This window comes from Apodemus sylvaticus, chromosome 19, assembly GCF_947179515.1.
Source record: "Apodemus sylvaticus chromosome 19, mApoSyl1.1, whole genome shotgun sequence".
Classification (NCBI taxonomy): domain Eukaryota; kingdom Metazoa; phylum Chordata; class Mammalia; order Rodentia; family Muridae; genus Apodemus; species Apodemus sylvaticus.
In genome coordinates, this window is record NC_067490.1 from 17,459,214 (window position 1) to 17,603,392 (window position 144,179).

General features: G+C 47.8%; 1 protein-coding gene across 1 annotated transcript; it reads right to left on the reverse strand.

Annotated features, from left to right (window-relative positions):
• Window positions 1-1,112: 1,112 nt before the first annotated feature.
• Ccdc6 (coiled-coil domain containing 6) lies at window positions 1,113-99,857 on the reverse strand. The gene is made up of 9 exons (XM_052163405.1): window positions 99,155-99,857; window positions 52,517-52,666; window positions 38,221-38,349; window positions 26,821-26,924; window positions 24,537-24,697; window positions 18,608-18,764; window positions 12,522-12,622; window positions 6,337-6,461; window positions 1,113-5,234 (listed from the first exon to the last, which is right to left on the reverse strand). The coding sequence occupies exons 1-9, from the start codon at window positions 99,434-99,436 to the stop codon at window positions 5,034-5,036; spliced, it is 1,410 nt and encodes a 469-aa protein (XP_052019365.1). The 5' UTR covers window positions 99,437-99,857; the 3' UTR covers window positions 1,113-5,033.
• Between the last annotated feature and the right edge of the window lie 44,322 nt (window positions 99,858-144,179).

A 144,179-nucleotide genomic window follows, 5' to 3' on the forward strand; every position in this document is an offset into this window, starting at 1 on the left:
CTTGATCCACTGAAATGGTTATCAGGAATTCCTGAAGACTACATTCCTTAAAGGATTCCACTACTGTGTACCACCAACCCCAGCCTTACCAACAAAAATTTAAAAGGCAAGCCACATTTCCAGCACACGGATGCTGACCCCAAATATTCCTACACGGATCATCCCAGATATTATTTTCCTGACCTGCCCTAAGCGACACATTGTCATATTGTGCCAAGGTAGCTGCTGCTGTCACACAAAATTATTGTTAAGAATAATTTTGTTATTGCCTCTCATTAATTTCGTGCATGTGTGCACTGAAGGGCTGTCAGAGGTCAGGGGACAATCTGCAGGGGTTGGCTCTCTCTCTCCTATCAGATGGGTCTGAGGCTTCAAACTCATCAGGTTTATCAGGCCTGTAGTGGAAACATTTATGTGCTGGGCAATTTTATTGGCCTAAGAGTAAACTTTTCAATAAGTAGGCATGCATTTTAAAAATTACCAATTATCACATACAAATTGTAAGTGATGTTCACACAGGGTTGATGTCATAGGTTGACCCATGTCAGACTACATACATGTACAGTACTTCATGCCAGCCTTGCTGCCCAGGCCATTGTAACCCTCTGGGACAACCCATCGGCCATACAATGTCCTATGGCACATGTCTGTGCGTACAGGCCCACGTGAGACATTTTGGGAGTGTAGCTTTCAGTTTATAACGCCCGTTGGGTTTACTGAGTCTGAAAATACAGTTCAATTACAAGTTCAACATCAGGGTGGGTAGGGTAGCCAGGGGACCTGGGTTCGATTTCCGGAAGCCACGCGATGGGTCACAATCACCTGTAACTGCAGATGCAAGGGAGCCAATGCCCCTCTTCTGACTTCCACGGGCACAGGCAGTGCATAAACATGCATGCAGGCAAAGATATCAATACATGCAACTTTTTTTAAAAGTATATTTAAAAAAAAAAAAAAGGATCCCACACTGGCCCTTAAAAGTACTTCCTCCTGATGCCTTTAGAGTTTGTAATGGAATGTGGTTTTGTCTGTCGGGACCAGTGACTCACTGATCACCATTTCCAACTCAAGAGACCAGAGAGAACGAGACGAAGTTGATGGGTCACAAGGAGTACGTTTTAAAAAATTATCTTTATTTAGGTTTTTCTGATTCAGCACATGTATTAAAGACTCATCAACATAAAGTAAATAAGACATTAACCGGACGTCTTAACATCTCTCTAAACTCCAACGGATAATGTCGGGATTGCCTCCGTTACCTGAACTGCAAGCTAGTGAAGCTGTAGACAAACCACCCGAACGCACGGGGCACACGGACAGGCAGAGGCGGAGGGCACGCTGGCGTCGGCGCTCCCCTCTTCCTGGTTGACAATCGGCCCGGCCCAACTGACGGTCGGCTCTCTTTCCAAACAAAGTCCCAAATAAAGTCCGTGGAGACGTCTCAGGGTCCATCTGAGTGGACATTCTTCCAAAGGAATGCGGTCCAGCCTGTGCTGCCTGCAACCTCATTGTTGCTTTTGTTTTTACCAGAATGAAGTTCAGATCGAGATGCACAATACAATCTGATGATGGTGAGGACCAAGTCCAACAGCAGAGCTGAGCCAGTGACCCGAGTTAAGGCATGAATGCACACACGCACACGTGCACACACACAGCACCCATGCTAGCACGCACAGCACAGAGGATCCCATCGGTCACTCCGGAAGAGGTGACCTGGGCGTGACCGGTAATCACAACTGCTGAGCATTCTGGGAAATGCTCCCCAACACATTAGGCTAACACATTTTTTTTTTATCAAAAATGAAAAATAAAAAAAATAAGAGAGAAATTAAAACAAAACAAAAAAACCCTTAAGTATCTTTTAGTCTCTCACAATGGCTCCTGAGAACCATGAAGCAGCATCGATGGCTGGCTCTTTAATAATTTGGAAATTACTCAGAAGGTTTTCTACGCATGTCTTTGGTAGGCGTCGCTACGAGCTCTCAAGCATTGGTTTAACCTATTAGACGAGAACTAGACAGAAGATCAAGTCACAAAGAAAAACTTCCTTCAGTGTTTTTTAAAAATAAACTTTCTGAAACACGCACTGCCAGGCTTTCTCCTGTCTCCCTGGGCAACCTCTACAGGCAGGGCCTTGCGCAGGGCGGGTTCACATCTACTTAACAACGGGGGTGGGGGTGGGGTCGGGGTGTTATACACTGTTTTCCTACAACTGAAGGATCAACACAAATTCACATTATCGATTATTTCTGGTTTGAATCAGAAGCCAATGGCGAAGGCACGGCAGCACAAGCCATCAAAGCCACATTCTGGTCATCCCATGGTCATGAAGTGGGTGTCTCAGGATTTCAGAATCGAAACGCCCTTCCCGTCAACAAAGACACTTAAGGAAAACCAAACACTTGCATGTCTGCCAAAGGTCAAGAATTCTGTCTAGAATGCCAGCGTGCTTTGACGAGAGAAAGCAGTTCAGAGCTCAGAGGTGCTGGGGTGCCGGGTGCGTGGACTTGGGTCTGTACAGAGGCGAGGTCATCGGGGAGCAGAACCCTGGCCCTAGTAGCAGCACAGTGGTACCCGAGGGTCTCTGTCAACAAGACAGGAAATGAAGCCACTGAAGGTTACTGTTGCTCTCACCTGCTGAGGATGGCTACTGATTTTAATCTAGCCTTAGCCTGTGAGAGTAGGGAACTGAACCTGTACGAGCCACGCCCAGCCCACAGTAACAGGGCTCCCGTCCCTGGGGGCTTAGCATCTGGCTCTCTTACCTATTGCTACGTGCTTCAAGAGTGACACAAAACACCCTACGTTCAGATCCTAGTGTTTGTTCTGTTGGTTCTTAACACCTGCAGGGACCGGTAACTGAATCCGACTGAGAGGCGCTGTCGGGAAGGGCTGGGTTTGAGGTGAACTCATGGATGGCTTGATAGGAATCCAAAGTACACTTTCCGGGACAAGTCTGATGTCAAGAACCTACTTCTCAAAGGCTCCGCTCGCCGTACCCCGGGGCTTTTACACTTGTGCTTCTAGGAGGTAACTCAATTGATAGACACTGGGGGAAGAACTTTCCAGAACGGACCTGTGTGCTGGAGGATAAAGCTGCCAGCAGTACTGAAATCTACAATCCCAGAAAAGATTCTTGTAAACACATACTGTATTTCTTTCAAAAGAAAAAAAAAAAAAAAAACAAAAACAAAAACCAAAAAGCCTCAAGACTGTACCGTGAAGGAAGAATTCTTCTGCCTAGCCTCAGTTTCCCTGGAATGGTCATGTACCAAGAGGGGCGTGGAACTGCTAGAAATGCCTGGGTTAGTCAGACACTGAAAACCTTGACTGGAGATATCAGACTCTATCCCATGTCTGCTAACCCATACTATGGCCTGTAATCACACACAACTTATAAATAAAACTTTAATAGGCCAACAGTGTCTTCCTGGTCACTAGAAGATAGCATTCTCAGTTTACGGTTGTTCTTACTCTCAAGTTCTTAAAACGCGGTCAAACACTATTATCTGATAACACTTTTCCATTCTGTTAACTCTTAAATATGCATTCAAAGGCAAAAATGGAGGTTTCTAGACTGTACAATATTAATTATCTACAATGTCACCAGGGGTATTATTCCTTGTACTCGGGAGTGTGTTCCACGAGAAGTTGCTGTTAGAGATGGTTTGTCACACACATGAACTCTTAAAAATTACCGATAAATTAATTTTTCAGTTCTCTGATTATATCCAACAGAGTGACACTTCTCATCATAAAATATACATTCTCTAGTAAGTTATTTCCATCCACGGCATATATAAATATGCAAACACAGGCAGGGGAAGCACTTGACTACTAAAGCACAAAGTAACTGCGGACAGACAGAGACAAAAGGTCACAAAAGAACCACTGGGTGTCCCCACCCACCCCCACCCCGGTGAAGGATTTGTGCTGGATGAATGGCGAGAGATCGCCATCAGAACTTTCTCGTCAGAACTTTCTCCTCGGTGCTGAGAGCAGGCAAAGTGAGTGCCTGTCACAGCTGGAGCGCTCCACTGCTTGCTACTCTGTGACCTACCAAGTATTCCTTAGCCATCACACTAGGGTGTCTGTCTGTTGCTACACAGCATTTTGCACCTGGAAGGTACTTGTTTGCACCCTGTCTCAGGACAGCACAAAAGAAGGGAAGGGTTAGCCGTATTGGCTCTGTTACAATCTCACGGCCCCTGCAGCGGAGAATCTAAGCCTACATTCCAGTTAGCCGTCGAGACCGTTAGTGGGAAGGCATCTATCCACTCGTGTCGGTTTAGGTGGATTAACATGGAGACAGGAAAAGAAAAATCACATCTTAATAGGCAATGATTCCCGTCCCACGCTCGTGGGAGAGACAGCTGTGTGATTTGTTTCCGTAGGCCATTTCGCAAGGGACACGGTGGTGGTCAATTTACATCAGAAAACAATCTGTAAAAAGTGTCTGTAGAAAGCTCTAGACTACATGTTGTGGGCACCGGTTCATCTAACTTCCAATCCTACAGTGAGTTAGGTCTGCAAAAAAAAGGTCTGAACTGTAGTGCTGAACTCTTGGTATGTTCGGTAAACGTCACTGACCTGGAGAAGGAGGGTTTCTAAACAGCTCGGTAATTTTCCTGCAAATTCACAGAGAATAGTTATAAAAAAGATCTCCCTTCTTATTTTACAAACCTAAAAGCCAAGAAAAAAAAGCAGCCCTGGGGCCCCCGGGGGGCGGGGTAGGGTTTGCACACTGCTGCTCGTTACCAGATACCAGACAGCAACGCTGCAGCCGGGGAATGACAGACACGGAGATTCAAGTAAAACACCGGTGGAGAAAGTCGTCTGGTTAGTGTTGCGGACCCGCAACCTCGGCTGCGGTTCCGACGAACATTCACGGCACGATGAGGAGGGGAAGGTAGGTAACCTCAGTGCAAACGCAGCAGATCCAAATACGTCGTCGGGAGAGAAGAAGCCTTTGGCGTTGAGAAGGTGGCTCCATCAGACGAGTCCCAACTGGAAATTCCGAGTAAGCTCATGCATTAAGGCTGGGAGGAGGGGTGCACCGGATGCTGCGGCTGCGTGGGGGCGGGCTGCGTGGTGGCTGCCGAGGTGACCGCAGGCTGCATGGGGGGCGGGGGCGGCGGCGGAGGCGGCTGGACCGGGCTCTGTGTGTTGGGAGATGGAGGTGGCGTGGGCCGTTTAAACTTGTCAGGGCTGCTGCTTCTCCGTGGAGATGGCCTCTGAAGGGAAGAAAGGGACAAGGACGGGGTCAGCTTGGGACACTGGGGTAGTTCCAACAAAGGATAAATCAGAGAACGGAACCCACACTAACACAGGCGAGAGAGCCACCGGTTCCCTCTCTGTCACTGGTGGTCCCTGAACTAGTAGGGAAAAGGTATAGGAGGTCATGTTCAAACCCAAGTCCGCAAAGACGTCATACAGAATGAAAATGCATCTTTCATGTCCAATAATGATGATGTCGCATTATCCCTACTGGTGTGTCCCCAATCTCCTCCTTCATTCAGCTCCTTCCTCATTCTGAGGAAACATGAAACAACATTTTCTACCTTTACAGGAGTCCTTCAAACTTCGAGACTTACAAAGGCACCCCGAATGACGTCACTCATTCTTTGAACCTCTTCTTTGAACCTCTTATTCCTATTCTTGCATGTCTTCCTGTTCTCTCAGCCAACTGCATGGTCAAAGGTGCAGGGCAACTCTCCGGAGGAGGAGACCTTGATGTATTTGTTTTGTGTGTATAGATACTTTGCCTGGCACAGATAATATATGCACCCCGTGCATGCCTCATGGGCTGGATCCCCTGGAACTGGAGTTACACACAGTTGTGAGCCGTCATGTAGGCACTGGGGACTAAACCCAGGTCCTCTAGAGGATCAGACAGTACTCTTAACTGCTGAGCCATCTCTCAGCCTTCCCAAGAAGGCTTTGAGAGCTGGATGAAGTTGGCCTTCCTGGATGCAGGAGAGGAACCAGAAGCCATGGTAACTTTTATGAAGGCCACCATGGGTCAGTAAACCGCAGATATTGAAGAGAGCCATTTTTAGATGCTACAGAAACCCCCGATAACGTTTTATGGTAAATAGCTGGCCGAAGTTCAGTAAAGACACCGCCCACACTTCAAATCACATTTCCTAGTGGGCGATTTCTGTAAGCGAACCTGAGTCTTGGGATCCCAGGACGTTAGTTTTAACACCATAACTTCATGTTAAACTCGTGGGAACACTCCACAGGTGGAAGGAAAGGGGACCCAAGACATGACGTGGCAAACTGCCAACGGCAGCAGCCCTCAGTTCAGCTCCCCCATGAGACCAGGACACTTACCGTGATGCCATGGGAGGCCCCCATGTGCTGAACGTGGAGGCCTGGAGAGTTGTAGTAGGACATTCCAGCTCGAGTCAACGACGTGGGCGGCGTGAAGCCAACCGTGTGACTTGCGTACGAAAGACCTGAAACAGAAGGGCGGCAAGGTTCTGTATTGCCTGCAGCCTGACTGTCTAGAATCTTCGGTCTGGAAAATTGCAAAGGTGGAGGGCAGTCTCGGGTGCACACACAAATAAAACCAGACAAGCGGAGGGGTGGGGCTACTGAGTGGAATGCTGGGTAGCAAGGGGTATTAAAAAATCCCACCAAGTACCAGGGGAGCCGAGGACGGCTAAAAAGCAAAGCAAAACAGGAAGCTCAGAAATGAACTTGGTCATAGTCCATTGACACCTCTGACAAGAGACGAGGACAGACAAGGACAGTCTCTTCCACACTGGGAAAACTGCAAATCCACAGGCAAAAACCAAACAAATGAACAACCCTTTTATGTTACACCGTACGCAAGCATCAAATGGACTACAGTGTTGAAAGGAATATCTGTGCTTCAACAGTGGGTAAATCAGCAAGTGTGGAAACACCTAACTGCTGTGTGTGCACACGCATGTGTCTGTGTGCACCTGTGTCTGTATGTGTGCATAGGTGTCTATGTGTGTGTACACATGTGTCTGTATACACCTGTGTATGTGCATACTTGTCTGTGTGCACATGTGTCTGTGCACAGATGTCTATGTGTACACACATGTGTCTGTATGCATGTCTGTGTGCATAGGTGTCTATGTCTGTGTACATAGGTATCTATGTATGTACACACGTGTCTGTATGCACCTGTGTCTGTATGCATGTCTGTGTGCACATGCATGTGTCTGTTTTAAGAATGTGTGTGCATGCAAATTTTGCAACCTGACTCAATATAGGATACAACCACACCTGCCATGGTTCTCTGGAAGGAGCCAAGACTCAGTGGCCACTAACGCTCTGCCCCACCGCCATGTGTGGCAGGCTTCACCTGGAAGCCAGCCTCATTCCCATGGTGCTTTGCAATCACACTTATCAGGGCTGAGGAGACAGGTCAGTCCACGGTGAAGTTCCTCCTGCCCGTGCGTGAGGACACGAGTGAGGATGTGACCATCAACCATACAGCGAGCCAGGAACAATCCCTGGATCTTGTTAGTCAGTGAGCCTAGCTGACTGGCAAACCCCAGGCCAACGAGAGACACCACTTCAAAACACAAGTTGGATGGCTCACTCCTGAGAAAGGATGCTTGAGTATCCTCTAGTTACCAAGTCCATGTGTGCCCGCCCACACAGGTACACCTCTATACACACACACACACACACACACACACACACACACACCACAGACTCTTATTAGATAGGCCCCCAGGGTAGGATTCAATTAACCATACTTAAAATATTCCAAAGTAAAGGCTGTACTGGTCTGGGTAACACAGTGCATGAATCCAGCACTCTATACCGTGGACTCCTAGTATCTAACTGGAAAAACCGCAAGGGTAGGTAGGCTCTGGCTGCGGCTTCAGTGTGCAACGTGCACCCCTGTCTCAGTCAGGGTTTCTATTCCTGCACAAACATGGTGACCAAGAAGCAAGTTGGGGAGGAAAGGGTTTATTCAGCTTACACTTGCACATTGCTGTTCATCACTAAAGGAAGTCAGGACCGGAACTCAAGCAGGTCAGGAAGCAGGAGCTGATGCAGAGGCCATGGAGGGATGTTCCTTACTGACTTGCTTCCCCTGGCTTGCTCAGCCTGCTTTCTTATAGAACCCAAGACTACCAGCCCAGGGATGGCACCACCCACAAGGGGCCCTCCCGCCTTTATCACTAATTGAGAAAATGCCCCACAGTTGGATCTCATGGAGGCACTTCCCCCAACTGAAGCTCCTTTCTCCGTGATAACTCCAGCTTGTATCAAGCTGACACACAAAACCAGCCAGTACAACCCCCAGCACGACCACAAGTGCAGGTGCTTCAATCGTAGTCTCCAGCAGCTGGCGCTGTTTGGGAAAGCTGGAGAACCCTTGAGAGGTAGGTAGGTAGTACTCAGAGGGGACCCCAGGGCCTCACTGATGGAGGATACAGTGTGAGCAGCTGCCTCAGGCTCTTGCCCCCGCCCCCCCCCCCAAGTTTTTCTCTGACAAGCTGTAGCCCACTCTCTGCCTCTTCCTTAGCTTGCTTCCAGTCAGGAGTTTGGTCACAGCGCTAACAAATACAGAGCTACACAAGTGGCTTTAGTAAAAATCAATGGACAAGGGTTTAGACAGGGACCAGAGTCACCACCTTCTTTTGAGGAGCTGCAGGTCATAGTGCCAAGCCGTATTAGCCATTTATTGCTGCCCTGAATTATACGGGAACAGCAAACTTCACTGTCCGTTTCCATAAAGATGCACCAAGTCCCTCCTCAGAGGATGACTTTGCTGTGGCCTTGACACCAAATGCTGAGAACTTATCTCCCGACTTGATGACGTCAGCCAGTCTCCGAAACCAAAGTGGTCGTTTAACGTGCTGTTTATTGATTAGCTGAGACTGGAGAGCTTGTCTTCAAGGTTACAGCCTCGGTGCAGTAACCCTAACTCTACTTCTGAGGAAAGTGAGGGTAAGACCAGGGGTGGAAGGGTTGTCTGCGGGCACAAGGTCTGGCTTTGGACTTCACCGCCAAGCAAAAACAAGAGGAAAAAGCAAAAGAGTAAACGCACACATCCCGCTCCTGAAAACCCAAGATGCATCTATAAGAAAATGACACTGTTAGTTTTAAAGAGGGTTCAAGAGATGGCTTTCGGGACTGGAGAGATGGCTCAGGAGAGCATTCGCCCCTCGTGTAGGACCGAGTCCCAGCACTCACACGGGGGTGTAGAGCCTAGTTCAGGGGACCCAAGCCCCTCTTTCTGACTTCTGAAGGAATCAAGTAGACACATGAGACACACACACACACACACACGCACGCACGCACGTAACACATTCATACACATTAAAAATATTAAATAATAAAAGAGGTTCCTTTCAAGAAACAAACCAAAAATAAAAACAAGCCTCCAGCCTATTAACTAGGTTAATTAAAAAATTAATAATAAATTTAAATTATGTTAAGCCACCAAGAATCTTCAGACCCTCTACTGCTGCCCCTTCTCCACCTCTGATCTCTAGGCCAGCAACTCTCAACGGTCAACATCCGGTCCTATGACTCTTAACTCTAACCCCGAGCCTGACCCTAGACACCAAATCAATCAGGGCAACGGGGGCTCAGGGGCAGCCAGTGACAATCTCCGTGACAATCTCTGACTGTGATTCTGAGCCACAGGATAAATTATGTAGTCTCACTGTGTTACAGGACCCACCATTAGCAAACAGGAGCGCTGGAGAATCCTCGGAAGATCACTGCAAGACTAAACAAGGTATTAGTGTGCTTTCCCTAACCCTCTTCCCTAGGCCGCATGGACTATAACCTTCTATATAATCTTGGTGGTCTCACTAATTTTTATTCTTTCTCAAATCTTAATTACCATGCACCCCACTCTTTAGTCCAGGAATATAAAAATACACACACATACATACACACACACACATATGTACACACACACATACACACACAAGCATGTATATATGCACATATACACATGTATGTACATACATATGTATACACACATGCACACATACATATAAACACACATGTATACACACATGCATGTGTATTATGCACACTTGTATAAGTACACACACACACACACACACCAGTGAACTTCCTTGGACTTGGAAATCTGCATACAGTACACATTTGAGCGACTTATGGACAGGAATATCTTTTTAAGAAATATGTCCATCAGGAATTTCAATGAGAAACTAACAGTGTCCCCAAAATGCTAGGGGACAATATCACTAGGCAGTACTGACAGAACCATCTCAGTGCAGATAATGAGATGGCCTTTATCTATCATGCTTTCGGAGCTTAGGTCCCCAAGGCTCCTGACTCTGTCATATCCTTACCAGGGGTTAAACCGCACCCCTGACTGTGGTGCTTTTGCTGCTTCCTTGGGAATGACGTTCCTCTAGAAATTGTGTTACCTTTAACTAGATTAGATAAGGTAGTAAGGTGCACTCAACATGACTTGGCATTTCTACCTGCTAAACAATAACCTTCCCCCTGTCCCTTACTCCTGACTGAAGCCTTCCTCCTACACCAGTAAGTCAGCAGATAAAATGAGATGTTCATTGTGGTGACGGCGCCCCAGCACTGTCTTCGGGAAGATGGAGGGGCAGCTAAGACAAGCTTTTGAGGTGAGGCGTAAGGCCGCCGGAGACTAGAGATATGAATTCAGATCTCGGAATGTCCTTTTGGCAAGAATGGCTTGGACAGGAATCCTGGGCCTGTCCTTGGTCTCTGATTTGGAGAGCTCACAGTTCCAACAGAAGAGTTGTCACCATGTGGGGGACTCTCTACTGTTGGCTCTGAGCATCTCCTCAGAGGACATGGCAGGCTTCAGAGATGGCTCAGTGGTTAGAGCACTGGCTACTCTTTTTTTGTTCCCCCCAGAGGACCTGATGTTGATCCCCAGCACCCAAAGCACGGCAATGCACAGCCATCTTTAACTCTAGTCTTAGGGGACCCAGTGCTCCCTGTTGACCTCCGAGAACCCTGGACACACCTGGTTTGCAGACACCAAAAAACTATCCATCCACATGACAACAACGACAACGACAACAGATGTCACCGTAGTCCTGGCTAGATCCCAAACTGATAAAGCCAAGAAGGTTCTACCACACTGTCGGAACTACAGTGACTCTAGAACATCACATCCCCTTCATGAATCTTAAGGGAAATCCTTGTCGTAAGTATGACCTCAGACAAGACGAACCACGGTCCTAAAAGAGCCTCTGCAAGGCCACCTCTACAGTGACTCTTGCCAACCTGGCGCCCCACCCGCTCTCCCCGCTTGTCCCTCTAGTCCATGTGTGGCTCCTTCATCAGCAGGCGCAGAAACAAAGCCTCCAGATGCAAGCCTTCTCTCTCTCCCCACCCCTCCTGCCTCAGGCCTCCCCACCACTCAGGGTGGAGCTCAGACTTGCTCACCTATACGGGAGCCCCAAGCCCTGCCTGGGACACTGAGGAGTATTCTGGGGTCAGAAGAAGACAAACCTGCTGGGAAAGGCAAGGCCAGCAGTGGACGACGCTATCTGTCTTGTTTGCACAGGCAATCTACCAGGCCAGCGAGGCTTGGCTCGAGGGCCACTGCCAGGGTCAGGAGGTAGCTCGTGCTAGGGGAGGGAGCACTGGTTTTGGGTAAAGCAGTTCAGCCTGGCCTTTTCCTGGCACAGAGACCCAGAGCAAGTCACCCCGTGAGTGGCTGCTGCTTCTGTTTCCACGAGGGAAGAGAACAATGCTGAGATTATGACCGAAGAGCAAAAGTGAAATCCATAAAGGATGCACAGGAAGACATCCTGGAAATCAACCCAGGGACCCCGCCCATCCCCAGACTAGTCACACACACAGCCTTCATCAGCATCATCCTCATATCATCCTCCTCCTCCATCATTCATCAATCATCACCATCACCCCCACCCCACCCCCACCACAGGCTCAGTGAACACTGAGGAAGAGAGGGGCAGACAGATGATATGAAATCCTCAAAAATAAGAGTTAAAAAGTAGAAAAAAAAACATTAAATAATAAAATAATAATTAAAAAAAAATCAGAGTCCTTGTGTTTAAGGTCTTCAACCAACACTCAGTACTGATGGTGACTTAGATTAAAACAAACAAATAAACAAACACCACACACACACACACACACACACACACACACACACACAAGAAGAGAACACAACCAGGGCTGCTAATTAAGCATACTGAAAGAGCTAGCTAAACCAGCAGGGAGCATTTAGTTAAACCTGTGTGAGGCCCTGGGTTCAATTCCCAGTGCCACACAGACAGACACACACACATATACACAGCCCCCCAAACAGCCTCAGACAGACACACACAGCCCCCAAACAGCCTCAGACAGACAGACAGACAGACACACACAGCCCCCAAACAGCCTCAGACAGACACACACGGCCCCCCAAACAGCCTCAGACATATACACACAGCCCCCCCAAACAGCCTCAGACAGACACACACACAGCCCCCCCAAACAGCCCCAGACAGACATACAGACAGACACACAGACACACTCACCAGGTGATATAGGCCGGCTTGAAGTGGGAGAAGGCGTGTACGGGATTGGGCTGGACACAGTGCGAGGTCTTAATCCTTGCGCAGACATCTCATTAAAATACCTGCATGGAGAGAGGAGAAGGGGTTGAAACACCCATGTGCATGTGGTCCTTAGAAGAAACCCTAGGAGTGAAACCCTCAAGGCACAACCTGAGGACAAAATCCTGGCAGTCGGAGAGGCTGTACCCAGGGGAAGTCTCTAGTACAGACCCCTGAGCCACACAGCTCCAGTCTCACAAGTGTCACTAACCCCAGAGGCTTGTCACCGCCATGCTATCCATAGGCATCAGAAGGGATCTGTCCCGAAGGCATACCAGTGACCTCAGGAGCACAGAGATATCTATTTGAAACTCAAAAACCAACAAGGTCTCCAAGACTTAACACACGGAAGGCCGAATATGGCCCTGGGATGCGTGCCGCCGTTTCACAAGGCAGGCTCTGCTTAAGCAGATGGTCACACATTAGAGTTTAACAGAAGACACCAGGGCCAGGCACCCTGAGCGGGTCACGCTCGGCCACACTGTGCTGAGTCTAGCTCACAGCAGGCCCGAATGTGCTGAAGTAGGGTTATGGGGACCGATGGCTTTTGCTCTGAGGACCGAGTACACAGTGCTGATGCAGGGAGATTTCCGCTTGGCAGACTTCCTGACGAACTACCCTAGTCTTAAGGCCAAACAGGCAAGGACCTTGTCCCCAGAGCACTGCCAGCCTCGGTGTCCAATCACCTGAGGGGTTGACCTAGCCATTTGCAAAAAGGTTAATGAAGCTCGGTTGATACCCAGTTCAATCAGATGCCTGGCTCTTGGCCTCCTTCCCTTCTTCAGGACAGCCTGTCACAGGACACCAGGGTGGATGTTCCCTTATATTATACATACAGGCAGGTGGTTTAAGATCACCCCTTACAATCTCGAGTGTCTGATATTCTCCTTCCCGGAGATCCATCACACTGGCTCACTCATGGGGTGCAGAGTGCTACTTAACCTGGTACTCAGCAACTCCATGCTACCTTGGATAATTTACAATAAAATAAAATAAACGCAGGGCTATAGCCCTGTATAGCTCAGTTGGCCAGCACTTTCATAGCACACATGAAGTCCTGCCTCGGCTGTCTCCAGCACTCTGGGGGCGTGCACCTCTAATCCCAGCTATCTGGAGTGGCAGTAGGGGATCAAACTCAAGGTCAGCTCATGACTACAGGAGATCCTCCTAAAAAATGAAAAAAAAGAAGCAACGGAAATAAAGCAAAACTCCCACAGTGAACGGCAGCTCTGAAGAACGCAGCCATCTATCTGGGAGTCACATCTCCCCAGAATGACCCCTCTGAAGCGCAAAGCACAGGGGCTTCGTGCTCCAGTTCGGGTCTCCTCTCCCACGCCCCCCCCCCCTCTATTTTTTTTTCCTTGGTTTTTTGGATTTGGTTTTTCGAGACAGGGTTTCTCTGTATAGCCCTGGCTGTCCTGGAATGCACTCTGTAGACCAGGCTGGCCTCAAACTCAGAAATCCGCCTGCCTCTGCCTCCCAAATGCTGGGATTACAGGCGTGCGCCACCACCGCCGGGCTTCCCCGAGTCTTACAGTAGTTAATAAAATATACGGTGAACAATTTTATAATACAATCTTTTGAGGGGAAAAAAAAACCTCTTCAAATGACAGAAAGCAGAGAGATTTTTAAAGAGGAAAACTTGTCATTCTTCTAGAACTTTTAAAGTCCCATTTGTAACTTGTCATTTATTTTAAAAATTCAGTTTTCTTGAAAGCATCCAGAGGAAGTGCTTGGGAGTTTTGGCGGTCTTCTGGACCTATTTCTCTGGATCTATTTCTTTAGTGAACAGAAGTAGAGGACTGCGTGGCTCCTCACACGCTCTCCTCAGGGAGCAGACCCCATGTGGTGGCTGGATTATGCTTGGCCCAGGCAGTGGCATTAGGTGTGGCCTTGTTGGTGGAAGTGTGCCACTGTTGGGGTAGGCTTTAAGACCCGCCTCCCAGCTTCCTGGAAGTCAGTCTTCTAGCTGCCTCAGGAACAAGAGGTAGAAATCTTAAGCTCCTCCTGCCCCCACGTCTGTCTGGAAGCTGCCATGTTCCCAAAATGATAATGGACTGAACCTCTGAACCTGTGAGCCAGCCCCAAATAAATGTTGTCCTTTGTAAGAGTTGCCTTGGTCATGGTGCCCAACCAGGACACCCCAGCTGGTACCCTAGGTCTCACACAGTGTGAGATGGAATCCAGCATCCTTTCACGATAAAAGCCCGGAAGGAACTATGGAAGAGTATTCCTCAGGATAATAAAGGGGATGAACAGCAAAACCGATAGCCAAGGTTACACTGAACGGGAAAGTCTCAAAGCATCGGGTCACACAGCAGAAATGTGACAAAGATACCCATCTCCTCCACACTCAGTATGTCTGGGAAGCCTTTGCCAAGAGCAAGCAGACAAAACAAAACAAAACAAAACAAAAAAAACAGTGGTTACAAATAAGGGTTACTGGATGAATCTTATCTGCACACGTGGTTTATTAAAAAGAATCCTGGGGGCTAGAGAGATGGCTCAGTGGTTAAGAGCACCATTTGCTCTTGCAGAGGTCCTGAGTTCAATTCCCAGAAACCACATGGTGGCTCACGATCATCTGTAATAGGATCTGATGACCTCTTTTGGTGTGTCTGAAGATGGCAACAGTGTACTCACATATATAAAATAAACAAAATTTAATATACATATATGTGTGTGCATATGTGTATATTATATATACATATATACATATATATTCATTCATCTGGGGGCAAAAATTAAAAAAAAAAAAAAGAACCCTCAAGACTCTTCTACAAACTCAACATCTAAAACAGCAGATTTTCTATATACTAACACCGAACTTGGCAAGAAATCATGAAATCAATTCTATTATCTTAAAAAAAAAAAGGCAGAAATAAAACTAACCTAGGAAGTAAAAGACCTTAACAGTGATAAAACACTAAAGCAGGGGAAACTTGACAAAGACCTTAGGACGGACAGAGCTCCCATTAGCATGGATAACCAGGATTACTACAACTATAGTTCCCATCGCAGTTCCAAGGACAATCTTCACAGACACAGGGAAGCACAAACAACTCCAGACAGCCAAAGTAATCCTGAGCGGAAAGAACAGGGTTCAGAGTGCCTCGCTGTCAGATTTAAGCTATCCTACTGAGCCACCGGAATAAAACCAGCACGGCACATCCATAAAACAGGGGGTGCCGAATTGATCCACACAACTCCCTGACTTTCAGGAAAGCCTGAGAGGCACACACTAGAAAATGGACGGCCTCCCTGCCAAGAGGTGCTGAGCCCAAGGCAGAATGAAAACTAAAAAGATGGCCTCCGAAGGGATCAAAGACTGATTTGAGGCGGGAAAGCTTGAGGTTGATGGGAGGAAATGCTTAAAGATACAGGCACTGTATGAGACAAAGCAACGGAAACAAGATAAATGCTGGAAACCAGCAGTTCTCAACCTTCCCAATGCTGCGACCTTTGACCCCCAACCACTTGCAGCTTCTTTTTCCACTGTGATTTTGCTATTAAGGAATCGTAAGGTAAATATCTGATATGCAGGGGAATCTGATGTCAGCCTAACAGGGGCCACAGCCCACAGGTTGAGAACTGCTGCCAAAGAGAAAGTCCACAGAATGGAAGACAATCTTTGTGAGTTACAGATTGGGCAGGTGATGGGTTTTTTTTCCCCCCAGGTCAGGTGATTTGTTTTCATTATTACATAAAATAACCATTTCTGTGTTTTCCTGGTGAGGTCAAATTAGTGTATGTCCATTTATCAGTCCAATTGCTGAGAATTTCGAAATCTCTAAGTTAATGACGTATTATTACATTTTTTCCCCAAATAGAACATTGGCTTCCTGTCTCGGGACAGTTGGTTAATAATATGCAGAACATATATATGCATGTGTGTGTTAATAATATGCAGAATATATATGTATATATATATGTATATATGTATGTATGTATGTATGTATATGTATACACACACACACATACATACGTATATACATACATATCTCCCCCATGTTATAAATGCTATCTCCTAGCTTTAGCCAGTGCACTGGGGTCAGAGCAGATTGTACATGACCTACTCCTGTCCTTGTGGGCATGGGTTTTAAAGCTCACGAGAACCCCAAACAGAGGGGGTAGTGGGTAGGGATTTTAAAAAGTCAACACTAAATTACCAAGCAAGTTCATCAATAATCGGGCAAACGAGGTGAGCAGTGGACAGGACGGCTAGGGTGGCCCAAGTCCTTATCCCAGCATTTGGGATGCAGAGACAGCTGGATCTCTGTGAGTTCCAGGACAGAGAGGGCAACAAAGCAAGCACTTATTCTAAAAACAAAAACCTTAATAGAAAAAAGAAAAGAAAGTTAAAGTGCAAACACTTTACCTTTCTTACCAAAAAAAAAAAAAAAAAAAAAAAAAAAAAAAAAAAGAAAAGAAAAAATGTTCAAGATCCTTAAGCATCAGGGAGATGCCAGTCACAACTACTGTGAGCTTCTCCCCCTGGTTTGATCGACTGTTATTAAGGAAACAAGGAGTCAGTGCTGGTGGGGATGTGGATAAAAAGAAGCACTCTCCTGCTCCGGTGGAAACTGAACCAGCCTGGCTGCCATCGACATCAGTTTCTAGAAAAAAAACCAAAACTGGAAATGTCGCATGACTCAGACATGCCAATTCTCGGCTGTAAGACACCACGGGGCTTTAAGCCACAGAATTACAGACTCCTGAACAACTATGTTGTTAGGGGTCTGCTCCAACCAGCCGAGTTGTGGGTGGGGCGTGCGTGGAGGTCCATCCACAGGGGAAAAGTGGTGTGCACACGCGTGTGTGTGCAACGGAGCTTACACAGTTACAAGGACAACAGGATCAATGCTATTTGCTGGAAACCAAAGCGAGCAAACTGAGCCAGACTCAGAGACACGTATGGCATCGTCTCTCCTTTGTGGAGCCTGGATTTTTTTATTTTTTATTTTTTGCAGACACATAAAGGCCATTTACACAGTGTGAAATCGGAAGAGAGGCGGAGGGATGATCAATCAGGGGGAAGAAAGAAAAAGAAAGGAAGGGATGCGAGCGCACATGGGCAACGCACACGACATACTTCAGAGGGACGGTCTACGAAACCCATCACCATGTCAAGAAAAACAAAACAACAACAACGACGACGACGAAAACCACACCAGACCCCAGCCATTACTCTGTAAGTCCTACAGCCTGGTGCCTTTCTCATTAGGATCATTAAGGGAAGAGTTATTTCCAAAGGATGCTGATGCACAGGAGCTACACAGTAAACACAGAGGGGTTTAAAACAAAGACATCAGAGTAGGACTGGCTGCTGGAAAGGAGGAGAAGGGGGTGGGGTAGAGCGCGGGGAGTCACGGGATAAGAAAATGACCTAAGTTTAATACAGTCATGTTTGAAATTTAACAAGGATTTTTTTTTTTTTTTTTTGGTCAGACCTTGGCACGGGTTACTGACGAATGAGGTAACATTTAAATATATATATATATATCTAAAGGGGAATTACTGAAATGTTTGCAATTCAATTAAGGCAGATTTGGAGAAGGCCCTGCTAAATGTGCCTGTGATATCTATATCCAAGTATGCGAGCTTATTTAGTCCCGTTACTAGAAATAGGGGAGGCGGCAATTTATTTCTCTAGCACTTTTGCTTACATTCCTTTAAACATCAATGCCAAAAAAAAAAAAAAAAAATCTAAAAGCAAAACAAGCTCCAGCTCTTCCTCGCAGTGCAAGCAGGGTCTTCAATCCCGCACAGACCCTAGCGTGAGCGCGTGCTCTGACTTGAGGATGTTCATCCCAGTCCGAGCGACAAATAGTGAGGCTCTCCCCTTCCAGAACACAGAAGTTTCCAGGTCAACTTCTGTGTGTGGCTGATTCTGCCTGCAAACCACATATACACGCTGGCCATCTGACCGACAGCCTGAAGAGGGGACTGGATGCCCTGGGCCTGCAGAGACGGTATCTGTGCGTGAGAGTGGGGCGCGGGGCACCAACCTCTCGTCATCCATCTCCAGGCTGGACTCGCTCTCGGAGAGCTGGCGACACAGAGCCTCCCTCCTCTCCATCTCCCTCTGGAGCTTGCGCTGCAGGCGTAGGTTCTCTTCCCTCATGTGCCTCTCCTCCTCCAGGTACTGGGCCATCTTCTCTGAATCTGGAAAGACAGAGCTTGCGATTAAACCGTGTTTCACGCAATCATTACCCCCCACACATCGGCGGTGTCCTTGCCCTACCACGTGAGGCCGGGGTTTAAAATTCAGCCTAAGAATCAAGGTTTACAAGGCGAGTTAGTTACATGTAGTAAATCATCTAATGGGCAGGGCTGCTGGGTGGGGCCTCCGGGAGCATCAGCGACATAGCCAGAGTTGAGTTTCACTGACTGCCTTGTCAGATTTCCTTCTGCACTGTGGGGGCTAGGAGGAGTCCTGTTAGGGAGACAGACTGGGCTGCCTGTCCACTCTAAGCAGGCCATCAAGGGGTGGGGGTGGGGGACGCGCTTGTCTCCCTCATTAGCATATCCACCATGCTAATGGATGGAGTTAACTCTTACAAGCAGTGTGCCAGCTTCAGTTACAGATAAACATTCTTATAAAACAGAACTTTATACAGTGAACAAAACCCTCTCCCACCGAGTGTATGAAAGCCTCGTGTGTGTGTGTGTGTGTGTGTGTGTGTGTGTGTGTACAACCTCTGGGAATGGGGATCAAACTCAGGTTCTCAGGCTTGGTGGCAAGCCTCTTTCCTCACTGAGCCATCCTGCCTGCCCAATGACTTCTGATGGCCATGACACTAGTGTACCAGGGACGCAAGAGGACTTCAGATCGTTCCTGCTGAAATGACAGCTACTAGGAACTGAAGATCTTCTCGGTGAGCTGTAAATAGTCTCAACCACTGAACCATCTCTTCAACCTGACCTCTCCCGGTTCCAGAAATTACAGTGCTCCGATTATTAGACCCTACTGCGTAGACTAAATACTCAATCTCTCAGCGGTTCTGAACATGGCCCGGAGAACCCGCTGCCTAATTCACATGCAAAGTCTTTGTAATTGAAGTGGTTGGGTGTGGGTGGATACCTACAAGGCCCACTTTTACTATGAACAGCTTAAATCAAATCTCCCCAAGTATGCTTGTGTGCGCAGAGGCTCACCCAGTTCAATAGGACGCACCGGGTAGTCCTGGGCGTGCCTACGGTTGTTCAGAGTCAGAAGGGGGCCACAGAGCCAAAGTTCCCAGGACTGAAGACTCCAAAGGCTCCAAGAACAGTATTAAAATTAGCACGCACACTCAAGAGAAAACTGCCATTCAGCGAGCCACGGGAACCCTGCCTATATTCCCAGCACCTGGGGTTGGGTTAGGGCGGGAGGGCTGAGAATTCGAAGTTAGCCTTGGCGACACAGGGAGACCTTGTCTCCAACAAAAATACACTGTAAAACTAAAAGAAGTTAGCATGTGGAGACTCAGCAGAAGAAGGCTGGATCAGTAACTTTGAGATTAGAATGTCAGGCCAGGCAGCACTGCAGGGCCTCCTGTTAATACATCAATTTAACTCAGAGACTCACACACACACACACACACACACACACACACACACTCAGAGTGCCCACTGCACTCCCACTGTCAGGACCCAAGCTTAGGAGGCTGGGACCAAGGCCTCCCTTGGGCGCCCTCTGCTGGCACACTGTGACCCTCCTCTCTCACAGCTCTCTTACAGAGATATCACCACCCATGCATTCAGCTACCTCCTAATATTTAATCACCGGTGCCATCCGTCGGTGAGGGTGTCATCAAACCAGCTTCAGAGTGACGCTCTCACAAGCAGGCTGTTCCCAGTCCCCCTCCCAGGTACAGACCACCCGGGGACAGAGCCCCAAGGCAGGCAGACCAAAAGGCTCAACTCAAACTGAGAATCCCGGAGAGGCTCCAGTCAGGTCTGGAGGCAGAGGGACTAACTGTCACAACTCCACCCACGGAGCAGGCCACCTGATCCACAAAGGTGAAGAGACAGACGGGATGAATCATTAACACAGCGTCCTCTAAGCCAGACTTCTCTGGGGGTTGAATGACCCTTTCAGGGGTCCCGAAGACCATCAGAAAACATAGTTACATTAAGATCTTTCACAGTAGCAAAATTATAGTTATGAAGTGGCAACAAACACAATTTATTGTCTGGGGGGGGGGGTTTCACCATTGCACGAGGAAATGTATTAAAGGGTCACAGCATTAGGAAGGTAGAGAACCACTGCTTTAAGCCTTATTAAAAACCAGCTGAACAGTACCGAGGGCTTCCTGGAGCCAGCCTTTTCTACCCTGGGGTGTGTATGAAGGTGGGGGGGAAATCACAGTAGCATTCACAGATGTCTTCTGGGAGATCCACAGGCCTTTCCAAGACCAAGCCGTGCACTGAGTGCCAAGGGATGAGAATAATGCGCCTCTCCCCTCAGGGCCTCCTAGCCAAGCACAAATGAGGAAAGAAAAGGGAGCCGGCCGGCCTGGGAAGGAGTGACACTACCCAGTCCCAAAGAAACCGGCACTCCAGAGCAGTTTTGCTCTAGCTCACCTGGTTTCACCAAACATCGGGAGGTGGTTCTCTAAGACACACCTCAGGATTATGTGGATTAAAAAAACATCCAACATTTCAGAGGACTACAATCGAGTCCTGAGAGACTGAGAGAACCACCCAGAGCTGGCAGCTACAGCAACGGTGGTGCCTACAGACTCGACACAACAAAGACAAAAGGGATTTATTTTGTAGGTGTGATCATGCCAGGGATCCTGGCTTGGTGAGATAATCCTGGATTATCAGGGTGGGTATAAGATACAAGGGTGAGTCAGACTGCGAAGGAGACCGGAGCAGAGAGGACATGGGAGCCGCATCCTCACAAGCGAGGGCCACAGCAGAGGCGCAGATGGAGCCTGTTGCTGTACACAAGATGCTCTGACCTGTGTCAATTTGCACTACTGGGTCTATGCTTGTTAACAGCAAAAATAAGGACATGCCATACCTCTGAAGGCCTCCAGGATCTTGATGTATCTTCCAAGAGAGAACACTGAACTACTACTTGGGATGCACCTTCAGGGGAGATAGAGGTAGAAGCCGGAGACCATCACTATACAGTCTACAGAGTGGGCTGGCCTGCTCAGGACCCACCTGAGACACTATGCGGAAGGAGATTCGCATGCAAACACAGCACAACACAGCATAGTAGCTGGGACACATAGGGTCCTTTGGGGCTGGTGAGATTGTCCTTCAGGTATGGGACACACCTACACCACCAAGCCTGCCAGACTGATCTGGATTCCCCTCAGCCTACATGGAGAGAGGAGCCAACCCAGCCCCATAAGCTGTTCTCTGACCAACGTGTGAGCACCAGGCCAAGTGCGCACACGACAAATGAATAAATGTAGTTAACAACGTTGTGAGAAGGGATCCTTTGAACGGACCATTTCATGTATGGAAGTCGGCGTTTTCAGAGGTCCCAAGACAGCTGTGTCGATAGCTGGGAGAACCACTAACTGCAAGACAAGCTGTTTTTAACGGTGTTTTCAAAAAGACAGATGCAGAGAGTGTCACGCTCACTGTACAGGTCCCGGTGTGAAGCAATTCTGTATGCATGCACACGTATGCATGCACACAAGGTATGCCTGTGCAGACTGCTCACCTGGCAGGAACGGAGAAAGGGAGGATCTTTCCCGGACAATATTACCCCAAAGAAGAAATGTCTACAGCGGAACATCAGAAGTACAGCAGACCCCTAAAGATGCAGAGACACCTAGACAGGCTCAGCAACCCAGAACCCTGGTTTCTACAACACTTCGCCTATCCCAAAATATTAAGTATGAATTCCCAAAAGCATCTGTTCGGTAAATACCATGTGCAAATGTCATCAAGGATTAAGTTTGGTAAAAGGCAGGCAAACACCCTTCATGGTCCTCCCTTCACAGCGCCAAAGTGCAGTGAGGGCTCCTGCAGAGATTCATTAGCATCGCACAGATAAACATGATCTCAAAGGTCACCCAGCCTGAGGACTGGCGTTAATTGTCAATTTGATAGAATCTAGAACTGCAACAGGCAGAAATGAAATCCTAAAGAGACACCTTCGTTTTCTATTCTACTCAGACTAACTGAAGCAGTGGACACAGACGAGGCTGTGACTTCCTCAGGAATCTCAGACTGGGAGAAGGAAGCGGCAGACGGAACCGGTCTCCCAGGAAGAGATTTCAAGTACAAGGCGGAGGCTGGAGCCTGGAGGAAGACGGTCCAAGGCGGCGGGCGGGCAGGTCCATGCCTCCACCAGAGCTGCCCGGACGTGCGAACCCTTGGCCCTTTACACAGACTTCTACCGCACTTCAGGGGTTCCCGTGGAGGTTTGGTCTGTTGCTGCGGATTGTACTGCCAAATTCTGTACCTAAGATCCTAGGCCTGCACGTGAATTCTCAGGTTTACAAGTTTTCATTGTGCAAACCTTGCTCCTTAAAACTACTGGTTAAATAAAAATGACTGCAAGCCAAGTACTGGAGGGACTGGAGGTAGGCAGGATTTGAGTGATCTGGCTGAGGGTGGAGAGGAGGAGGAGACGGGGTGGGGTTGGGGTGGGGACCACAAGAGGAGATGGACCATGAGCACATGGCCAGGAGAGACAGCAAGTATTTGGGGTACACTGCTGGGGGAGGGGTACCCAGGCCAACAGACAGAAAAGTAGATTAGGTGATACCCCACATTAATTGTCAAATCCAAATAAAACAGCTATAGTCTGAGTCTCATATTTGTAAGCTAGTCAGGGCTAAGATTAAGGTGGTTCTACTACTTAGGACCCGAAACTTGAGAGGCTGCTAGATCTCTCTATTCCCCTCTTCCCACTGTAGCCACTGACTAAACCGTCTTTCTCTGCTCTCCACTATTAATGTGTTTTTTCCTGCCTGAGAGGACAGGCAGTCAGGCAAGTTTTGGGGTTACAGGTTGTGACCAAACTCACCCACCCCCAACCCGTCAAGTCGGATAAGAGAATCACATGGAAAGGGGCCTCAGCAAAGTGTAGTGGGAGATTATCTTAATTATCTTAACTGACAGGAAGGCATGTGTTCGCTGTGAGCAGTTCCATTCCTGATTAGCTTTCCTGGGGGATGTGGCCCACAGCAGACCCACTCTGCTGCAGGGGACAGGGCCACACACTTGAGTACACAGCATGGCTGGGTTCAGTGAACTAAGTAATGCACAGAATCACAGATGAGAGTGTGATGGTGGAGGGCGGGTGTGGAAGGAGTTAGGAGGGAAGAGTGAACAGTGAATATAATCAAAATACATTATATGAAATTCTCGGGAAATTTATTTTACTTGTATATATTAATATATACCAATTATTCATATATATAATGCTGGATATAGTTTATGTTTATGATATATTAATAAGTTAATAAAATATATAGATTATACTATGATTGATAATTATATATACACGTGTGTACATATAAATATGTATGTGTGTATGTATATGTGTGTGTGTACACGAAAGCTAGCCAAGCATAGGTATGCATCAACTACTCTCTGTTCTCGACCACAGATGTGATGTGACCAGTTCTCTTGACTTCCTGCCTCTGCGATGCCGTTGTGTGCATCAAGTAAGCACGCTCTCCCGTAAGTCAGGATTTTGTCTCAGCAACAGAAGGCAGTAAGACACCTGGGCTGTTGCTCATTCAGGGTCTCCCTCTTGAGATTATCAAAATGATCTTCGGGAAGCATTCTAAATTATGGCCCCTCCCACCATGGTGTTCCTGTTCTAAAAATAGACCCCAGAGTAACACGGGAACTCGTGTGCAAATGTCCATGCGTCACAAGTAATGCTGTGACTACGGCAACTGCAAGTCCCCTAGTAAAGCATGGGGACGGGGGGGGGAGGGGGAAAGGGGGCAGGGCGGGGTGGCCACGTACGCTGTAACTGGGCTGCTCGCAGCTGCTTCTTCAGCCTTTCCACTTCGTTCTTTAAAAACCTGATATGCCTCATCATGTTCTCGGGAGAATCGATCTCCATGGAGATGTCTCTAGGCGATGGCGGGGCAGACACAGGCTGGTCTAATTTCTCCTGTAGGATTCTTCACAGAAAAGGGAGGAAAATACAATAATGAAGAACAGTTTTGCAGTGAAAGAGCACACAACATCTAAGCTCAGGCCTTGCCGGACAAGTGTCCACGGGACTGACTGAAGCCACCGTCTCGCAACCTCTCCGTCCACCCTCACTATTATCACAGGCAGAGTGGCAAGATCTCATCCCCCTTTTTAAAAAAGATTTATTTATTTTATGTATATGAGTACACTGTAGCTGTACAGATGGTTGTGAGCCATCTTGTGATTGCTGGGAATTGAACTCAGGACCTCTGCTCACATTCCAGCCCAAAGATTTATTTATTTATTATATGTTAAGTACACTGTAGCTATCGTCAGACACACAAGAGAGCAGTCAGTGCTCTTACCCACTGAGCCATCTCTCCAGCCCAAGATCTATCTCATTCCTTTTGTGTTCTTTGTGTGGTCGTGTGTCAGTACGGGTGCACAGGTCTCTAAGTAAGGCGAGCTGGCTGGGGCTCCTGGGGATTCTCCCACCTCTGCCTCTGTCTCGCTTTAGGAGCACACAGGGGTTATGGGCACAGGCTAACGCGTACAGCTTTATGTGGGTACTGGGGATCCGAACTCTGGTCCTCACACCCTGTGCGGGTGAGTGGTCCATCCCTGCTCCTTCCCTCTGAGTGACTCTGACAGTCAGTTGATACTGTGAAGTCTGTGTAAACATGTATCCGGTTACCATGCCTAGGGTCCAGCAAACACTCAGGCTTGGCTGACGACGTGGTAGGTGATGAGAAACTTTACTTTCTTGAAGCTTTTTGGGTGAAAGTGAGGAAGGGCTATGGCTCGCCCTGGAGGAGGAAGTCGCTTACAGACACTTTGGAACCTGAGCAGAGGGGTTTGGAGAACCCAGCTGATGATAAGATGTTTAAAAACCAAACCAAGTCAGAGCTATTTGGTCAATAACTGGCACACCCACCTTCCCTACCGATTATCATTCAGGTAAAAGCTAGAAAAGGATCAACAGCCTTTTACCTACGAAGTGATGGCTTGGTATGGCGGTACGTTCTGTAACTTAACAGAACCGTATACACATAAAGCATCCAACTGCATTCCAAAAAAGGCAGGCTCCTACAAGGACTTACCTGTAGCTGAACCCTAGTTAACAGGTAACTGTTAATTACCTGTCAATTAACAGGTAACTATGGAGGTGGGCACAAAATAACTTTATAATTCAACTTATTAGAACTGCTACCTTAGTCCTGTCTGTGCTGACAGACGACGGCTAGGGGATTTCTCCTAGACATATCGCTGTTTTGTCTGGGGTTTGTAATTCTACACACGAACCAGAACAATGTAGAACTGCACATCCAAACCAAAGATGTAAGACACAGTGCAGGGAACTGACAACCAGTTTCAAAAGAACTCGCGTTTACCCACACACAAAGCTCGGACAGGATGTTTCTGCCTTTCTGTCCCTTCCAACCCCCAAAGTACCTAAAGATAAAAAGGAGGTCCGTGAGTGTCTGCAAAGAGGTAACCTAAGGAAAGTTTGTTGTCAGCTAACACTTTACTTCTGTGCCTGTAGAACAGTCAGGTATTGGAATCCACAGGTATTTATTTACAGCAAACAGCCACTTTCCTATTAAAATCACCCCACTGAGTCAGTAAACCCTAGAGATGAGCAATAGCTAACAGGTAAACAGGGGTACCAAGGCTGACTCCGACTTGGCCTTGAACGAATAAATGAAAACAATTTGTACTCGAGGGAGGAGAAAAGCCAGGCACCGAGAGGAGGCCGCTGTCGGAAAGGTCAACAGACTTCAGACTTTCTCCTTTAACGAGATAGGATGGGGTGGGAGGCGGGGGAGGACTAATGTCTTCCAGAGTTCAATTCCCAGCAACCATCTGTAATGGGATCCGAGGCTCTCTTCTGGTGTGTCTGAAGACAGGGATGGTGTGCTCAGATACATAAATTACTTAATTAAAAAATAAAAACATTAGCATGGTATGTCATTACCCAAGCAATTCAAATGCCCAAAAGCCATCCCTAGGTAACAGGTTTCCAGAAGCGTGCGCGTGTGCGCGCACGCGCGCACACACACACACACACACACACACACACACACACACACACACACACACACACGCCAACCTCTTCTCAGCTTCCAGCTTATCCATCCTCTTCCACAGCCGATTGACCAGCGCCTCCTGTTCCTGCTCCAGTGTGTTTTCCAGGTCAATCTTCTCCCGTCTCAACTAAAGGAGAGAAGAGGAACAGCTTTATTGAGGGCACGGCCCGCGCCAGGGCACCGGAGCATCCTTGACTGGCTCTCACCACGAACATGAAAGAGCTCAGGAAAGCTGGCAGAGCAGCTCTGGAAACACCGGACGGATGCTCGATCAACCTGTTTCCTATAGCGGAAACCACTTCGGCAAGAGAGCAAACCCAGGACCAATCCCTTCCGTAATCAGACTTGTCCGTGTCTCTCAAAAAGCCTCTACAACTAAGTAGTTATGATCACAAACCTTGAGTCAAATGTCTGGGTTCAAATCCCGGCTCTGCCCAGGGTTGGCTGGAAGAACAGGAAGTTACTAAATGCGAGTTCAGCACTTGTAAAGTTGGGAGCATAACATCTGGCTGAGTTTAACATCCTTAATAAGGGGCACTTAGAATGCTGTGCTAGACTCTTGTCACTGCCTCTGGCTTTATCCTGTTCCAGTCATCTAGGACATAACTCTCCAGGCCTCTATTCCCCGACCCCCTGCCCCTCCAGTAATGTCAGCATCTTGGTTGTAATAGCATACTATACCTTTCTTTGTGAGATGCTATTTCCTTCACTTTTATTAGCAAAATACCTTATTACAAAATAAGGGACTTTATGATGGTATCTTCGCAAGTGCATGGGATTTGCTTTGACTGTACACACTGCCCCCTGCCCAATCCCTCTCCTCTACCCTGTTTGTTCACTGATGAATCCTAAGTGTCTAGATTTAAGAACAGGTCCGCAGTAAATATCAGCGGCTTTCTGGACAAGCGAACAAACCAGGCACCAGGGAGCTTTGTGAGGTCCAGGGTGTCTTCTCTACTGGTTGAGACTGGCTTCCCAGTCCTGAGGGAAGGAGTGTGTGTGCAGAGGGGGTGCCTGTCACCTGCTCCCAGGCACCTCTCAAGAATACAAAAACACTAGTCTACCTTTGTCTCCTTCACAGTCCTTCTTGGTGTGTTTGTATGTTGTCTTGCTTTAAACTCAAGAATGCCCTCAACAGGCACCCTCTCACCCACCGCCAAATATCTACATGTCAGGCTAATTCAACCACAACCCCCCACCCCACCCCACCCCCACCCCGCGTTACCCTGCAGTCTGCGGGGCCCCTGGGTAAGGCTGATGAGCAGGAGTTCATTTCAAAAGCTGCTTTCTAATTAAGTCTTTCAGCGGTGTGCCCAAGTCTTCACTGGGGTTCAGCAACTCTATTTCTCTTTCTGGGTTAATTAACGTCAGATTGAGAGTCCTATTATACACCCCAATTAAGGCTGGAACGTCCTCAAACTTCCTCTGTGGATGAAACAGCGCATCCCTGGGACATGAGATACCCAGCTTGTCGGGCTGTGCGCGCCCAGCGCTCAGAGGCTGAGGCAGCCCACCCAGCGCATAAGGCCCAAACGGATATGAAACAGGACAGGTAATAAAACAGAAGTTTGATGCTGGAGAGGGGACAGGAAAATGGGTGACACCCCCCTTCACATCAGGCTCAGCTCTGAGACTCCATAGCGTTGTTCCAGTGCATTTGGCAAAGGTTTTGTCTAAGCCCAATTTCATCAGGACCACTAAGAGAAAATACACTTCCAACTCCAGAGACTCCTCCAATGATGTGTGGAAAGAAGCCGGTGAGGAAGAACCCAATCTATACATAACAAAAGAAGCTGACAGGAAGGCTTCCCTAAGAGCAGAACAGACACAGAGGGCAGAGGGCAGCAGGATGGCTCCCTGACCAAGGTGCTTGTAGCTAAGTGAGACAACCCAGGTTCACTCAGGACTGTCGCAAGAGAAATGTCCTGAAAAATTTGTGCTGTGACCTCCACACACATGCCAGCTCCCCTCAAATAATAAAAATCGAAATTTACTTAAAAGAGATGGAGAGATAGCTAGGCAGTTAAGAGCACTGACTGCTCTTCCAGAGGTCCTGAGTTCAATTCCCAGGAGCCACGTGGTGACTTGTAACCATCTGTAACGGGACCTGCCCTCTTCTGGTGTGTCTACAGAGAATAATAGTGCACTCATATACATAAAATAAAATCTTGAAAAAAAAAGAAAGAAAATCTTAAAACAAAAAAAGAGAAGAAAAAAAAAGCATTAAAGGGGCAGGAGAAGTCTCTGTAGCCTTTCCACATGTGTGAGTGAGGACCAGAATCTGTTATCTGTACCCCTACCTTTCACACAGTCTGGCAGTCCACCCGCAACCCCAATGCATAGGCAGTAAGAGAGAAGAGAGCCCTGCAGGGGCAAGCTGGCGGGCTAGGGCTAGACTGGCCAAACCAGCAGGTTCCAGGGTCAGTAAGAGGGCCTGCCTTGGTAAACAGAATGGAGAGTGACTGAGGAGAACTCCTGATGTTAACCTTTGGCTTACACACACACACACACACACACACACACACACACAGAGAGAGAGAGAGAGAGAGAGAGAGAGAGAGAGAGAGAGAGACAAACTCATGAGGTGTACACAGGAGTAAAGCCATTTGTCACGGCACAGCAAGAACCTACCCACGCAAAGGATATAGGGAATCTAATCTCTTCAAATATAAACCCTCTATCAACCCTCCGCCAGGATTTTTATTTCGGCTGAGAAGATGACAAAGCCTAAACAAACAAGAGAGGATGGGGTTGCCACACCCCCAAGTCCCCTCAGAGTGGTACCAACCAGCAGAAGGTCGGACTAGCTCAGTCTGTTCCTATCACTATTCCTTTTAGTATCACGGACGACCGGGCATCCATACGCTGACCTAGTGGTACAGCAGAAGCACCCGGAAAAGTGAAGAGGGCGGCGTTTAGAAAATGATCTACGTGAACCAGGCACGAGCTATGTGCACCTCACCGCTGGAGCAGAGGCGGCCCACCCAGGGTGCTTCCCTCCCTGGAAGCCAACCCAACCTCTGCGCGCACATATCAGAAGACAGTCGCTCAGGAGAGCTGCTGACCACGCAGAGGAGCCCTGGCTCTGCGGCACACCCCTCGTGGGTTAAACCTGCAGAGGCAGACAGAACCCAGGCAGAGCCTCTGCGGGTCTCTGAGCCTTTCCCCAGCACTGGCAACTCTCCTCCTAACTAGGAACTACTCCTCGGACTCTGGCCCCTGCTCTCTGGAAAACGGTCCTTAAAAAAACAAAAAACAAGAACAAAACAAAATAGAAGCAGAAGCAGTCTGGCAGTATAAGGCTAGATTAAGGCTGTTTCCTCATCCCTAGGTGATTAACCCATCAGCCACTGCCTTCAGAACTAAGGACAGATCCTAGGGTGTCCCCTGAGCTCACCTGTGGAGACTTCATAGAAGTCAGCCAGCAAAGAGAGGGAAGGATGGTCACCTTCCAGTCCCAGAGTTAACGACCACTACTGAGGATCAACTTCTGTACTCCAGAAACTGAAAATGTTTCTGTACTGAGTGGCAGGGGAGAGGGAGGGAAGGCTGTGTGTGTGTATGTGTGTGTGTGTGTGTGTGTGTGTGTGTGTGAGTGCATGTGTATGTATGTAAAGAACAAATTATGTAGCATAATAAATAGGGAAGAAGGGTATGTGTGTGTGTATGTATGTGTGTGTGTGTAAAGAACAAATTATGTAGCATAATAAATAGTCCTCTAGATGAAATGATTGTCTCGCTGTCACATCCTGCCTTACCAAATGTTTTTTTAAATGAACATCTATTTTTGTCATTAAAAAAACAAAACAAAACATTTAAAGGTAGCAACACAGTGGCGGCAAACGCTACCCACCAGCACTCATGAGGCAGGCAGGCGGACCTCGGTGAGTTCAAAGTTAGTCTGGAGTCTGGACTAGCAGAAAAAGCTCCAGGACAGCCAAGGCCATGCAGAATGACGCGGTCTCAAAAAGCCAAAAAATAAAATAAACAAGAAAAAAAAAACCCAAAAAACAAAACCCAAAAAACAAAGACATCTCATTTTTGAAATCTCTAATTTCGTAACAGAAGTAACACCGCAACTACCAAGAGCCATCCAGCAATAAGCTGGTGTTAATTTATGTGGACTAGGTACCTTTAAGGGGATCAAAGATTAAAAATGAGCCAATATTCTGCTCCCTGGGAGACACTAAAAGAGTCCAGAGTCAGCCTTCCATAATGTACCCTACATCTCTTCTTTAAAAAAAAAATTCCTCTGGCCTCTGCCTCCCGAATGCTGGTGTCAAACACAGGGGCTGCAATGCACAATGGGAACTTAAAAACAAGAGCAGCAACACGCGTGTGTGTGTGTGTGTGTGTGTGTGTGTGTGTGTGTGTCTGTGTCTGTGTGTGGTGGTGGTGGGGGGCGGGGGGGTCCCTTCCTCTCTGACATGAGCACCTAGTACACAAACTGACAGGCTGGTCATCATTCTCCAGGATTCTCACCTCCTCTTCTCCCTAAATCCCTCCTGTTTAAGAGCTGGATGGGAATGTTCTTAGGCTAGAACCAAACAACTCAAATAACAATAAAACCTCAATTGTTTAATGTCCTGCTTTAAAAACAAAACAAAATAAAAAAGCCACAACAACAACAACCCTGCAAGTATAAACTACTAAGGTTCAGTTTACTATCATCACATCATATAAATTTGGAAGAGTTTATAAATTATAGGCATGATATCTTAAAATGACTTTTTTTTGAAATTTCTACAGTAATGAAATAATATGTAAGACTTTAATGCATCCATAGTTTTTTAGACTTGTTCTTTACTTGACTGTATATTTCTCTCTCCAAGCTGGTCTGTGTTACTATTTATTAAGGAAGAATTTTATTTTACATTTGCTTTTCTGCTTAAGATATTCTTTTCTCAGATAAAAAAGGGGGCCCCTCTCCCTTTTGGCTACGTAATTAATGACTGTGGAAGGGAGGCAGGTTACAAAGCACTGGGTATATGTATATCCTTTAGCGATGTCAAGACGGCAGGAGGGGCTCACAACCCCACACCTACAGCTTCAGAGGATCTGCAGTCCTATTCTGGACTCCTTAGTTACTCCACAGACATGCACATAAATAAATTTAAATATATGTATTTAAAAAAAAAGACCAGTGGACAAGTCCTCAGAGAAATCACGAGTCGATATCAGTTCATTTAGTGTTGGCTTGCAGGAGTCAGTTCTAACCCCTCTACCATGTGAGTCATTGATCCTGGGTCCTCAGTATCAGCACCAGGTCCTCTTAACTGGAAACAATCTTGCTAGTCCTAAAATAATGTTCTTTAAGAAAATAAAATCTGGCCGGGCGGTGGTGGTGCATGTCTTTAATCCCAGCACTTGGGAGGCAGAGGCAGGCGGATTTCTGAGTTTGAGGCCAGCCTGGTCTAATACAGAGTGAGTTCCAGGGCAGCCAAGGGCTACACAGAGAAACCCTGTCTTGGAAAAAACAAAAAACAAACAAACAACCCCCCCTCCCCCCCAAAAAAAGAAAATCTGAGGGCTGGAGAGATGGCTCAGCGGTTAAGAGCACTGGCTGCTCTTCCAGACGTCCCGAGTTTGATTGCCAGCGAACCCCATGGTGGCTCACGACCACCTGTAATGGGATTTGGTTCCTTCTTCTGATGTGCAGGCATACACATAGGCAGAAGGCTGCATGCATAAGAAATAAATCTTTAAAAAAAAAAATGAAGAAAAGAAAATCTGAGACCCACTGCATCCAAAACTTTCAAACAAAACCACGGACTGTTGCCACATTGGTCCCAGCGCTGTGTGTGGGCTGAATTTACTCCTCCCTTCTGTTACCACGTGCTTCTGAGTCAGCTGACGTCATCCGTTAGGATCTCGGCAGATACTTGATACGCTCAAAGGATAAGCAGGTAATCTCGGGTTGGGGGGCTCTGCCTTTGTCAGTGTTACTTATTTTAATGGACAAAGTCTTGACTCTCCGACGTGGCCAGACAATGGATGACTGGACAGATGCCGTCAAGGTCCATCGAGCAACAGGACCTGAGTGAGCTCACCCATGTGGAAACGTCACCCAATTCACACCAAGGTCTGCAGCTGAGCTTTTTGTTCTCCGTCCAAACGCAAGTGTGTCGGGGGCCAGGTGTCCCTTCCAACTGCTCCAGGACACGCGCACCTTGCACCTCTCCTCCCCGATGGCAGTGCCCAGAGACCTCTCAGTTGACGTTGTGACAACTTGGCAGCTCAAGTAACGGAGCCTGCCCGAGACTTCATGGCAAGTTTGCCTATATCCAGGACTTAGAAATCCTATGTATTCTCCAGCATGGCTGGGGGCTTCTTTCTCTCTCTCTCTCCTGAAGGAGCAGTGAGTGGGTTTGACTATGGTAACCAAGCTCTGGGAATAACTAAAATAGCACCACCACCACCCCAAATTTGCTGTCACCCAACTTCAAAATGATGGAGAAGAAAGGAGGGGAGAGAGAGGAAAAATTACCAACAGCAGCAGCCAGGGTTGGGGTAGGGTGGAGGTGGGGCAGGGGGTGGGGTGGGAGTGGGGCAGGGGCAGTGGGGGTGTCTACAGGCACAGTCCCCATAATATTTTTGTGGTGCTTTTTCCTATTTTCCAAATTTTCTTGTGAGGGCAATGGATTATCATAATGCAAACGGTGAGTTTAATAAACGATTTTGAAACTTCCACTTAGTTTTGAAATTGAGCTTCAAAAACATACAGGGGTGGGGGTGGTTCATGGGGTTTTACTGCCTTACTTCCTGCTATCACAGCACACAGGGAGCGGCAGGTGCCACGGGCGCTCTCCTAAATGAGCTAAAGAGATTCTAGCTCTTCCAGTTGCTAGAATCTACAAGGATTCATTCAGTGTGAAAGCGATCCTAAGGGACCCTGGCTGGCCCTGTGGATTCAAGAAATACTTTGTTCCCTGCCCCACCCTTCCACCCCTGCCCCCCAAAAAAGTCAAGGACTCATCCCCTCTTACGTAAGTCACTTGACCACTCTGGCCTCTAGGCGACTCAGGCTTCAAGGCACGCACTCTGGTATGTAGGCATTCGAGCTGTGGGGCGGCCATCGGGATTTTACTGTGACCGAATTATCTTCCAGGGACAGAAAAGGCGGCCCAACGCACAGCGGCCCAACACACAGGAAGAATCCCAATACTAAGAGCAGGATGTAATCCCAAATGTAAACTTACAATCTATTCAACATTTTCCTGCTGTGCCTAAAAAATGAATGATTATGAGTCTAGGAAGACGGCTGGCTGGGAGAGGTGGGGTTGGTAGGTAGGGGGACAGATAAGAACGGGGGTTTGTGGAAGAGAGGTCATTGGAAGGGATGTAGGTCACTGGCAGAGATGGATGGCGTAGGGTTGTAGGGAGGGGGCTTCCTAGGGACCAGAGAGCAAGGTGGGTGATACAGATTCAAGGAAGATCATCTGCTGGAATCGGTACAAGGAACTGGCCAAGTTACAAAAAAATTAATCAATAAAATACACTGAAGACAAAACCTTTTCCCAAGGACTGAGACTCTGTGTGCCACGCAGCTTCCTGTAGCTGTCAATGGCACAGGACCCTGGGGCCCTGTCCGTAGAAGCCAGGCTCTTGTCAAGCCCGTGAGTCACCTGCTAGGACTCGTACCTGAGAGTAACATCATGGGAAACCAGGTAGCATGGAGGCCTGGCCAGGCCCTGGGACAGCTAGATGATTAGCCACAAGCCTAATCCTTCAAAGTCCCGCTGCCTGCCTCTGCTGGGAGGGAGGGGAAGAATCCATTTACCACCTTCCCCAGCATTTCCTATCTCAGGATGGCCTTGCAGAGCCTGCTGACTCTCTGGCCTGGAGCAGAGTCTCCCACTTCTGCCTGCCAAGGCACCTCTGTTTCCCTGAACAAGGCTGGACGTGGGTCTCTCTCTCTCTCTCTCTCTCTCTCTCTCTCTCTCTCTCTCTCTCTGGCCAGCCTGTGTCTTTCTTTCCTGCGTGTTCCCAGTCTCCTCTGCTGCCTGGTGACCGCTTCCCTCCACTGTGCAGATCTTCCTCCATCCCTGACCACTGGGGGCCGCTTGCCATCCCAGAACAAGGCTCCAAGGCCAGACGCCTTCTGCCATCTTTGCTGGGAGTCTGAGTGACGAACCCATGAATTCACACAGGCTCATGCTGTCCAATTAGCACGGTACAGGCATAAACAAGGGACAAGGAGCCGGAGCCAGGTCACAGTGACCTACTGAGGAAGGAGCGAGGCATCTGTTGCTCCTGTTCCTGGAACCAGGAGCCTGAGATACCCAGAGGGACAGGTAACAGCTTTCTCCTTTTAAGATCCATTTTATTATGCGCGGCTACTCTTATGACTGTGTAGTTAGTTAGTCGTACTGGTGTTCGCATGTGTGGGTGTCCACAAAGGACAGAAATGGGTACTAGAAATGGGGGGGGGCTGGGGAGGTGGGGGGGGTCTTCAGTTGCATCTCAACATGGCGTAGCATCATGGTTAAGGGGATGCAGGCCAGAGAGAGAGAGAAAGAGAAAGCCGGAGATTCAGGGTTAGTATTCATCATGCGGTTTTATAACTTGGACTCTCTCCAACACGAGAAACACATGACTCCGAAGGCCCCCAGAAACCTACTTCCATGGTACTAGGTCCCAGCTCTCAAAGGCTCTACGCCGCCACCGCCGCCCCGCGCTGCTGGGCGGCTAGGTCACGGACCACATCCACAGCACTGCATTTCTTATGACACAGCTCCCTAAGTAGGCAGAAGGCCCTGATCAACCGGGGGGGGGGGGGGGGGGCTGGGCTTCATTTTCAATAGAATGATGCTTAAATGGGGGTGGGGGAACAGCACTTAGAATGCAGGAAGCTGATTGCAACAGCATCCCATACACACACACAGGGACCACTACAGAGGCAATCAGAGATGCTCAGGTGACGCCAGAGACTCAGAAGGAACCAGAACACTCCTCCCAAACACCGGCTGCATGAAAAAAGATGCAGTACCGATCTGCGCACTTAACTGCCCATCTCTAATCAAAATATAACCTTGCCATGTCTCAGCTCAGACTCCCTTCCACCAAGGGGCTCTGCGGGCGCACATCCTGCGGGAGAGTCTTCCCTAGCACGCTGCGTGCTCAGAGACAGAATGTCCATCTTGGGCTGTTACTCAAGTATACAGAGTCTAGCCTGACAGAAGGTGGGTGTACCCCATCCCTGCCCATCCCTGCTCCAGTCTTGCCTCCTTCAAACCCATTTTTAAGTTTCATCCAAGACTGAAACCGGTTCCATCCCCCAGGGAAGCTCTTTAAGCAGGAATATAAGCAAACAACTCAATAGTTTCAGGAAGTCCCTGAAACTGACCACATTCACTAGGCCCCTCCCTGCCGGAGTTAACAATGGAGAGATCCCCTCAGAGGAGCCCCTCACTAAGGGATCCAAGCATCAAAGAAGACTTGAGACTTATCCAGATGTCTGTAAGCAGCAGAAACCAGCTGACCTGCCTGGGAGAGGCAGTTTGGATCGGAGTTCCTTGGAAAGAACGTGCTGCAACCTGTTGGGCTGCCTGCAGGCTGTCAGTGTGCTCCAGGTTCCCAGCTTGTGTGAGCTGTCACCCATGAAGGGGTGAACCTTGGCAACTGAGCTGTCTTTGAGGTTACTTCCGCTTCCGTGAGTAACCCCTCATTCACCCTTACTCCTGTAAACAACTTCTATTAAACACATTGGCTCACCAAGGTGGCCACTGGTGGTTATCAGTATTTTGGTCTGCCCCAAATTCCCTATCTGGGCTGAGTGGACAAGTGTGTTATGTCTCCCTCCCCTGGAACAGGTCTGTCACACAGTCCTACTTTCTCTACCTCCCCAGAGCCTGTGAGGCCACAGCCCTTTCCTGCTGAAGCCAGCTCTCTGTCTCCACCTTGTGGCCACCACTGGAGAATGGGGTCCCAGCCTATGAACACACACAAGGCAGAGGCTGCATCTTAAAAGGCCAGGTCTCAGCACAATACAGATACTGTAAGACCCCTGCTTAGCTCCCAGTTAAATGCCTTAGACGCCTGGGACTTGTATCACGGATGAAAACACAAACCCTCAAAGGCTTACCTTGCAGGGTGGCTTGCCTAAGCAATGCTAGAGATAAACAGCGCAACGCAGGGTTTTTAAATTGGGGGCGTGAGTCTTCTAAAACTTATATATTTGCATCTAGGTTTGAAAGATGACCAATAGATCGCAGAGAGCTCTAGGTGTGCTTACAAAATAACCAACCCTTGGAAACCCAATTTAACAAAGAGGGGGCAAGGACATCTTTAAAGAAGCCATTCGGTACCCAGTGACAATTTGGTACACTTGCAAACTAAAAACAAGACAATAATACACCCAACCTCTCATTCCCACCCTGGTTTCTACTCAGGCAACCTGTTCAATCTAGAGCTTCAGGGGCTGGAGAGATGGCTCAGTGGTTAAGAGCACCAGTTGCTCCTCCAGAGAATCTGGGTTCAGTTCCCAGCCTCGGAAGGTGCGTCACCATCTGTAATCCCTGTAACATGGTCACATGGTCACGAGGCTCTCTTCTGACCTCTGCAGTCACCATGCCCATGAGCAGCGCACGGACACGCATGCAAGGAAAACATTCCACATGAAGTGAGGCAGATGACTAGAGCTACAGAGGACGGAGTTGGCACAGGGATGGATAAGCAGAAAGGACGGGGACCTAGAGAGTGCCCTCTCGGTGAGCCTCGCCAAATCATTATATGGTATCATCCAGCGTCTGCAAGACGGAGCTGGGACGCCTTAACCCACCTTCCCAGCTTCTCGTGGAAGCCCCAAGCCGCACACCATGGACGGCCTTCAGTAATGTGTCTTAGGGAAATGCCTTTACAGGCTGCTGAGGGAGAAAGCACCAGAGATCACAAGCCCAGGGACATCCCAACGGAAGGATGATGGCCGCCACGGCTGTTTGACAGGAATGGAAGAACCAGTGTGTGCCTCTAAGGCTAGCTCTGCCACAGACACCCATCCCAGCCTGTCAGGCACACGAACGCTACAGCCTGACTAGTTCCCTACCCCCCAGTCTGCAGTCCCCAGTTCCGGGCGTCCCCGCTGTGTTTGCCAATGGAGATCCATGGCTCACAAAAATGAGCACGGTCCACTGGGGTCACCCTACATAGTGACTGACCCCGGATGAGCGCAACAGGCCTTCCGCTCCGTTATCTGCCTCTACAAGATTGGCTGAGCGGAGCGGTTCCTGTGAGAGCGCTGTGGGAAGATGTCTGTTTCTTCTGAATGACCCTTGAAAGCGGCTTTTGGTCCCTACAAGCCTGCCGTACACAGGACAGACACCAGACACTGAAAAGCACTGTGGGGTTAAGACACCCACCCCCGTTCACCCGCCCCGGCTCCGGCTCCCGCCCCGGCTCCGGCTCCCGCCCCGGCTCCCGCTCACCTGCTCTAAGGTGAGTTGCTTGGAAATGGTGTCATTCTCCAGCTTCTTGATCTTCTTCATCAGCTTGTTGACCTGAAACTCCTGTTCCTGTTCCAGGTGCTGCTCTAGCTCGGCTTTCTCATGCTGCAGCTGGAACAGAAGAACAAGGGTGGGGACAGTGAGCGACTCCGTGAGCCACAAACGCTGTGCGCATCCGAGCTTCCAGGGGCTGCACCTCTAGGAAGCCTCTCAGAAGACCAGCAGTGGCCGCCCGTGCTCACGCATGCACGGCTGGTAGCTGCTTTCCTGTACGCGCTGGGCATCGTTCAAAGAGCAAATTATCAAACCATAATTAAACACTGATAACTCTCCTAGAAGGATTACAGGGATGTCTCTGCAGGGCGGAATGGGGAATGTGGGGAACAGATGAAAGGCACTCTCTTTTTTTTTAAAGACACACACACACACACACACACACACACACACACACACGAGTACACTGTTGCTGTCTTCAGACACACCAGAAGAGGGCATCGAATCCCATTACAGACAGTTGTGAGCCACCATGCCACCATGCGGGTGCTGGGATTTGAACTCAGGACCTCTGGAAGAGCAGCCAGTGCTCTTAACCACTGAACCATCTCTACAGTCTCTACAATCTCTTTTAAGTTGCACACCATGGGCGGAGACTAAGAAGTTTGGGCATACACATGACCAAGAACAACTGTCAAGGGATGGTAAGTTCTCCTCTTCCACCTTGACACCCGGGAATGAAGTGACATCACCGGGCTTTTGTGACAAGTGCCTTTTGCCCATTCAGCCACCTCGCCTGCCGGAGGAATTTTCCAGGTTGAAGCTTCACACCGCCGGTCATTTAAATTAACTGTGATCTACTCAGATCTGCATCATGTCTGTAGAACGAGATGTCACAACCCAAAAATACACTCAGCAAATTATTCGGAATTATGCTATTTCCCTAGGTGCATGTAAGCCGGTGCTGGCGAGAATCAGCAACACTGGTTCTCTCTGCAAAATTGAAATCATCTGTGAGGCCGCCTCCTACCGTGTTGCTGAAGAACCCGGGGTCTGTGTGTGTGTGTGTGTGGGGGGGGGGGATGGGGCAGAACCTCATACACGCAATTAAAAGTTAAAGCTATGATGTTACAAGTGGAAGTTGTACACAATTTATATATGAAATCAACTTTCAAAACCAAAAGGAAATTAGAGAAACCGAGGGAGTCACAGGGGAGGCCAGGGTTCTCACTAATAACCAGCCATGTTTTCCAACACCCTCGTGGGAGTGGGGGTGATGGGACAGGGACACTAATCACCAGTGGGACCACACTCGCTTCTTCAGAGCCCCGGAGAGACAAGGAAAGGGGGGCTAAAAGCAATGAAGTCCACAGGTTTAACGTTTTCTTTCAATGAACAACAGTACAGCCTGCAGGAGCACCGGCCATCACGCTCACCCTTGTATATACAGAACACAACAGCCCACCTTCAGGAGGACAACGCACTGGAGAGGATCAGAGCTTGGGGACCACGCCCTGTTCTTGACCCCAGACCCTCAGCAAACCTCAGACAGACCAGGAAGGTTGTCCCTAGACTCTGCAGGGTCAAATGATTAAATAAATCCCAGAGACGCTAGGCCAGCCACCCCTCCCAGGAGGGGTGCAGTGGGTGACCCTAGCCAGGTCACCCCAAACAGGATAGACAGTCACGTTTTTTGGGCAGGAATTCTGCTACTCAGAGAGTGTGTGCTCTGTTTAAAGACACCTTCTTCACCCTGAGGTCATCTTCTACCATGGGACATGCTGACTAGAACAGCTGATGGGCCCCTCTAGAACCAAGCAGGGACCCAGACACGCAACAGAAGGAAGACGTGAGGCGGTGTTTACAGTGATTGGTCTACCTTCAGCTCGTTCTTGAAAACTCAGGTTCTGCAAGGCTGCGCAGTAATTAAAACCGCATGTGTGCAGAGAGCTCAGGAAGAGCTTCCAGAGAGAGTCGGACCCAGAGGAACTTCGGAGAGAAAATAAGCAAGGGTGGCCTTCACCAAGAAACTGGGCATGTGTGGTGCGCAGGTGACAGGTAAACCCACCATTAAGCTCTCCCTGAGCCTTGAAACAGACTGTAAACATCAGGCCTGCCTGTCTATGAGTTTAAAGGCAAGAGGCCCTTGAGTCGTAAATTCTTTAATCTATTTGCATAAAGGTGTTTCTAAATATATCTTCTGACACATTTTCAACTGCCAACATTTTATTAGCTAGAATGGCTCCTTTAATTTTTCTTTCCCATAAAAAAAAAAGAAAGAAAGAAAGAAAGTTTTATTGCTTCTGCCCCAGGTAAATTAAAACAATAAAGAATGGAATCTAACTCGGAAAAGCTTCTGGCCCAACAAGAATCATCTGTCAGAGGATGTTAACCTGAGAACAGAGAGGCTCCGGCTGACAGCAGGAAGTCGTATTTAGACAGATGTTCTGCTGCTGCCAATAACCGAGGAGGTATTTCCGCTAACAACTGCATGGCGGCCGCCTGGGAACAAAGGCTGGCGTGGCTCTCTCTGCCAGAGCCAAGCCCGAAGGAAAACCGGGCACTGAAGTGATCATTACCAGGACAAGGTCCCCAGGTTGCACTACCCATTCCGAGGCTATGGAGCTGCCCTGAGCTGAAGTGTCGGAACTGTCATTGTTCCCCAAGGAGAGGGCAGAAGCAGCGGCCTGCTGCGGCTCCGGTCACCTCTCAGGTCACAGACAAGTCAAAGCAGGGCACGGGAGATTCTCAGCAGAGGGAACAGGAGAGAAAATATGGTTCAAAGAGAGATGCACAGCAATGTCCTACACTGTCAGGGTGCTGTGATGTGGGTTAGGATGAAGTGGAGAGGAGGGAGGAGGGAAGGGGAGGAGGAAGAAAGGGGGAGAAGGGATCAGGGGAGGGGAGGGAACAGGGAGGAGGGAGGAGGGTGCAGGGAGGGGGCAGGGAGAGGGGTACAGGCAATGCTTTTAAAGAACTACAGTTTGCCTCAGATAGTCTGCCTGAGATAAAAGTTACAAATTGTCTGTTTCAGGCAGATTCAGGCCAAGTACCACTAACCTAAAAACCCTGGAATTCTTCAAAATCTGAAGCTCTCTGAGCATGACAGAACCTACCTGAAGGAAAAAAAAAAAAGTCACATCCACATCACATCAGAGAAAACCCACCCGTGTACTAAACACTGGAACCGCACGCGGGCTGTGTGTGACACGCTCACCGTGTGAGATTAATCCAAGGAGTCTTGTGTTTGGACCTGAGTCCTCTTGTCCAGAATACCTCCATGAGGTATAATCAAATAATCCAAACTCCTAAAGTGTCTGAAATTCCCCCCACTTCAGGAACGAGACACTCAACCCACCCTCCTCACGTCAATCTAAGTCACCCTGGGCTTGAACGGACACCCTGAATGCACCTGCTGGTTCAAACCACAACCCAGAACACCGTGAACCCTCCTATCCTCCCAGGGATCCCTGCTGGAGGCAGATCTGAGGCCTGCCACCAGAAATAAGCCCCAGGGTCCTCTCTGCTCTGTCTCCAAAAAGGATGAAAACTTCAAATCCATCCTTTTCGTTTCTAATCTCATAGAAGCCCTTCGCACACTGCTAATAAGGTGAGTGATTCTTACCCAAAATTAAAATAACGCGAAGCGAAGTCACCAGGCGAACTCTCTGGGCGAACTCCCCAGTATGCCTGAACCCGCACAGGTTCCCTTAATGCATCTCTACTTGAGAATCTACTTGTGGATGAAAAGGATTGTTTGAAATTAAAGAGTTTAGAGGCTGAGATGGTGCAGCAGTTAAAACCGCTTACTGATCTTGCAAGGACCAGAGCTCTGTCCCCAGCACCCACACAGTGGCTCAGAACCAACTCTAACTCCAGTTCCAAGGGTCCCCTGTTCTGTCCACCCTAGGTTGTGTGTGCATATAATACACATACAAACACTCAGGTGTGCACACACATATGTATAATGCAGTTATTTAAAATCAGGGGTTTAAGTAGACTCTATAGAAGGAAATCCTGATGATTACAGAGTAACTCATAACACTTAATTGTGGTGTATGCTGTTAGTATTGCCAAAGGCAAATCTATGAAACTGGAATCACAACATATAACAGATGTCCACCTCACAGGTTCCACTGTGATAGGGTCCCAGGCGCTCAGGTGGGCTTTGAAAACACAAGCCTCCTGCCTCACCCTCTTGAGGAGCTGGGTCATCTACACAACCAGATGACCTTGTGCTCTCAAAAGAATTTGCTCCAACAGCCTGAAAAGTTGCAACCACTGGCCCTGGGTACCCACACGAGCCGCAGGTGGCGGCTGTCTACATGACGACATCCTTAGACAGGTCACAGGCTGCACGGCAATGCTCTATGTCTCACCGTGTCTCTCCGTCCACCCCCACAAGCATCTGAGTGCCACCCAGCTTTCTCAAGGAGACCTGAGGTGCCTCACTCAACGAGAATGAAATCCTCATCTTTGTGTACAACTTCCTGTTCCCCACTCATACAGTGGGCTGCTTCATGGAGATGCAGTTGCTGCCCAAGTGTGAGGATCTGACATTGAGTCCCCAGACCCCGTGTAAAAGTATCAAGTGTGAGTCTCCATCTGCAATCCTCCTGCTCCTGAGACAGGTGGGGGCAGATGCGGGAGAACCCAGGAAAGTCAGGCTAGCTGCCCTGGTACATAGCAAGGGACAACAGAGACCTTGTCTCAATCAAGGTGTAAGGCATCAGACAGTATTCATACACAGACACACATAGACATCACACACACACACACTAAAGAAAATGGAGTTTTGGAGGGAAGTACCAGATACCTAATGTAGACATCTACCCTGCACCTGTGTGAATGCACGCGTGCACGCACACGCAAACACACATACTACACACACATACTACACACACAGAGGCAAAGCTCCCGGTCTTTTCCTACAGTCCACATTATAAAAGTGGTCTGGTTATACACTTCTGGAGATCACCCAGGCCTAGACGTCAAGGTAACAAGGCTGCTAGTCACACAGGCCAGGTCCTACCGACCGGAGTGTCTCCACTCTCACCTGCCCGTCACTTTATGCCTTCGCCTGACTTTAGCCCATCCCAAATCAGTTAACGCGGGGGCATGGCTCGCTCAAGAGACGTCCACAGTGCCTCCCCATGTGCCCCTCAGCACGGCGTACACCCTCCTCACACTGCGGCCAGCAGCCAGCATGTGGCTAGCTGGTCCCATTCATCCTAAGGATAGTTGGTGGCACTTTAGCACACACCCTTCTCAAAGCAGGGAATCTTCTCGAGGGTGCCGTCACACCCTGACCTCCTGCGGTCATCTGCTCTAGCTACTGCCCTCATTTGGTATAGGAACTACGACCCTGTACAGTGCACAGGACAGAAGCGTGCGAAGCCTTGCAGGTAAGGGGGAAAGGCAGGGTTCCAGCCAAGGTCTCTGCCTTCAAAGCCCTTTGCCCTGGTGTAAGCCAGTAGCTCTCAACCTTCGCAATGCTTCGACCCTTTAATACAACTCATCTTGTGGTGACCCCTCCCATAAAATTATTTTCATTGCTGCTTCATAATAATTTTGTTATGGCTATGAATTGTAATGTAATTATCTGATATGCAATATATCTGATATGCAACCGTCAAAGGTGACAGGACCCTCAGGCTGATAACCACTGGCATGAAAGCCTGCAGAAGAAAGGTGACCAGGACTCTTTACCCCAGAGCATCCAGAGAACTCACACAGTGGCCATATGAGCGATGGTACCTGCACTGTCTGTGCCTGTCTGCCCTAGACTAAGCCCCAGGATGAGTTAAACAACTCGGGATGTACAAAGGACACCATTATGAGGGCACCATTATGAGGGCACCGTTATGAGGGCACCGAATCAATACCAAGAGCAAGACCGTGATGGGGTCGAAGGTCAATTACACAGCACGAGGCTCGCAGCAGTCACCCTTGGTCTTTCTAGTTACCTTTTCTTCCTTTTCTACTGCTTGTGTCTAGGTAAGATTCCAGCTTCGCCTAATTTTGTGCTCTTTCTCCCAGCATCCTCTGCTCAGTGGACTTGTGATGGGTTAGACCAAGTCTCTCATATTCTCATCACGTCGAGCAAATAAGCAGCCTTCATCCTACACTGGTCCTAGACATCAAGTTCTTCCTGGTTGGTGGTCCTTAGGAGTGGTAGACAACAAAACGTCCTCTCCAGGGCTGGAGTAAACACACAGACCTGTGTGACCCCACCTCCCCTCAGGCAGGGCTGTACATGCTGCCATCGTAGGGAAGCGAGAGTTCCGGCTTATTCAGGACATACGCATCTTTTCCAACTGACAGTAATTTTACTTCTCACTGAGCAGAGAGTGATATGAAGTTAGCACCTTTCCTGATTACTAATGGGTTCAGTTCTTGTGATCCAGCCTTCTGAGCTGTCTACCAACGGGAGCTCGGTGGGCCAGTTCTTTGCCATTTCTCCTCCCAGCTGTCTGTCCATCCGTCTGTCTGTACTGCAATTCCACGTCAGCTTTATGTGTCAGACACCATGTCCCACTGTGGCTTTCCCTCTAGCCCTCCTTACTTCATCTCCTGCGGTCTCGGACCCTCTTCTCTGGGCATGTCACCAAGCGATGGAGTTGATTCCTATAACAAGTCCTGAGGACAACACTCTGGCCTTTCCTTACCGTCTCTAGGCCAGAAGTCTCTCTCCACTGAGCCAGGCCGTCTGTCCAGAGGCCTGCTCTGTCCATCCGAAGTCTAGGCATCTCCACTCTGCTTCTGACCTACGTCGACTGACTCTGCCAGCTGCTCTCCCACTTTCGACGCCAGGACCTGCTTGTCCAGTCACAGGGGCCCACACCTGTGGGTCTGTCTCCTGGGAGCCTCTGTATGAAAGGTGATCCCGCTGCCAGCTAAAGCTCATCCACACTCAGGTCAACTGTCTGTCAGGACCCAAGTGTACTATTCCAACTAGAAATAATAATGCCGCCCGCCCTCGCTTCAGTCCAGCAAGCTCTTGCCCTGGCTTTACCTAACCACTTTACCTAACCATAAAGTCTCCTTTAACCTTTATTCCCTCTGTGATCTACTGTGTCTCGTATCTGATATTGAAGGCAACACAGAGAGTCAGTCTTCTGACTCACTCAGGGACGCATGGCATGTATAAATACTCATGTGCACAGAATTTCAGGGAAATCTGCCCATGTTGGGATTTTCATTTATTTTATGCGTTGCCAACATGTGTGTATATATGTATAACATATGTATTCCGTGCCTATGAAGGACAGAGTGGGCTAGATCCCCTAGAACTGGAATAGCAGGTGCTTCTAAGCCACAATGTGGGTCCAAAGGAGCTGAGGCCAGCGCTCCACACCGCGAGCCACCTCTCCGGCCACTTGGCGACGTTTCATTACTGAAGAGCTCCCATCATTTCCTCTAGTCCTAATGCTGATCCCATTCTGCTGGGAGCTGCCTGGCGTGCTATTTACAGGGGAATTAGGATTCATACTTTGACCGCTGGTGGGTCTGTGGCATTTCAAATGCCGTTTAAACAATCTGGCATCTCCTTGCAGCTGTTTTGTGAATGGAATGAATTAAAAAAAAATTAAAAAAAAAAAGGGGGACGGAAATGAAAACCAGACAGAGCTGAGAGTCTGGGAATGGGAAGCAACTAGAAAAACAAATCTTCCCACTGTTTTGATAGCTATAATGTGAAAGCAATCTCCCCTTGGTCAGTATTATCTCTGAACACCACTGGGCCCAAGGACCAGGCACAGGTCCAGGCGACTTAATGAAAGACATACATCAAGGCTTGCTTCGTCTCTGCAGGAGGCGAAGCTGTCATCTGAATGGTTGCCAAGGCATTCCTGACCTCCGTGACCCTGAAATTAACAAAACGGTTTCCTATAGTAAGGGCCCATCGTGCAATTTAGCTGTCTGCACGAATCCAGTGAAGTGCATGGCCGCCTTGGTGGAGCCGGCAGGAAATGGCCTCAAACCCCGGTGCGTGTCTTTGAAGAGGAGACGGCTGGAGTCTCTGCTCACGTCCAGCGCTTGGGGACACACCAGGCTACTCCGAGGCACAAGGGTTCTGGGAAAAAACACATCTAACTGGTGGTGCTGGAAGGAGACACGACCTCTCCGTAGGGGAGAGGAAGGCGCGGGGTGAGCCCCACCTAATGCTTTCTTCTCTAAATGGCATGGGCCGTGGTGCTTTGTCTCAGCGGCAGGAAAGCAACGTGCTTTCTCCCTCCTCCACAGCTTGTCCCCAGCGACATACTTCCTCCCGTAAGACCACCTTGCTTCCCAAGCAGGTAGCAACCGAGAATCAAGGATTCAAACGTAGGAGCCTAGGTCGGCCATTCTCACACCAAGCGCCACAGCAAGGACAGTGGATACTAACTGTGCAAACAAGAACTCCTAGGCACTCCTGCCTCCTTCCCAGTTCTGTTCCCTTGTAAAGGCAATGGAAGAGGCTTTGGCTGCTGCGGGGTCCCAGTCTGAAGAGCTCTCCAGCCATCTTCCACACAGTACCCGTCTGAAGCACTTGCCACCATCTTCCCCATGATGTCCATCTGAAGCACCTGCTGTCAAAGGTGCTCACACTCACCTAAGCACCGCGACAAGCTCCTGGCCCTAGTGGCTTCATCATTAGTCCTACATGAGACTTCCTTCTGTGTTTCTATAGATGTTGGAAACTGCTTCAGTTACTTTACTTCTGGAAGGTATTGTAACCTCAGGGACCAAGTCAGTAACAAGGATGACATGCCAGACAGAGGCTGGTGAGGGGATGGCTCAGCAGGTAAGGGCACCCACTGCTCTTGCAGAGGACCTGAGAGTAGTTCCCAGGACCCGTGTTGGGAAGCTCACAGTCACCTGAAACTCCAGCTCGAAAGGGATCCAATGCAGTCTCCTGGCCTCTGTGGGGCACTGCACTCACATGCACAAATCCACACTCAAGACACACATGTATAGACGTGATTAAATTACAGAAAAAACTTATTAGCGTAAGACTATATAGTCATTGCTATTCTAGCCAGAACGCCCACACTTCCCCTGGGCCAGATTCTACTTCAAATGCAGATCAAAGGTACAAGACCATAAACCTATTTGTTGTTTTAAGATATACAACTTGAAAACTGGAACAGGTTTTAAAAACTGAGGGTGTCATGGTTTGACTATGCATGGTCCAGAAAGCAGTACTATTAGGAGGTGTGGTCTTGTTGGAGTGGGCATGGCCTTGTTGGGGTGGGTGTGGTCTTGTTGGAGTAGACGTGTCACTGTGGGTGTGGTCTTTTAAGACTCTCATTCTAGCTGCCTGGAAGTCAGTCTTCCACTAGCAGCCTCCAGATGAAGATGCAGAACTCTCAGCTCCTCCTGCACCATGCCTGTCTGGGTGCCGCCATGTTCCAGTCCATGATATCGGACTGAACCTCTGAACCTGTAAGCCAGCCTCATTAAATGTTGTCCTTATAAGAGTTGCCTTGGTCATGGTGTATGTTCACAGCAGTAAAACCCTAACTAAGGAAGAGGGATGGATATATGAAATACGTATTCTATGGTGAAAGACAGGGACCCAAAATATTCTTTGACTTTTTGTAGCATCCTATTTACAGAGACTCCAGAGTGAAGGCAACAATTAGAAACAGGGTGACAGGCAGGCAGGCAGATGATTACCCACAAGCACACAGGAAAGGAACCTGATGCATCAGGTGGGAGATGTCCAGTTGCCAAAGCCAAGCTAGGTTAGCTCTGAAGAGCCATAGATGACGACCAGGGCAATTGGGAACTTTGCTCTTAGCAATGGATGATCAACATGGAGTAAATCCCACTGGGCATTTCGAATACACGAGTCCTTAATGACTCAGCAAGCTGACCTTGGAGCCTCAATACAACTCCTGACAGTGGGGCTCTGAGGGCTGAAGTCAGGGGACAGAAGGAGCTTTCAAAAGGCCAGGACATGTAGCTGACAGAACTTTTAAATCCCACTTACAAACGTCTAGGGGGCTGGAGAGATGGCTCAGCAGATAAGAGCACTGACTGCTCTTCCGAAGGTCCTGAGTTCAATTCCCAGCAACCACATGGTGGCTCACAACCATTGGTCATGAGATCTGATGCCCTCTTCTGGAGTGTCTGAAGACAGCTACAGTGTACTTACATATAATAAATTAATTAATTGATCTTTAAAAAAAGTCTTAGTTACAGAAATGCGTGGAGCTTGTATAAAATAGCAAGAAAAGGCACACACTAGCGATGACTTTAACCTAGCTGGAGATGGTGGTGCGTGCCTGTGGTCTCATCACTTGAAAGGCTGAGGCAGGAGAATTGTGAACTAGGGGGACTATCAAGACCCTCCCTCAAAAAGTATCAAATTAGTAAATAAATAAGACTGTGCTCGGCACCCAGCAAAGGGTACTGCTGACATCTTGGAGAACTCCCTTCTCTCTGACATATGCGTCTCATATCGCAGTCTGACCAGGAGTTTGCTCCTAAGAACATCGTGAACATTTTAACTGCAAATGAGGGGGACTGCGTCTTCTGAGGGCCACAGAGCAGAGCCGCTCTGGATCCTCCCCCAAATTATTTTTCTTTTACTAATCAAAAGGCCAGTCCCACACTTCAGGCCCAGAAAGACACACATTTCTCAGAATAAAGCTCTCACAAGACAGAAAACCAGTCCTAGGGGACCTGGCCTCTGTCTTAAAAAAAATAAAAATAAAAATAAAAATAATAAAAAGCATGTACCACGCCCACCTCCCCAAAAGAGCTACATGCTGCAAGCTTGTGTGTGTGTGTGTGTGTGTGTGTGTGTGTGTGTGTGTGGTGTGGCTTGCTTTTCTTAGGACTCAGCATCATCTGTTTCCCAGGGTGGCAGTCCCCAGGGTTGTCATCTGCAATTACATGAACTGGATTTTGTTTTTAAAGGCATCTCAGGACCAGGTGCAGTGGCGACACTCTGTTCAACCCCTAGAGAGGAGGCAGAGGCAGAGGCAGAGGCAGAGGCAGGCAGATCGCCACTGGGCCTCTCAGCTAACAAGTCTCTCGTTTTTGGGAATCACTCTGAAATATGTATTTTTAAAACGTCCAGTCACCACAGAGAAGACACACTGTCCTATAGATGGGTGTCCAGTGGCCTTCGGGTGAAACACGCCATGCACTGTCATGAAGACCAATCAATTCCACTATGTGTCTGTCAATGACATCTATAACACCCTTTCTCTTAGCAAGCTTTTTATTTCAAAACACAGCAAATGAAGTGAACACCTAGAAAGCCATACTAAATTAATTACACAGTTGGAAAGCCTACCGGCATCAATTACCCTAAAAGAAATCTTCCAGATGGGAAAAGTTATTTCCACATTGGGCAGTTTAAGAGTCTGTATTCCACAGAACACCCGTTGAATCCATGAAAGAAATGTGTGTCAAGGGCCTAGAGAGTGGGGGTTCAAACCCGGGCAGTGCTTCCCTGTAGCTACGAATCCTCCACGGTTTTTGGGCGTCTATCTGCGTGCCTGGTGGATCACTGGCTATGATGAAATGCCCGGCTCATGGTTTGAGGAGATATGTCGTCCACCACACTGATGGGTGTGGCGGTGGGTGGAGTGGCTCCCCCACCGTGTCTCAGGTAGAAACAAAGGTTCAATGCTGGTACTCACTTACTCCAGGACCCCAGCCCACGGGGACGGCGCCACCCAATCAAGGGGAGGTCTCCCCTCCTCGCCTAGGCCTGTCTGGAAATCCTCTCATCGCCTATTTCCCACGCTCATTCTAAATCCCGTCAAGTTTCCCACTCAGACCAACGATCACGGGGGATGTACAACAGGACAGGTTTATAAGAACTGTAAAATGAGCCGGGCGGTGGTGGTGCACGCCTGTAATCCCAGCACTCTGGGAGGCAGAGGCAGGCGGATTTCTGAGTTCGAGGCCAGCCTGGTCTACAGAGTGAGTTCCAGGACAGCCAGGGCTATACAGAGAAACCCTGTCTTGAAAAAAACAAATCCCCCCCCCCCAAAAAAGCAAAAGAACTGTAAAATGAAGGTCACTTGGAGATGAGCCACAGACGCCCACCTTCAAGCAACACACTACACATTGCCTTCGAGATCCCAAGAGCCGGAAGAGGCTGAGGTGGAGTGTTTGGTTCACCGGTTAGGAGTTTCAGCTTGAAAGCATTCTGAAGACGGAGGACAGGGATATCATCGGATGCTAACGTGTATAACACCATCAAATTACACCCTCAAAGTGTTCACATTTAGCCAAGTCAACAACTGACTGCCACTGAAAGGCCTAAAAACCCAAGCCAAAAACCCTTGAGAAACTGTCTAGGACCATGCTAAGCCTCTATATCCAACGGGAGAGTCTGGCAGTATGGTCTGGGACACACCTGCTGACCACACTCTGCTGTGACTTAGGGCGGACGCCAGACACCACCCCACAAAGTCTCAGACCTCATACTATGCATGGTAGGCAGAATCAGGATCCGTTCAGTGTGTTATACAGTTCAGACACTATTTATTCTCTTTGGAAAGAAAAATTGAGGGTTGGACTTAGTTTCGTAATATATGCATATTTGGATTTAAGGACTGTAGAGACCGCCACCACAGTTCTCTTAGGGTAGAGCTGGATTTGTAAAACACTAGGTCCAAGCCATCTTGTGCCTGGTGTGCCACCATGGCTGCTTCCTATGACTCTCACATTTTTCTCTTTCTTTTGTATCTTACAGGAAGGAACACTAATGTTACCCGAAAGGCAATGGGCTGTTAAGGGTGAATGGGGGGCCAATTTCAAACACAGAGGCGACTATCTTTAGAGCAAACAAAGCTCACTAGCTGGGTTCTCACTGTTAACACGATTCAGCCAAATACTAACAACGTAAGTTCAGTAAGAAAGCGGGCTTCTTACATTGTTAAAAATGGGGACACCTGACAGGCACGGCTAAACACAGGACATGGCCAAACAAGCTGTAACCGTGTCCCTATACGTCTAGAAACAGCATAAAGAATAAACCGTCTACTAGTGACAACATGGGCCCCAGTAAGTCAAATCAGTCTGCCCTCTCTTCTCTCTAAATCACAATGCAAATGAATAATTTAAGAAAAATTATGCAAAGCATTCTGCTATAAGCATCTGCTAATGACTACTGTTCCCGGGCATCTGTCTCAGTCCCTATCGACAGCCGCTACTGGAATAAAACTGCAGCGTTGTCGTTAATTTATGACTAGGAAAGAAAAAGAAAACAAGGGGGGGGAGGGTCGCTTCCTGGATGAATGAACCATCTTAGTGTGAAGCTTCTGGGCACCAAAGCTTCCTGGAAGGACCTCTGTGAGGAGGAGGAGGAGGAGGAGGAGGAGGAGGAGGAGGAGGAGGAGACTAGGGGAGTGACAGGCCACCAGAATCTTCTTAGAGGGGACCTCGTTGAAGCACCTTCTCCGTCGCAGTGAATGTACCCTGCCTGTGATGTTGGTCAACGGGAAATACAAACGCTTCTACCCCCTGTGCCTTGGTATCTTCTTTATTCTTAAATCAACATATAAACTAGTCCCAACAAACAGAGGTTCTCAACCTTCCTGATGCTGTGTGCAACCCTCTAAAACGGGTTCCTCGTGTTGTGGTGACCTCCCCAGTCATCAAACTACTTCTGTGATACTTCATAATTGTAATTTTGCTACTATTGTGAACAGCTATGGAAATGTCTGGTATTTCTGTTGGTCTCGGTTGACCCGTGAGAGCGTGGTTCAGCCACAAGGGCGTTTCCACCCACAGGTGGAGAACCAGAGCGGGATCAGCGCTGCAGAGTTTTAGTTATATTCGGTAGTGACTTCTGTGACACGAGCAGGGAGGCGGCTGAATTCCTAAGACAGAGCCAAACCCTCCTGTGTGTGCCGTCCCCGGCTCTACTGTATAACTAACAGCAGCAGCATGACCCGATTGAGAACCCACGGCTCGTGGTTAGACCATGCTCAGTTCACGGTCGCACATCGGAGTGCAGACGATCTAGGGCTGGGGATGTCTGTGACTCAACAGCAAAGCAGAAAGGAATCTTCCCTCTGAGGCTGAGCTCTGCATTTCCACGATGCTACCCACGCTCAGCCTCACCTGTGCTTAGCTGGTGCACGTGAGCTTGAGAAGACTCAAAGGTGCACACTCCAACCTCTCCTGAGCAGGAGGGCTCCAGAGCCGCGGACTGAAGGATCCACGCCCCAGTAGTTAGAAACCTCACAAAGCCCAGGCTGTGCTCCTCCTGGAGAGGGAGAGGAAGGCAATCTGGGAGGTGAGGTGGGAATCCATGAGACAGACCCCTTACCTGCATCAGTTTCCGGGAGAGTTCATTGGTGAGAAACTCCTCCTCCTTCTCGTAATTCACGGCGAGGGTTTCTTTCTCCTTCTGCAAGGCCTGGATTTTCTTGAATAAAGTGTTACTGATGAATTCTTCTTCCTGCTCAGCCCTGGCTTGCTGTTTAGAAAAATTAGAAGAACAAAACAAAAACATGTGGTGAGAACGGGGAATTTTCTCAAACATAATAGCACAGCTCTTCTTTCTAGAGGTACCTATTTTAACAGGAGCTGTTTTCAACTGTGAACCATCATACCCTCTCCCTACATAGAAGATTTCAGCAGAGGCACCAGAAACAATGTCACTAGGAGTCCATGGACTATGTGTCATCTTTCTTTAACAAAATCAAGTTACCAAAGACTGGATTTCACGAAGCATCCCAAGATCAAAACACGAACACGCAAGGCCCCTCGTAACGGACAGGACCGAGTCGATGCTGTGCAGCCTGACTAGTGAACACCTCCTCCCTACCTCTAAATGAACCTCAGCACATCTGTGTGCTCGTGGAACTGTCACGGAGGAGAGGCATCGTGTCCTGAAGAGTACTTCTCCTAAGGTGGTAACTTAACCTATGGGGCAGGGCGGGGCCGAGGCCAACGGGAAGACCAGAGAGAACTTTTACACTTTCCTTTCCTAGCTGGGAACTCAAGGGGGGAGAGGTGTGGTGCTTGCCAAATGAATTGAAAACACACTGGAAACACTCCACCATGATGTGCTGGGCAATCACAGAGGGTACGCCTCCCCAAAAGCTTTAGTAGACGGCAAGTCATAACCACTCCAGGAAAGTCCCTTTTAGACAGAAATAGGCACAAAGGAAAGGACATCAACATTTCAAACTATTTCCTCTATATACAGCCCTTTAATTATTATTTTTTTAATTTTGAGGTTTTTGTTTTATGTGCATGGGTGTTCACCACCTGCGTGGATGTCTGTGTGCTGTGCCTGTGGAAGCCAAAAGGCAGTGTTGGATCCCCTGGGACTAGAATTATATAGACAACTACTATAAGCTACCATCTGGGTGCTGGGATCAAACCAAGGCCCCATCTCTCCAGCCCCTTCCTATTTCAAATAGATGCTTTAATTCTATTGTTGGTATTTACAAGCACAAAGCACACGGCGAAGTCCAGGCAGAGAGATCTGCATGAATCCCACACCTCTGCTGACAGCAGACAGCCAGAAGGACAGGGAAAGAGTCTGACACTATGCAGCCACCGCCTTTAGCCTGAAAGGGCCCACAGACACCACACTCCACACCTGCCACCACCTAAATACCAGGGTCCCCATCACATACACACACACACACACACACACACACACACACACACACACACACCTACCCCTCTTATGGCTTCAATGGCAGTACATCCCAGACTTGCGGTCCTCCCAATAACTCCTAGAAAAGTTCTGCCAAATACACTTGTTAATACTCAACACTGAAATCCAGAATGGCACTAAAGCTGGGCACTCGGAGACCGGTCAGCATGGCCGCTCCTGGGAGCGCCATCATGAACAGGCTCAACTAGCTATGAAGTCCATGACCAGCCAAGGATACCAGAAGCAGACCCCGAGTCTTCTGGGGTTCCCTTGCAAGCCCCTAACTTCACTAGCTTGTAGCATGATCTCTCCCTCCCTGCAACGGGCAAGGAAAGTAGCAAAGAACTCAACTTTTATCTTTTAAATCAACAGCCACCCTTCTTCCAAATACAGAAGCTTCAAGATCTCCTGCTCACACGATAGGCAAGAATCCAAGATATCTGCAGACCTAGTCTAGATATCTGAGCCTATGATCTACAGTGCTACTGGTTCTCCCGGTTCTGCCTGGCACAGTCCAATTCTCTTAGGTATTCAGCATGCTAAGGAAGAGAAAGGCAGGAGACTCTGCTCAGCTGGCGGAGCTGAGATTTCAAATGGGTATTGCCACAAGCCAGCATCAGCACCAAGCCCACCTCCACCACGAACACGAGATCGTGTGTTATCTTAAAGGGCTGGGAGTTTCACCACAAGCAGTAAAGGAGGCTCCGACCAGACTGGGCTGACCAGCTCCGTAGTTGCATATTGCCTACAGCTGATAGGGCTTCCAGCTAACACTTCCCTGACACTTTCGGCCGGACCTCCATCTTCATCTATGTGGTTCCTCTGTCTCATCATTTTGTGTCAAGTTAAAGGAATGACAAACTGTGCTGCCTTAGAAACGAGAACTCTGAAGATGGATATGGGCCTCCAGGTTGCCAGAGAGTGGGGAATGGCCACCCCTGTGCCCAGGTTGCTTGCAGAGCTGAGGAATGTACTTTGAAGTGGATGGCATCAAAAGTTCTTCAGGGCTGGAGAGATGGCTCAGTGGTTAAGAGCACTGGCTGCTCTTCTAGAGGTGCTGAGTTCAAATCCCAGCAACTACATGGTGGCTCACAACCATTTGTAGGGGAGTCTGATGCCCTCTTCTGGTGTGTCTGAAGACAGCAATGATATACTCGTATACATAAAATAAATAAATAAATCTTTAAAAAAAAAGAGTTCTTCTAAACATGCTAATAGCCTCTGAAACACACCTTCTAAAACGGTGAAGTCCTTTGAATTAAGTTGAAAAGTCCTTTTAATTAAAAAGGGAACCCTCTTTAATAAAAAAAAGCTTTTTAACAATTAACAAAGTATGTTTTATAAGGTTGTGTTTTCTACACAGTTCTCCTCAGACAAAGGAGCAAGTTTTAAGATATAAGCAGAGAGGAGTCAGAAATTGGGTCTGTGGCAAATGAAATTATTCACTATTTGGAAATAGTCATTTTTTTCCCCTAGGCAAAGTCCATTAGTAGAAAACACTACTCTGAAATCCTGCTTAAAGACGAAGGATTATCCCACTGCAGATTATCTGAAGCTGGGTATCCCGGTGGTACCTGAAATCCCAGCATTTGGGAGGCGGGTGCAGGATGATGACGTGTTTAAAGACAGCCTGAGATACACAGCAAAACCTTGTCTCAAAAAGCCTTGTGGGGGCTATCAGAGCTTATGCAGAGCCCCCCTTCCGCTAAGGTTTCCTGGCAGTGCTAAGTTCTAGTTGGGCCCATCTGACTGGCACAGGTAAGAAATGAGATCACGATTGAAGATTACCTATTGTATATAAAATATACTCAAGAGTGCCTCTGAGAACAATGTCTGATGCGGCATTCAAAATCCTGACGGTATCACGTATGTATAGGCAAACCAGATCAGGACAGGAGCCACACGTCGCAGAAAGCACACGTCCACCCAAGACTGCAGTGGGCTTTCACCCAGTGTGTGGCATCATCTCAACTTTGGTCTTTCCTCCTTTTGTTCTTTGCATCCCAATCTTGAAACAGGCCCTGGTATTTAGTCTGAATGCAGTCATCTTGGCAAGGCGTTCCCTACAAGAGGTCAGGGAGGAGGCGGACCTAAGGAACAAAGAGCGAGCTGGGGGATTCGTCCCAGACAGAGGGCGATAAATCAGGTTCCTGGTGGACTCTCATCCCTCAGTTACCTCAGCTATTTCCCCTCTTATCTGAAACGCTGGAAAAAATCTCGGTGCCCTAAGCGAGTCTCAGCTCAAACCGGAACCTGCGTCTCAAAGCTGACTGGATCCAGGTTCTTCTGTCACTCTGTGAGTCTCAAAGCAAAATGTGAACAAGCAAATTGAAAAATATTGTTTTGTGTGTTTGTAGGACTTTTTTTTTATTTACATTTCAAATGTTATCCCCATTCCCAGTCTCCCCTCCATAACCCCCCTATCCCATCCCGTCTTTCCTTTGCCTCTATGAGGGTGCTCCTCTACCCACCCATCCACTCCCTCCTCACCCCTCTAGCATTCCCCTACACTGGGGCATCGAGCCTCCATAGGACCAAGGGCCTCTCCTCCCATTGATGCCCGCCACGGCCATCCTCTGCTACATATGTGGCTGGAGCCATGGGTCCTCCATGTGTACTCTTTGGTTGGTGGTTTAGTCCCTGGGAGCCCTGGGTGGTCTTCCTAAGGGGCTGCAATCCCCTTCAGCTCCTTCAGTCCTTCCTCTGAGAAGCACATTATTCCGTTTCCATATCTAGTAGGAACCTAGCTGCTCAGAAATAAGGGTTTCTGAACAATCAGCCACGGGGCCGTGTAACATGGTCTCCTCCCAGCAGTGACTACTCGGTGTCTATAAGTTAAAATGGACCACACAATCTCTCCCCACCATGATTTTCCTCCCTACGCAAAATAACTCTAATATAACAGCAGGTGGACACAAAAGAAAGGGAGAGATGTATCAACTCTGTGGAGAAAGCAAGCCTGGAACGACCCTCAGACGGGATCTTCGTCCTGAGTTACCACCGCCTGGGCAGAGATTTGACAGCAGTGCTGTCAACGTTAGTGACGGGTACTGATGACATTTTGGAGAACCATCAACTATCAGCTATAGCATTCACTGCCGATGAGAAAACCCAAGAGCCCAAACAAACCAGAACCACGCAGGTTGATAGAACATCTGCCAGACTCAATAAATGGTGGGCCAGTCCCCCAAAGTGTGAAAGTACAGGGAAACCTGTGCTTGACCACAGCCTCAGGTACATCAGGGCAATGTGCGACAGACAGCTAACAGAACCCAGAGCACTGACTTAGCGATTGTTGTGACTTAGTTGTGACTTGTGGTCTGCCTCAGCAACCAAGAGTCATGAGCTGTCAATGCGTGGGAATCCAGACAGTTGAGTATATTACGCTCATTATTCTAGGGCTGGAGAGATGGACGGCTCGGTGGTTAAGAGCACCAGCTGCTCTTTCAGAGGACCTCGGTTCAGCTCCCAGAATCCACATAGCGACTCTCAATTCCATCTGTAACTCTACTTCCAGGGTGTCCAAGAACTCCTGCAGGCACACAACTGCTACACAGACACATATGCACCCAGATACCATAATAGAATTTTAAATTGCTATCCTACTGTATAGTCACTAATGATCTAAACTTTTTTTTTTTGGGGGGGGGGGTTGGGAAGGGACTTGTGTCCCGTCAGGCATGTACAGGTCAGAGGATATCTTTGTGGGAGTCCACCATCTGAGTTCACCATAGGAGTTCCAGGAAATCAAATTCAGATTGTCAGTCTTAAAAACAGAGCCACCTTGCTGTCCCAAGATCTAAGTTTTAAAAAGCTTCACGGCTTGCTCAGCGGTTGGGGAACTAAAGAAGGTACTGAATCTGAGTTCCGAGCTATCCTGGGCTACAGAGTTCTGACTGTGTCTCAAAAGATAAAACAATACCAAACCAAAAAAGAAACAAAACCACCACAAAAAAAGCCACCACCACAACAACGGCACCTGAGTTTGATTAGCATCTGACAGCACATTGTTAGGTCGGCAGGAACCATGGATACACTGCCAGGCAACTGGGTAACACCCCATTCTTCCTGAACCGTTATTTGTGGGGTACAGCTTGCATTTACTGACTGCCCCAGCAGATGCTCGGAATTTAACCGGATCCCTTGCGGCCAACAGCTGGCAGGGCCTCATGGGATTAGCTTCCGTACTGGCTATACCAATCAGCTTAGCGACACAAGCCACTTTTCTGCGGAAATCTGTTTGAGTGTGTCAGTGACACCAGACACAAGCCAGATGTACCACCATTCCGACAAAATGCTCAGAGAGAGGATTTCCCCATTCCACACTCAGATTCCTCCTCGCCTGTCTACAGCGAGCGGCTGACGTATGGCCCCTCCCTATCCTACCCACTAGTCTGCAGCAAAAGCAATTGACAAAATTAAAGCACTAATTCCATTCCAGGACACAGACACACACACACACACACGGAGGGGGGGATGAGGGGGGACAGACAGACAGACTGCTACAGTGCTACTACTCTATCCCAAACCAAGGTCCCAGGACCGTAGGACAGAAAGACAGACAATGCCCACATTCGCTTTGCAGGCACCAGCATCTTTAAGCTCTTGAGACTTAAAAGAACCCTAACAGTTTCCAAGTTTTATCAGCCCGTGGGCGCCTGTCAAATAAGCTACAGAGAAAGGCTACTGCCCCAACCGTAAGAATCCAACATCACCAAATCAACAAGTGACTCAGAATGAGACCCTGGCTCACTTGTGCGGGCATGTCACAAGCCCGTAAACTGGACTGGTCTAACAGATCGGCGACAAACAGACCTCACTCTTGGGGAGGTTCATATGCAGTTGAGACCCTAGTGAGGCTGTTTCTCAAAATAGGTGTGTGGCCTCTTCTAACCATGTGGCCCCAGTGGGGTCACGACCCTGATCCCTTCAAGGAACTGTTTTCTCCTTTATTAAATGTGAATGTCACCTCCGTCTGAGGCGGTGTGAAGGCACACAGAGATGATTTGGTTGGACTGGGGGGATGGCTCAGCTCATTAAAAACTTGCCTTACAAACTCGAGGACTGGTCTCTGCGAGCCCAGTCCCTACATAAAAAGCTGACCACAAGGATATCTTTCAGAGTCCGAGACAAGAGGACCCCTGGGGCTTGCCTGCCAGACAATCTCCTCAGCTGGTAAGATGCACATTCAAGGGAGAGAGGCTGTCTCAAAAAACAAGGTGGATCTGGGACTGGTGGCACACACCTCTTAACCCAGACCTCAAGAGGAAGAGGCAGGTGGATCTGTGAGTTAAGAGGCCAGACAGGTCTACAGTGCAAGTTCAGGGGCAGCCAGGGTCCTATAGTGAGACCCTATCTTAATAGGTAAATAAATAAGTAAATAGATATTTACATGGTTACATACACACATGCACTTCAAGTCTACACAGCTCACCACAGTGCTTCAGTGTTCTTAGAAATATAAAAACATGCTTCCCCACAAAACTCATATCCAATTGTATACATTAGAATCATTCAGAAGAAGCATTCTTGAAGGCCAAGAAGTAGAGACTGCCTAAATGCCCATCTATAGAATGTCATTCCGCCACCAAGAACGAGGTCATGACCCAAGCCACAGCAGGAAAACCTTGAAAAAGTCACATCAAGGAAAGAAGCCATTCATCAGAAGCCCCCTGCCGTGGGATTCCACACCAAACCCAGGCAAGCTGTGCAGACAGAACAACAGTTGCCCCCAGCAGTGTAGACAAGACAAACTACTCGAGGCTGACCTGTACTGCCATCCCTGTGACTTGGGCACTAAGCCACCCGGGAGACAGGCAGGGAGGTCTCTGCTGCCCAAGACTTGAGGCAGAGTTGTGGTACCAGAGGAGGAAAGCCATTATATATGGAAAAGGCCCTGTTCTCCAGGGCTGCACCTTCCAGCACTCCCTGAAGAACCAATGGCCAGACTCAGCCATGCCCAGCCACAAGGAGCGACCCACGACGATCCACAGCTCTCCCCAGACACTAGACCCAGGTGCTAGAAGACTCCCAAAGCTTAGAGATGGAGCCTGAGGCCCGGGAGAGTGTGTACCACAGGCTCTGGACACAGAGCGAGAGAAGCCCTCAGCGGAAAGAATCTACGGCCTACGAGAGGGAAGAGACAAAATCCTGGCAAACTGCCGCAGCCGGCCTCAGCGCAGACAGAGGAGGTGGTGCGGTATGAACGTGGCCGGCTCCGGACTCTGTGCACAATGTTTACCATTCACTGGGGAATGACAAAAATCAGAAAAATCTAAGCACAAAATCCAAGTGGTAAAACTATGAGAAAAAGATTTGGATGTGATCTTCCAGATTTAGGAACTGCAGAGTTTATATACAGCAGCGATGACAAAAATGCTCTAAGAGTAGGGGCAGCCAAGGGGCGGAGCCTGTGAGGGGGCGGGGCCGCTGAAGGGGCGGGGTGGCTAAAGGGCGAGGCAGAAAACTGTAAGCTGGAAACAGACAGACCTTCAGACTGAAGAAAAGATTAAACTTCAGAGGGAAGACTAGAGACAGTTCCCCAGAATCGGAATCCAAGGGCTTTCCCACCTGCGGCCCCCACCCACCTTCCCAGGGCAAGGAAGACTCGATTACTGTTAAAAGCAACTTTCAATTTCATGGGAAAATGATCCAGATAGGCTGTGTTGCCGACTACCTGAAGGACCACACTTTCAAACAGCCACAACCATCCTCGAAAGCGACTAAGTAAGACCACCATCTGCACACTCTAGACTGCTGAGAATTAAGATGGTAGATTAAAAAAGAAAAAAAAATCAAATCTCGACAAGAACAAAGACTCATGGGAATTCTCCACTTACTACAGATGGCAGTGTGAAACCGGCCAGGTGCTCTAAAAAACTAAATATTGTTACTCTCTCCGGGGTACCATGCCGACTCTGCATAGCTGCCTGGAAAAATCTTGCCCTGTGCCTCAAAGAAATAGCTTCTTTGTGCACATGACATACCAGGAACCCCTAAAAAAGCTAGTCAGAAGGGAAATGGCAGAGTCAAAGGAACCAAAAGGCAATAAAGTCCAAAGAAACAGCTAAATACGTCATGAACCAACCTAAGAAATAGTGCTGAATTAATAATAGTAATAATAATAAGTATATAATGTTTATATTATGATATTATTGTTATTATTGTTATTGTTATTGTTGTTATTGTTATTATTATTATCATTATTATTATTAAAGCTACAGGAGAAACTCACATCTCCTCATTAAAGTTAAAAAAGCAGACTAGGTGATGAACCGATCTAGTGAGGGGCTAGATAGATGGCTCAGTGGTTAAGAGTACTTGGTTCCTGCAAAGGCCCTGAGTTATTACCAGCAGCCCGCTCAGGCTGTTCACAACTGCCTGTAGCGCCAGGGAATCTGATGCCCCCTTCTGTTCTCTGCAGGTACTGCAACCATGTGAGCACTCTCAAGCACTTAAAAAAGATAAAAATAGACGTTGGAAAATAACCGATTTAGGTTTATCCATGTGGAATAAGGGGTGGGGGATAAACATGGGCCATTTCACAGGGGGGTGGCATCCACGTCTGTGGGAGCCATCGTGGGGTGCAGACCAGGGAGAGCACAGCTCTTCTTGTGCTCTGAAACTTGAACATGTCTTACAGTCCATTTATTCTTAGTAAAATACTACATAATGAAAAACATTAGCCAAAAGTCATACAGCCACGGTGAGAAGCATTTTCCCTGGGTATTCAGACATATTATACGATGAATAATATCCAAAACAGTAAAGAACATAACAGAATCCTAACAGAATAGACCACACATTACAGAGACCTGGGGGAGCGGGCGTGAACGGACGTAAAGTTCTAGAAACGTAGCAAAAACAGAAGACCTGGAAGTACAGGACCAGGGAAGGGATCAGCTGAACGGAAAGTGCCAAGAGAAAATAAAGGGTATTATTACCTAAAGGCATTTCAGACAGGTGTGTGGAAATGCCAGAACTAATATATGCAGTCTCGCTCAAGGTTTCTATTGCTGTGATGAAACACCAGGACCTAAAAGCAACTTGGGGAGGAGAGGATGTATTTGGCTTGTACTTCCCCATCACTGCCATCACAGGAAGTCAGGACAAGAACTCAACTCAGGGCAGGAACCTGGAAGCAGCCGATGGAGGTCATGGAGGGGTGCTGCAGACTGGCTTGCTCCCGGTGACTTGCTCAGCCTGCTTTCTCACAGAACCCAGGACCACCAACCCAGGGATAGCCCCAGCCACAATGGGCTGCCCAAATCACTGCGAAAACGCCCTACAGGCCTCCCTACAACCAGATCTAATGGAGGCATTTCCTTTACTGAGGTTCCCCCCTCTAGACTGTACCTCTGGTCAAATTGATATAAAACTAGCCAGCACATATGCTGATAAAAACTTTGAAAACAAACTGTCAATATATTTGCTCTAACTCTGTCTTTGTTGCTGTGATAAAACACCCTGAATCAAAAGCAGCTTAGAGGAGGAAAGGTCACGGTCTAACACTGAGGGAACCCAGCCTGGTCTACAGAGTGAGTTCCAGGTCTGCCAGGGCTACACAGAGAAACCCTGTCTCGAAAAACCAAAAAAATAAAGATCTTCCCCCAAAACAGCCAAACAAGGTCCTTCTTTACACAGCAGTGCTGGTGGCCCACCCAGGTAGCAAGGAGCTAATCAAACCGACCCAAACTAGGCTACAATGTGAAAAGCTGCCCAACAGGGATTAGCTCTGAGGTGTGAAGAGATAAGGAAGGTGTCACAAGATCCCCACCTGAGGGTCCCCCCAGAACCGCCCTATCTAGCATCCTGCTTCCTAATCACACCCAGGATCTAAGCAACAGCTAGGCAATGCTATGACCTGTCCCCAGCTCCCTTTGCAGACAGCGCGGGATGTGCACTCAGATGCAGCTTCAGTCGCACTGGTGACCAAGAGCAAATGCAATTATCCAAGTGCAGGACACGGATCAACTTCTTGAAAAGAAGCCATATTGACAACAGATGTGTGAGCAAGAGACAGTGACGACGGTGGTGGCATTTACCTCCCTACTGCTGGATGCTGCCATCATTCCCAAAGCTTCTGCTGTGCTGCTATAAAGACCAGGCTGCAAACCGGATCCTATACTGTCCCAGCTGATCCATGTGGCCCTGGTTATTCATTTCAGCCCATAGCTGCATCCTATGCCCTAAGTAAGGGTCTAGGAGTGTGACGGAGTGAGTTCCAGGACAGCCAGGGCTATACAGAGTAACCCTGTCCCAAAAAAGAGAGACAGACAGACAGACAGACAGACAGCTGGCTGGTGTTCTGTGGATATGTAAAGCTCTTTCAAGCCTTCCTGAGGGAAAGGAAGACTATAAACCTTGCTCACGAGGACCAATTTCCCATGTGAAGGTTTTCTTCTGCATGGACACCGCAGTACAGGGGCAAGATTACATTACCTCCTTGTGACCCTAAGGTGTGTGTGTGTCTGTGTGTGTGTTCTATTGTAGTAGAACATTCCAGTTTGGGGCTGGCAAAATAAGAGAGAGTAGAAAGACCCCCAATCTCTCCCAAAGGAGTTTCCTAGAAAGCTTGCTGCCCAGTACAATGGATTACGGTGGTCCTGAATTCTGTAAATACAATTCCCCAAAGACTGAAAACCAAGAATTACAGCCACTTGGCCAAACACCCAGCCAAGCTGCCTGGCACTCTATCGGGCCTCTTGGCCTTATCACACACTTCCTGAGACTGTTCGTTCACAGCTGGGTCTGAAGGATCCGCTGGGCCAGCCCACCGGCAGGCAGCGTTTCATTATCCAAGTCCTTGCTTGGAATTATTTTCCATACTCCACACCAGTTATGGGGTGAAGTGGGTCCCTCCAGATAGATAGGTCAAAGTCCTGATTCCCAAGGACCAATGAGTCTTGAGAGTGACCTTATTTGGAAATAAAGCTGCAGATAAAGCTAAGATGAGGTCATGAGGGTGGGTCCTACTATGACTCCTGAAGTCCTTAACAAGAGAAACCAGAAACACAGGAGGGGTGGGGGTAGAGGGCAGCAGCACTGAAGCTAGAGATAGGAACTGAAATGCTCCAGGCCAGGAAAACTCTGGGCTGGGAGAAACTGGAAGAATCTAGCAAGGATTCCCTGAAGGCTAAGAAACCGCCCAGGCCAGTATCTGGTCATGGGACGTCCAGCTTCCAAACATCTGGGTAGGGAGTGCAGATCTGTTGAAACCCCGAGACTGGAGAATGCAGTCTAACACTCCCTGGGCAAGTAGCTTACTTCCCAAACAACACTCGTGTACGTACACGTGTACACACACACACACACACCTCATGTGTAAGGAGCTACAAAAACGTATTTCAACATCCCTTATCCTGAATATTCCAAAGGGACCTCTGGGCTTCATTCAAGATTTTAAAAATCAATGTACTGTCACTCTGGAGTCTCTATAATAAGTTGGGGAAGGTCTGGCTAGCCTTCAAAATTAGTAAGGACAGTTATAACCGACTAAGGATTTCTTCATGAGGAACGAATGTTCCCCAAACGCGCTGGGACTCAGCCTGTGTCCAACAGGCAGCCAGGTAAGCCCGACTCGCATGCTGGAAGGAGAGAGAGAGGCAGCAGTCAGTGGCTGGCAAAGTACCTATGTGTAGACACTCATTTCCTTACACATTTACCAGGCAAATACAGCCAACAAATTAACCATGCCACAAAACCACAGTAACATGGTAAAGGGACAGGAAGAGTCAGGACATTACACTTGCTAGGAAGGTGACAAAGGGACATATTAGTGTGCGATGAAAAAACCTGAACAGCTTACCTCCTGCTCTCCACAACCCAGCTAAGCACGGGGAACTAGTCATCAAGACACGTTGTGTGTGTGTGTATTGCTGTATGTGGAGTTGTTACATGGGTCTGAGTGACATGGGGTGTCTTCCCTGATCCCAGACTACTCCATCTGCCACCACACACAAGCGGGCCACCATGTCCCCCTCCTCCCTGGCACTGACACGACCCTGGGGATCTGACCTCTGTGCTCTATTCACTGAGGCGGATCCCACGCTATCTCCTGTTAGGCCACGTTTCGTGTATTAAAGTAACCATTTTGAAAGACTTCATTTACAAAAGTGACCCATGGTGTAAGCAGTACAGAGGTAGACATCTGGCGTTTGTGGAAACGTCCCCACTCGAATTTACACAACCTGTCCATCGGCAACCGGACACCGGCTGCGCAGGGAAGGGCCGAAGTGAGGTTAGCCTAGCATCTGTCAGCCTTGCTTCCCCGAGTGGGGCCGGTGCCTCCAGAAACCTCAGAGTGGAAAAAGCAAAGCACGGAAGAAGCCAGAGAATCGCAGTGCGGAACCAGCATCAAGGAATCCAAGTGGCCTCTGGAAATTAAGACAAGAGATGCCAAACCAGTGGCTCTCAACATGTGGGTCGTAAGCCCTTTGGGGGTGGCATAGGAGACAAACTGCCTATCAGATATTTATACTGTAATTCCTAACAGTAGCAAATTACAGTTAGGAAGAAGCGATGAAAATAATGTTATGGTTGGGGTTGTGTACAGCATGAGGAGCTGTTGCAATTAGGGAGCACTACTCTGCTCTGGAAGCTGTGGACATCAAGTCCGCCACACTCTGCTGTCCAGCCAGTGGTACCAACACTGGACTGCACTGACACAACTTTAATACAATACAATATTAAGTCAGTACTCCAGGGATTGAGTCCTGACCCTTGGTTCCTGACCATAGAATATTGTCACCATAATTACGAACAAACGAAAACCTGTCAACGGGCTTCAGACCACTGGCGTTCAGCAGGGAGAAGACAGCCTGAAAACCACAGTAGGATCCCAACTTCTTTACTGAAGAGATCTGGGTCATCCCCCAGGTACGCTACAAGACACCGGAACACAGAAACCAGGGCAGAAGTGCTTCCGAGGAGCGCACTGGTGACTGGCCTTTGGGAGGCCCAAAGTGTGCGTTCATCAGTAAGAGAAACAATGTTTAAAGCCGAGGAGAGAGTAAAATGCTTGCCACACAGGACCTGAGTTGAGGCGCCAAGACTCACTTAAACCTTAATAAGACGAAGGTATCTGTAACCTCCATATTCATCCGACATGGGAAGTGAAGCAAAATAAATAAACAAACAAACAAATAAATAAAAAAGCCACAATCTCTGGAAGCTCTCAGACCAGCAGGTCTGATACCTGCAGCCACAAACGGGGTCTGGGAGGCAAGGAAACACACCTGTCTTGTGATCAGATCTCTACATGCTCCTGTGGGATGTGTGCAGTGCATATGTACAAACGCACACATCATATACACACAAAGAGATCATAGAGATTGATGGACTGATAAACAGATGGAAAATGGACAAGCAGACAAGATAAATCGAGTGACTCTAGATAGATGGGCAGGCAGACAAGATAGATCGAGCGATTCTAGATAGATTTTAAAAATACAGTCTAGTAGAGATCTGCTCGCCCAAAAGAACTATGACAAGCTCGCCAGGATTGAGCCAGGAGATCTGAATCAGATGGATAAACTTTCCAAGTGGGAAAAAAATCGTACAGATGTGGAAGGGAGTCAGAAGACAGAAAGTTCCGGGAGGCACGGCCAAGGGAGCTTCCGAGACAACATCTGCCTACCCCGGAAGGCATTCCACACACTGGAATTACATTTTCAAGTTTTCTGTGGGAAGCAATCCCAAGTCTAAGCCTGTGTCTCTCGGGGAAAGCAAACACTGGTTAGAGACCCTCGCTATAACACCACATAGTCTGAATAAAGGCCTGTCCCTGCCTCCTGCGCCTTGCGGCTCCAGTCTCTGGTGTGTGGTTTTCTGAAACAAGAGATCCTATTAGGGCAAACCCCCTGCTTCTAATCTCCAGTTTCAGACTGACGCAGTGGTACTAGACTACCACCAACACCTACCACGCAGCAGGAAGGAATGTGTTCCCTAACATCAAAGGGTACTGTTATAGTGAAACTTTAGCCTACACACAGCTGCCTAAATGCAGGACGGGAAAACGTGATTTTAAAATTCCCAAGAAGCAGTGCGATCCACAATGCCGAACATGTGTACGAGCCCTGATGACAGCCTCCTCCCTGCAGGGGGCGCAAAGCGGGACTCTGTGCTTTAGAGGGGGAAAAAAAAAGGAGGAAGATCCAATGAGGGTAGCAGGGGAGAAGTCTTAAGGAGAGGGAGGGGGGGCTGGAGCCCGGTAGGCTCAAAACAGCCAGGTCAAAAACAGATGGTCAAAGAATAAGAGCCGTCAAAAAATACATCCCGAACTAAATTCCCACCGACCTCCCCACTCACTCCCCACTCCTCACCACTCTGGCACCTTGACAGGAAGAACTGGCACCGAGTTTTATCCCCAGAAGAGTAGTAACAATTTTTTAGTATTTTATCAGTATTAAAATGTCTTCTTTAGGCCCGGAGAGATGGCTCAGCGGTTAAAAGCACGGACTGCTCTTCAGAAGGTCCTAAGTTCAAATCCCAGCAACCACATGGTGGCTCACAACCATCCCTAATGAGATCTGATGTCCTCTTCTGGTGTGTCTGAAGACAGCTGCAGAGTACTTACATAAAATAATAAGTAAATCTTAGGGCCGGAGAGAGTAGAGGTCCTAAGTTCAATTCCAAGAAACCACATGATGACTCACAACCATCTATACTGCTACAGTGTACTAATATACATTGAATAGATAAATGATAGATAGACAGACAGACAGATAGATAGATAGAATGTCCTGTTTAGCCGAGCAGTGGTGGTGCACGCCTTTAATCCCAGCAGTCTGGGAGGCAGAGGCAGGTGGATTTCTGAGTTCAAGGCCAGCCTGCTCTTACAGAGTGAGTTTCAGGACAGCCAGGGCTACACGGTGAAACCATCTCGAAAACCAAAAAAACAAAAAAGTCCTCTTTAATATCCAACCCGAGAAAGCTTATCTACAGTAAGTAGACAACAGTTCACCATTCCATGAACTATATCTCCTGATGCTGAGATTTTAAAAAGTAAACACGAAAGGGAAGAGCAAACAGAATCAAACAAGCACTGTGTCCCAGACGCACGGTCTCCCAAAAGCTTTCAGCAGACAACTTTACTGGGGCCCTGCGGGAAGAGTCGGGAACAGGAGGAGGAAGCCTGCTACCGCTTTCCGCATAGCCCGGCCCGGCTATGTCCCAGCTGAGGCAGTCAGGAGGAATGGGAACAGTAAGGGCTTCTGATGCTAGGACTAGGGCCCAAGGTCAGTATGGAAGTGGAGGTCACAGCATGGCTGGGGTACAGTTGAGGAGGGGGCCCCCAGAAGATCCTGTTCTATTTAAAAATAAAACAAAAACCAGTTGTCTGTGGGAAGGAACAAGAAGCCACAGTGGGGCTCAGTAAAGCCCCTGCTACATCATCCTGAGACTCTGACTACGGACCCCAGGACCGGTGCAAAAAGCCAGGTGTGGGGACTGCACTTGCAATCCCAGAACGATGGAGGTGGGGACAAGCAGCTCCCTGGGACTTGCTGGCTAACCAGCCAGCTTAATCAGTAAACCCCAGGTCCCAGCAAGAGAATGTGTGCAGAAAGATTAGGTGAATGGTTCCTGACAAACACTATCAAAGGCTGAGCTATGGCCTCCACATTCCCAGGCATTTAAGTGCACAGGCCTACTCAGGCCTACACAGACAGACAGACATACAAACAGACAGACACACACACACACACACACACACACACACACACAAACTGATACCAGCAACTGAGGTAATGAGATTAGCCCAGGGCTTAGTCTCAGGGAGTAAGAGAGACAACAGAGAGGCCAATGTAATTAATCTCCCCCCCCCCTTCTCCCTCCCTTCCTCTCTCCCTCCCTCCCCTGCCTAGTTATTGTAAACACCAGCATATGTTAAGTTACACATACAATACGTAAAAGCTTGGAAGACATTATTACAGAGGAAGGAGACAGAAGTGCTACCCTCGAGGAAAAGCACCCACACCTCCAGCCCTCCCCTGTTTATCTCATTGTCTACACTGCAGTGGACTTTGAATCAAATACCCCAAGCATCTTCTGACTTCTTCCTCCTCTTAAGAGTGCTGGAGGACTGTGCATCACGAGGGAAGGCTCACCATTCCCACACACTGGCTTCAAACTCCCCCACACCACAAAGGCTACAACGCTGCAGCTCACAGGTAAGACCAGGCTACAGGCACAAGCACCCGGCCACCACGGGAGGAGGGACCAGAAAGCAGATCCTGCCACCACGGGAGGAGGGACCAGAAAGCAGATCCTGCGTGTGATCAGAAACACCTGGGAGATGTGGGCGCACACAGCTGGCCGTGTAAAGGGCTTGTCAAGTTCAATCCCAGCACCCTCACAAAAATGTCTGACAAGGTACAGTGGACACTGTTAGGATTCTGTCTAAGCTCCACCCCACAGTTACCTGGCAACAGCCAGGTATCCCCCGCCCCCCAATTACTTAGCAACAGCCAAGCAGGTCTGGCCCACTGTAAAAGGGGAGGCTTGCCCCTCTTCTCTCTTATCCTCTTGTTCTCTTGTTCCCTCTTGGGCTCTCCTCTCTCCCCATTCCCTTCCCCCTCTCTCCACGCGATCATGGCTGGCCTCTACTTTTCTCTCCTCCCTCCCTCCTACTACCCTCTCAACTCCCCTCCCCATGCCCTGAATAAACTCTATTCTATATTATACCATCGTGTGGCTGGTCCTTCAGGGGGAAGGGTCCCCCTTCCCCCACACCCCATAGAACATACTCTTATGTCTCTTTCTCTTTTTATGATCACAACATACACCATCAATGGCAGCAGCAGGAAGGCAGAAACCAGAGGAATCCTAGCCAGTCAATCTAGCCACGCCATATACACACACAGCTTCATGCGCACACGCATGTACACACCACATAAAGAGATCCACACTGGGAAGCATGTACAACAGACCCCATTTCCAACCATAAGTGATTTCTGAAGGGCGCAGAAGATGATTCCCCGATAAGGCACATTTTCCACGTCTCCACATTCTGAAATTACCAACAGTGTGCTAAAGATGCTCATAGCCCTGGCATGAGGCTTCTTCTGGGAAGTCTAGGTCCTAAGATCTAACATTAGACCAAGCATTCACCACGGTATAGCCTGAGACCCGAGATGGTATCTCAAACAGGCAAAGGGAAACAACACAGAAGATTCTGAAGGAGAAACACTGAATGGAGAAGAGTGTGTCCTGTGTAACCTGAGTGTAGCCACTCTGGCAGAGGTGACAACCAGAAGGGGAGTGCCCAGGGTCCCAGGACTGCTCTGTTTTTGTGACCTGAATACAAAGCATACAACTATATTTACTCTCTGAAGATGCACTGAGGTGTTAACACATCACCTTCGCATGTGATGCATGCTGAGAGACATGCTTTTTCAAGGGAACAGACGTAGCAGTCACGCATCACGGGGTGAACCCTGCCTGTCTAACAGAAGCTCTGCAGGCAGTGTGCACCCACTGGTTGGCCAGTGCTGACCCTCTCTCTGAGTTCAGTTACCTTCCACCTGTGATGAGCTCACATTTATAGTTCTCAGGATGGCCCCCAACCTTAGCTTGACCACACAGGTCACGGGGGCTCAACCAACTGGGTATCATCCTCCTACCTCCCCCAACCCCCACACACCCTGAGCAACTGTTCTCTGTGCCGCTCGGGAGGGGCGCTCTATGGTGACACCATCAGAGGAGATGGCTCTCTTTACTTTAGCCAGGAAGAGAGTAGATCAATGTCCCGTTGTCCCTTGTCACACTCCCTTTCTGCCTCCTCCCTCTGCCTGTGACCTCCAGCCGGTCAGCAGGTCTCCAGAAGCTCCTCCCACTGCACCCAGCAGCTGACCACTCTCTGTGCTCCATTGAGACAGGGCAGAGAGGGCTTTCCTGGCTCACTGTTCAAAGTACAGGCCATCGTGGTGGGCAAGTCAAGACAGCACCGCTTTTAAACATCTGGTCAAGAAACAGCCACCGACGCTCGCCAGTGCTCCATTTCACACAGGCCTTGGTGGCAGTCAAGAGGTGTCTTCCCACATCAATTAACTCAAGTCAAGATAATCCCTGCAGTTCTGGCCAGGGAGGGTCTCCAAGCCATTCCAGAGTCTGTCTGTCAAGAGGACAAAGCACACACCGCAGTACCCACCATGCACACACCACAGCACAGTATCCACCATGGTAAACTACATGTAAACTACATGGTAAACTAGCGATTACCAGTGGCATCACTCACCTAAGACCGCCCTGTTGCTGTGTCAGTCAAATAAACCCCTGATAGCTGTTTCCACTGGCTAACAAGAGCAGAATACTCAAAGGAACCAGGAGGGGCTGTTGTTATTAGGAGCAAAGTGCCCCAGCCCCCACCCCCCACCTCCACACACCCCCCCCAAGGTATGAACATCAAAGCAGCATATTCGAGGTAGAAGGGAGTGCTGAGGCTTAGATAAGGGAAACTCTACCAGCCTGTCCCTGAGGAACACAACGAAGTAACAACATGTTTCTGAATTTTCCCTCTCAGGGGTCATCCTGAGCCTACTGTAGTTTCAGATCCATCCTAGGTAGAATGCATACACCAATGCATGCCAAAATTCCCTAAGACAGTTCTCTGAATGCACTGCACATGTAATTTTATAAGTGAGTAGAGAGGAATGGTCATGGGGTGGGGGTGAGGGGCGTCTAGAGAGACTATGAACATCACCTGTCAATAAAAAAGGCAATGGCCAATGAGGTGAGGCAGGGCAATGAGAGGAGGCGGGACAGTGATAGGAAGAGAGAGGATTCTAGGAAACAGTGAGAGACTAAAAGGAGACGCTGGAAGAGAACACTAAGAACAGAAGGACATAAACCAGAGGCAGCCGAACTCAGGATAGAATGAAGAGCGATTAGGGCGAGTTGCTAAGAGAGATGCTAAGAAAGGCAGACCAGGAGGGAAGGAGAAGTAACTTAACCAAGTGGTAGACACAGAGCAGTTTAAATAGTTTAAGTTAGGAGCTAGTCAGAGAATGAGCCAAAGCTTATGGCCTAGGCCATAATTAATTAATTAATTAATTAAGTCTCAGAGCCATCATTCTGAGAGCAGGCGTGAGGGGAAGGAAAACTTGAGAGCTTAATTTTTTTATACATGGCAAGTCAAAGGAAGCCCCAAAATCAAAATTACAGAGAAGTTAATCAACAACCAACAATCAAACAGAAAACGTGGCTCTGAATGTCCCCCTGACTGCCTCAGCAGCTAAAAGAACTTAAGACCTACGAAAATAATTTCTTCTTCAGAGACATAACAATGAGGTAGGTGGCCAACTGTAAAATATCCTCACTTCCCTGCTGTGTCACTCGGGAATCAAACAAGAGGATATTGGAGCCCTATTTTCAAATGGTTAAGCAAAGGGACAGACAGGGAGAGGGGTCCAGAGAGGGGTCCTTTGGGAGTGGTCGAAGATAAAATCTGCATTCATGTGAAATGTACAAGGGCATGAACATTAACTACTTTGTCTATGTTTTAACTGGGTTTTTACTTCAATCAACACTAAGAGAAAGGAAGGTAACGTTTTAAATAACCCATCTGTAGTAATTTTTTCTGATGTAAAACACATCCCAGAGGAAGGCTTAAGTCTCAGGAGATAAACAACTCACAAATCCCAGGAAGTTCCTGAAACTGACCTAATTCACAAGGCCCCTCCTTTTCTTAGGGCATACAACAGTAAAGGTGGGTGAGGGAGAGACTCTCCAACCTGCCCTGCTGCCTCCTGTACATTAGACAGTGTTCCAGAGCTCAGCTTCTGTGAGTCAGCTCCCAGACTATGACCTTTTCGGGATGGTCCTGCATTCGAGTCATCCATGTGGCAAGTAACTCACACATACACTGTCCCAATAACTGAGTCACAAGCTGGACTTCAGTGGAGTCCTATCTTTGGTCTGTTGTCTATGCCCTATTTAGGGTGAGTAAACTAGAAAGTCCTACTACAAATTTGCTCAAACTGCGAATCCTATCCGACTGAATAGCAACGTTAAAAACGTGTATTCCTTGTTCGGCTTGAATTACACAAACTGGCACAGACTCAATTAACTATATAGCTAATGAACAAATGCACTTTGCTCTAAAACTGCCTAGCATATTTGAGAATGAAAGGCTAAGATTGCTTTCGTGTGAACAGACACTGGTTAGGGCAGGGCCTGCCTTAAACACTGGACACAGTACACACAAGATGAAAACTCAGTGGACAGCCAGAATTTAGAACCCTCATTCTTAATATGAAGTCCCAATTCTTCATATAAAGTCTCAGAGTCATCATTCTGAAAGTAGGGGCGGGGGGAGGGGGTGGATTTTCAGAGCTCTAGGATTTTTCAAAGACCACTGCCCCACACTGTGATGGCCACTAATGGCGGATCACATTACAAACTCCACACTGTACAGGCAGCCGAACAGACTGAAAAGGCTCTTCCTCACCCATCCTTACTGTTGTATAATCCAAGAGAAGGAGGGGCCTTGGGAATCTCGGAAGTTTCAGGGACTTCCTGGGATTTGTGAGTTGTTCACCCTGTGAACAGTGTTAAGCCTTCCTCTAAGATGTGATTTTTTTTTTAAGTCAGAGAAAATTATTATGAACAGGTATTTAAAATGTGCCTTCAATGGTTTCTAACTCCTAGTGTTTACAAATGTGAAGGTTCTTACTGAGAAGAGTGGTGATGAAAAAGTACATCATTGAACTGGAGAGATGGCTCAGTGGTTAAGAGCACTGACTGCTCTTCCAGAGGTCCTGAGTTCAATTCCCGGCAACCACATGGTGGCTCACAACCATCTGTAATGGGCATCTGATGCCATCTTCTGCTGTGTCTGAGGACAGTGACAGTGTACCCACATATATATGAAATAAATATGGCCGGGGCAAGTGGGGCTAGAAAAAAATAAAAAGCACATTATTGGTCTCCATTGCTTTTATATTATTTAAGGAGTAAAATCTGGGGGACGGGTGCAGGGTTGCAAACGGAATAAACCCAGCAGTTTTTCTAGGTAAAAGCAGTCCCTTCCAAACTCAAAGGAGACAGGATGGTTCTTCCTATAAAAAGACAAGGTGAATGAAAAGAAAGATGACAGGACTGGCAGGAGAGATGGCTTGGTGTGTAGTAACTCCTGCCATGCAGACCTCATGATCTAAGCATAATCCTTGGAACACACACACACACACACACACACACACACACGGGATCTTTAATCAATAATCTCAGCACAAGATAATGGAGACATATACAGGAAAACCATCTGGAAGGCTAACCAATCACACATACACACCACACATACACACACACACCATACATACACACACACCATACACACACACATATGCATACAGAAAACATCACACTCACACAAACATACAAACCACACACATACCACACACATACACAAACACACTCATACATCTCTTACACACACAGAAAATACAGAGACACACATACATACACAACACTACACAAACATATACTCACATATCACTCATACACTACACAGACACACACACAAATCTCATTATCTCTCACACAGTTTCCCTCCCTCTCTCCCTTCCCCCTCCCCCAAACTGGCAATTTGACTCCAAGCTGCTCCACAGGCAACACAGACCATCACGGTGTTGATCCGTGACATGACAGTAAGAGGATGTGTCTGTGACTGTGTCTGTGGGACACAGCAGACTGGATACAATAGGGGATGTGCTTCTTACTGCAGTGACCTTCCGAGAGACACTGCACATCCAGCCTTGGACAAATGCAGTGCTTTGCCCTGCAGAAGGATAAACTCCGTGTTAAGTAGCAGGGAGGGACGACAGGTCCAGTGTGTGCACATTCATGAATATCTTCTTAAAAGGACACGGGACACACTTCTATCTGCATAAAATTTATCTTAAGAAAAAAGCGTAAGATTAAGAACAGCGGAAACGTGACAAACATGGGGAGCCCATTTTGACCTGGTCTCACACTGAGACACAGCAGCCCTTCACTATGTAAACCTGTTCTAAACTACAAAGACTACCTAAAGACTACCTACATTGTGGACCTGTGATGTGGCCCCAGCGTTACCTATTATGGGAGTGGGCATGTCATTCTACCAGCGCAGGGCAAGGGACAGCACACAACTTGGTGTGGGGACTGAAATGAGCGATAAATCATATTTAATGATTAAGATGGCATATCAAAGAAACACGGGCTGCATCATGGGAAGCCTCCAGGGGATAAATCTGCTTGTCTCCACCTACACACCCAAGCCTCCAACACGCAGAGCGATCCACTGGCACGTCAGAGAAATACACACGTCCTCCTTACAGACTCCCCGCTGGTGACCTCTGCAGAGACGCACGCCATCCAGACACCCAGTTCTTAACCGGGTCCCTCCCTGGGTGACTGACCTATAAAGAGGTCACTGTCTCACAACTGACATGCGCTGCTTCTCCCTGCTTGCTTTCACCTAGTCTTCCCCGCCCCCAGCCTCTGCTCCACCTTCGCCCCAGTTCCGGCAAGCTGACTCTCTCTCTCTCGGGGGCTTCCTTTCCAACCCTAGTGTGCTGGCCAAACTTCAAACTGTTGCTCTGAGTCACCCTGGAGATTGTGCTGCACCGAGAGGCTCCGCCAGATAAGAAAGTCTGGCCTCTGATTCATCTGGGCTGCAGAGAGGGGTTCTTCTGTAATCAGAACATGCTAACACTGGAGTCGGTCAAGGGTCAGCCACAAAGGCCTCAGAGACAACAGATGAGGGATAACTCGGTAGTCAGGGGAGCGTATGTTCTTTGGACCGTGCACACACAAAGATCGGCTGCTTGCCTTTCTGCTGACAATGACAGAGAGTAAACTTGGGGGTGCAGGGAGACCGCCATTTGGGCTGCACCTACAGCAATGCTCCCCCCTCCATCTCTGCTTCTATCTGCACACCTGGCCACTGCTTTGCTTAATACCTTTACACCTCCCTGCCACATCTGGATTTGAGACCAGAACCATATCCCGATTAAAAATTTAAAAAGAGCCAGGAGGCTATGGCGCATGCCTTTAACTCCCAGCACTCGGGAGGCAGAAGCAGGTGGGTCTCCATGAGTTCGAAGGCCAGGCTCCAGGACAGCCATGGCTACACAGAGAAACCCTGTCTCAAAAGCAGAAAGAATCGAGTACCTGGCTCTGAATCTATTCAAGCTAAAGTTCTATTTTAGTGTAGAGCCTGGGAAAAGAAATAAATGAATAAATGAACCAACTCCCAACTTGAAAGGCACTCAGGCCAAAACTACTTTTTGAATTAGTTGCAGGACCTGTGCGCCAGATATGCCTTAGCTACATCCTGATTACACCCAGACAGACTTATCTCTCAGGTCCCTAAAGTGCCAAGCTTCTGACGATCTCAGGATCTATCCATATATGTTCCCTTGGCCCAGAACAGTCTTTGACGGGCTCTGCGCATGCCTAGCTTTTTTTTGTTGTTCAAACTAGTTACAGATGATGACAGAGTCTGGTGTCGCTTCAGGGACAAGCCGAGAGCTCAGTCCAGTCACGTCCTCCCAGGAGGCTTATCACCATCTCAAAGTCAGCTGTCTGGAATCTGCCTTTCTCTGGAGAACGTAAACCCTAAAAGGAAAAATAAACCTGTCCCCCAAGCCCTGACACACAGAACAGCTGCAGGAAGACAGCGCCCGCCCGTGAGGCGGACAAAGGGCGCTTACTGTGAAGAAAGAGAACATGGCTGGTCCAATGCTTAAGGCCCACGGTAAGGAGGAGACAGTAGAAAACACTCCAGAGACAATTCACCAGATAAACTGCCCGGGATGGAGAAAGATTGCCAGTTAAACCAGAGATTAAATAAACTTCTGGGTGGAGAAAAAAAATAACTACCATAAAAGGTCCCAATGCAAACATCACAGCACCTCACCACCAGCCGCGGGGTTCCTGTCCCAAGTCAGGATCTTAAAGTACTAACTGCGGAGAAAATGTCACAGAATAGACGCATTTCTGGAGAGACTAAGGACATCCTCGACATACTAAAGCAGATTTACAGCAAGTCCACAGACAACATCCACTTAAACCAGGAGAAACGTAAAGTGAATTTCCACTAAAACCAGGAACAAGCCGAGCAGGGCCACTCTCTCCACACCTATTTCAATATAGCACTTGAAATCTTAACTAGAGAAATAAGACGAGTGAAGGAGATCAGAGGAGACGTATAAGTGAGAGGAAGTCCAAGTACCTTTATTTGTAGATGATATGAAAACATACATAAGAGACCCTAAAAATTCTACCAGCAATATCCTACAGCTAATAAATACTTTCAGCAAATATCTGGATACAAAAATTAACACAAAAATGAGTAGCCCTCCTAAATACAATTGACATATGAACGAAGAAAGAAATCAGTCAAACAATACCTTGCACGATAGCCTCAAAAAGATTTAAAATCTCTTGGGGTAACTGGAACCAAGCAAGTGAAAAGTCTTACATAATAAAAAGGTTAAGACTCGAAGAAACTGACAAGTTATCAGAAGATGGAAAAACCTCTCATACTCATGATCGATGGAATTAATATCGTAAAAATGGCCTTCGTCCCGAAAGCAAACTCCAGATTCAACACAATCCCCATCAAAATTCCAACACGATTCTTCACAGAACTTTAAAGGATTAATTTTCATTTTTAGCTTCATATGGAGACACAAAAGATCCAGGATAGATAAAACCCTGAATAATAAAAGAACTGCTGGCCGGGCAGTGGTGGCACACACCTTTAATCCCAGCACTTGGGAGGCAGAGGCAGGCAGATTTCTGAGTTGGAGGCCAGCCTGGTCTACAGAGTGAGCTCCAGGACAGCCAGGGCTACACAGAGAAACCCTGTCTCAAAAAAAATCAACAACAACAACAAGACTGCTGGAGACATCACCAGCCCTGACCTCAGGTACGATTACAGAGCTATAGAGATAAAAACAGCAAAACATTGGTATAAAAAGATACACTGATGAATAGAAGACCCATTGATCAAATTGAAGTCTCAGACATAAGTCTGCCCACCTATGGACATCTGATATTTTATAAAGAAGCCAGAAATACACACAGGGAAAGAAGAAAAAAAAAAAAAGACAAAAACAGCATCTTTAACAAATGGTGCTAGTCTCACTGGAAGACGACATAGAAGCATCCAAACAGAGGTACACTTTCCACCCTGCGCAAAACTCAACTCCATGTGGATCAAAGAGCTCAACAGAAGACAAGACACACGGAGCCTGACAGAAGGGAGCATGGAGAACAAGCTTGCACTTACTGCCACAGGAAAACGCTCTCTAAACAGAGCACTGATAGCACAGGCACGAAGAACACCAGTAACAAAAGAGACCCCGTGCAGCTGAAAAGCTTCCACACAGCAAAGGGCGCCGTCGTTTGGACGAAGCGGTAGAAAGATTTTACCAACCATGCATTCAATAAAGGGCTTAATATTCAAAACAACGAACACAAAAAAACTGGTCATCAAGAAAACAAATCTTAATCCCAACACTTGGATTGCCAACGCAGAGGCAGGCGGATTTCTGAGTTCGAGGATAGCTTGGGCTACACAACGAAACCCTGTTTTGGAAAAAAAGAGAAGAAGAAAAAACAAATCATTCATTCAATTGAAAACCGGAGCACAGATCTAGACAAGAGTTCTCGAAAGAGGAAACACTGAGCAGCACTTAAGGAAATGCTGGACAGCCTCGGTCCGTCAGGTAACCGTCAATCAGAACTACTTGAAGATTTTCATTTTGCACCAGTCAGAATGGCCAAGATCAATAAACCAAGTGGCAGCGAACGCTACTGTGGACGGGATGGGAAGCTGGGTAGGGAGCGTTTGCCCACTGCTGGTGGGGGGCAGAGTGTCACATCCCCTATCGATGTAGTGTGGCAACTCCTCGGGAAGCTGGAGATAGACACACACCGGATCCAGCTAGGCCCCTCCCCAGCACACATCCAAAGGACCCTTCGTCCTACTACAGACATTCTAGTTCACTGGGGCTCTATTCATAACAGCCAGAAATTAGAAACAGCCTAGACGCCCATTAACAGAAGAGTAAGAGTGTGAGTATGTATGTATGTGTGTCTTTACACACACACACACACACACACACACATACATACATACATAATACATAATGGAATATTACTCAGCTTTTAAAAGAAATCAAGTCCTGAAATAAATCACAGATAAACAGATGGAACTATAGAAAAACAAATTACCCTGAGGTAACCCAAACCCAAAATGACAAATACAGTATGAGAATGTTAATTGTTAGATATTCAATAAGTAGGCTACGATCCGCATTACCACGGAGGTTTAGTGTAAGATAAGGGACCGGGAGAAGTGGAGTCCATCTCCTTAGGAAGGGACTAGAATAGACTGTTACAGAAGGATGGGGGTGGGGAGAGATGGAACAGGAGGAGCCAACGGGAGCAGAGTGGAGCATGGGAAGGGACAGGGACAGCTAAAACTAAGGGGCTGTGTAAGGGGTGGTAGGGAAACAGTACAGTGCCTAATATAGAAGCTTCCTAAAACATACACACACATGGAAGAAATCTAAACAGAATCGCCAAATAACAGGGGAGACAAAGCCCCAGATAGGCATCTCTTGTCATGAAATGAAACTTCCAGTTCCAGGAATGGGTTACTTCTGTGTCGCTGGTCAACGGAGCCCCATGGAAACCCCCGAGTAACCCAGGCTATTGCCAACATATTCAGTTACTCTCCACAGACTACTGTAAGGACTTCCTGCTGAAGATAATACCTACACAACTCACCGAAAACAGAGGTTGCCTACAGACAGACTTCACACCACTGGTAGGCCACCAGGAGAAATGTAAACACCAACCCAGCTACAAACCCTCCCATCTCCAACGGTGACCTGCCGACAAGACACACAAGTGCTATGGTGGCACAGAGCTTGCAAAGTAACCAACCACTGTCTGACTGAACTTAAGGCCCACTCCATGAGATGGAACCCATCCCCGGTACTGCTCAGGTACCCAAGAACCTAAGACAGGATAAGCCAGGGTCCCGTGGAAATCCAAACTAAAGCATTGTAGCAACAAAATGACTCCTGCCGGCCTTCTGACACACTCAGGGCAGAGCCTTGCTCGGCCATCAGAGAAGCTTCCTCCTGCAGGAGATTGAACAAATACAGAGACCTGCAACCAGACCATGTGCAGAGAGTGAGAGGCCTTGGAACACTAGGTTCTAAAAGGGATGTCTCCATTCTGAAGAGGAAGTAGAAAGATCCAGAGAGGATGGCGGACACCAGGGAAACAAGGCATTTATCCACAACAGGACTGATGCACGTACACACGTGTACACACACACACACACACACACACAGACAGAGAGAGAGAGACAGAGTGGGGGCATGCACGGTTCCTGCACAGACCTAAGGCAGACAGGCTCCCAGCACTGAGAGGGGAAGTTAGCTAACCAAAAGCTATCTGCAATTGATAACCACTTTGCAGAGGACAACGTCGTTCTCTCCAGTGGTGTCTCAGGAGGTACAGAAGCCTCACTTACGGAAAAATACCCATGCCCAGCAGGAGATGGCCAAATGCCACACTTAGTGGCAACTTTGGCAGTTTCTTGTCACATAATGCTCTGTCTGAGGGTTTTTCACCCCTTCTTTTCTTCCCATACATATGTATTATGGTTCCCAGTGGTGTGTTTTTATGGAATTTCTGTGTGCAAAGGTGTATGGCTCTATGTCTCTGTGTTTCTTGTGCATTTTCCTTGGTTCTTTTTCTCCTGGTAATTTCTTTGCTTGGTCCTGTTCCAGTGTGTTTTTATCTTATCATTATTATTTATTGTTGTTATTATTTTAGATATCTTATTTGTATTCTGACGAGAGAGAGAGAGAGAGAGAGAGAGAGAGAGAGAGAGAGAAATAAAGGTGTGGTTTGGGTGGGGAGGAGCCAAGGAGAAGCTGGGAGCAGATGGAAAAGGGAACCTTCATCAGAATATATTATATGAAGAAATTTATTTTCCATTTTCAAGAAAAAGTTCTCATTTGTACTGGTGTGCCAAAGCAATCTTGGGAGCCAGGAAGATGGCTGAGTGGATAAAGCATTGGAGTTCAGATCCCCAGAACCCACAGAAGCGCCAGGCAGGTGAGGCTGCTGACCAGTAAATCCGGTGACTGGAGGCAGAGACAGGGAATCTCAGGAGAGCCAGACTAGACCAACTGGTGAGCTCCAGGTTCAACAGAGACCCTGCCTCAAAGAATAAGATGAACTGAAGAAATTTCCAGACATCAACCTTAGGCCTCCAGATGCCAACCACAGCATGTGCAGTGCACAAGCACACACAGAGACAGAAGACACACAAGCTTCCACAAACAATACAAGCGTGCAGATGTCACAGAGAGACAGACAAACCAAGATAGACGACAAGCTTCCACAGATGATACTAATATACAGATGTCACATACACACGCACACAAGCAGACTTTTTAAAAAGCCTTTTGAGCTGGGCAGTGGTGGCCCATGCCTTTAATCCTAGCACTCAGGAGGCAGAGGCAGGTGGATCTCTGTGAGTTCCAGGCCAGCCTGGTGGTCTACAGAGTGAATTCCAGGACAGCCAAGGCTACGTAGAAAAACCCTGTCCTCCTCAAACAAACAATAAAAACAAAACAAAAACAAGAGAGCAATTTGGAAGCAGTTGAGAATTTTGGAACCCAACTCCCTGTGTCTAAGTGCTGGCTACACCCCACACGGCTACACACTCCCTAACACACACACACCCCGACCCTCATATCCCCTACTTACAGAGCAAGGATCTTGTCTTGGGAGCATCCTGCCAACCTTGACTGTTCCCAGTCCAACTGTCATCACTATTCCATGACAAGTAATAAATGCTTCCTTCCCGTGCCCCAGATCCCTCACACTGACCCCCACAGCCCCACAGCATACTGGAGGCACACAGAGATGGCGCCATTCACTGCAAAATCTCCCAGGCAGAGATTCTGTGCTAGGACCGCTCGCTTTCGACCTAGACCAGAGCCTTCCCGTCTGATTCTCCTCAGCACCTCAGAGGCTTCGAACACCCTTGCCTTCCTGGAAGCCACAGGTAACCAACCTCAGGATACCTGTCGGACATTGCTCAGCTAAAAGCTGCCAAGGCACCATGCAAGATGCCAACTTCAGACACCCTGAAGTGGCGCTCCAGAAGCCACGATGCCTGCTGCACCCGCAGCGCAAGGTGCCTGCAAGACTTACGACTGTGTGCCGGGATGCCAGTTGGCTGGTAGACCGAGGGGTGAATTCGCAAGCCTCGGATGCTTAGGGGATGGCTAGCAGAAACCAGGGCATCAGGCGAAAGGCCCTTGAACCTGTGGTCAAGCGCTCCAGGGGGAAAGGAGAGGAGAGCAGGGGCCAACAGCCTCGGCACACAGAGGTGACGCGTCGGAGCAGAGGGAAAAGGACACACAGATGGAAAAGGATACACAGAGGCCCAGAAACGCCTGCACTGCTTGACCTCCAAACACATTTCCTGCAAGGCTGGCCATGTATCCATTAGTCCTTAGAGAAACTGGGAGCCTGCAGTTCACTCTCTTGGGGTATGCTTGCAATCTTTCACAATAAGGAGTCTAACGAATTACACGGAAGGTTGGAGAGAGGTCTCAGTGGTGAAGAGGACTTGCTGCTCTAGGAGAGGACCTGGGTTCTCAGCACTCATAGCCACCCCTAACTCCAATTCCAGGGGATCCAAAACCTTCTTCTGGCCTCTGTTGGCAAGAGGTATATGCATGTGATGCACAGACATCCTACAGGCAAGACATTCACATGCATGAATGAATATTTACAAACTTAGTACAAAATGCATTACCATCATAGGGTTGAGGAGATGGCCCAGTGGTTAAGAATGTTTACTGCTAGGGTTGGAGAGATGTCTCAGAAGTTAAGAGTGCTGGTTGCTCTTCCAGAGGTCCTGAGTTCAATTCCCAGCAACCACATGGTGGCTCACAACCATCTGTAATGGGGTCTGATGCCCTCTTCTGGCCTGCAGATATACGTACATAGAGCACTCATACACATTAAATAAATAAATATATTTTTTTAAAGTGTATTGCTCTTCTCCTACAGTTCCCAGCCCGGTGGGTCACAACTGCCTGTAACTCTAGTCCAGGGGATCTGACACTTCTGGTCTTCTTGAAAATCTGGTCACGAACACACACACATACACACCTACACACGATTAAAATTGGCATCACAGAAACTAATTTCACGGCAGATGAATCCGAGGGCTGTACATATCCTAACAACGTGGTCAAGCAGCCAACATGAGGACTGAGAGACAAGTCCCCAAAGGGCGCTGGGGCTAGGCAGCCATCTCTCCAGGACACTGGCACACGGAGAACCACAGAGGTCACTGGAAGAACTACTATGTTCGCTTAGGAACGCCCCCCTCAGTGTTGCTGGGGCGTTGAAAGTCCCTTGGTACGAGTTAAATGACACGTGTGTCAGAAGCGGCTGGCCTGTCACACATCCATGGGCAGAGCCTCCCACGGGCTTCCCCTGAGAAAACCCTCGGCAGCCAGGAGTAAAGACATGAACCCAAGAGGAAGCATCCCATCACAAGGACAAGCGACAGGAAAGTCTAGGACCCAATCCTGCCGTCTGGAGCTGTGCAGGATGCTAGGGCTTCATCTTCACTGTCGCTTCCTTGGAATGCCCCCCCCCCCCCGAACCCCCAATTCTAACCTCTTGGGAGAAGAGTCTTTAAGTCTTTTCATAGCCTCTCAATCTGCAGAACATTCAGTAATGGCCGGGGCGAGCCTAGCTAAGCCCATCTTCCTTTCATTTCATTAGGTCTGAACGAGCAGCCCCAAAAGGTCCCGCTGCCTTCTCTGGTCTGTAAAGTAGGTAGGGGCGGTCTGCGGGCTGTGCCAACTCGTTCTCAAAGTCACCTAAGCTACAACTGTGTTCTAAGGTATGAGTTAATAATAGAGGTGGGAGGTGAATCCAGGCTGCGGCTCCCTTTCCTACACCCTGCCCGGGCGCCCCACAGTGGAAACATTCTCTTCTGGGTGAAGACGCTCACAGGCTACAAAACCGCGAGCTGCCTCCTGCATTCTTCAGAGAAAGCGTGGGAATCCTGGCCCTGTCTCAACCACCCAACACCCCGAGTCGTTTGGATGGCTATTCCCAGAATCTCATACCTGTGGTGAATCCTGAAGGAGATGACCGGTCTGTCTCGCCCTGGTAATCACACCGTCCCTACCTGTTCTGCCAACAACCCAACGCCATCTTCGCTGATGTCACAAGGTCAGTGGATGAGCAGGGCACCTGCTTGTTGCTGGTTCCCTGACATGCTTCCAAAAAGGGCATCTCAAAGTTCACTGCTAACACTTCCCAGGGGTCCAAAAACTATCCAGTTAAATAGACTCTTAGGCACTTCATCATCCGTAAAAGGCTAAACAGGAAGGTCACGAGACAACAACACTTTTGCAAACACATTTAAGGAACAGAAAAGTCAAAGAAATATTTCTCTAGAAGGATTCACTGTCCACCCTATAAGGCAAGCACCTGGGTTCATTTTAAAAATATTAACAACAGAACCTTTTGCTTTATGTTCTCAGCACCAATGTGACAGGTAGTCATGGCAACGTAAAAGAACTTTGTACTTAAGAACAAAGGCTCCAAATGGTCAGTGATGGCACACGCCCTTAATCCCAGCACTCAGGAAGCAGAGACAGGAGGACCTCTGCGAGTTCAAAGCCAAGCTGGTCTACAGCGCTAGTTCCAGGATAGCCAGGGCTACACAGAAAAATCCTGTCTTAAAACAATCATGCTAGAGAGGTGGCTCAGTCATTAAACACTGACTGTTCTTCCAGAGGTCCTGAGTTCAATTCCCAGCAACCACACGGTGGCTCACAACCATCTGTGATAGGATCTGATGCCCTCTCCTAGTGTGTCTCTGAAGAGAGCAATGGTGTACTCGTATACATAAAATAAATTAATTTTTTAAAAAAAAGCTAGCTGTCTACGCTGGGGGGAAGGGGAGCCCTCCATGTGGCTGAAAGGGAGATACCAGAGAGCGCCAGATGTGAAGAGGAAGCCGGTGACGGTGGAAAGGCAGGAGGAAAGGCAAAATGAGGACAAGAGGCACTGTGCCCACCAGAAGTCTCAGAACCCAGTGGGGAAAGCTCACTGGGTGGGGCTGCCTCCTGGTCCAGAAGGGAGGGAAAGAAAGAAAACAGGAAAGAGGCAGACTCAGAGTCATTGAAAACCAGGAAACACACAAGGAACCCAGACAGGTCCTGAGAGCTTTCTTTCATAAGAAGTCCATAAACCCACTGAGGTGAGAGATGGTCCGAAGAGCAGACTGAGGATGAGAAACACCCGCAGGGCTCAGAACTGCCTGGCAGAACACCCGACGCCCGGTTAAGCACAAACTCAAACAACAATTTCTAAACGCATACTCCATGCGGCGCTCGAGGTGTGCATAAAAGCCTCCTTTAATATAGGCCAATGTATCCTATTTCGTTTGTAACCTCTCCTGGTTTACAGGTCTCTCCTCATTACCCAGATCTCCCTCAAAGAACAAATAAAACTGAAAAGAGGGCACACTGACAGAGCTAATCTACCAGAAGATGCAGAGTAACCGCACCTAAGACCGGAAGTGTGAACTGGAGGTCCTGGAAGGCGCAGAGGACTTGGGAGGCTTGGAGAAAGAGAGCTTTGTACCCCCAGGATGCAACAATGCCCACTGCCTTGATGCTTGCTGACAAGAAGCCCATTTCCCTTTTTCTAGCACCAGGCAGGTACCAGTGACCCAGTACTCCAGAGCTCAAGGTCAAGGAGGAACCACCAACGGGCTGTAGCGACTAGTGTTCCTCCCTGTGTTGAGCGGGAGGCGGTCAGAGAAGACTAAAGAAGACAGAAGCCAAACCACTCTCCCAGTCCTCACAGCAGCCTCCCGTCCCTGGTGACCAATCGGCAGGAGGTAAAGGCAGCCCTCAGTGGCTTACTCTGCATTCTTTGTAGGTGGTGAAGGCTGAGCCCCTGAAACAGAAAAGGGGTACCCTCTCACCACCCCCAAAGCTCAAGTGCTGTGTGCTTCGAAGAAACATGGACCTCAACCTTTCTAAGTCCCTACGACACTAACACTACTGCCAGGGAGAGATTGAGGAAACAGAGAGAAAGAGAGGGCGCGTGGGAGCCCTCCAAAAACGCAGCAAATTTCCGTCTACCAGACCTGCCACTGGCTCCTGCTCCTGAGCTGTCTTTCCATGTCTGTATTCTTCAGCCATTCTTTGACCCAAGCCTCACACATGCCTGCACACAGCCCCGCCCATGCCTGCACATAGCCCCACCCATGCCTACACACAGCCCCGCCCATGCCTACATAAAGCCCCACCATGCCTACATAGCTCCACCCATGCCTACACATAGCTCCGCCCATACCTTGCATGGCCCCGCCCACAGCTACACATAGCCCCACCCATGACCGCACAGGGCAAAGATTTATGTTTTGATTTCTGTTCTTTTAAATCAGCACCTAAAGAGAAGTGACACTAGGGTGTTGCCCACCAAAGTTCACCTTCCTTCCGGAAGCCGGGAACTGGGTCAAAGGCCATACATACATCAGAGAAGCAGAACAGAACAGCCCCGTCTTTCCATCGTGCTAAGGTGGGAAGGTACATGTTGGCTTTATTTTCCAGAAAGGATAGAAAGAGCTCTTCAACTCCAGGGGTGGGAAGCGATGGAGCTGCTGAAAGCAGGGTGCCCTGGGGCTCCCGCAACAGCGTAGCCCCAAGGGCTAGTGCAAGCCTGGTTTCCGCATTCCATTTCCTAATGTCAGGGAAGCAGGAGCTCCAAGAAACGGAGCTGAGGTGAGGTGCTCCCTAGCCTGAGGTGAGGTGCTCCCTAGCCTGAGGTCTCCAGCATTCACGGGTAGCTCAAGCTCCTCTCTCAGTTCTTAAATGTTTTTTTCTACAGTCAGCTTGGAGGATTAGCCAGAGCAGGACTGTGTTTGAAATGTACTCTAGGCAACTGTGCCAGGCCGAGATGAAGGATGTCTTAAACGCCACACTGAGGGCCGCACAGGGGACACATAGTAGGTGCAGGACCTTCAAAATCCAAAAGGCAGAAACTACTGAAACCTGACAGGTAGACACGGAGTAAGAAATACCCAGTCTGTAGCCAGCATGGATGTTGCTGAATCAAACAACAAAACTAACTCGTAACAAAACTAAGATTTAAAGAAGCCAGTCGCACAAATAGTGCAATCCCGACCACGTGAAGTCTGGACATAAAAGTGATGTTTACTAGGAAATCAGAAAGACCACCGGGGGTCTGATCTAATGGAGGAGAATATGCTGATAGCTGCTATCCTGAACTGGATCCCAGAGAGCCCTCATCAGGATCCCAGAGAGCCAGCATCAGGATCCCAGAGAGCCCACTGCTCTATCAGAGAGCCCTCGTCAGGATCCCAGAGAGCCCATTGCTATACCAGAGAGCCAGCATCAGGATGGGCGCCTGACATTTCCTTTCTCAATTCACCACACCATCCAATCCATCTGTGGGAAACTTGTGCACTTCACAGAAACTACACCATGCTCCACTCAAAGGTTTGCACCACATAAGGACCGGCGCTGCCCAAAATAAACCCCCCACACCATGCTGAATAGCTGTGTTAAGCTCCTAGTTAACAAAACTAGTCCTTGCCAAAAGCAGGGTCCTCACACGCAGGTCATCATGCAAGGGCCTGTCCCAGCGCACAATGTAATCTTTGAAGTGTCAAAATGACCTTGTACCCTTGACTGGGAGACCTGTATGGTGAGAAGTGTCCGGGCACAAACGAGAAGACACGAGCAACCATGAACAGTCAAGGGGAGTATCTGAAGGTCAGATGCCCTTACCTTTGACCTGCCTCCTCATATCTCAAGAGCCAGGGCAGAGCCCACGCAGAAGCACCCATCGGTTCCCCTCTCTCCTCCCAAGATCCACTCGTCCCTAGGCATTTGTGTTTTGGCTGAGGGTGAGACCTAACCCTCTCCTCACCTAAGTTCAGTTTCTCCTTTATGTCTTGGATTAAAACTGCCCTCCTTCAATCTGTGAGTCGCAACCCCAAAGGGGTCACATATCTGACTCATAACAATAGCAAAATTAGTTACAAAGTAGTGACAAAATAACCTTATGGCTGGTGTCACCACAACCTGAGGATTGTTTTAAAGGGTCGCAGCATTAGGAAGGCTGACACCCTGTCTCAGATCAATTGTGGTGACGCATAAAGGCACGGTTGCCTGACATACAACAGGTACTCAAACTTAGTCGTTCGGGGAGGCTCCCTGCCCTGTGCTAATCGGACTATTTTTAAGCAGAGACTGTAACAAGCAAACCAGTAGAAACTGACTCCAGCCTGGGACAGGAACCAAAGACACGGTGCAGGAATGGAGTAACCGCGGTGTACAGAGTGCAGGGCTGGAAGCTGGAAACAGAACGACAGCAGGACAAGCCTCGGACAGTGCAGACCCCCTCTCTGCTGGGACTGCTCTCCCCAGAGTCCACTGCCTTGACAACATCCCTAGGGCCAGCATCCTGGAGACCCTGCTATCTGGGGCAGCCCTGACCACCTCAGTAAATGACCACATCTGTGTAGAAACCGCCCTAAGGTAACACACTACCCTCTCACTGGCCGTTACCTCGTGTGCTCGGTTGGAAACCAGACCCAAGTCCAAACCCTGGCATCATCTGAAGAGCACGGGACTCCCCCCACCCCCTCCAAATAATGAAACCTTGGTCCATCTCTCTGTGGTTCACAGCAAAGCGTAAGAGAGGGGCTGATCCACAGAATCCCAGTGAGGATTCAATCAGCAATGGTGATACCAGAGAGGTGGTTCCTGGGTCATGGGCCACCAGCCTGCTGATATAGGTTCCATCCCTATCCCAGCACTTGGGAGACAGAGGCAGGAGGATTTCTGAGTTCGAGGCCAGCGTGGTCTACAGAATAAGTTCCAGGACAGGCAAGGCTATACAGAGTAACCCTGTCTCAAAAAACCAAAATAATAATAATAATAACAACAACAACAATAACAACAACAATAGTAACAACAACAACAACAATAGTAACTTTATTATACTATATATATTATATATATATAATTTTTTTTTCTATTCCTGGCCCCTCACATGGTAGGAGAGAAAACACACACACACACACACACACACACACACACACACACACGAAATGTAAATGAAGCTGTATGCAAAACCCCACCCTTGGTATCTCTCTCATCCACAAGAGGCTGGAGAGGTGGCTCGGTGGTTAAGAGTACTGTCCACTCACTCTTCAAAGGTCCAGCATTCAGTTCCCAGCATTCACATGGCAGCTCACAACCATCTGTAACCCCAACTCCGGGGAACACAACACCCTTGCAGACCTCTGTGAGGACCACATACACAGTGCTCACACATACCCGCAGATAAACACACGTTTTTTTAAAGACTTGGAAGTAGAAAAATGTTGGTAAGAATCTATAAGCTTCTCTTTGTTCCTTTACCCTTCAAAGGACATTCTATTTCACCTACAGTGGGTGAAGAACTTGCCTCAGTTACAAGGAGTCCTAACTTTAGAGCCCCACTGTCTCAGTTAAGGTTTCCATTGCCGTGATAAAACATCGTGACCATAAGCAGTGTGGGGAGGAAAGGGTTATTTCACCTGACAGTTCATAGTCCATCATTCACGGAAGTCAGGAAGGAAATGCAAAGCAGGCACCAGGAGGCAAGAGCAGATGCAGAGGCCTTGGAGGGGCGCTGCTTACTGGCTTGCTCCTCAAGGCTTGCTCAGCCTGCTTTCTTACAGAACCCAGGACCACCAGCCCAGGGATGGCCCCACCCACAATAGGCTGGGCCCGCCAACATCAACCAAGAAAATATACCACAGACCAATCTGGTAGAGTCATTGCCTACCAATGAATTGAAGTTCCCTCTTTATATATGATGCTTGTGTCAAGCTGACATAAAACTTGTCAGCACGGCAGAATACATGTAAAACACAGGGTTCGGCGCCTGCATATTAACCAGACGCTAGATATGCAGAGTCAAGGGGAGCCCTGGGGGCTGGCATGAGTCTAGCAGACTGAAGAGCTCCAGGTTCTGTGAGACCCTGTCTCCAGAGAGTCAAGTGCAGAGCAACCCGGGAAGACCCCCAACATCCACCTCTGCCCTCCCCCACAAACAAGGTCCCACACAGGAACACACACACACACACAAGCAAATAATTAAACAAAAACAAAGCTGACCTTGTCACACTCGGTAAGAGAGTCCTTGCCTGGCATGTTGAAGGCCATGGTTTTCCACTCAGCACGCCACAGACAGATAACATGAATAAATAAATTATTATTAAAAGCCACCACAAACAGCTCACCAGGGAGGGTAAGCTGAGACACCACCAAGTGTAAGTGTAGCATCCCCGTGTGCGACACTAAGCAACGCTCACTCGAGATGCACGCAGGGCCCCGAATCTTACACTGCAGCTTGGTTAAGGCAGCAGAGTGCACACTGAGAATTTAATCCATAAGAAGTTACTGTGAGAGCCTGACACAACTGCCCATGACCAGCTCCTTGCGTTCAAGGCTGGAAGAGGTGTGTGAGAGTTGGCATTCTTTCCAGAAGACACGGGCCTTCAGAGTGGCACCCAGTGCTGAGTGTAGCCACCTGTGTGACTTCTGTGCTTTCTGCCAATAAAGACACTCAAAGCATCTAGCCAGCTCTCCCCAAGTTCATCAATCGCCTGGATCCTCGGGAGCCACTTAGGAGGCACAGGCAGGGAGGGTGTGGGCTCTGGATGATGAAGGCCCATGAGGTGATGGAACTCTCTTCCGCACAAAACTCTCCGCAGGACACAAGTTGGTGTTTTTGGTGTTTCTGGATAGCCAGCCAACCAAACACCCATCATTAAATCTTTTAATTAACCCACTCCTCTTTTAATCTTTCAAGGCCTAGGCCGCAAAAGAATCAAACGGTCCCTTTATGCGAATACACGTGTGGAATATCCCACGAAGGCAACTAGGTTCCTGCACTTGAGGTGCACCCATGATCCCCTGTCTTCTCCCATTTTCCTCTTTCCCTCTTGGGAAAGCCCCTTCGAAGGATGACCTATGCTGGTGAGGACAGGCCATCTCTGCTCCCCATTGACCATGGCTCCCTTGATTCCCCGGTGCCCTGAGATTCCCTGGTGGGTATTAAGTAGCTCATGCTGGTGGCACACCTGGCCGCCTAGGGACAGGGGTGGGGGAGAGGGAGAAGTCTGGACCCAGCTGAAACAGATGTGTGCGAGATTAGTCCCATGCATCAGCATCAGGCTTTTCACCAACTGGGATGCAACCCGGCCCAGAAAATGCTCTCCCTAATTAACTTTTTCTTAAGTTGTCTTTTGCTTTCCCACAGTTTGGGGTTTAAGGAAAAAAAGAAAGAAACCACTGGCAGTCACATCCCACCAACAGTATTCCGTGGAAGGAAGGTAGGTGGATGGCTGGGTGGGCCAGCCACAGGGTTTAGCCTGCTGTGCTGTCAGACCCAAATCACAAAACTTAAACATCACTGCCATCAGCAAATTAAAAAAAAAAAAAAAACAACAAAAACAACAAAAAAACCCCACACAAACTGAAATTGAAATAAAGCAAAAGGCACCAGAGACACCTCAACACAGATAAACAAAGCAATGGCTCTCGACAGCCCCGTCATAAGTTAAACTACAAGCTGAAGACTCTGTGAGGAGCTCGGACACCAAGCTTTCCTTGCACATGCTTACCAAGACAGGTAAACGCCTTTTTAGAAAGGCTGAAGGGAGAAGCGCCTGGTCCAGAAACCCGGAAGGAGTCTATACCCACTTCCTTTCTCCCTTGCATGGGGTAATGGGGATCGGACCCTCCGGGCCGAAGGTGAAGCCCCCCCCCCAATTCCCTCTGCACTCAGCTGCCCCCAAGGCCCAGCCATGGCCAAGATGGATAAAGTCAGGCGTGGTCCTGGCTGGGCATCTGAGGAGCCTCTAGGTATTTCCGAGGCCTGGCACCCAGGAGGTCCTGTGTAGCCACTGGAGATTGGCTCCGATCTCTCTAAGGCTGTATTACTCCCTGCCATAGAAAATAAAAGATAACCAGGTAAAAGGGTCGCGGCTTAATGTCCCACCCATCAGAGGAGGAAGTAGTCTGACTTTCAACCACGGACACACACTCCACTCCACGAAGGGAGACGGAACACGGTCCAAGCGTGACATATCTGAAAGGAAAGGTCCTTATGAGACCCACCAACCGGTACAATGAATGTACACATTAAATAAAGGAGTGAATGGCTCGCCACACTGGGTCTAGAGACACGGACGGAGCAAGCGGTGACTCTAAAGAACCATCAGTCACACTGTGGAACCTGCGCCCTGATTCCTCAGTACTTATTCAGAGGGAATTAAAGTGTTGTTTGCTATCCACTGACCTGGGTGTAGGGATAAACTTTGCACTGCAACCATAATAAAAATGTACATGTGTGTACACGTACACACACACACACACACACACACATTCTACACATGATAATCTCTGAAAGGCTAGAAGAGTCCGTCTACAAGCTTCCATTCTGAGATCCTGGCCTTTGTCGGTGTTTTCTAGAGCAGCCCGTCCTGTCAGGAACACACTGAACCTGTGAGCATTTTATTCTGCTAGCTTCGACGATAATTCAATATACCTAAAAGCGACTGGCGCTGTGACTGAGGAGAAAACGCAATGCCTCCCCACTGAGGGAAAAAAATTATGCCAAAGGACAAGAAAGATGGCTTACCCCTCCTCACTCAGCCCTGCTGCATTTTAAACGCAGGCATTAGCATCGCTAGGTATAAACCTGGTTACATCGGGAAGGCAGGATTTCATGGGGAGAAAAGCAGGAAGAAAATGCACCAACGGACTGCACAGGTGCCTGCCTCCACTTGGTGAATCACTAGCAAAGGACAGTTTGGGACTGAGGCCTCCCGATCCTGTCCTCACCGTCCATCCTCTAAGACCCAAGTCCCCACAATCTCATCACCCTCTGATGACCCAGATGTTTCCCAGGGCCAGTGAAGGTGATTTTAATATAAAAGAAGACACAGGAACGGTCACCATGGGTACCACCAGAGTGACAAACGTGAACCGGAGTACTTAGGACAGGCCTGCTTCTGTCTTGGGCCTACCTCAGAGACTCAGTCTGAAGACACTTTGTCCCCTTGCAAATGAAAATTAGCAGCAACATCCAGGTCAGTGCTACAAGGTAGCCTGGCAGGCAGAGGCCAGGCTTAGGGTGCATGTGGCTGCTGAGTCCCCACACTATACAGTGTATCCGCCATCTACCCATCCCATCAGGTAAACCAGGAGGATGGGGTTTACTGGGATGGCAGGAGTGGCCTATGACCTGAAAGTGCAGACGACAATACCCTCACCCCAGAAAAACCAATGTCAACAGAGCACCCAAGTCAACTCACCAACCCTTGTATGCCTCCCATATGCCAGAGTCTGAGTAACATGGACAGAGAAGGAAAAGCCTGGCCCCGTTGGAAGACCCACATCTCCTCAAGATGGGGGCGGTGGCAGATGGGTTCTAAAGCTGCCCAGTTATAACTCACAGAGCATCACTGCCAGGGCGCACGGTGGGCTGGGGAGTCAGCCCAGGCTACTAAACTTCTTGCTGGAGAAGGGAGGGTGGAGGAAAAAGCAGCCTGGGGGGCTGGGGAACTCGGTGCAGGCCTGTGAGGACTCAGACATGCACACGGGCCAGCAGATCAGGAGAATGTGGTTGAGAAGCAAGGTCGGGAAGCCAACGGGAAGCCGATGGGAAGCCGACGGGAAGCTGACCTGGCTCGAGAGCGAACCAATGAAAATGTTTAAGAAGTTCTGGCGTGGGGCTAGAGAGATGGCTCAAGAGGTTAAGAGCACTGACTGCTCTTCTCGAGGTCCTGAGTTCAATTCCCAGCAACCACATGGTGGCTCACAGCCATCTGTAATGGGATCTGATGCCCTCTTCGGGTGTGTCTGAAGATACCTAAAATAAATCAAATCTTAAAAAAAAAGAAGCTCTGGTGTGACAGGCTTTTCCGTGTCTGATCACAGGCCTCCTGCGCGCCAAGTTGAGATCATCCGGTTGGAGCCATGTGGTCCGAGGGAAGCCTGCCGGTCCATTTTTTAATATTTATAATATTTACCGCAACTCTGGTGTTTGCTCAAGACCGGTTTCAGCAGCAGCCCCATGAACCCGACACTCTGAAATTCTCTAAATAGCCCCCATCCATGCCAAGAGGATTACAGAAGACTGTGACGATCTCCTTCAGGGCTGGGCCATCTTACAGGAAACCCAGAAGGCACTCACAGATGTAAACCAAACTGAACTTTCAATGAAGAATACTCAAGGGCAGCCTCCTTGAGAGCTATGTGCAAACAGCTCTACTGCTGAGCCCCCATTTCCCTAAGAAATGTGTCTTAAGAGCATGTTTCCCTAAGAACCTAAAAAAATTTTTCTTTTTCCTAAACAGAGGGGAAAAAAGGACACGCCACCTTTTTCCAGGGGCCATTTTTATGTCTTTTTAAAAATGGAAAATTGTATCTGAGGCTGCACAGTAAATTATCCCAGACACATGTGCAGGGTGTCCTTCCTTGGGTAAGGACACCGTTGTTGAAGAGCGTCAGCGTTTCTGAACATGCCACACTGGCCACTGTTTTCGGCTACGGCTTCCCAACACGTTTGTTTTGAACTTGAGGTTAAGAGCACTGGCTGCCCTTCCAGGACTCTCTTCAATGCCCAGCACCCAATACGGCAGCTCCATCCATCTCTCAAGGGGCTCCAGCGCCCTCTTCTGGCCTCTGAGAGCACTGCACACACACGGTGCACATACGTGCATACAGGCTAACAAATATAGACAAATCTTTGAAAAACAAAACAAAAAACACTTTTATGTCTGTACTGACCTAAACTCTAAAGAAGAAACCTGATTTATCATCAGGAGGTTACTTAATCTCAAAACACTTACAATCTTAGTGCTTTATTCCAGGTCTTTATTTCAAAACTAATGGTACCGCATGGCAGAGCCTGTCTAGAAAAGTCACCAGCCTGCAGGAGGCAGCTGGATACTGCTCACACATGTCACCCCAGCAGCTGGCTGAGAACTCATGGGACAGCTCTTCGACTGTGCCCCCACTCCTGCACAGGGACCATCTGGACCACCCTCAGACTCTGAGCCAGACAATCAGACACTACACTCTTCCAGGATTCGCCACACACTAATCTGGACTAACATGCAAACACTATTTGAAGGGGTCTGACTAAACACTTGGTTTATTTCCCACTCCAAAACACACACACACACACACACACACACACACACCATCCATAATCAGTAGCCTGCCTCCACTGCTGGTTTAACAGGTAAAATTGGATAGCCACTCAACACTTCTCTGATCCCACTGAAGACTAGCTCCAACCCCTCCCCTATATAACGGGCAGTCTGAGAGAAGAGGCCTGTTAGAAGTCATTCTCTCTCCTCACAGGTGATGGCTTCCTCTCACTATACAGATACTGAGGAAACAGAGCAAAGGATCCACCCTTCTTGAACTGGGAAGTGTAGTGAGAATGAGCCAGCTCTACCAGAACAGACAGGAGACGAGCTCACTGGCTGGAGCCTTGAACCTCACTGTAGGGAAAAAAAAAAGGTTCTAACTATGAAGGACCAGTAGAGGCCTGTGAAAAAAATCAGAATCCAGGAAGAGCAGGACCGTGTTCGGTGAGGGAGAGCACCCCAAACTGCACTTATCACTGGTAGGTAGGAATGAGAACTCTTCCAGGCACTTTGGAACATGGTTTTTCTTACAAGAGTAAACACTCAATTACCACATAACCCGGCAACTCTAATCCTGGGTATTTTACCCAAATGGACTGAAATCTTTCGTCTAGACAAATAGATGTGAATGCTTATGGCAGATTTATTCACAACCACCGGAACCTGCAAGCCACTAAGATGCCCTTCAGTAGATAAATGCTCACATCCAAGACTCAAAAAGAAACAAGCCACAAAAATAAATCCTGAAGAGGGTCAGTGGTGGCTAAGGTAGCTGCTGTGTAAGCTTGCAGACTCTTTGTCTCAGAACCCACAGAAACGCCATCAAAAATTCGACTGGGCCTCGCAACCTGCTTGTGATCTCAGCCCTCGGGAGGCGGAGGCGGAGGCGGAGGCGCCCCTGAGCCAGCTGGCTACCTAGCTAGACTAACCTAATCCACAGGCTGTGGGTTCATGGGACCATGGCTCAACACATAAGGTAGACATAAATCAAAAAAGCGAAATCTCAGGCTTCCATAGACATGACACGCATGCATGCGTGCGGTGCTCGAGAGATGCGTGCACACGCATCCACGCTCAAGAGAGCGTGAGGGAGCTTTTGGTTCATCTTACCAAGTATGACAGAGCAAGCCTTTCACACTCACAGGACACCCCGAGAAAGGCAAGCCCACAGTGAGGGTTCAGCAGTTTCCAGGACTTATAAAAGGCTCACTGTGGACACAGAATTGTGCTGAGTGATGTCTTGAAGCCTTTGTCCAAGGCCACAGAAATATATAACTCAGGGCTGGAGAGATGGCTCAGTGGTTAAGAGCACTCACCGACTGCTCTTCCGAAGGTCCTGAGTTCAAATCCCAGCAACCACATGGTGGCTCACAACCATCTGTCACGGGATCTGACTCCCTCCTCTGGAGTGTCTGAAGACAGCTACGGTGTACTTACATATAAAAATAAATAAATCTTTTTTTTTTTTCCAAGACAGGGTTTTCTCTGTAGTACACATGGGACCCTCGACTCTAACAACAGCCCCACTCTGGTGCTCTCCAGGCTGGTGATGGAGGGAGCTGTGTCTACAGAGGGTAAAGGAATCAGGTGGGAGAAACTATGCCGATTTTCACCCTAAACCTACTGTTTAAAAAAAAAAAGGCATATTTTTAAGTGGGTCTCCCCCACCTCCACCCCACCAAGGTGCAACTGGAAGCCAGCATGCCTCTGTATTATATCTAAGTACAGCCTTCATCACCTTCACTGCTCAGCGACATGAAAACGAATGTTGTAATTAGAAGAGCAAGAGGGAAGAAAGCAAGAAACGGGATGTTATCCGCTTCCTGTCAAAGTAACTAACTCTGGAGAGTGAGTTAGGCCTCTGCAGAGGCCTTACCCTTGTCACACAGAGCCTTCCCCGTGGGCTTTGAGCGGTGGGACCCCGCCCCCAAATCTTCATCCCAGGTGAAAAGAGATCCTCAATCTCCTTCCTGCCCCCGACACACAAGGGCCAAGAATGAGGTGCCCAGGTGGGCCACTTATATTTTTATCTCCCTGAATGCATTAGGAGTAGAGAAAAGGAAAGAGGAGAAGAGAAGAGAAGAGAAGAGAAGAGAAGAGAAGAGAAGAGAAGAGAAGAGAAGAGAAGAGAACTCACACTTGCAAACTGTCTTATTGAAGAACCTTACTGCACAGGACTACAGAACACTTAGCAGAGCTCTGAATGGAAGTTAGCTGTGGCTGAGAGTGAGCAGAAACACCAAAGCCCCGCCCCCCATCCCCACGGTTAAGTACTCGGGAAGCTTCCGGGAAGCTTCTGGCCTTGCTGGCCACAAAGGAACATGCTCGCCACTGCAAGGTCAGTGTGTCTGTGTAACAGACCTGCTTACGGGTCAGCGGGTCAAACAGATAACCTTTCCAGTGTTTTCCTGCCTCCACACAAACAGGAGAGACTAGAGAGGGACCCCGCCCCTCCTGTAAGTTTGGTTCCCTTCCAGCTCTGCAAGAGACCGACGTTGTCATTTACCACACATTTCAAATAGTGTTCCTGTGCATCAGATTTTAAATAAGCAACTTCCACTGTCTCTCAGGTCTTCAACAGGAGCTCTGCTGAGTCCTCCCTCTCTTAGACCAGAAAAGGCTTAAGTGGTCATCTCCACGAATGGCTTTCCTTTAATCAAAAGGCCAAGCCAGCAAGTGGCAGCCTGGAGATCCAGTTCCACAGAATGGGACTGGGTCAAGACCAAAGATGCCTTTCTACAAAACCAACTGCTATTTAGGTTGCAAATCACACTGCCTCACTAGTGGAGACCTGCTATCTGCACAAACCAAGGCAGTCATGTAGAAGCCAGGCACAGGGAACACACACACCACTTTTTCTTGGCACAGTGGCACCTTAAATTTGTCCCGTTCTCGTTTCTAGGATGTGATCCTTGACCCACCACCAAATCTCTTTTTCTCCACTGGAAGGGTTCCGTCTAATCAGCTGCGGGCAAGCGGCTCTGGCAATTTCTCCTCCTTGATTTCTTGACATTTTCTTTCCGTGCTGCTGGCTGGGAAACTGTTTTGATCTGAATAGGGTTGTCTGTGGGGGATTCTGCATGTTAATGATGTGGAGTTGGCAAGGCTGGGAGGCGTGAGCACAGCGCGTACTTTTTCTAGTTACGTTTCGCCTCATCACCGCTACGGGGGCCTTTTCCACTCTGCTACACCGGGAGGCTGATCTCAGACTAATCTTACCCCTCTTCCAGGGGGAGCCTCAAGGGGCCAGGTAGACACAGAACAGATGGCCTGTGTTCCCGTCAAGTACCTAGACTCACAGGCAAGTATTCCTAAGACTCTCGAACCAATGAAGAAGACGCACGTACATCAGAGCCCAGCCAGGCAGTCTCTGCGGCCACCCTCCATCCTGGTTTCAAGCTCCAACCCCGTCCCAGCCAGCGCCAGACGTTACACTCCCCACTACTCTGTACCCGCCCATCCTCCGAGCCCAAAAGGACAGGGATTCAGAACGGGGTGCTGGTGTGGCCTCAGTGCCCGCCCTTCCCTTTCCATCCTGGCCAGAAAACTCCACTTCCCGGATTCCGGGCCACTCTCTCCCTCCCCCTGCGCCGGCGATCCAGCAAAGCGCCGTCCTCCTGCCAACTGGGGGCCCAGCCCAGTGGCACACCCCGTCTCCCCAACTAACCCCTAGATATAGCCCAGCTTCGTCCACTCACTGGGACTCGGAGAGGGTGTCCCTCGATTCGGAGCCTTCAGGCACCCTGGGGTTGAGAAAGTCCCACCCCGCCCCCCCAGCCACGCCGCCAGCCTCCAACCCTGCCTCGGAGGGGCCTCCACCCGGGGCGACAAGGGGACCGGGCGACTCTCCCCAGGCACCTCCAACACCCCAAGGGAGGGAGGGCGCTCGTGGCCCCCCAAGGCCCGCTCCCTGTGCCCGCAGGCCCGCACGGGGGCGCGCACTCTGGGGGTCCCCCTGGTCCGCGGGGTGTACTCACGATGGTCACACTGGCTTTGCGCAGGTCGCGGTTCTCCTCCTGCAGCGCCTTGCACTTGAGTTTGTAGGTCTCCAGCTCGATCTTGAGCACCTTGTTCTCCTGCTGCAGCGAGGCCAGGCGGTTGGTGAGCTCCTCCAGGCGGAACGGCGAGATGACAATGCCCCCCGACTTCCCGCCGCCGCCCCCGCCGCTGCCGCCCGAGGTCGCCGAGCAGGACGACTGCATGGCTGCCGGGCCGCCGCCCGCCGCGTCCGTGTCGCTCTCGCTCGCGCTGTCCGCCATGGCCGGGGCGAGTGGGCGCGGGGAGCCGGGCGCGGGCAGCGGGACGCCGAGGGCCGGGCGCGCGGCGAGTGGGCGCGCGGCGAGTGGGCGCGGGGCCGGGCGCGCGGCAGCGGCGGCGGTGGCGGCGGTGGAGCGGGGAAGGCTCAGAGCGCGGCGCGGGCGGGCGGCAGGGCGCAGACGCGCGGCGGCGGCGGCGGAGAAAGAGAGGGCGCTTCCCGCGGCCGCGCGAGCTGCTCCGCCAAGGAACAGAGACCCCGCCCGGACTCGGGCAGTACTGCAGCGCAGGGACTCTGGCGCGCACCGCGGGGGCCGTCCCCGCAAAGCCCCAGCCCCTGCGCTCGCCCAGCAGCTGCACACTGACGCTCAGGCCCGCGCCGCCTCCCCGCGCACGTGCTCCCGCCCCGGGGGGTGGGGGTGGGGGACCCCTGCGTCCTCGGGCTCTGGTCCCCGAGCCGCGCCGCCTCTTCCGGAGAAAGGCGGACCCCACGCCGCGCCAGCCCCGCAGGTGCCGGGACACGTGGGAGGGGCCGCCGGGCTCCTTGGTCCACCCCTCCCTCCCCACGCCTAGCCTGGCACCTTCCGTCGGCGCCGGCGCGCGTGGATCTCTCTCTGCCTGCTCCGTGCAGACCTTACTTGGGGCTGGGAACAGAAAGTTCCCCTGCAGCTGGGCAGAGTGTGTGTCTGTGTCTCTCCCTCTGAGTGTGCGTGTCTGTCTGTGTGTTTCCCTCTGTGTGTCTGTCGGTGTTGTCACGACAGCAGCCACAGGTTAGCCCAGCATGAGTAAGAATTTTGCAGGGGCAACAAGGCCCCGGGTGCGTCCAGTTGTTTGAACCAGGCGCAACCCCCACCCCCACCCCGCCACCCCTTTTTTTACTCTTTGCCTCCTGCAAAGACTCAGCACGGGTCACGGGGATAGGATTAAGAAACCAAGATTTGTCTAGTCAAGGAACGGGAGCTTTTTTTTTTTAAACCTCAGAAGGGTTGAAACGCACTTCAAGTACCAATTTTCCAAAGTAACTGCAGGCACAATGCTAAACAAATAGCCACGATTAAGTGAGGGGAACTGTAGAACCATTATTACCTACTGCTCTCCAACTCCTACAAAACTCCAGGAGGTGAAAAAATAAAACCATAATTACTACTGTAGAGAGCCAGCTTCAAAGAATCAGAAATTCAAATACTGTTAGGCCCCTCCGTCTTCGGAGAGCTTGCTTTGCAGGGAACTGGCTTAAGCAGGTGAACAGGGTCTGAACACTTCACCCTCCTGATACCAAACAGCTTTCGCTTCTGGTTTAAAAAGAGAGAAAAAGAAATTGGAAAGTGAAACTAACCAGACGGGTTTTATTATCCAAGTTTAGTCAACGGAAGAACAAATTCATGGAAACAAAAAATACCACAAAAAAGGGGAGGGGATGTGGGGGTGAAAGTGTTTTCTGGCTGTCACCTGTTTTATAAAGCGCTTAGTAGGACTCCATCGCTTTCCTGATTCATAACCTTGTCTTTAAACCAAATTTGATCCAGTGGTGAGGCTTGTTTCGTCCCAGGGCTAAACAGGAACAGGCCTCACCTTGGAATAAACTCTTAACCTGCCAGGGGTGAAACCTTGACCTCATGTTTACCAAGATGGCTGCTTCTAGTCAACAACTCCGCGGTGCCTGCCAACTGCGGTGAGCACCCCCTAAACGTAGTGCTAGGGGACTTCTCCACACAGTCGGTGAAGCAGGATTTAACAACCGGGGGGGGGGGGGGGAGTTAAAAACCGGGGGGAGGGGGCGAGCCTCTGGCTTTGCACATCGCCGCCAGTGTAAATAACCCTCTGCTGAGAGAGCCACTGTCACAGAAGTTTACTTGGCTCCTTGACTTTGCCATGTTGGGTCCGGGACAGGAGACACTCGGCTCCTTCGGTTACAGGAAGCTTCTGGAAAAGCGACTCACTGGGTGAGATGAGATGGATGGGGTAAAGGGAGCACGGCCGGGGACTGGGATTTAACTGCATTCTTTCCGCTTTATTCAGGGCAGTCTGGGGTGGGCGTGGCTTCCATACTTCCCAAGTTTCTATTGTTCTTTCCCACCCCCACCTCCAGACTGCGGAGTTTGGAGGGCTTACAGCCCTGGGAGCATTCCCTCTAGGGGGTGAGGAGAGGATTAGCTCTCTCCTGTTTATCCCTAAAACTAACTGCTTTGGGAAGCCGACCTGCAGGCTTTTAGTCGGCAGAGGGGTGGAGTTACAAGTGCCTGGTTTTCTTAAAGGGCCCGTGTCAGGCTTGGGAACAACTTGGTCTTCCTTAAGGGACCTACAGTTTGGACATGGTATCTGTAGTTAATAATCGGTTTGAGAAGATATTAGAAGAAAATTTTCATTTTCTAAAGCTTCTCTGCTGATACAGATGAGAATAAATTGTAGGATTTCCCCCCCCCCCCCACCGTCCTGGTTTTTATTGTTTCTGCAAAACAGAAGCCTATCTAATTTTCTACTTCGTGTAGAACTGATTCCCCTCATAAACAGACGATTTGTCACGACGCTGGTTCTGTAATAGCATTACAGTGGAAACACCAGATACAAAGCAGATCGGATCATTATAAAAACTCCTCAGCTTTCCAGGGGAAATGAATCAGAAGGGAGGTGGTAGGCTGAGTTCCCTAAAGGATGAAGGGGCAGAGGAAGATGAGCCCTCCGTGGGAGAAATAATGAACTCAGCTTTGCCTTGAGCTTAAGTCACAAGGTTTATGGATAAAGGAAAGGTGCCTTGCGGCTGAGGTGCAATTGTTTCTCAAATACAAACATTTTGTATTTTCATTTGCTGGGTACCCTTTAAACCTTAATGTTCTCGATGCAAACATAAAAATGGTGGTGTAAACCCTGGGAAATTTTTGTTGCTTAATTGTAATGACCGTGTGTGTGTGTGTGTGTGTGTGTGTGTGTGTGTGTGTATACTTATGTATGTATGTATACACAACACAGTGATATATAGATCTGTATCTATATATCACCATACATCACTGGTTCCTTCTCTATAGGATCCACGTGACTTCACTCAAACTCTCAGTGATTTGGTGGATTCAGAACACACTATTAGAGTCTTAAACAGACTTCAGCTGGGCATTGGTGGTACACACCTTTAATCCCAGCACTTGGGAGGCAGAGGCAGGTGGATTTCTGAGTTCGAGGCCAGCCTGGTCTACACAGAGAAACCCTGTCACAAAACAAAACAAAAAACAGACTTGAAGTGAACCAAGCATAGGTTGGCCAGGGGTCTCCTGAGGCAGTCTATTCAAGAAAGATAGCTCACACCTTTTATAGCCTATGTCTGGCCCCTGGGCATGGAAGGGGGATCTTACCTTGGCTACTTCAACCCTTGGGACGAGATAGATGTTTTTTTGTCCAAGGGGCTGTAGTGCACATTTTAAGATGTGTGTTTTGAGTACCAGCATGCTTGTCTCTGTCCTGCCTGTTCCATGCCAACCAAAAACTGTCTCCAGACATCGACAGGACTGCCTTCCGCCAACCCCACACCCACCACAAAAACAGTTGTGCTACTAGAGAAAGCAGACACCCAAAAAGAGAAGGGATGCTTCAAAGGGCTTCCTGCTAGGTTTGCTTAGGAGGCACTAAGTCACACGAGTGGAATTTACCTTAAGGAGCACTGACTCCAAAATATCCCAGGGAGAAGTAGGGTGCGAGTCAGGCCTGTTAGAGGTAAGGAAAAATTAGCATGCTGGGATGTAAGCGTTTGTTCCCAAGGATTGACCCCCACCCCACCCCCACTTACTGTCCACTCCTGTAAGCAAAGGAGATAACCCTGACTTGCCAGCCATTAGGCCCATCCCCAGAGCAAAGAGCATACCTCTGAGGGTCAGGTCAAGGGTCAGCACCGGGTCACGGCCACCATTAAGCCCACTCTGCCATTAAGTTCCCTGCGCTCTTATCAGGAAAAGCATAATTCCACCAAGTGGGCAAGAGGACCTTGGGAAACGACTGTTGGAAAAGAACAACATTGGTGTACTTAAGAAATAATTCTGGCAGTACCTCTGCTGTGTAAATAAATCTTCCCTCAGCCCCAAGTGACCGAATGAGGTTACTCCTGTCATCTTGTCTTTGTTTCTTTCTTTCTTTCTTTCTTTCTTTCTTCCTTTCTTTTTTCTTTCCTTTCTTCCTTTCTTTCCTTCCTTTTAAAGATTTATTTATTTACTTTATGTAAGTACACTGTAGCTGTCTTCAGACACTCTAGAAGAGGAGGGCATCAGATCTCATTACAGATGGTTGTGAGCCACCATGTGGTTGCTGGGATTTGAACTCAGGACCTCTGGAAGAGCAATCAGTGCTCTCAACCACTGAGCCATCTCCCCAGCCCCACTCGTGCCTTTTTTCAATCGTTCAAAGTGTACAGTGGGGATGGATGGTGGTATTTATGGAGTTGTGCATCTGCCTGTGAAGTGAGTGAAATCTCTTCGTCGTCGTTGTCTCCTCTTCGGGCATTTACTAGAGCCAGACAAACACTGATAAACAGCTCTTGTTCTACTAATATCTAAGTGTGCAGCATGATTGCCCCTTGACGACATATTAATACAGTCTAGAACAGAAGTTGAACAAGGTAAGTATATTGGGATGCTTTTAAACCCGCAAGCCTTCAGACGGCATACTGCGGAGCCACGAAGACTTGTTTCCTCCATATTTTATAGCAAGCGTCAAGGGCCCTGGGAGTCTGTCTCTAAGTACATGTATGGAGTCATTCCTATCCCTGCCCACAGTCACTCAGTTTCTTCAGCCCCACCTTTTCATGGGCTTTGTTTGTGGCTGTAAGATAACCTTGACCATGCAACCTCCCACCTGGGCAGAAGATCATGACTAGAAAATGGGCAGACATCTCTCTTCTCGTCCCTCTTTTGTATCTGTATATTTCACTGAAACACGCTGTCTTAGTTAGGGCTTCACTGCTGTGAACAGACACCATGACCAAGGCAAGTCTGATAAGGGCAACATTTAATTAGGGCTGGCTTACAGGTTCAGAGGATCAATCCATTATCATCAAGGTAGAACATGGCAGCGTCCAGGCGGCCATGGTACAGGAGGAGCTGCGAGTTCTACATCTTCACCTGAAGGCTGCTAGCAGAATGCTGGCTTCCAGGCAGCTAGGACGAGGGTCTTAAAACCCACGCCTACAATGACACACGCCTACTCCAGCACAGCCCACCTTCTAATAGTGCCATTCCCTGGGTCGAGCATATACAAACCACAACACCCACCATACATACAACTCGAGCAATACGTTCATCATAAGCACCATTTATTTCATGAGGCATTGGTTTACAAGGATTGAAAGCATTTTAATGGTGGCAGTCTGAAGCAGTCCGTTATAGATTAAACGAGAGGGAGCCGACGAGGCAGGTCTTGCAAAAGCTATTTGGGTGTGAAGTATACCTGGAGGTGTGACAGCTTGTGCATGTGGAAATTGTCCTTAGGGAGCTCCCCCCCACCTCCAGAAGGACTAGCTAGACAATAGTCTATGTATCCTAATTGCCACACAGCAGAGTTCAAAAGAAAGGAAGCTTGGTGCTTGGGAAGCAAAGGCAGACTGTTTTCTGTGAGTTCGAGGTCAGCCCGGTCTACACAGTAAGTTTCAGGACAGCCAGAGCTAGACAGTGAGATGGTGTCTCCAAAAGAACAAAATAGATAACTTGCAACCAAAAGAATCCAGACTCAAAATGGGCCGTGTACTTGCACTTGCATACAGTTAAATAAATTAACTGTGGGGAAGATTTGGCAGTCTCTACTCCCGGAAATTTGTCCTACAAGGGACCGGCTAGAACTGGTATCCAGAAAGTTCTCTTTAAATCCAGCATAAAAAGAGAGAGCTGTTTAGTTCATCTGTGCTGTCTGTCAGGAGTCAGACTAGTGATTCTGTGGGAGAGAAAGTAGTGGCTGGAAAGTCATGGCTTTATCCGGACACTCATGTGTGTTCAGTCACCTACTGGTGTTTAGATGTATGCTTGGAATGACGTGCATTTCTGTGTAAATGTTCTATTTCAGTAAAACACATGAACACAAACATTGGAGAGGGATGGAACTAAACAAACGTGGTCAGCCTGGGGCCTGAACCTGCGGCAGCAGTGGGTGTGGGAACCTGAGAGCTGCAGTTTGTTTGGGCATAATGTCATTGCACACTATGTAAAGATTACCCTTGTATCATTCAAATGCTGGTTTCTCTGTCCCCATACCTGGTTGCAATCCAGACATGGCATCCTAATGCTTATTCTAAGTGTCTCCTGCCTCTATGTTGTATAAACATTGCTCCCAATTTATTCTCTGATTTGACAGTAAAAGCTGATCAGCCAGTGGCTGGGCAGAGAACAGGATAGGGCTGGACCTCCGACCCCAGGCAGGGGAGGAGGAGAGAGGATTTGTCACATGAGGAGAGGGTCCAGGAGACACCATGGGAACACAATGGGAGCAGAGAGAACCAGATCAATACTAAGATGCAAGTATCTCTGGGATTTTGGCTGGGAGGTAGCCAGATTACCTTCGGGGATTAGAATAGATTAATAACTGCTCATCTATTGGGCCATAAAGCTTGATTAAACAAATATTATAATTTCTGTCTCATTTATTTGGAATCTTGTCAGGATAAATAAAAATCACTTAAAATTTTACTTACGAGTTTGTTGTTGTTTTAACATATTTGGAGAAATTTTCCTGTGGACTAACATCTGTGAAGGACCAGAGTCCACACTACAGTCTCCAAGACAGCTTGACATCCTGCAAAGTGCCTGTGAGCCTTCAGACAACCGATGCGCACAGGTATCAGATTACATCACTTTTACAAGGGTAAATCACAGTCTGTGTAAAATATGACAATAAAAACAAAATCGGGGTGGCAGTGGTGGCACACACCTTTAATCCTAGCACTTGGGAGGCAGAGGCAGGCAGGTTTCTGAGTTCGAGGCCAGCCTGGTCTACAGAGTGAGTTCCAGGACAGCCAGGGCTACACAGAGAAACCCTGTCTCAAAAAACCAAAAAAATAAAATAAAATAAAAATTAAAAAAAAAAACTCATTTTAAAAAATTGTTGGCACTGGCTTGCTGATTTTCTTGGGATACCCTGAAAAGACAGACACAGGATACACTCTGGAAGGACCCAAGTTCACCATGAAGACTCAATTACAAAGGAAAACCACAGAAACACAATCCACTCTGAACAAATATCCACAGGCAAAGAACTGGATGGCATGAGCTTCTGTCAACAAGATTATTGAAAAGAATTAAGTTGTATAAATGGTTTAAAATAATCGCAGCTATGAAAATGGAACGGAGAGCATAGAAAGAAAGACTGCTAAATATAAAAGCAATTACAGATGAGACAGAATAGAAAACAAACAAAAAACACCCTGCAGCTTAGTTTGTTATGACTTCCAAGACTGCACAGCAAAACTCTGCAACTCAATTGATCAATCAATCAACCAATCAATCAATTTTAAGCCATTGCACAAAATCCAGAAACTGCACCTGTAGTTTTGTTGTTGTTGTTTTTGAACAAACGTTAGATCCTGCCAACTACGGGTGTTTTCTTGAGGGGAGAGATGGCTCAGAGATTAAAGCAGTAACTGCTCTTCCAGAGGTCCTGAGTTCAATTCCCAGCAATCACACGATGGCTCACAGCCAACTGTAATGGGATCTGACACTCCCTTCTGGTGTGCATGAAGACAGTACTCAGATACTTAAAATATATAAATAAATATATCTTTTTTTTAAAGTTAGGTTTATTCAGATATCTGTAGCCAAGATCATACACACCAGAAGAACTGTGGGCTTGTGAATTTTTCACTTGTGCAAGATAATTCCAAGCATCAGGGGTCAGATATCAGTCCTGTCTAATCAAGAATTGGAGGAGGTTTGGTGATTGAATATTCTGATAAGTTTTGACTAAGCTGTAGATATATCCAAAGTGTCGTCTCAGTGACATTTGTCAAGAGAGGTTTCTACTTCTTGGGCAGCTGGCCACGGTCCTTGTGTTTTGTTCTAACCAGCAACATGGGATGGCTTTGTCCAGTCAGTTTGTATTCTGCTGGGGATGGTGGTCTTGTTCTAGATGTGAGCATACTGATCTAGCTGCAGCAGACACCCGGACACCCATGCAGTTCATCTGTTTGCTTGTTTTCAAGGTGTACAGGTGTTCTGTCTGCTTGTTAAACCTGTGCACCCTGTATGTGCAGTGCCTGCCCAGGCCAGAAGACAACATCAGATTCCCTTGGAACTGGAGTTGCAGATGGTTGTGAGCCATCATATGTGTGTGCTGGGAATCTAATCCAGGTCCTGTGGAGGAGCAGTCAGAACGCTAAACCACTGAGCCATCTCTCCGACCTTCATTAGTTTTGGTGTTGTTTTTTATTTTTTAAGTAATGAAAATGTAAAGCTCTTGGAAGCTGAATAAGTCATCAGAAGAAACATAACAGAGGAGAGGATTTGCAAAGAGGAAAGAGGAGTGACAGCCTTAAAATGCTATACAGAAGGATCCAGAGATCTGAGAGAGAGAGAGAGAGAGAGAGAGAGAGAGAGAGAGAGAGAGATTTAAGGGACAGGACCACTGTAAATCTAGTAGGCAACTGGAGAACAAAGAGAATGTATGGGGTAGCAGTACTGAAAAGGGGAATGGCAGAGAACTTTTCAGAATTCTGAAAAATAGGTAACAATGTTCATAATCAAGAGGTACAATGACAAACTGGGATGGAACAGAATGGCTCCCGGGGGCTTTTTAGGCCAAATGTAAAGAGCAATCGCAAATAAATAAAAACAGTATTACAGAACACCAGACAGAGCAGACAAACACTGCTACAGAAATATAGACAAAAGATAATAGGTAAGGTCCTTTTAAATCTCAACAATCACAGAAACGGCCTGTTTTGGGGAGTTTTAAATCAGCGTAAAATAAAAGGATGGAGGGGGAAATGGGGTTTAGTATCCTGAAGACTGGTGAGCACATGAGGTCCAGACTGAACATGAATTGTTGTCTTGGGCGTGGCCATGTCAAGGGCCACTATGCTGGGATCCATGGGAATGGCAATGCCTTCCCCTGGTCCAAGTAGCAATGTGGACTGTGCAGAAACCATCAATCATGGCTGCCTCCTCTTGATGACTAACTGTTGCCTGAGACTGCTCTACGGGGACCCCTATCAAGGTTTGTTAATCCACCTCCTCTTCCTCCTGTATACAGTAAATTCTCTGAGTTGTCTAGCAGACAGACCTCTAGTGTGTCTCCAGCAGTAGCAGAACCTTCCTGTTAAGACAAAAAGATGACAGAGCAGCAGTGGCACACCCCTTTAATCCCAGCACTCATGAGGCAGAGGCAGGTAGATCTCTGAGTTTGGGACCAGCCTGGTCTACAGAGTGAGTGAACAGCCAGGGCCTCACAGAGAAACCCTGTCTCAACAACAACAACAACATTAAAAAAAAAAAAAAAAAAAGATGATCAAATGTCAAGGCCCACTTGAGTCCAGCTTTGCCCCACAGGGGCCTGTCATTTCTTTATTCCCTGTCACCCCAATAAGGTCAATCTCAAAACCTTTGCAGGTCACCCCAGAAGTTTTTGGTTTTGGTTTTGGTTTTAGTTGGTTGGTTGGTTTGGTTTGGTTTTTGGTTTTTGGAGACAGGGTTTCTCTGTGTAGCCCTGGCTGTCCTGAAACTCTCTCTGTAGACCAGGCTGGCCTCGAACTCAGAAATCTGCCTGCTTCTGCCTCCCTCCCAGAGTGCTGGGATTACAGGCATGCGCCACCACCGCCTGGATAAGAAAATATTTTTAAAGCACATGTCTGATGATTTTACAGCACATGGTTGTATCCTTAATGTGCAAAGTAGCTCATTACTCATCAATAAAAAGGAATAATTCAATCAAATTACAATCAAGGAAAAATGTAAAGGAACTTGAATATTTATTTCCCCACAAATACATGTGAATTAATTAATTAATTTATTTATTTATTTATTTATTTATTTATATTTTTATTCATTTTTAATTTTTAAGCTAGGGTGTCTCTAGGTAGACCTATGTAGGCTATGGTTGTCCTGGAACAAACTGTGCAGCCCAGGCTGGCCTTGAACACACAGAGCTCTGCCTGCCTCTGCCTTCTGAGCGCTAGAATCAAAGGTGTGCAGTTCTATGCCTGGATGCACATTTCTAATGGAGAATGACAATGTTGACCTGCCTATTGTTTTCAAGGAAATACAAGTGGAACCCATAAGATAGTCTTCAAATAACTGAAAATAAACAGACATAAGCTATTGGGGTGAATGTGGGGAAAAATTGTCTTCATACATTAATTACTGTTTAGATTATGAAATTGGCAGCCATCTTGGAGAAGGATTTGGCAACTTCTCAAGTTGTTCAGAGATTCTTGTTATTCCTTAATCCTATTCCTAGTATATATCCGAGAGAGGTGAATCTATCCATTTAAAACCTTACACACAGATGTTCCTAACCTTGTTATCAGAATCACCCCAAAGTTAAAATAACCCAAAGGCCAGTAAAACTGCTGAATGGATTAAGGAAACACAGTGCATCTATGAATAGATATTATTTAACCATCATGAGAAAAAGTGACTTATACCACAGAGCACATGAGCCTTGCAATTCTTTGCTAAGTGAAAGACACCAAACATGAAAGACACTCCTTGCATGGTTTCACTTGTGTGGCCAAAGAGATGGCTCAGCAGTAGCTAAGAGCATCTACTGCTCTTGTAGTAGAAGACCGGGGTTCAAGTCCCGTCATCTTCACTGGGAGGCTCATGACCATCTATCTCTAGTCCTAGATCTGACGCCCTCTTCTGGTTTCTTTGGACACTGAACACACGTATGTGCATGTAAGCAACACACTCATACACATAAAACCAAATATGATTATTAGAAAAAAGATTTCACCTATGTGAGCTGCCCGGTTTTGGGCATCCATATGAATAGAAAGTAGATTTGCAGTTTTTGGAAACTGAGGGAGAAAGATAAGCCATAAAGGCAATGGATTTGTTCAAGGCCCTGCAGGCAAGAAGGAACGATTCCTAGGTTGTTTTTAAGATGCATATTTCCATATAATGAATCCCAGTGCATAAAGACTCAAAGACATCCTGTCCGGATGTGTCGTTCCTGGGTCCTCCTTCTGTGAAGGTCAACCTCCACCACCTACTTGACTGGATTTAGAATCCGCTAAGAGACAAACGTCTGGGTCAATCTGTGAGGATTTTTCACTGAGGTGAGATTTACCCTGAATAGGAATGGCTCCATTCCAGGACATGGTTCTCTAACTATAAAGAGAAAAAACAATCTATGCACTCTCCTCTCCTCTCCTCTCCTCTCCTCTCCTCTCCTCTCCTCTCCTCTCCTCTCCTCTCCTCTCCTCTCCTCTCCTCTCCTCTCCTCTCCTCTCCTCCCTTCCCCTCCCCTCCCCTCCCCTCCCCTCCCCTCCCCTCTTCTCTTCTCTTCCTTCCTCCCTCCAGGCTGTGGAGCCACATGACCATCCATATCACAATCTTGCTGCCATCTGCCCTTGTTGACAGTCACTGTTATCTCTTCAAACTACAAGCTAAAATTAACCCTTGGTCTTAGTTAGGGTTTCCATTGCTGTGAAGAGACACCATGTCCAAGGTAACTCTTATAAAGGACAACATTTCATTGGGGCTGGCTTACAGTTCAGAGGTTCAGTCCATTATTGTCATGGCTGGAAGCATGGCAGCATCCAGGCAGGCATGGTGCTGGAGACAAAGCAGAGAGTTCTATATCTGGATCTGTAGGCAGTAATGGGGAGACTGAGAGACTGGGCATAGCTTGAGCATATATAACTCCAAAGCCTGACACTTCCTCCAACAAGGCCATGCCTCCTAATAGTACCTCTCCCTAAGGACCTATAGGAGTTTAGGGACATTCAAACTATCATAGCCTTCTTCAATCATGTGGGTTTTGTTTGTTTTGTTTTAAATATTTTTTCTTGGGGCGGTGGTGGCACATGCCTGTAATCCCAGCACTCTGGGAGGCAGAGGCAGGCAGATTTCTGAGTTCTAGGCCAACCTGGTCTACAAAGTGAGTTCCAGGACAGCCAGGGCTACACAGAGAAACCCTGTCTCGAAAAAAAAAACCAAATCCAAAAAACCAAAAAAAAACAAAATAAATAAATAAATAAGTAAATATTTTTTCTTTATTCTTTGAGAATTTCATGTATATGTACATTGTGTCGTTTGATTCTTGTCAGGTATTGGGTTACATTGGCCATGATTCAGTGAATGGCCCATGTGTGTATGGGTAGCACAACTTAGAATCAGTAGACAGTTTAACAAAGTGAGGGCATTGGGACGGATGGGTATGGATATGAGGCAAAGAGGGGGAGAAGTGAAGGTTAGTATATTTTATATTGTATACTTGTATGAAATGACAAAAATAATAAGAATATTATATTTTTAAGAATTGGTACCAGGAGTGGGGATATTACTCTGATAAACATCCATTTTGTAGTAGGCCATTCCTTGGGATATTCCATGGGAAGTTTGGAGCTTCAGGCTGGAGAAACCCCAGAGTTCTGTAAGCAGCACTTAATGGGCCTTTCTATTGGGAACATAAGAGACCAGAATACTGAAAATACTGCTAACTATGGGTGCTGTGCTTATGATGATGTATCAGAGGGTAACAGGACCATAATGAACTCTGCCAGAGGCCATTTTTGTTGCATTCTAGTGAACTATTTTGCTGCATTCTACTTAATGTTCCAAAACTTCAAGCAAGGTTGTATTCAGAAGCAATGAGATCATTTCTTTGGCTGGGGTAAATCTCAGCACAGCATTCAGGGTGTGGTATGGTTAACTGTTCACCGTGCTTGCTTGGATCTGTGGGAAGGGTGGAGCAATGTGCTGTTTGGTAAGGAGACTGTGAGAATCTCTGCTGCTACTGTAGGCAAAAAGAGGGGGCAGAGGCAGTGTCTGCAATTGCTAAAAAGCGTAGTGCCATTAAAAAGAAACATCATGCTCTTACTGGGACAGTTGGGAAGGTGTCCTGAGAACAAGGGCCCAACAGTGAAAGGTTAAAACTGTTGTTGTAAAAATGTGTGATTGTTTGAAAGGAGAGAGCCTGTGGGTGCTGTTGAAGGGTTTCTCTGCTCAAAAACAACTGTCTGGGGGAAAGTCTGTTCTCTGATCTGGTCAGCAAGCTGCACAAAGGTAGAACTGTGGCAGATGGGAGGCAGGTTACATCCTAACCTGAGAACAGAACCGTTGTTTGCTTGTTTGTTTGCTTACATCCCAAATGTTCCCCACTCCCCGTCCTCCCCCTCATACAGGTCCTCCCCCAATCCCCTCTCTCCTTCTCCTCTGAGAGGGTGGGGGCCCTTAGGTATTCCCCCCCTCTCTGGTGCATCAAGTCTCTGCAGAATTATGTATGTCCTGTCTGTCACTGAGGCCAGACAAGGCAGCCCTGTTGGAGAATGGATTCCACAGTCAGGCTAGAGTTTTAGGGACAGTCCCCTCTCCAGTTGTTGGGAGACCCACATGAAGATTGAGCTGCACATCTGCTACATATGTGTGGTGGGCCTGGGTCTAGCCCATGCTCTCTCTTTGGTTGGTTTAGTCTCAGAGAGCCCCCAGGGGTCTCTAGGTTAGCTGATTCTGTTGGTCTTCCCGTGGAGTTCCTATCCCCTTCAGGACCTTCAATCCTCCAAGTCTTCCATAAGAGTCTCCCAGATCTGTTCACTGTTTGGCTGTGGGTACCCTTTTATTGCATGTCTGCCACTATGGCTGCGATAGAAGCAAACATGGCTTGATAGTGATCACCTGTAGTCCAAACTCAAGAATTTGCCAAAGAAGTTTATGTCATTTGGAGACTTGCCTTCACTGTTTAGTCAGTTAAACTTTTCAGGTTGCTCATTGTGAATACTTTCTTCTTTTCTTTCCTGATTTCTCTCTTTCCTTCTCTTTCTTCCCTAAGGACATCAATTTTAAAAGAAATATTCTTTAAGATTTATTTTATGTGTATGAGTGTTCTATCTGCATGTACCCTGTAGCTGTCTTCAGACACACCAGAGGAGGGTGTCAGATCTCATTGTGGATGGTTGCAAGCCACCATGCAGATGCTGGGAACTGAACTCAGGACCTCTGGGAAAGCAGATGGTGCTCCTAACCACTGAGCCATCTCTCTAGCCCCCCCCCCCCCCTTAAAAGAAATTTGTATAAAATTGGCTCATCACTCAAGAATCCCACTTCAGCCCACTGTTAATCACAATTTTTAAATGTCTTTGGTTTTTATTTCATCGAGTGGGGGTGGGGGAGGAATTAAAAGATATACTGGCTTACTTCCCAAGACTCCAGGTTCTCAAAGGCAAGACTCAGCTCCAATTCTTTCCCTCTCCAGTTGAACGTGCGCAGCTCCTTCCGGTTCTTTCCCTCCCACTTCTGGGTTTTCTGTAGACAAGGGCATTTTCATCCGTGCCTCGGCCTTGAAGCAATTCTTTCTTTTACTGAATATTTCCTGGTGTGAGGATCACACACTCATTGCTTCAGGCCCTTTGCTGACCTAACCACCTGGTTTTCTTTGCAGGTGGTTCATCCTTCCAACTCCTTTGGATGGGTTATAGGAACTCACACCCATGTCGAGTCAATACTTTATGATAAGTGTGTGCCACCTGGATTCACATTACTTTGATTTCAGTTGCAACTCCACCTACCTCTTGCTACAATTACAAAACAAAGCGATGTAATGTACAAATAACGTCAGTTCTCAGCAGGAAGCGGTTTTATCTCTCGGATGACGTTTGACACTGTTTGGAAGGTGTCTGGTTGTCCTAACTGGGGGTTGTTAGTAGAATCCAGTGATAAGTAGTGAGGGGCTCTGCCAAACATCTCACCATGCTACAGACAGCTCTTCACAAAGGAAAAATTGTTTATCCTCCATGTACCAAGAGTGCTGAGGTAGAGTGGTCTCTCTCAGGTGCACATTTGTTCTGGTGTGTTTTCTCAGCAAACTCACCTTGTGAAATAATCCTGCCCCTGTGAATGCAGATCCTTCTTATGTGTTAGGTTACATGTGAATTACCAGGCCCTGTAACCTTCACCCAAACTATTAATCAAGTGGGGTGCAGACTGCCAGAGTCCTTGGACTGCCAGAGTCTTCTATGAGGTCAATGCTGGGATAGCGTGGGTAGCCACTGGGCCCGGGCCATGACTGGAATCTGCTGACGTTCAAATGCCATCTCTACTGACGACCAGTTGTGTAGCTGTGGAAATGTTATTTGATAAACACGTATCTTGGCTTCCCCAGTTGTTAAAATGAGTCAGAGCTATAGAGTTAACACTATAAAGTCTAGTGAGACACTTATAGCCCCCACACTCAGGCAGAAGATCACAAAGGTTGAGATTAGCCTGGGTGACAGAGAAAGAAAGTTGAAGGACACTGTAGCTACACAGTGAGACCTTGTCTTAACAAAAAGAAAGAAAGAAAGAAAGAAAGAAAGAAAGAAAGAAAGAAAGAAAGAAAGAAAGAAAGAAAAGAAAGAAAAAAAAGAAAAGAAAAAGAAAAAGAAAAAACCAAGGGCTGGGGCCAGTGTGGTCAGTGTGGCGGCTCAGCAGGAAAAGGTGCTGTCAACCTGCCAACCCGAGTCTCCAATCCACAGGACTCAAATGGTGGAAGGGGGAAAGCGACCCGTTATCCTCTGACCCCCATATGCATACCCACACAAGAATACATAATAAATGTGTAGGATGTGTGGGGATTTTGTTTGTTTTTAAGAAAGGAAGACCTAGGCATTGGTACAGCCAACTATCTTGCTCAATCTTCAATACTAAACAGAGTTCAGGTTTCGAGGTCCAGTAACTAACCCATAGAAAATGGTATTAAACACCTGCCTTGTTAACTAGGTAAATATTCTGTAGTTATACTAACTTAAGGAATTACATATACATCCATTCCCTAATCTATAGCCCAGGAATAGTATGAATCTTCTGGGGCAAGGCATTAACTACTAGAACGTGCTGAGACACCCCCCCCAGAGGATGCTGGGAAAGGACATCATGGCTCCTTCTGAAGTTCTGGCTCCTCATAGGCAGAACTGCAGAAGGAGCCATGATGTCCGTTCCCAGCTGGCTAGCCTTCTCCCAATGGGAGACAACTCCACCTAGTTATATACGGGGTTGGTCTGTGTTGCTTGTATTTAAATGCTTTGTATTCAAATTCTGTACCCCAAGATCTGGTGGCTCCCAGATGAGTGGATCCTCTCGTATATGTTTGCCAGCCTTAACTGTTTAAACCTTGCTCCCTAATTTAAAACTACTGGTTAAATAAAACTGGCAACAGCCGGTTACTAGAGGGAATAGAGAGAGGTGGTGCTTGAGTTACCAAGCTGAGAGTGGAAGGTTCAGACAACTTGCCCACGTGGAAGGAGGAGCAAAAGGGGGGTGGGGCTCAGAAAACAAGCTCTTCCACAACAGGTTTGTGAATTCTGGTAGTGGGCAAAGCGTTTGGCTTCCTGTGAATTCATTTCCAGATAGAAAGGTGGGCGGGTCAGGGGTGAGGCGGAGTCGTATAGACTATTATTTTTAGCAGCCAAGATTCAGGAAACTCAAGGATAGAGGAACACTTGGGTGTGCCACATGTGGACAGTGGACAGAGGCAGGTTTTAGGGAACTATGGGTGACAGCCTGTCAGAAGAGAAAGAAGAGCACCAGGAAAAACAGCCAGGACCTGAGGCTATTGATCCTAAGGCTGCTGAGAAACAGCCCGAAGGCTACAGTTGTTGGATGTAAAGCAAGGGGAGAAAGAGAACATTTGTATGCCAGGAAAGGATCTGGTGTCAAACTTGAGCAAGAGACGGGCAGCCACTGGAGCTGGAAGACCTGGATGTTAGTCAAAACAAAACAAAAACCAAAAAACAAAACAAAACAAAAAACAGCCCCATCACAATAACTACTGAGGCTGGATGGAGAAGGGTGTGCAGGTTTTTATTTTAAATCATATTATTTACTATGTGTTTGGTTGTTAATATGGAAGGTTTCAAATACATCACAAGAACCCTTAGAACATGAGGAGGGGTTGCAGGAAGAATCAGCAGTGATTAGTTGTGCTTGGAAATGCCATAACGGCCAGGCAGTGGTGGCACACGTCTTTAATTCCAGCATTTGGGAGGCAGAGGCAGGTGGATTTCTGAGTTCAAGGCCAGCCTGGTCTACAGAGTGAGTTCCAGGACAGCCAGGGCTATACAGAGAAACCCTGTCTCGAAAAAACAAACAAACAAACAAAACAAAAGAAAAAAGAAAATGCTATAATAAAACCTAATTCTGTGTACACGCTAATTAAATTTTTTTTTAAATAAATGAAACGTAATATAAAAAGTGACAGAAACGGGGTACAAAAGTAAGGGGGAAAAAGTTTCCTTCAATATTCCGGCGAGAAGCAGGGGTGGTGTGGGATGGTGACATCGAAGCTGCGGAGAAGTGGGTGCATTTTGGATCTATTTTAGGAGGCAGAGAGAACTGGTTGACGGATTTGTATGTGGAGCGAGCGGGAGAGGCTCGAGAGTCAAGAATGACTGAGCAATGGGCAGGGAAGGAAAGGAATTGCTATCCGCGCGTGGAGAGGGGAAAGAGCGAGGGACCCAGGAAGTTCAAAAGTTCAGTCGAGCTTCCCACGCTTGTTAAAGTACTTGGCGCACTCGCAACAGCTGGATGTGGGAATCCGAAAGTCAGCAGCAAGGTCACGATGGACCGAGCCAACAGTGTCTGGATAGCGGATAACTGTTTGACTACGAAGCAAGCACCCCAACCAGGCTCGGGCTTAGTCTCTAGACGGGGCGCTATTTGGGGAGAAGGCAGAAAACGGAGCTTGCAGAGGAAGCTCATCACTAGGGGATTTGTTACTGACGGTTACACCTGGTTCTAGGTGTCATCTCTGCCTCCCCTGCCCCCCAACACACACACACAGTCTTCCAAAGATACGGTGATGCCGTGCCTCGTTACAGAAACACAGAGTCAAGCGACCCTGCGCAGAATCCTTGAGCGCTGGGCCTTCTTAAGCCTCTTAGTCCAGAGATTTGAAGCTAATACAACTGCACTTAAAGCCCCAAGTCTGGATGCCGTCACCGCCAACTCTCTCACATGCTGTGGGCCTATTGCAAATTAAAAAAAATAAAAATAAATAAATAAATAAATAAAGGCCCTTTCTTTAATTAAAAAGCTCACATACACCTCCCATCTCGGAACTTTAAAAAAGATGATCTGCGCCCTCACCAAACCAGTATTCTGAATGTGTATATATTAATCATTTCTACCAGGGGCCATACTCTGCCATCTTATAAATTATGTGCTTCTGGTTCCCACAAAGTAGAGTGCGTTTGTTCTGGCAGTGTGGAAGGAAATAATTTCACATCTTGAAGGGTCGGATGGAAGACAAATGAAGTCACTTCCTTTCTCTGTGCCAGTAATCTCAGAAGCTTTCCTGAATATAAATTGTTCAGTCTATTACTATATTACTATGCTGGTCACCCTCCTAATAAATTGCCGGTGGAGGTGCCCACTGTCCTTTAAGCCAGAGACCACATGTGAATTCTGGATTGTGATCTCCTCTGGGACTTGGTCAAGCATGCTCCATGAAGTCTTGAATTTCTTCAGATCCTTGTAGCATTTTCTAAACTGGCCTTTCATGGTAATCGACAGCAGGACTCTTCCGTTTGTTTGTTTCGGTATTGTTATTGTTTTCTCCAGACAGCATTTCTCTGAGTATTCTGGCTGTCCTGGAACTCGCTCTGTAGACCAGGCTGGCCTTGAACTCAAGAGATACACCTGCCTCTACCTCCCAAGTGTTGGGCTTAAAGTGCACCACCACAGCCTGACTGACAACACTTAGTTTCTACCTTTAGAAACAGTAAGTCAGGGGACAGGGTAATGGTTCCATGGGTAAAAAAACTTGAGTCGCATGTCCCAGAGCCTACATAAAACCCTGATCCTGTGACTCCCACTGGCAGACTCAGTTCTCCCACCAGGACATGGGAAGCAGAGACAGGAGAATCAACAGCACAGGAATAGAAACGAGAGAGACACTTAAAGTGGAAGAGAACCAGCTCTAACCTCCAACACAGGCTCTGTGTCCTGTGTGTACACACATACATGCACACACTCATACATGCACATGTTGCCACTCACATGCATTCACACACACACACCCATGTGGACACACATGCACACACACACACACACACTCGTACACACCGACACACATGCTCTCAAAAACACCCAAAAGGGGAAAAAAACCCACAAATAAACGAGAAAAGAATAGTAAAGTAATAACAAGTCTGTGCAGAGCACAAGGATCAGCGTTTTTAACATCTTCATTTTTTTGCTTGCCTTTGGCAGTTGGCCCCTACAGGTGCCAAACCTTAGGTAAAGTAGAATTTCAATAGACTACAGAAATGCTGTGTTTTTGCTGTGGGGACCACAATGTCACTCTGACCCCAGTGTCAATCTCGACATGATAAGCTTCAATGAGATTAAGCCCTTGCAAACTTTCATTCACTTTGTGCAAAGCAAATTAAATCCTGTCTTTGACAGGATTTATATTGAAACATTATCTTTTTTTTTAAAAAAAGATTTATTTATTTTTTTAAAAAAAGATTTTTTATTTATTTTTATTTTATTAAATTTATTTATTTATTTTTATTTTATGTGCATTGGTGTTTTGCCTGCATGTCTGTCTGTGTGAGGGTGTCAGATTCCCTGGAACTGGAGGAACAGATGGTTGTGATCTTCCATGTGGGTGCTGGGAATTGAACCGGGGTCCGTTGGATGAACAGCCAATGTTCCTAACTGCCGAGTCTCTCTCCAACCCCTAAACATGATCTTAGGGGATGGGGGGGGGGATAGAAGAGCCATGCTATCATTTCTTGGTCAGTATGCTATGATTGCTTGAAACAACAATGATTTCAAATTTGGTAGAGAGGAACCGTGAGGTTAATAAAATATAGCAATTCTAAGGTGTTGAGATAACCTAACATTTGTGTGTGTGTGTCTGTGTGTGTGATGACACAGAGTACAGTGGGGATCAGATGACAGCTTGCAGGAGTCAGTTCTGTCTTTCCACCACGTGTGACCCAGTGATCCTGCATCAGGGTAAGCAGCAAGTGCTTTTACATACTGAACCGTCTCCATCTCCCAGGGCTATCCCCTACTAAGAGCCTGGGCTTTGCACTCCTCTTACTTAATGAACTTGCTGAGATCTGCTGCCCTTTTCCCTAAATCTCTTCCCCGGGGGTGAAAACCCAACAGAGCATATCCCCCATTCCCTGTAAGACTCCTCAAGCATCTTAAAATTTGCGTTTTTCTGGCATTTTCGTTTCCCAAATCTGTGACTTGTCTGTGGCTTACCTCTTCACTTGTTTCTCTTTCTTGTTCCCCTTCGTTCCCAACAGGCCTTTTGTGATGAGATGCTGGGTCACATTATGTCTATCCTGAGATACGCATGGCCTGTGAGTCACAGGTTAGACACAGTTATCTCCTTTCCATGTTATTGTTAAGGCTCCTACTGTTCCTGGTCCCAGGAACATGTCCCAGTCTTCATTAGGCCATTTTTTATTCTTCAGTGGGTCCTCAGGATGATACATTTTCTGTAGAGCATTTCTCACTTGTCAGTAGTTTTCTGTTCGTTGATAACTTTCCATCTTCTCTTACGAGACTGTAACATGTATGAGAAAGGAGATCTTTTTCCAAACTGTGGTGGTTCGAATGAGAATGTTCCTCACGGGCTTAGATAGTCAAGCACTTGGTCCCCAGTGGGTGGCACTGTTTAAGGAGAACGGAGAACCTCCTGGAGGTGGGGCCTTGCTAGAGGAAGTACGTCACTAGGGGTGGGCTTTGAGTGGGTATAGTCCCTCCTCACTTCCTGTTTGCTTTCTCTGCTCCGTGCTTGTTTAAGATGTGTTGTTGCATCCTGTTCTTGCTGCATGTCGTCTGCTTGCTGCTCCCCTCCCATGGTGGACTGTTACCTTTCTGGAACTGTAAGCCCAAATAATCTCTACCTTCTGTAGGCTGTTTCTGGTCTGGTCACAGTATTTTATTACAGCATCAGGGAAGTAATAAATACAGTTACTTATCAACGACCAGCACATGCCTAGGACAGTGTTCGGATCAAGGTAATGACTTAATAAGTATTAGATAAATCAGTAAATAAATGTGCTGAGCTCAATAGAATATACTTATAGTCACAGGAGCCTACAGAAGTATCTCTTAACAGTCCAAGAGTTCAAGGCCTGTTTGGGCAATATAGCAAGACTCTGTCTTAATATTGAAAAAAAAAAAGGATAAATACACATGTAGGTGGATGGAGAGATGGAGGCGTAGACAGAAATATAAAAAACGAGAGAACGTGGCAGAACTGATTTGGACCAAATTGATAAAGGTGTTTGTCCCAGAAATAGGAGGAACAGACTTATATTTTATTTATTATTTTTTTACCATAAAAAGAAAAAATGAGTATGAGTTATTTTAAGATTTCCCTGTTGGGTTTTATGCATTTTTCCATATTTTGTAATATAAACAGGTTTTATTTGACATTAGAAAAGCAGAATGCTGTAGAGAAGGAGATGGTTCTCACTCCCAACCTCTTTCCCAGTTTTGAAGCAGACCGGCTTGCACCGTGTTACTCCCCAGACACTGACTTTTGTTTTCTACAAAGGACATAGTCATTTATTTTGATGTGAGCCCACGTATTAGAATATTTTCTGAATAGGTATGTGTGTAGGCTTTTCTTGAACATCACACTAAGGGAAAAACATAGACTGAGATGGTCTCCATGGCAACGGATTCAGAGCTAAGATTGATCCCTGAGGATAACAGCAGTGGATATTCCAGCCATGGAAGGTATCTTGGCTTGCCTCCAGGCTGTACATGCTGCTATCTGAGTGCCAGAATCAGGGTTCATCTTCAACCACAGCCCCTCTGCTTTCCAAATGTGCTCAGAGCCAATGCCAGGGGGGAGCCTCCTGCCCTGCTGCTGCTGCTGCTTCTGCAAGCTGCGGCTCCCAGAACTCATAGCGGCCATCTGAAGCCTGCCTATCCTTTGCTCCTTGAATGAAGTTCAACTTGAATCAGTGGCACCGTAGTCTCTCCTCTGCACTGGAAGCCTGGACAATACTGAACCCTACTGGGTTTTCTATATAGGCAAACCTATGGTAAAGGATGCCTGCCCCTCCTTTCCTTCTCTCCTTTCCTTTTGAAACAGAGTCTCATGCAGCTCAGAATGGCCTTAAACTTGGTTATGTACCTGAAGGTGACCTTGAGCTCTTCCTGCCTTTAATGTGTCACCTTGGCTAGGATGTGGGATATCCAGGGATCTGGTCAGAGGTGTTACCTGGATGTTTGTTAGGGTTTTATAGGTAGCTTTAACATTTAAATATATGCCGAGTCAAACAAATTGTCTACGTAGCTGGACCTCATCCAGTCAACACAACGGCTAAGTCGTGGAAATGCCCCTGTTCCCGAGCTTCTGCTAAGCCCACAATCCTGCTGTGAGTGGTGGCTTTGCTGCTCCTTGTAAGTTATTTGGTTACAGCTAGAGAGACAAGTAACCAAACAAGAGATGTGTAATGTTTTGTTTTGTTTTGTTTGTCTTAGGATATTGTGGTATTTTCAAAAATCACTCAGCAGTTTCTTTTTCAGTGCCCAGTATCTCGTTATTGATATTTATTATATTTGAAAGTAAAGTTTATCCCTTAAAATATATGAATCCATCCATTATGTCTCTTGATGAAATATATATATTTTTTGGAAGAAAATTAAATTTAAGGAGAAGCGTGGTGTGTTTTTCACTAAGGACCTTGAGGTCATGTGTGTTCCCTGACATCCATCCGGTCTCAGGATGAGATTTTGCTCTTGTTGAAGTAGAGGAAACAGATCTGGCCTTCCATGATCCTTCAGTTAGGGGTGGGAGATTATGTGAAGGGCTCCTCTTTTGATACTGCAGCAATCCTGCCTGCTCTGATTACTTGAACACCACTGAAAACAACCGCTCACATTACAGTTAAAACCTGTTGCCCTGGGCCAGACGATGGTGGCTCATACCTTTCATCCCAGATCTCTGTGAGTTTGAGGCCAGCCTGGTCTACAGAGTGAGTTCTAGGACAGCCAGGGTCCTGAGGGGCTGGAGAGATGCCTCAGCACTTAAGAGTCCTTGCTGCTCTTTCAGAGGACCAGAGCTCAGTTCCCAGCACCCACATCAAGTGACATACAACCTTTCTGTAGTCCCAGCTCCCATGGTTCAGAGGCCTCAGGTCCAGCACGTGCCCTCCTACCCACATACCCACTGGCAAACACACACAGTTACACAGTGAAAACTCGTCAAATGAATTGTTCAGAAGTGGTTGACCCCGGGCCAGTGTGGTGGCCGAGTGCTGGCCTCCGACACCTGCCAACCTGAGTTCGATCCTCAGAATCTACGCATGTTAAAGAACAGCATACAGTCACATAAATCTATAATTCTAGTGCTCTCGTGGGAGATGAGAGACAGGAGAATTAAGCTCATGGGCCAGCTAACCTGGAGTACAAAGAGCATCAGAAGCAACATGAGAGACCCGGTCTCAGCAATCTGGAAAATGAATAAACTCTTGAAAGCTGTCTGAGTTGTCGCTGAAAGACCCTGGCTTACAAACAAATGCATTACATAAGGTGGAGAGTGAAGGGAAACACTGCTGTTGACCACTGGCCTCTGCATGTGCACACACATATACATACATACATATGCACACACATGTGAACATGTATACACAGACCAGAGAGAGAGAGAGAGAGAGAGAGAGAGAGAGGTGCTAAATGATTTCTGCTGCTCTTAGACCTTCTTCCCAGAAGAAGGGGCCCCACATCTGTTGGGGTCCAGTTCATTTTCTGTTAGGACACATTGCCTGTGGGTAGTAAATGCCAACCCACAGAAAAAACAGCATGCAACACTCTACAAGCCTTCAAAACACCTCTCTCCTTCCTCATCTATACCTTATGTTCCTATATAGCTACAGGTCTATTAATGCATGTCTCCTGGGTTGTATTTCTCTGGAGAACCCTGACCCAGGAGTTTCTGCCTTGGGTTGAACAAGAAGCACTGATAACTTCACTTAGAACCTATGTCATGGAGACAATAAGGTAGAGTTTGAAGGTCAAGTTGAGGAAGGGTTGCCTAGGAATTGGACATGAGGGAAGACAGGGAGCAGGCCTACTTTTGGGGCATTCAGATAGAGCAAAAAATATTTATGCTACCAAAAAAGGGTATTTGTTGACTCACTGGGAGATATCATTCTTATACTCACACACACACACACACACACACACACACACACGCATGCACGCACGTGTGTGTGTGTGTGTGTAACAGGGTCCCAGACCTTAGTAGGCCTTCAGACCTTAGCACAACTGACTCCATGATGGAAGTACCATTCAGACTGTAAAATTCAGCATGTAGACAGTACCACCACCTGCCAAAAATAAAACAAAGGCCCAATCCATCAACGTCTATAATTCTAGGAAAGTCTGTAAATGTACTAATCCTGTCTTTTGGCTTCTGTAGTTCAGCTTCTGACTCACTGTTCCTGTTCACTGAAGTATGTCAACCCAGAGCATGGTTTTTGTGCTTAAGAGTTCACCCTGAGAAAGGCTCAGGGCAACACTGGGATCCCAGATGCCCAGAGTAGTCACTGGCCAGTTAGTAAAGACTTTTATTGGCTTAAACCCATGTTCAAGCAGTCTTCTCTGGTGGCTACCCCACAACACTAGCTGTTCTGAATCTCCCCATGTACACCAGGCTCAAACTCTTAGAGATCCTCCTGCTTCTACCTCCCCAGTGCTGGGGTAAGTGCACCACCATACCCTCCTTGATGTCTGTCTTTTAATTTTGGAAGAGTAGAACCTTTATGCACCAAGATGCAACCTAACTAAAGGATTACCTGCAGGAGTTCCTGGGTAAAGGTAGATTCCTGGTTGACTGGCCAGCGTGATCCATCACCAAGTTACAGGCCCATTCTTAGGAAATTTGGATTACTGCCTCAGTAGGTACCTAGGTCCTCTGCGAGTCCAATTTCAAATTACAAAGAGGTCTGTATTTTCATTGTCTACCAATATGGGAGGCCTAAGCTAAGAGTTTCCATTTGTCCTTTCCTCTTCCAGGAAGTTCAGCCAGACATTCATAGAAGGCTTTAGATTCAAGAGACTTGCATTGGAGACTTAGAAACAATTCTGCTTCTTCGGAATGCCTCCCTGGGAGCACACAGAAACTTTATGATGTTTTGAAAGAGTCTGAACAAGTCACAGGGACAAGAGCCTGGCATCCTTTACGCCTTCTTAAGTCATCCCTCTCCCTGCCCACCTCCCCCTCTCTTTGCCAGGGATGGGAAATGCCTGTAGATTTTCTTTCATGATTCTAAACTGTAAAAAGGTGGAAACTCTCTTCTTCTGGGATAGTGGTACAATCAGTGGGGACAAAGATAGTTCACATATGCAACAGCTTGTCTTTTTTTTTTTTTTTTTTTTCTGTTACCCTCTCTGCCTTTCAGGTGCTGACCATGACGTGTGTGCGATGCCTATGTTTGGTTGTCAACATCACTACACCTGGAATTCACTTAAGCCCCAATATGGGGCACACCTGTGAGGGGGGTATTTGCTTAATTTGAAGATCCTGGGTCTCTGAGGTAAAAAGACACAGCTTTAATCCAGATCTTTTGAGGTGGGAGGAACTTCCTCTAGTCTGGGCCCTGCCTTCTACTAGAAGCCTATGTAGAGACAAGGAAGAAGGAGGTTCCTACTCTTTTCCTGCCTGACCTCACCTTGCTGCCCATTCTGTCACTGTCTTACAACCTACTTCTTCAGGACTCCAGCTTAAACTAAAGACCAGGTGAAACATCCACCTTCCTGGACGGGACAACTATGGGATTCTTGGGCCTTCTGTTCATAGGCAGCCATTGTTGGATTAGCCGGACCACAGCCCGTAGATCATTCTAATAAATCCCATTTCTATCTCCGTGAAGATTCATTCTCTAAGTTCTGTTCCTGTAGAGAGCCTTGGCTAACACAGTGTGTCTTCCTTTCAACCTCTTATGGACAGGGGTTTCTCTTATACAGCTGAGTCTCGTCCTCTGCTTTTGTGTGTGAGTGTTCACATACATGGAGATGCATGCAGACAAGAGTATGTGTATGCATGTCTATGCGCACATGCGTGTAGCCCAGGGATTAACCTTTGCTGTCATCCAACCAAAAATGCCCATCTTGTGGTTTTGATACAGGGGCTCTCAGTGATCTGGCGGTCACCACACAGTGGGTTTCCTGGCCAGGGAACCTGAGTGATTCACCTGCCTGTGCCTCTCCAGGGATGGGTCCGCAAGGCTGCATCTCGCACTCAGCTTGACATGGCTGCCAAGGGCCAAACTCAGGTTCTCATGCTTGCCAGGAGGCATTTTAGCATCTAGTATCTCTGGCCTCTCCTACTCTGCTTTTAATGACCGAGTGGCAACATCCTGACCTGATAAACAGAAACACAAAACAAAAGACTGCACAGTTCTTGACATGAATGCTACATGTCCATAGGTTTGAGAGCTAACCGTGAACATAGAAGGGTTTATTCAATATTCCTGTGCATTTCTCCATCATGATAATATCACTGTCAACATTCTCCTAGAAGACAGGCTTTTACTCTCTCTCTCTCTGTGCCCTTTCACCTTTCCCATGAGCTCACAACACCTGCCAGATCATGGACTTTCTAGCTGTTTTGATTTTTTTTTTTAAAAGACAGTTGGAAGGCAGTCCACCTGCTGTTTGCCTGGAATTCAGGAAATGAACATCATACCATATGGGCTCTTTAGCAGCCACCCACGTGGCCCCAGACACAAGCAGCAGATCCTCTGGCAGCTGGGACAGGTGCCACTAGGGTGACTGCTTTGCATGGAAATGACACAGTTCTTAAAAAAAAAAAAAAAAAAAACTCCCTTCCATTTTTATCACACGGATACAAAATTCATTTTGGTCTTCTCGCCGACTGCAGAGAGAGTCACAGTTTCTCCGACCATCCATAGCACACGTCCACAGCCCAGCAATGACAAAAATACCAGTGGCAGCCTTACACTTAGCATTCCCATGAGCAGAACTAGCTTATAAAGACGGAATAAAAGGCCTCTATTCAAGGCAAGCGATATGGGGGCTGGCACTTAAAGCTGCCCCCACCCCTAGTGACATACTTCCTCCAACAAGCCTTCACTTCCTGTTTTAGCTTCTTGAGACTCAAGCCTTCACCTCCAAAGCCCCACCTCCACCAAGAGGTGAGAAAGTGTTCAAATGTCTGAGCCTGTGGAGGACATTTCTCACTTAAACTATTACCTCTTCTGAAGACATACCGATGGCTCAGACACTGTAATTTTTTTTTTATTTAAAAAGGCACTAAAGTAGGACTGAGAAGAGGAAGGGGATTAGCATGGGTGGGGGCACGGGGGCAAAATCAAATAATGGGTTGGGATGCATCAAAATATAAAATACATTATGTACATGTGTGGAAATGTCAAATTGAAACCCATTCTATGTCTAATTAATATGGGGCAATCAAAACACATTTCAGATTTATTTATTTAATTTTTATGTGTTGAGGAGGCTAGGCTGACTCCATGACAGGCTTCGAATTAGCAGTTCAGGAGACTAGGCCTTAAATCTCTGCTTCTAAAAACTGGACAAGTCCAAGCAAGTCCAGGCTTTAGAAGCCACCCTGAGGCAAGGACAGTGGGTCAGCAGCAGTTTCCAGCCCCCACCCCAACCCCAGTAATGGAATGTCCTCAGAGATGGAGTAGGATAAGGGTCACCTACCCCTGGAATCCTCTGCTGTGCTTTAAATCAGGCCCGTGAGCTTACTTGGGTGTCTTCTCTATCTTGGTAATGGGAGACCCCAGCATGCTGGACTAATGTGGAATAAAAGCATTCTTTGCATTTACATACTTGTTGAGTCTGGGGTATCATTCTTTGGCGAATCATGGACTCTTACAGTGTATGAGTAGTTTTGCCTGAATGTGTGTTGATATACCATGTAAGTGCCTGGTGTCCCCAGAGGTTAAAACGTGACAGATACCCTGGAACTGGAATTGCAGATGATTGTGAGCCACCATGTTGGTGCTGGGAACCGAGCCCAGGTTCTCTGCAAGAGCACTCTGTGATCTCCAATAACCCATGATGGCCCGTCCTCTCAGCCCTTAAAACATTTTTTAAGTCAAAATTAAAAAAAAATCCTTTTCTTGTACTTTTGTGTGAATAGGTTTACCAAACCATGGATGAATCCTTTTTTTTTTTTTTAATAAAGGAAAGAGGGAGAGGACATAGGCACCTGGATTTCTGAGAGAAAGACCACAAAAGGCCGAAGGGTATAATAAAGTGTGTGTGGAGAACCAAGGCAGATTTTACTGATAGATTGGTACCTGAGGTGGCGATCCTTGGAGAAGATACCATATCCAATGTCAGGTATAAAGTGACCCAGACTGTGTGTATGTCAGGGTGCCCACCACATTGAGAGGGCTAGCATTCCCCCACAAGGTCCAAGAGCCGCAGAAGCAAAGATGGCACCTGTATCTGGGGATGGGATTTGTGGAGAGCTGACTGCACCTTTAAGATGGCGCTGCCTGAGCCTGGCCGCCAGGAGTAAACAAGTCCGTATAAGGCTTGGGGCGTGGATCACTTAGTGGCCTGATCTCACTCCTTGTGGCTCGGCCAATGGCAGAGCGAAGCGTCATCTCGGACCATGGGCCGTCCTAGCGAGGGTATATCAGTCACACTCAAGGGAGATTCGGGGATATATCCAGCAAGCTATAACTTGGCATACATTCTGAGTAAACTCTCTCTGGAAGGAACTGGTGTGCTAGTCTTTCCTGCTGGTCAGGAGATCGGTGCGGCACAATTGGTGGCCCGTACGGGGAGCTCCGAGTTCTTCGCGTCCCCAGGACTTCCAGAACCTGTTGAGAGTCAGAGCAAGCGCTTGGTAAGTGGCCGGTAAGTTGGGCCCCGCATTTGAAAGTCCTCGGAAGGAGGCCTCATTCTTTCTAAGTCCTCGGAAGGAGGCTACATAACGTGAAAGTAAAAGCGGCCGACAGATTATGTTCATGCCGGGAGGAATCCCTCTGTTAATTGTCATCTCAGTGTTTGTGGCGGTGGTTCTGATAACTCTAGTCAGCTGTTTTTGCCTCCGCTGTCATCAGCCTGGACGTGAGTGTTGTCGGTAGAGATGGGGGTTTCACCGTCTTGCCCGATGAAGGTGGTTCTTCAGGAGCTGCTTGTTAGCAAAGGGCTGAAGTATAAAAGCAAAACTATTCAGAATTTTTTAACCACAGTAGATGAGGTAGCTCCTTGGTTTGCCGTGTCTGGTAACCTCACACTTGCATGCTGGGACAAGCTGGGTAAGGACTTAGATCAGGCCTGGGAGGAAGGCAGCCTACAGGACAGAGCGGGAAAGACGGGAGTGCGGGGCTTGTGGAAAGTTATCCGCAGCTGCTTGACTTGTGAGAGTTGCCTGCCTGCCATACAGGCTACAGCTGAGGTCTTAGAGCAAGTTAAAGAGGCTCGCTCTGATAAATCTCAAGAGCCCCCTAGCAAACCACCACACCTGTATCCTAGCTTGAAGGGAATAGAAGAGAAACATGGTTCAGAAGCAGATGGCAGCTCTGACAGTGAGCTACATATGGAGGACCTAGAGGAAGCTATACAGGAACTACTAGCGGAGGTAGAACGAAGAAGAAGAAAGAAAGAGAAGAAGGAAAAGCAAGACAAGGAGTTGAAGGGGGAGAACAAGGAAGTGAGACATGGGGCATTGCCGACAGCCCCTCTGCCCTATGCGGAAGCTTCCGCTGGCCCAACGTCCCTAGGATCAGCAGAGGACGCCAAAGCATCGCATACCTTTTGCCCTAATACTTGGAGGGAAGCCGCTATGGCTTTTCCAGTCTATGAAGATGCTAATGAAGTGAGATCCCATGAGCCGCTTGACTTCAAGCTTCTTAAGAATTTGGCAGAGTCAGTCCAAGCATATGGCATTAATGCCTCTTTCACCCTTGCGCTGGTTGAGCGCGTATCTGGGAATGTTATGATGCCCTCTGATTGGCAATCCACAGTTAAGGAGTGTTTGACTATGGAGCAATATCTAGACTGGAAGTCCATATATGCTGAGCTGGCGCAACAACAAGCCAGGGAGAATGTTGCTAATGGTCAGGCTGCTTGGACTTATGATATGCTTATGGGCCAGGGGCAGTGGCTGAACAATCAGATTAATTTTCCCATCCAGGTGTATGATCAGGTGAGACAGATAGCTAAAAAGGCCTGGAAGTCTCTTCCAAATAAAGGAGAGGTTTCTGGGAACTTAACCAAAATTCTTCAGGGGGCCACCGGGCCATTCTCAGATTTCGTCGCCAGGATGATGGAAGCCGCAGGTCACATTTTTGGAGACACTGATGCGGCCATGCCACTGGTGCAACAATTAATCTTTGAGCAGTGCACTCGTGAGTGCCGCAATGCCATTACCCCATGGAAAGGAAAAGGGCTTCAGGCCTGGATGAAAGCATGTCGCGAGATAGGAGGACCTTTGTCCAATGCTGGATTAGCAGCCGCTGTTGTGCAAGTAGTAGTTCAATATTCTAAAACTAAACAAAGATCTCCTGGAGCTTGTTTTTCTTGTGGTAAGCAGGGCCATATGAAGAAGCAGTGTCCTAATAAAGGAGGAAGTGAGCCTCGTTGCCCTCCAGGGGTTTGCCCTAGGTGTTGTAAGGGAAATCACTGGGCCAATGAGTGCAGGTCAGTCAAGGACATCCATGGCCAGCCCTTAGTTCAGGGCTATGGTGGCGCTCAGCCAGAAAATGTGCAGAGGGGCCCTCAACCCCAGGGCCCACAAATATATGGGGCCATGACAGCGCCAGCCTCCGGAAATACACTGGCCTTTCCGAGACCCCAAGAAGGGCAACCCCAGGATCCACAGGGTTGGACCTCCTTTGCACCACCAGAGTTGTATTAACACCACAGATGGGGGTACAATTGATCCCCACGGACTTTAAAGGTCCGTTACCAGCAGGAACAGTAGGATTGCTGCTGGGGAGATCCTCTTCTGCATTAAAGGGTCTAATCATTCACCTAGGAGTTACTGATTCTGATTATGAAGGGATTGTCAAAATCATGGCCTCCTCTCCTAGGGGGGTTACAGCCATCTCCCCAGGGGATCGTATTGCCCAGCTTTTGCTTTTTTCCAGTTGTCATAGATCATTTGCCGCGCATAGAACTCGCCGCGGTGATCAAGGGTTTGGTTCAACAGGCAATGATGCTGTGTTTCTAAGTTTACATCTGGATGATCGGCCTATGTTACGACTCACCGTTAATGGCAAGAAAATCCAGGGCCTATTGAACACTGGGGCTGATCGTAGCATCATTGCCACTAAGGATTGGCCTACTGCCTGACCAGTACAGGCATCTGCTCAGTCCCTACAGGGCTTGGAGTATGCAAAAGCTCCTAATGTGAGTGCAGCCTTCCTCTTTTGGAAGGATGAAGAAGGGCATGAGGGTCAATTCCAACCTTATGTGCTGGAGTTGCCTATCAGCTTATGGGGCAGAGACCTGTTAACACTCATGGGGTATCATTTGACCAATGGTGAATACTCAGTGCCCTCACAGCAGATGATGCGGCGCATGGGCTGGCAACCTGGACAAGGATTGGGTAAAGACTCTCAGGGGAATGTACATCCAGTAACAGCAACCTCTAAAAGAGATAAGAAAGGATTGGGTTATTCTTAGGGGCCGCTGAGGAGAACATTCCTATCACCTGGAAAACAGAGGAGCCGGTGTGGGTTCCTCAGTGGCGCCTCTCCTCTGAAAAGTTAGCTGCTGCCCAAATGCTGGTTAAAGAGCAATTGGCCCTTAAACATATCCAGCCTTCTGTGTCTCCCTGGAATACACCCATCTTTGTAATTAAAAAGAAATCAGGGAAATGGAGATTACTTCATGATCTGAGAGCTATTAATCAGCAGATGCAGATCATGGGGCCAGTGCAATGTGGACTTCCTTTATTATCAGCTTTGCCTAAAGATTGTCCCATAATTATCATTGATATTAAAGATTGTTTCTTTTCCATACCCCTTAATAAGAAAGATTGTGTACGCTTTGCATTTACACTCCCGTCATGTATTCATGAACAGCCCGATGAGTGTTATGAATGGGTTGTACTACCGCAAGGTATGGCAAATAGTCCCACTATGTGTCAATTATTTGTTGGTAATGCCATTGAACCGATGAGAAAGAAATTTCCCCAAGTAAAATGTTTTCATTATATGGATGATATTTTGTTAGCTGCCAAGAATAATGAGATTTTGGAAGATTCCTATGCTTGTCTAATTAAATTATTGGAACAGAAAAAAATTGTCTATTGCCCCTGAGAAAGTGCAAAAGGGCCAAGTTGTTGATTACTTGGGCGCCACGATTAGTAAAGATAAAATCGTTCCTCAAAAGATAGAATTAAGGAAAGATAAATTATTAACTTTAAATGATTTTCAAAATTTACTTGGGGGATATTAATTGGGTTAGAAGCTTTCTTAAATTACCCAATTATGAATTAAGACCATTGTATGATGTACTTTTAGGGGACCCAGCTTTAGATTCCCCCAGAATTTTAACAGTGGCAGCTAGGGAGTCCTTAAGAAAGGTTGAGGAGAGGCTGCAAGAAGCCTTCTTGCTACGATGGAAAATGGATTTACCCATCATTTTATGCATCTTTAATACCTTTAGTCAACCAACTGGGCTTTTGTGGCAGGAGGGTCCATTATTATGGATCTATCCTCATGCTTCACCTTCAAAATCTATAGAGCATTATCCCACTGCAGTCACATTGTTGGCCTTACAGGGTGTCCAGCAATGCTTGCAGTCATTTGGGGTTTCTCCTGCCAAGATTATAGTGCCATATACTGCTTATCAAGTGAGAGTCCTTTGCTGTACTACTAATGATTGGCCAGTGTTATGGTGTTCTTTTCAGGGCATTATTGATAATCATTACCCTAAACATCCCCTGTTACAATTAGGATGTTTTGACAGGGCAATGGCATGGCCTTGATCCCGTGCTCACATGGGCACAAGGTTCTGTTTGTGTTTTTCCACAGGATAGAACTGATCCCATTTGGGTACCTGAGCGTCTCGTCAGGAAGATCCATCATGAAGACCCTACTCTTGATCGGGGTCCTCTCCCTCCTCATGAAGACTGGGAGGACAGAGCCATGCTGGGGGATTCTATCGGTTTATCCAGTCCCGCTTCCGGTGCAGTATGATGCTCAGAGGGATTTTCTTCATGGATTCTTCAAGCAATGCCTCACCTGAAAGAGTGGGCGGGAGTAGGAGTGTTAACTATTGCCCTGCTGGGGGCCTGTGCTCTTGGTGCGTTTTGTCTCTGCCGTATGGCTCGAGCACAGGCAAGAGAGCGTGCCCTGATGGTTCAAGCCTTTCAGGCCCTTGAGGCAGGAGTTTCTCCTCAGGCATGGCTGGAAGCGATTGATAAGTGCTAACCAATTTCTTTCCCCAATTTCTCGAGCTTAGGACAGCCCTTGCACCCCACGTGACATTGTTCACATTGCACTAGGGATGTGTGTCCGTTTGCTTTGCGACCCAGCCTTTGCACCTGGAGGGACTGTTACCCATTGCACCCAGTAAGGTGGGTCTCCTTTCTTGGCCTGACCGTTCTTGATCACAGGACCACTCATGAAGGGTTTTGTTTGAACGAATGGTATCAGCCTTAATAAAATAAAAAAGGGAGAACTGTGGAGAGCTGACTGCGCCTCTAAGATGGCGCTGCCTGAGCCTGGCCGCCTGGAGTAAACAAGTCCATATAAGGCTTGGGGCGTGGATCACTTAGTGGCCTGATCTCACGCCTTGTGGCTTGGCCAATGGCAGAGCGAAGCATCATCTCGGACCATGGGCCATCCTAGCCAGGGTATATCAGTCGCGCTCAAGGGAGATTCTGGGATATATCCAACAAGCTGTAACTTGGCATACATTCTGAGTAAACTCTCTCTGGAAGGAACTGGTGTGCTAGTCTTTCTTTCCTGCTGGTCAGGAGATCGGCGTGGCACAGGGATTGAGCTGATTAGGGTGCTATCAAAGCAGCAGAGGAGGTGGGGTGATATTCAGTGACCAGGATGCTATCTCTTTAGTCTCCTGTACAGCTCCTTCTGGCAGCTTTCTTGCTTCCTTGCTTAAAGATTTATTATATGTAGGTACACTGTAGCTGTCTTCAGATACACCGGAAGAAGGCAATGGATCTCATTACGGATGGTTGTGAGCCACCCTGTGGTCGCTGGGATTTGAACTCAGGACCTCCGGAAGAGCAGTCAGTGCTCTTAACTGCTGAGCCATCTCTTCTGGCAGCTTTCAAATGCACTCCAGGAGTCTCAATCAGAAGAGCGAGCATGGCAGCGTTAGGAGGTGCTAAGAATAAAGAGCAGAAAGGTCAAGGCTTAAAGGGTAGGGTTGAGTTCATCACTGTGGCGGAGCAAACAATCAGAAGACTGACACTGTCCAACCTCAAGGAATAGGTCTAGATGGGGAGCAGTGGGTAATTATGCTGTGACTTAACCACAGCTGGCTTGGATGGACAGGAGCCCGATTGTTCTATCAGTCCTGGAATCCTTTTAAATTGTGATGCGTGTGTCAGTGTGCATGTGTATGTGCATGTTGCTCTTCTGTGGCTGTTACAAGATACCGGGCAAAAGCAACTTAAGAAAGGAAAGGTTGATTCTTGACTCAGGTTTTGAGAGTATACAGTCTATCACAGGGAGCCGCCTGCCATGTTGTGTTCACAATTAGGAATCAGAGCTGAATGCTTGTTCTCAGCTTGCTTCCTCCTCCTCTTCCTCCTCTTTCTCCTCCTCCTCCTCTTTCCTCCTCCTCTTCCTCCTCTTCCTCTTCTTCCTCCTCCTCCTCTTTCCTCCTCTTCCTCCTCCTCTTCTTCCTCCTCTTCCTCCTCCTCTTCCCTCCTCCTCTTCCTCCTCCTCTTCCTCCTCCTCTTCCTCTTCTTCTTTTCCTCCTCCTCTTCCTCCTCTTCCTCCTCTTCCTCCTCCTCTTCCTCCTCCTCCTTTTCTTCTTCTTCCTCTTTCCTTCTCCTTTCTTCTCCCTCCTCCATCCTTCCTCCTTCTCCTTCTTCTTTGTCTTTCTAAATTTAGCCCAGGACCCCAGATTATAAGATAGTACCACTCATATTCAGGATGCCCCGCTGCCTCAGTTATTTCTCTCTCTCGTGGACTTGTCCAGAGAAATATCTCCCTGGTAGTCCCAAGTCTGTGCAAGCTGACAGGGACATCTTAGCATTCCAATATGTCTACATTCACTTGGGCCCTGGTATTGACCATACCTGTGGGTCAGCTATGGATATACATGGTTTGCATTATGCTAGCAGTTATTTTCTTTAAGCCCTATTGTCGATCTCATTCTTATCTTTCATGACAGGGTTTGCTCAAGGAAAATAAGCAGGTTCAGGGAAAGAAAACAGAGGTGAAAGTGGATAGAAAAGAGACAAGAAGGAAGACAACTAGTGAAACACAGTTATGTGCCTGTCAATCAGAGATGTGGTGTCAGCCTCACAGGGGACAGGTGGGGACAGCCGTTGGCAAGAGACAGATGCAGCAACATTTCCATCTTGAGTCTCCAGCATTGGTTAGTGGGCACAGAGATCTGTACCTCGAGCGATGGCCGTGTCCAAATCTACATACACGAGTGGAGTGTCCTTTGGCATTTTTCTAGTTAGTCCACAACCTGAAATGATTCCACAGCAAGCTCAGGCTTGGGCTTCATCTCCCTCACAAAGTCTCCTCTCTCAAGGGCTAAGGCTTGCTTCCCTTCTACATGCACTTAGTGTGTCTATGTGCACTCAGTGTGACTACATACACTTAGTGTGTCTATGTGCACTCAGTGTGTCTACAGTGCACTCAGTGTGTCTACATGCACTTAGTGTGTCTACGTGCACTCAGAGTGTCTACAGTGCACTTAGTGTGTCTATGTGCACTTAGTGTGTCTACGTGTACTTAGGGTGTCTTCATGCACTCAGTGTGTCTATGTGCACTTAGTGTGTCTGCATGCACTCAGTGTGTCTACAGTGCACTTAGTGTGTCTATGTGCACTTAGTATGTCTACGTGTACTTAGGGTGTCTTCATGCACTCAGTGTGTCTATGTGCACTTAGTGTGACTACATGCACTCAGTGTGACTACATGTACTCAGTGTGTCTACAGTGCACTTAGTATGTCTACATGTACTTAGTGTGTCTACGTGCACTCAGTGTGTCTGACTTACGCTCAGGCCCACTTACCCCTGATGGCCCTTCCTTCCAGAGAAAGAAGAGGCAGAATAGGTGAGCCAACGAGGCAGAAGGGAGCCAGCATCACGGTCAAGCAATGGGCTAGGCTGCGCACCTATATGGCGGTCAGTTGCATCTCGGCACAGGGCAGGTCTGCAGGGATTAACAGTGGAGCAACATGAAGAGCGCCCGAGGCAGGTTTAGTACTTCATTCTGCAGAAGGCAAGCCAGCATAACTCCAAGACACAGTGGCGCCCTTTAAGAAGTTAAAAATATTCTAAAGAGGTCAATATTAACAAATGCACAGTACGGTTTTTTGTTTTTTGTTTTTTGTTTTTTTGAATGAGCAAAATAGTTCTTGATGAAAAGAAAAATGCAAGGACATTCTGGAATGGGGGTATGTCCTTAAACAAGGAAGCTGTGGTAAAAAACTCAGGTTCAGGACCTAAACACACATTGTTGGCTTACAGACAATTCCACTAGGCGCTGCCTAACAGCTACCTAGCAACAGCTTACGTCATCACCTGTTGCCAGGTGTGAGCCAGGAAGTCTAAAAAGACTGCTCACTACCTCAACTCTCTCCACCCCCCACCCCACCCCCATGTATTCCCAGCCAACCTCTCTCCCTCTCTTTCCTTTTGTCCTTCTCTCTCTCCTCTGTCCTCATACTTCTATTCCTCGCTTCCTCAGGTCCCCATTCCCTTTCCCCTCTCCCACCTCCCCTTCCATAATAAATAGGCCTGTCATATGGCATGATCCCTCAGGGAGACATACTGGCAGAACTCAGCAAGGTACTCCCTCCCACCGCAACTCTACTGTGTTATAAAACAGAACACACACGGCAGGTTTGCGGTGAGGAGACAAGGGACACCCAAATGGGAGAGCAGAATGCTCTAAGGACAATCTCAACGGTCTTACCGTTCAGGGAGATATTTGCTTAACTCTCGGTAGACATGCAGTCCACCATAAGGAGTTCTTCAAAGGCTAGCGTCCTGTGTTAGGCTCCCCTGGTGTATCCATTCATCAGACAGACCTGGGTGCTGAGGCTGATCAGGAGGGACAGACAGAGCCTCTCTGGTATGCAGCGGTTTACAATCTAGTGGCAGAGGCAGAGAACACATAAACACATGTGTGATGCTAATGAAGATCATGCTGGCTCTCATGGATTGAATATGCTTGGCACAGGGAGAGGCACTATTAGAAGGTGTGGCCCTATTGGAGGGGGTGTGGCCCTGTTGGAGGGGGTGTGGCCTTCTTGGAGTGGATGTGGTCTTTTTCCAGTAAGTGTGTCACTGTGGGCGTGGACCTGTAAGACCCTCATCCTAGCTGCCTGGAAGTCAGTCTTCTAGCAGCCTTCAGATGAAGATGTAGAACTCTCAGCTCCTCCTGCACCATGCCTGCCTGGACACTGCCATGTTCCTGCCTTGATGATAATGGACTGAACCTCTGAGCCTGTAAGCCAGCCACAATTACATGTTGTCCTTTATAAGACTTGAGTTGGTCATGGTGTCTGTTCACAGCAGTAAAACCCTAATTAAGACATTGGTACTGCTGACAGGCAGGGACATGTTGCAGATGGGAGAAGAGTGACAGGAAACCGCTCTCCCCGTGTCAGGTCCATTCACTTCTGAATCCACACAGTACAGTGGGTGGGCCATATGGAAGTGGGATACACATACAACATACAAAAATACACATGTGTGTGTATAGCACACATCGTACCATACACCATATGCCAAATAATGTGGTCACACACCATATAACAAATAATATAGTATAACATACATCATGCTACACATATGGCACAATACATACAACACAGCACACAACACACATGCAACATCTATACAACAACATACAACACAGCAAACACATTCAACATGCGTAAACACACATGATATACACACAGCACACATAACACATAAATACACAATATACACACAACATATGCAACATAGCACATATACAACATAACACACACACACACACAGAGACATCCACACAAGTTATTTCTTGGCCCATCTTTTTTTTTAAGACTTACTTATTTATTATTTTAGTGAGTACACTGTAGCTGTCTTCAGACACACCAGAAAAGGGCATCAGATCCCATTACAGATGGTTGTGAGCCACCATGTGGTTGCAGGGATTTGAACTCAGGACCTCTGGAAGAGCAGTCAGTGCTCTTAAACCGCTGAGCCATCTCTCCAGCCCCAGCCTCAGTTTTATTTCAGTGTTTACTGCTTTTGCCATCACACACAGATGACACTAATGGTTCATGTGGCTTGGTGGGATAGTGGAAGGAGAGAGTGCTTTGTAGAGACAGCCATCAACAGGGTCCAGCCTACGCCAAGGTCAAAAGGACCAGCATTTCAGAGTGTCTCTATTCATTTGGCTAATTAATTAGCGGGCTCAGCTTAGCATAATCAGATCACTGTTTCTGAAAACAGCTACCACACCGCAGCCCCCACTAGGAAGGGTGCCAGCTCTGTTCCTGGCCTGGCTTCTTGTCTGCTCCCTGTTGCTAGCTGCTCAGGTGGAAAGCCCGAGATCTCCCTCTTAGAAACTTGCTCTCTCAGGAGCCTGGGATCTACCCCACCCACCAGCAATTCAATTTCAGTGCGGGCTCCAACACTTCTCTTCGCCTTGTGATTTCCCTCTTAAAAAAATCTTGCCCTGTCTCTCTTCCTTGCTAGCGTCTCTGCAGTCCAGGCTCAGAATAGCTGTGGGCTAGTTTAGTTAGTGCTAAAACCCAAGTCCAAGAATAAAAAATAAAAATCTTTTAGAGTAAAGCCACGTTACAGTCCGCATCCTCCCTGTGGCCTGCAAATGTTGTGAGGACTGGCTTCTCTGACATTGTCCATTGACCTCCTTCCTTCCTCCTTTACCTCATTTGTGACTATCCTCTCTTCCATGTACCATATGTGTATGTGTATGTGTGTGTGTGTGTGTGTGTGTGTGTGTGTGTGATGTATATCTATCTATGGTCTACCAGAAGTCACAGCATTCAAAAGGTAGAGGCAGGCGTCCACATGACAATATACAGAAAGCTTAGATTGTAGCTCTTCCCAGATGACTGCGACCTGAGACGGGTTCTCTATCAACACCAGTTAACTCCTCTCTGTGCGTCACACAATGAGTGTGCTGCGGTTTCCTCACAGTTGGCGCTGCTCTGTTGAAGTGAACATGGCTGATCTGATCCCAGATTTTCTGTACATATGTCTGTCTGTCCTCATTTTATTTCCTCCTCAGCCCAGTGAGGTCAAATCCAGAGCCATGCAGGACACAATTGATTTGTGTCTGTGTTGTGGGGAGGGGTGTGTGTTTGTGTGGTAGTCTGTAGGTGTGGTGCACATCCCTGAGTAGGAATGAGTACAGGCCTGTGTGTATTCATGTGGAGGCCATCTGGTATTTTTCTCTATAACAATTGCCCAGTGGTGCATGCCTTTAATCTCAGCACTTGGAAGGCAGAGGCAGGCAGATTTCTGAGTTCAGTGCCAGCCTGGTCTACAGAATGAGTTCCAGGACAGCCAGGGCTATTCAGAGAAACCCTGTCTCGAAAAACCAAACCAACCAAACAGACAAAAAACCAACAACCACAAAAAACAAACAAAAAACCAGAGGCAGGGTCCTTCTTTTTCTAAGATTTATTTATTTTATATATATGAGTACACTGTCAATGTCTTCAGACACACCAGAAGAGGGCATTGGATCCCATTACAGATGGTTGTGAGCCACCATGTGGTTGCTGGGATTTGAACTTAGGATCTCTGGAAGAGCAGTCAGTGCTCTTAACCACTGAGCCATCTCTCCAGCCCCCGACAGGGTCTTTCATTGAACCAGAACTCACCATTTTGGCTAGGCTTGGTGGCCAGGGAGCTTTGAGGATCCTCTAGTCTCTAGTCCCACAATGTTGGGGTTACTGGTACACATAGCCGTGCCCAGCCTTTTACATGAATGCTGGGGATTTGAACTCAGGTCCTCGTGCCTGGAGGACAGCTGTTCTTACCTGTTGGGCCATCTTGGTATTTTTCAGTGGGTGTTTAATAAGATCAAGACAATTGTCAGGGTACCAACAGAACTGTGAGAAACCCAGGATATCTAAAGCAGATAGCTATATTTTTTTAAATCTAATCTTCAGTATAGATTCTATATCCATCAGTTGCCTCAACAGCATTCTCTCTAGTAATCTGGGTCGGAGAGATGACTCAGTAGCTAAAGGACGCTTGCAGAAAATCTGGTTCTGTTCCCAGTGCCAGCATGGCAGCTCACAACCATCTGTAACTCCAGTTCCAGGGGAACTGATGCCCTCCTCTGGCCTGCAAGGGCAGGAGGCACACATGCTGTGCACTAACATGCATACAGGCAAAACACACATATATAAAATAAATAAATCTTTAAAAAAAAAAGAAGTGTGTGTGAGAGTATGTCCGCAAGAGAGTGTGTGTGCAAGAGTGTATGTGCAAGAGTGTGTGTGCATGTGCATGATCATGTGCGTGTGTGAGTTTTCTCCTTCCATTGTGGGTCCTGCAGATGGAATTCGGGCTTGGCAGCAAATGCCTTCACTCTCTGAATCATCTTTCCAGCTCTCTCTCTGAAGCTTCTGGTGATGTGTGTGTGTGTATGTGTGTTTCTGAATATTTGTTCATTTGTTCAAGAACATCTGAATGATTTGTGACGCTCCACTAGAGTTTGATTTTGCTTCAGGACTTCCTGGTTTTGTTGGCTGAAACATTTGTTTCTCGTTTCCTTTATGGCCTCTACCGGCTTTTGTACAGAAGCTGACCGCTTACATCTCTGGGTTCCCTGCTAGGGCCCTGTGAGAGCTGTTCTTGGTTGTCAACTTGACTTCATCTGGAATGAACTAAAACCACTCAATGAGGTGCATCTGGGAGGGATTTCTGCTTAATTTGAAGTGAGAAGATTCACTTCTAACATGGATCTCTGACATAGACACACCTTTAATCCAAAGTTTTTGAGATGGGAGGACCCACCCCCTTCTAACCTAGACCATGTCTTCTGCTGGAAGCCTACATAGAAAGAAGGAACTTTTGCTGGGTTGCATAAGCCTTAAATCTCCCAGCACTCCCAAGGCAGAGGGATCTCTGAGCTCGAGGCCAGCTTGGTCTACAAAGCATGTTTCAGGATAGCCAGGACCACACAGAGAAACCCTGTCTCAAAAACAAGCAAACAAAACAAAAATGTAAGAAAAAAAACAAAAGGCAATTTTGCTCTTTGTTTGCTTTCTTCTTGCTAGCAAGTCTGTTTCCACACGTGTATTAGAGCCTACTTCTTCCGGATTCTAGCATACACCAAAGACCAGCTGAGACATCTAGTGTTGACTGAATAATTACTGGACTCATGGACCTTCAGTTCATAGCATCCAATGTTGGACGAGCTGGACCATAGTCTGTAAGTCATTCGAATAAACCCCCTTTCTAATATACATAGAGAGAACGCTGACTGATACAGGCTCCTAGTTCGAGAGTTTAGGTCACACTAATTCATACAACACAGTTGTCTTACTGGTCTTGTGGCAATAAGGAGGAAAAGGAATGTTTGGTGCCTTGAGGCGCTTGTCCTTTTCTTAGTATTCTTAATGTTTCCCTCTTTTCCTTTCATAAAAAGCTGAGAGTCATCAGTACCTCCATGCCCCGGCCCCGCCCCACCCCGGCGCTGCCCCACCCACCCCAGTCTTGGTTCTCTAAGGCTGTTTGTTGCTTCTGACCTCTATCTTGGGAATCTCTTCCTATATCCAGTGCTGTGGGCTTCCAGGCCAGAAAGTCTTCACCATTTAGCCTCTCCCTATCAGCACGTCTTTCTGAGGATGACACACGTCTACATCCTGCGCGATCTCCCTTACAGACATCTGTGCTCTGAGTGGTCTCCCTCATCTTTCTTGTACGACACCATATATGATGGTGGAGGTTTGAATAGTTTTGGGTCCATAGATGTGTTTGAATACTTGGCCACAGGGAGTGGCACTATTGGGAGGTGTGGCCTTATTGGAGGATGTGTGGCCTTGTTGGAGGAAGTGTGTCACTGGGTATGTGGGCTTTGAGGGCTTCTATGCCCAGCCTCTACCAGTGTGGAAGGAAGTCTCCTCCTGGCAGCCTTCGGATCAAGATGTAGAACTCTCAGCTTGTCTATGCACTTCTCCAGCACTATGTCTGCCTGTGTCTGGCCATGATGATAACGGACTGAACCTCTGAAACTGTAAGCCAGCCCCAGTTAAATATTGTCCTTTATAAGAGTTGTCTCGGTCGTGGTGTCTGTTTACAGCAGTAAAACCCTAACTGAGACACCTGTGTTTGTGCTCAAGCCTGTGTTGAGGCTACAAGGAGTTCAATTTTTGGGGTTATCTCCTCATTCACTGTCATAGCTGAAGGCATGGTCCATGTGAGATTTGATTCCACTACAAATCTTACGTTTGTTTTCATAAGGCTGTTGGTACAAAACTCAGGAGTTGTCAATAATTGTTTTGGTGGTATGGCCGTGAGGTGGATTGGAACGTGAATAGGACCCCCCCCCCCCCCGCCGTGAAAAGGCTTGAGGAACAAGGTTGACAGGGACACAAAGAAGTTCCTGTTAAATTATACGTGGAGATTTATAATCTACACCCTGCTCTGGCCACTCAAAACGGAACGAGGTGAGTCGCCGCAGACCTGTATGTTTAAGAACTGGCTGGAATACTCCAAGGATTTTTTAAGACAGACAAAAGTGGGCCTGTTGGCGGTGTGAATGTGCATTCTCCGTGGGGTTGCTACTCCTCAAAGCGCTGACTGAGCAAACACGGTAATTGACAAATGCCGGTTTAGAAGGAAGGGGTAGGCGGGGCCTTAACGCAGGTGGGCGGAGATTTCAAAGATTTCAGCGCGGGCTGTGTTAGCGTCAATATAAGGGCTGTGTGAGCTTCAATACAGCTTTGCCATATTGGAGCTTTGCCATATTGGAGCTTTGCCAGGTAGAGATACCGACTAAGCTGGCAGCTGGCCTGAAAGGCTGACCTCAGGGATCAGTTGGGGTGCATCGGGTGCGCACGTGACAGGCATTCACTCGCTGCCCTAAGAGCGCTCTGGAAGCAGGTGCCTCTGAGCTAACTGGGGAAAGCCCCTACTTTACCCACTGGCTGAGTCCTGATTTATTGCCAAGCTCTATTTCCCAGCTGTGCCCCCTTCAGAAGATTGTAGGTTTTTGCGTCTTTCTAAAGGTTTACGAATTAAATATGTTTTAGGACTATAATAGCTAGGTTGTCCTGATATATTTAGGAAGAGAGTAAAATAGCGGGGGTGGGAGGAATTTAAAATCACACGTAATCCACTCGGACAGAAATAAACACTAACTGGTGTCTTTGCAAGGATACCTGCAGCTGACTTGCTCCAAACCCTTCGACTAGGGATGCAGCTCAGATGTGGAGCGTGCGCCTGACACGAGGAAGCCGAGTTCCATGCCCAGCGCAGACAGAAATAAATAAATAAAAGAAAACATTGGCCTAATTTGCATCAAGCCCACAGCTGCAGCTGTTACTGCTCAGTCCTCAGCCTTGTGCCGCTTTCCCGTGGCGCTGTGTCTAAGGTCTAAGCACTTAGCGAGGCAAGGCAGAGGCAAGAGAAACGCATGCCTGGTGTCGCTGAGGGGCGCGGGGCGCTGGCCCAGCCGGCTGGGCTCCTTGCTGTCCAGCTCTCTGGGCAGGTGCAGCCCTGTAAGCGCGAACGGAGTGGAACAGGTTCCGGGTTGGCAAAGGAACGGAGCCGGCTTTCCTCGTGCCAGCTGGTGTAAGGCTGAACTGTTTCGAAACGAATGCAGAGCTGATGCCAAGGAAAATGCTGTGTGAGCATTAAGAGTGTGGCTGTGTACTCATTAGAATATAGCGTGTTTAAAAAAAAAAAAAAAACCAAAACGGTGCATTCGAAAACTCAGGTTAACCAGTGATGCATTCCTGTGTGATCCCAGATATCTCTTGTTCATAAAGTTACAAAGAACTAAAGATGCAAAACTGTTCTATTCTCTGTGGTTCTCGACTTTTCCACATTAGCACGTGGGAAACTGCTTTCAAAGTTGGAGCCACAAGACTGGTCCTATCAGCTATCAGTCATGAAGGGGGCGGGACTTATTAGCCCTTTACCTCTGACTTTTTTTTTTTTTAATAGATTCTGGGGGAAGGGAATCATCATCTTTAGTTGTAAACCCTCAGACAGCCTCACAGGTCTGGTGGATGGCTCAAAACCCAGCTTGGTTAATATCAAAGAGTCACAAAATACAATAAATAGAAATGAACGTGATAGATTTGTGGAGAAGAGGGAGAATGGATGAGGTAGTTTAGAGGTAGGGGTCAGCAGGCATTGTGTACTTAAAAAAAAAAACGACTTAGATAAAAACCAACAGAAAAGTCTCAAGTTATTAAGCAGATCTTGTAGATCCCACATAATTAAGAACTGAACTGAAG

What these genes read in the sequence shown, in the direction of transcription:
- Ccdc6 (XM_052163405.1), bottom strand. Translation starts at nt 99,436, where the DNA reads ATGGCGGACAGCGCGAGCGAGAGCGACACGGACGCGGCGGGCGGCGGC. An exon ending in TCTCCCGGAAACTGATGCAG is followed by an intron (nt 38,350 to 52,516) that starts GTAAGGGGTCTG and finishes CTTCTGTTCCAG; the next exon opens with CTGCAGCATGAGAAAGCCGA. An exon ending in AGCAACTCACCTTAGAGCAG is followed by an intron (nt 26,925 to 38,220) that starts GTGAGCGGGAGC and finishes TCTCTCCTTTAG; the next exon opens with TTGAGACGGGAGAAGATTGA.